Genomic DNA, 121,896 nt, shown 5'->3' with positions numbered 1-121,896 from the left:
TGTGTGTGTGTGTGTGTGTGTGTGTGTGTGTGTGTGTGTGTGTGTGTGTGTGTGTGTGTGTGTGTGTGTGTGTGTGTGTGTGTGTGTGTGTGTGTGTGTGTGTGTGTGTGTGTGTGTGTGTGTGTGTGTGTGTGTGTGTGTGTGTGTGTGTGTGTGTGTGTGTGTGTGTGTGTGTGGGAGAGGGGGAGGGGTAGCCCTTACAGAACAAGAACTTAACATCTGTGGCACAATAAAAATGCAACAGGATAAATATAAATGGACTTTCCCTTCCACAAAACTAATTCCATAAAGATATTATATATACTATTTATATTCCTTACTACAAATTATGTCATTGAGTAGTGGGCACCAGTGCTTTAGTTTAAACCGATGTTCTCCTCACCATTCAAAACAATCCTAATCTTTTTTTTCCTCCTTTTTCTTTTTTTAATGAAATCAAAACATTTCTAGCCCTTGTTGCATGTAAATTATCTTCAGACATTGTCTCAATTGGAAATACCAGTTCTTTAGTACAGTTCTCTAACAGAAAGGGGTGTTGATTCCTGTGCAGTGTATTGTGTTCTGTGTCAAGTCACAGTCAGTTGGAAGGTCATCTTGGCCACTGAAGGATCGCCACCATCGTACATTCCTTTAACATCATCAAAGTGACGACAAGCAGTTCAGAGAGCTGCGTCTAACTGATGCGTTTTTGGTAAAGCTTGGGTCCAGACGTTGTGCATTGAGGTCTATTGTGATTGGCTGGTGAGGATGGGCTTGGGTTAGGCCTCTTCCTTTTGTGCGTTGTCAGTCTCCAGCAGAACGTGACTTCTAAACCGCTGTACTCTGCCTTGACGTTGAATGTCTTATCCTCTTGTTTCTTAGTCCTCTTTGTCCATTTCCGTCACAACAGAGTAGCACACCTTCTGAATTAGCAGGCCGGCTCTGGCTGCGATGGTCAGAGACGAGAAGAGATTATGCATGACATTTCTGTACCCTGGGGCTTCGAGTATTTATCGCTAAGGTCACAATTACATTGCTAGTGAATACAAAGTGTGTCAAGGGGATTGCCCCAGGCCAAATCTTGAGTACATTGGGTATATTTTAACCTGACTTTCGCCAGATGGTGGCAGCATTGCTTATGCATTGCTTTACCATCTGGGCTCGCTCCAGCACAGTTGATAACACTCGTAAAGTCCCGGGCCGGACCAATCAGCGGCAGCTATGGGCGGGCTCTGAGCGGCTCTGAGCCAATAGAGTCTGATTGCAGACCACGTGGAAACCCAGGAGGCGGATTCTGGGTGCAACGTCATGCAGACAGGCCAATATGAGTGGTTGGAGTTGGCACGGCCATATCCAATCACCTGCTTTAGAATTTGAAAAAATGGCCCGCCCCTTACATCGGTTGTGCTGGACCGAGCCCAGATGGTAAAGCAGAGCGTTATGCAGGCATACGCAATGCTGCAAACCATCTGGCGAAAGTCAGGTTAGGTATATTTAGAAACATAAAATATGAAGCTTTGTAAAAAAACACAGTTGTCCTTTAAGCGACAACACTCAATATCAACTAGCCTATATCAGTAGCATTTGCTATTATATCATGTCCAAGTGTATTGTGTACTTTCTTACCGATGTACTGTCGGACCCACATAGGCCTCTTTGTGGCTGGAGTGTAGATGCAGAGGAAGTAGACGGGCACACCTGACAGAGCGATGCCAATGCCAATCAGGGAGTTGATGGTGTCGCTGTACAGCGGCACCACCACCAGGAAGACAGTGAGGAAACAGAAGACGATGGGGAAGAACAGACTCAGCTGTGGGAGAAGAGGGACAGAGAAACTGAGCAAAGTAGGGATGGGACGGTAATCGCTATTAATGTTTATTGTCACAAAAAACACGATAATCGTATCGTGGAGATTTAAATTTATCGTGAAATTGTCCTCCGTCATGCACTGGGATCAAAAAACCTTTTATTTGCCGAGTTGCATGTTTGGTACCACTTAAAAACCCTCTGTAATTGGAAAAACTGACCTGTAAATAACGTACTTGATACAGTCTTTCACTCGACCAAATCTCTTTGCCAAAAAATAGCAGATCTACAAGCTCACAACGCTTCGCAACGTGGCACGTTGTGAGCTAGATCTGCAATTTTTGGCAAATGTTCCACCCCAGGATTATGGATGTTGGGGATGTTGGGGATATTTTGATTATTGCGATAATATCGTAAATTGCAATTTCTTTCAGTCACAATAATCGTGACATGAAATGCTTATATCGTCCCATCCCTAGAGCGAAGCTGGTCTAGCACTCCTCTGTAGGCATGCCACGATTCATGAAAAAATCGATTGGGCGGAGGAAGGTTAAGAGAAATAATAATTTTAAAGAAATGATTTTTCTGTAATTTCTGTAAAAAAATATTTTGTGTTAAAAAACCGTATCGTGAGTTGAGTGAATCGTGGCCTGCCTACTCCTCTGTTCTGAAAGCCCTATTTTATACTTCTGTCGCGCAGCAAAGATAGCCTGTCTACAAGCTCACTGACATATCTCCGATGCTATGAACTAACAACCTTCTAGGGTGATATTTCTCCCCTGGCCTAGTGGGACTTGGTGCAATGTTCCACAGCAATCGGACGCTATGTTTATGATTTGTGGCATTTTGTTCAAAAAGGGCCACTCCTGCAAACTTTGGAAGCCAGTCTTAGCAAATCAGGATGGAATATGAAAAATATGACTTATGAAGAAAAAAAACGTATACACATGACCATAGATATAATGTGTACCGATTTTGTGAGGTTTGTACAAAATCCATAGACTTAACCCATTTAGAACGGGTACACATTTTGTGTATCATTATTTTATGCTTTAACTATTGAAAAATAGCAGATATACAAGCTCACAGTGCGGCACCGAGTGCCGCGCTGCGAGCTCGTAGATCTGCTATTTTTGAAAAGTCGTGAACATTAGAATTTTGACCCGATTCTATAAGTGTCTTTTGAATCCTTCTAATTCTAGGCCTAAATGGGTTTACATAAAGAAATGTGTTTTGCAAAACCTTTGCTATTACAGGCTAATGTGAAAGACACAAAAAAAAGGACAAAAAGGGTTGGTTAAAAAGGGGCAGAGAAAGGCAGTGCCAGTCTGCCAGAGCATGTGGTTACGTCAGCCTATAGATTATGGTGCCAGAGAAATATGATCATAATATTTACAGGGTTCCCACGGTCATGAAATTCCTGGAAATATTTTGAAATTAGAAAAATATTTTTCCACTGGAAAAGTTTGGGAATTTATCAAGGGTCATGGAAGGTCCTGGAAAAAATTGTCTTTGGTTATTGATTTTGTTAATACCTCTGAAATGACAAATTAAACATGGGCCAAATTGTGAAAATAGCTGCTATTTTCACAATAGAACCGTGTTATACAAAATTCCTCTACTCTTAGTGCTCGTCAGGGTGCCGGGTCCCCAGTTAAAACATGATTATTTCGGGGGTCACGGCCTGAAAAGGTTGAGAACCACTGGCATACACTTCCTGTCTTTGGGCATTGCGGATAGGAGTAAGCGACCTGTTATTGAGCTGAATTATTGTTATATAGTCTTGGAAATCGTGTTAAATATTCTGGGAAAGTTTTGGAAATTAATTGGTACAAATGTGTGGGAACCCTGTATTCATATGTTTAAAGGGAAGTGGAACCTTTATAATCAAACAATTGGATTGAAATGTGTGTGAGCTACATTGCTTTGGATGCTTTGTGGCTATGATTGGTGTACCTTTAGTGGTCGCGCTCTGTCAGGCTGCTTCCAGCGTAGATAGAGCTGTCCTAGGATGGACAAGCCCACAAAGAACCAGTAGCTGAAGCTGTAGTAGTTGATCAGTCTGAAGATGTCTTCTACACACAGGTAGACCAGCGCCATGGCACCCTGCAGAGATATTCAGTAGGTAGGTAGACAAGTGTCATTGTGAACTGTGAAGAGGAAGATTTCATAAAACGTTACATATTTCTATCATATAATGGAATATCTAAAGGACACAGTACAAGGGGTTTAAGGAATTATACAATAAAGAGATTCATAGACAAAAGCTATAAAGATTGCAGTCAGTAGTGCATAGACTGCACTGCACACCATCACCAACAATATGCAAAAGTCCTTGTAATTTCCATCTTAAATGAGTGATTTCGAGGCAGCCAGTATGATCATTCCTACCACATTTCATGAAGATCTTCCCTTCTGCTCTTGATTCTAATCTCGACCTTGAGTTTGACCTTGACTTTTGTGACCCAAAACGTATTAATCTCTTCGGACATTTTTTTAGTTGTTGTTTTTTTTTTACCTTTGGCCTTTTCGCCCCAAAAGGTTGGGACAGCCTACTTATAATTTCCACCAAGTGTCATGAATATTACTAACATACAGAAAGACAGACAGGCTGACAGACAAACGGAATTAGGGCGAAAAACCTGACCCCCATCCAACTCCATAGCCGAAGGTAATAAATTCATAATTTTACAAAGACAAGACAACATATACTAGGAAAAATATTCACACATCTTATATGTGTGATATGATGTATGATGAAATCAACATACAGGTTTAACTACTTATAAAACCCTACTATAAATACTTTGATACTATCTATTTCCGAATAAGTGCATAGTGTTCACCTATTTTCCCAGATGGTTGCCAAATGTTGGCTTTGTGAAGCATTGTGAGTTTCTACTTTCTAGAGATTTGGTGGCGAGGGAAACAAGGATGGGACCTTGTATAGAGCCCTGGGAGACTGGTCAACAAAGTAAATAGAGTTTAAAGGGGAAGACCACCCATTTTCAATATTGAACCTTGTCATTAATATACCTTAGAGGAGTTATGTGGAAATAGAAAAAAGTTCCCCCTCTTCTGTGTTGCCTAGAACTGGAGGATTGATTTTGGTGTTTGTATTGTAAAGTACAACTTGATGACATCACACATTGTACTTTACAATACAAACCCCAAAATCAATCCTCCAGTTCTAGGCAACACAGAAGAGGGGGAACTTTTTTTCTATTTCCACACAACTCCTCTAAGGTATATTAATGACATATTTCAATATTGAAAATGGGTGGTCTTCCCCTTTAAGTGATAAACGAACAGCTGAAAAAATGAGTATGGTGAAAGTGAAAGGGCTGACTGACGTTGAAGAGCAGAGCGGGAATGGGAGTGTAGCGTGTCACATGGATCATGCACAGGAAGTCTGGTAGATGACCCTCTCTGGAGCCCACGAAGAAAAGCCTTTTGAGACATAAAGAACATGGCATGCTATAATGACCAGTGATGGATGTAACAAGGGAAATGTATCAACATGGATTAAACAAAATAAAATCTGAAAATGTCTGTATGACTATGTGCGATTTGAGCCCCCGTTTTGGTAATATTGTTCTGCTGTTCTACATAATGCCAACCATGTGAAGAAGTCACAGACTACACGCTCTCGATGCAGACACATTGAGGGCTTGTAGATCGGCTGTTTTTGCTGCGCATCATGCTTCCACAGAAGACATGCTGGCTTCCATGGAATGCAAATGACAGAAATCAGTCGTGGTGATTAGATGTGACTAGATATCATCTGGGATAATATCGTGATATGGCATAACTGTTTTTATTTTCTAGTTTTAATTACTTGTGCCTTATTTTATACATGAAAGAATCAAAAAATAGCTATATTAGCCTATCCACATCTCACAATGCTTTTTTCTATTTTTACATTTTCTTCCAAGTGGTCGTATACCACTCACCTAGAAGCAGCCAGGATGGAGGCATTCAGTCCTCCGAAGCAGGACAGAGCCACAGCTAGAGGAATGGTCCAGTTCATCACACCAAACACCTGGTCTGCAAAGGTCTGACAGGTAAAAAGACAGAAGATTCAGTTACAACTAGGGATGGGACCATATGAAAATTACATATCAATTTACAATATTATCCCGATAATCAAAATATCCCCAACATCCATTATCCTGGGGCGGAACATTTGCAAAAAAAAGAAAAAAAAGCTAATCTACAAGCTCACAACGTGTCGCGTTTTTGACAAAGAGATTTGATTGATAGTGAAAAAAAGTACATTATTTACAGGTCTGGTTTAACAATTATAGAGGGTTCAAGTGGTGCAGCTTGGCAAATAAAAGGTGAATTGATCCCAGTGCATGACGGAGGACAATTTCATGATAACTCAAATCTCCACAATACGATTAGTGTTTATCACAATAAACGATAATAGCGATTATCGTCCCATCCCTAATTACAACCATTCTGAGGCCACAGAGCAGGTGATAACATCTTATCCTAACATGATCTGCTAATCTAAAGAGCCTTCCCAAACAGCTTTCTACATTGCATGTGACCCAAGATTTGGGTGCATAATGACACGGCTCAACCTTGTTTTGGAAAGTGCTATTCAAATCATCAAGTTTATTATTTCAATATTTGCACTCATTTTCAGCCTGTGCTTGCAAACCAAATTGCCCCTCAGGTACATTAAAGCTTTACCTTACCTTACCGTACCTCATTGACAGCCTGGGGCCGCATTCATGATAAACATAAGGTTACTGAAAATGTGCATGACTCAAATGTGCTTCTACGATAAACCTGACACAGTCAGAATTTGAGTGCATATTGACATGGCTTAACCTTTTTTTGGAAAGTGCTATACAAATAAAGTTTATTATTATTACATTCGCACTCATTGTCAGCCTGTGCTGCCTGCAAACCAATTTCCCTTCAAGGACTTTAAAACGTTACCTTACTTCAGCTTACTTTATCTTACCTCAGTCATTTTCTCAATAAAAAAATGAGCCTACCTGAAATGTCACTTTTCAAATTGCATTTAAAATCAGAGAAGGACAAGGAGGCTCTTACCACAGCCACAGCATCGCTGTCCAGGATTGCAGGTATGGGGAGCACGGTGTAGTATGCCACATTGGTCAAGATGTAAATCACAGTCACTATGGGCATGGAAATGGCAATGGCCAATGGCAGGTTTCTGTAGTTCACATGAACGAACAGCAGAGGGAGATAGAGGAGTCAATTCACTGGAGGAATGCATTGAATTGTGTCTTGGATTCAGGGTTCATCAGCAGTTACTGGGTCAAGAGAATAAAGAGATGACCCCTTGGTTAGGGGCAGGGAAGAGGCAGAGTGAGAGATTTGGTGGAGGTGGGGGTGTTTGTCACCTAATCTGCGAACTCAGACATGTGATCACATGTTATTTGGACAGCTTCTTGGCAGTGTGAATTGAAGCAAAGGGATAAAATACATGCATGCACGCATATACACGCGCGCGCACACGCGCACACACACGCGCACACACACACACACACACACACACACACACACACACACACACACACACACACACACACACACACACACACACTTGCTTGGTTTTCTATTTAATTGATCTGTCCAGAGTCAATTCTGTTGATCATTGTTGTGAGAGTGTGTGATAAGCACTGGTTAAATCATGGCATTGTGGCAACCTGCAGGTATCTTCAACCTTTTTTCACCCTCTGTTAACCCATTTAGGCCTAACCTATAGAATAGGGCTAAATCAGAAATTAGCCTACAAAACAAATATGTTGCTACATACTGTACATGTACTGTAAGCCCCTTCCAAACAGCAAAATGTGTTCCCGGCCTGAATGGGTTAAAATGTCTGGTTGTTTACTAGCTGATCTACAAGCTCATAATGCATCGCAGTATGGCGCGTTATAAGCATGTAGACTAGAGGTTCTATTTTTGCTGAACGTTTGTCCTAGAATAGGGGCATTAGGATTACATGTTACAGAACAGTTAAAGGTGGTGATCCCTGAGCACTACAGTGAATAGGTTAGTTTCTGCATTTAAAATTCAAACATTTTCACTGGAACTCTGTATAAGGTACTCTTATATATACTGTCCGTACCTCTCTGGGTTCTTGATCTCCTCTGTGACAAAGTTGAGGGTGTCCCATCCAGAGTAAGAGAACAGAGCCGAGTACAGGGCCAGAGCGATGTTCCCCGGGTCCCTGGATGAGCCTTCAAACAAGTCATCAAAGTTCTGAGTGTGACCTAGGAGGAAATAGGATGGCAATACATGCATGCACGTTAGGGACATTTTTATTGCAGTGCTGTTTCAATAGCCATTTTCAAACAGTGGAAGGCGTGAGAGATGAAATGTCGAACTTTGGTGTAACCTTGGGTTGTACAACTACCTGGCCATGATATAAGTCCAAAAATGATCAATAATCTTGTTAAACAACAAGAACAAGGAGGCCGATGTAACAATTCTATTCACTCTCATTGTGTGGGGTGAAACAGCTCTCACATAAACAAATGCAAACAAAGCTGTTTCTCCCAATACATAAAACATCTAGTCCTGCTAAACAGTTTGTGCAAAGTGAAATGGCTGTATACCCTGTACATGTTATATTACCCATGACAGAAGTTCTGTGGTGCAACGTAAACAGGTAGGTCACCGATATCAGTGAAACACTGTTGCCACAAGTGATGCCACAGCCGTCAAGGCGAAACTTGCCAATTACGCACAACGTGGGCAACAGATAAATATGATGAGCAATATAAGGATTTCTATCAGGCCCAGGTAGCTACCAAAGTATTCAAGGAAAGAAAGATAGTTCCCGTACCTTTTCCAATCAACACCAGACCAGTGATGATGACAGCGATTAGAGCAATGACCTTGGCGTAGGTAAAGAAGTCCTGGACTCTGGTGCCCCATTTCACATAGGCACAATTGACCCAGGTCAGCAAACCTACAAGAGGAACCCAAGTCATTGGATAGATTACACTCTTCTGTAAAGAGGTAGAGTACCTACATTAATAGGCACATGCAGAGATATACTCACACACACATGGACATGCTCGCTCACTCACTCACTCAGCTCACTCAGTCACTCAGCCACTCTCTGAATTCACTAACACACACACACGCACACGCGCGCGCGCACGCACGCACGCACGCACGCACGCACGCACGCACGCACGCACGCACGCACGCACGCACACACACACACACACACACACACACACACACACACTCACTCACTCACTCACTCACTCACTCACTCACTCACTCTCATTCACAAGTAAAGTATACATAAGTAAAGTATACATAAGTAAGTATACTTAACTGCATACATATTACTTTATGAATAAGTTAATTGTCTTAACAGTGTCAGTCATGCATGTGCGTTTCCGTATGCAAGTCTGCCTGGTTTAAGGAAATGGTGCTGCTGACTCAAGCAGACTGCCCTGTTGTTTCAGACTGGGGAACAGCTGAGTGCAGCACATACAAGCTGACATGCACACACGCACAAGACAAGGACACAAAGAGAGACTAAATGCAGAGGCGCAGAACAGTTAAATGTAAAGGAAAGTGTGTCAGGAATGGCGTGGACTATAACACTGATTCCACAACTGCTTGCATGTACAGTATGTACATACTCTCTCTCTCTCTCTCACACACACGCACACACACACACACACACACACACACACACACACACACACACACACACACACACACACACAGAATGACACACGACAGGACAGCATTGCTAGGAATGGGGGAAGGATTCTGGCTATGAATCTGGACGCATACCTGCAATATCCAAACTGACACCTAAATCTAAGTGATATTACTGCTACTATAACTGCTCAGAAACTGGTCATTCAGGTCACCTTCCGTCCAATTATACGGTCCTTACCCCAAAATGAGTTTGACACCCCTGGTCTAAACCCCCCCTTACAGGCCTGTAACTCTCTGAGAGTCTACAAATGTACACGTGTACACTCTCTGAGGCATGAGGGACTGTGGCCTATTATAACAACAAATTAAAAAGTTTGAAACTCATTGACACACTGACTGATTAAACAACCGACAAGCTGACAAAGTCAGGCTGAACTACATACTTGGTTCCATTCAGTCCTTCACAGTGCAAGCTGCTTTAACGGCCTTAAGAAAACATGTTTTCACGCTTCTTCTCCTTGTGACTTATTTTGCTGTGGCCTCTTATCAATGTTTGTTCTCTCCCAAGTTCTAGACAGTACCACTCGCTGTGTTTTCAATCTGAGTCATCCAGAAATCTTTTACTGTTTATAAGAAGCAAGATTGGATTAGACTTATTAAGTTTTACGGTATTCTACAAAATCTTTATCTTGGTTAGCTAGTGGAGAGAAAAGCACTGCTACTACATATTATATTCTTTTATCTTTATCATGACTTTTGTTAAGATTACAATTCCCTTTCAAACAAGCTGAGTGGACAAATGTTATCTAGAGTAGTATTAGTCTTCTAATCATCACTCAAGTTCATATCACCGCAGGTATGTGCTCTTGCTCAAAGACTAAACTCATGGTGCAACATCGAGCCCCGCCAACTGACACATCACCCAAACCTTGAGATGAATCAGGATTACATCACTCTGCTTTTCATGCACACGTTGACCACCACAAAGTTACCTCCCGGATTGGATTCCCACCCAGTTAGGAATCACAACATATTGTCCTGTTCCGTGCCGTGGGGGACAGGATGATAACAAGTATGCACTCCACAGGAAGTCGACTCAAACACAACATATCACACTGGCCCAGACGGTGCTGAGTGGCAGGGATTCACCTCTCACCACACAGAGGCAGAGGTGTGGCGTGTTGACAGTGAAAGTGTAGAAGGGTGGGAGGTTCGAGATCAAGTGCAGGGGATGCTGACTCGTCCCCCAGCGGATTTCAACAACAGACCAGATGTGACAGCTCAAACAGTGGTGGACTGTTGGGTAAGATTTGATCCCAGTTAGAGGTGTTGGGGGACAAAGCCCGAGGCACGTGAGAACGACCAATTTCTTAGAATTTAGTGGATAAGCTGTGCGGCATGAAGTTTTTCTTATAGAACCCTGCTGGTAGCAGCCATGTTTACTTTGGATCCACTCTTTGTAGTCCTGAATGCTTTACTATCATGCTGAGCTGTCAGGAGCACTCCTTAGGTCAGAGTCTTACTACAGCGAGGACTTTACCACACCGCTATCAGCACAGCGAGGCCTCCTTCAAGCACAGCTTATCTGTGTGTGTGTGTGTGTGTGTGTGTGTGTGTGTGTGTGTGTGTGTGTGTGTGTGTGTGTGTGTGTGTGTGTGTGTGTGAGTGTGTATTGTGGAGTGGGGGTGGGTAGGTCAATTAATGACACATTTATTGCCACTAGTAGCAAGGTTCTTTGACATATTGGACGGGCCTCTTAATAATCCATTTTCCCACTGCTCTTGTCTGGTTGCCTAAGTTGCCAGAATTCCATTGCTCTGTTCCGGTGCTCTGTGTGGTTGCCTCAGTGTTCCACTTTATGGACTCGCTAAAGTGTCCCTGTCACTTAGATTGATTCTGCGTTACTCCTTTGTAATGCCATTTGGAGTTATCTCAGCAATCTGTCATCCATCCCTGTATATGTTTTTAGCTTTACATAGCGATGAACGATGTGTGACTATGTTTGCTTTTTTCAAAGTGGCCCTGAAGACTCGTGACACATGATGACACAGCACTGAGAGTTTCCTTCGGTTTTCTTAGACTGAGTAAGGTGACATTTTCCTTAACTCTCTCTCTCTCTCTCTCTCCTAAGTGCAGGAAACATAAGCTGAAATCTGTCTCTTCTGTTCCTCTTTAACATAGTCAGTGTGTGCCTCCGCTGCTGACACACTGACTTAGGCCCTGTGCCACTACGTTTCAGTTCTCCCTTTTTCAAAGAGTCAGACACTTAAAGCCCCCCTCCAGCATTTTTTTGCGTTTCTCAATTACTTAATGTTTTCCACTGTGCCTGCAGTACTATATATTGATTCAAACATAGACCCCTTTTGGTGAACAAGTTCTCCTTTTGAGTACGTAGTAGTTCCTCTTGAAAGAAAATTTGACTAAATGTAATGTAAAGTATGAATATACTGAACATTCCGTCCGGAGGGACAGTCGCTCTGTGACTGTCTAGCCTGTTGTCAGATCTAGTCTCTACTTTTGTGGCTTTTATTTCATTGTACTGTATATGTGAAGGTGTAGGACAGACAGTACTCTTTCACCTCGAAGCTAAGCTCTGAGACGTCACTGTGCTCTCTCTTTAGTGTTCACATTCACTCTACAGTCAGCCACCTTAGTCCTCCATTTGCCCTAGTGTCGTACAATTTCAAATCACATCCTGTACGCTTTTTATTTTATTTTTTATACTTGTTAACACCCCCTCCTTTTCCTCCCAAATTGATCGTTCTGTCAAATTCTGTTGTACTCTAGTCCCTTGACTCCCACGGCTTGGTTCATTATGGAAGGTGTAGACGAGCAGCACATGTCCCCTCCAATGCACATGAGATCGCCGGCCTCTTCGTTTCACCTGATAGTGAGGCGTTTCGGACGTAACGCGCGTGGGTGAGGAACACGCTGATCTTCTCAGCTCAGCCCCCCACTGAACACGTGCCCTGAAAAACCTGAATGAGTCACTATTGCAGCGAGGGAGATTGCCATCCACCCGGCTTCCCTCCCTCGAACAACCCAGACAATTGTGTTTGTTGAAATGCCTAGTCAAGTAAGACTCAAGACACTTGTATACATTTTTGTGTGAATATTACGGAACACACACACACACACACAGACACACACACACACACACACACACACACACACACACACACACACACACACACACACACACACACACATTGCGTCAACTTACATATGCAGGCAGCAGCCAGGAACCTGTTGGCCACGTAGGGAGCTATGCAGGTGGGGAAGACGGGCTGGACCATGTAGTTGGAGAAGGTGATGGCAATGATGGCCTGGCTGGTGGGCTCGATGATCAGCAGCGACGTCCACAGGCGGATGAACGCCAGGAAGCCCCCGAAGGCCTCCAGGATGTACGCGTACGAGGCACCCGACTTGGTGATGGTGGTCCCCAGCTCGGCGTAGCACAGGGCCCCGAACACCGAGAAGATGCCCCCGATGGTCCACACGACCAGCGACAGGCCGTACGAGGAGCTGTGGATCAGCACGCCTTTGGGCGACACGAAGATGCCCGAGCCGATCATGTTGCCCACGATCAGACACACCCCGTTCAGCAGGGAAATCTCCTTCTTCAGCTTCATCGACTCGCCCACTTCGGCGGACTTCACCGGCGGGGCGCTGCCGTCGGCCGCCTCTTGCGTGGGAGCGGGGCTGTAGGACGCCATTGGTGCGGGACGAGGGGACGGGTGAGCAAGATGAGGATGGGAGCAGCCTCTGTGCTGGATGAGTTTTCAGTTGGTGAAGGGAACTGTTTCGGTCGGATATCAGAGAGAAGAATCACCTTTTCTATTCCCGGTTATGGACTTTCTAGTAACATCTGTGGAGGAGGCGGCATAAGAAGCTCTTATCAGTCAAGAATGACACCATGGTGACTGATCTGTCATAGCACACACATGTAGCAACAAGGACATTTAATGGCTCATTACACAGTGCTGTAAACGCGTTCCCTGGTTTATGTTAATGAGAGACACAAATGGAGAAAAGGCTAAATGTATCTTCATGTCACAGATGCTATGCAGTACACACACACACACACACACACACGGTGAGTATTGGATTTTACAGATGGCAATTTGGGAGCCATTAGGCTGCACAGCAACTGGCTTTTAAGGTTGAGTGTATTGACAGAGAGAGGAAGGGAAGCAAACATGACAAAATAAAAGCCACTGTGATGATCTGTTAGCAAAGTCTGGGGTATTCTGACTGTTATACCCTCAAACACACACGTGCGCACACACACACACGCACACGCAGGCATGTGCGTGTGCACACATTTTCTGAGTCACACACACATTTTATTAGGAGTCAGCTGTCACGTGTTCTCTTAAGTTCATTGCCCTCTGCATACATGTATTAACTTTAATGAAGAGAATGAAGACATGCTGGGCAGCTTTCCGCATGACATCGTTAACACACACCACTGACTGCGTATAAACAGGCAGAAATGCGCCGTGCAGCACTTACAGGGTCAACTACAACTGCAACAGAATAGCTGATTTGGGGCTCTTGAAGCAAAGTTGACATTTTATCAAAGCCTAATTTGATTCATGTTAAAGTTCAACTCAGTTGTTCAACCCTGCAATTTCCCCTCATCAACAATCCTTACACAGCAGTCCCTGTTAAATGAAGCCAGGCAAGCATGCGGAAGACATGCGGTAATTACAAATGAAAATTTAGCCTAGTGAGATTGACTTCAGGAAGCTTGACAACGGTACAAAGTACAGTTAGGTGGTGAGATATAAGAATTGATCCAAAGATAGAGAACAGACAGAGATGAATGGTCGATACAGTGGTAGACAGACGGAGGGAGAGAGAGGAAATCATGAAGTAAATAAACTAACAGTGCATTGTGTAACGTAGATTAAACCAGGATGTGTGAATGAGACAAACAGACAGACAGAGCCACATGTCAGGTGTGAGGTGTGGATGGGGAAGGGACAGAGGGGTCGGTACAGTTCATAAAGGGGTAATTACACAGGGAGATGACAGTACTGTAGATCGACATCTCTGCACGTGATCGGAAACAGTGCCAGATGCAGGTGAGCTGTCTGAAGGAGAGAGCAAGGTCCAGAACAAGCTGATAAGAATTCATTCTGATTTACTCAAGGTTACATTAGGCCTACTGTATATCCTGCACAGAAAAGGAGAGTGACAGACACAAAAGTCATTGTGTCTTGTTGGAGGTGCATGAGTGTCATATAAATGTGACATACGCAAAATTGCAGGTAAAAGGTCTGATTTAGATATCAGACAGTTATGAATCAAAAGTCTCTAACTCTGGTATACGGATTCATAAATGTGACTTTAGCCTTCTTTCAGACCTTCATTTTTCATAATAGAACAATATAATTCTACTGATTGTAGTCGAGGTACACAGGTAGGAGGATTGGCCTATAGATAATAGGCTAATACAGTAACTTGTAGCCAACAGTTGGCTATATTGGCACATTAGGCAGTGGCACAAGTAACACTTTGCTATAGCTTATCATAAGATAACATAGCATAGGCCTACCATACGAAAAGAGTGAACATATAGGCCTAAGCTGTTTAATATTGTTTTCTCTTACATGACATCCGTTCAGTTTGACACCTGAAAATAGGGTTACTTGAACTTCTACCAGTCAGACTCAACGAACTGTCACATGGATCATTGGATGTCATGTGTAAAGTGAGGGTCCAGCCAGGACAGGTAGCCGGTAGGGCTACTTCCATATGGATCAACAGAATGAATGAATGAAATCCCGTATAGTCTACAATCTAAAAAGCGTCAAATAAGATACTTTGTCTCACCTTCTCCAGGTGTGCTTTAAAACTGAAACGGTTCCACTTCGGGGGTCTTCACTTGAGTGTCCAGATCGCACAGCGACTGATGATGATGATGACCTCGACGCTGACATGAAGCTTTTTTATTTTCTATACTTATTTACATCTCCTCTACAACAACTTCTTGCCGCACATGTTTTTTATTTATCCCAATCTCTCCCTCTCTCTCTCCCCCTGTCTGTCTGTCTTCTTTACGCATACACGCCACTGGAGTGCAGAGCGGAGACTAAACCACTGGAGCAAGCCTTGTGTGAATGATCCCTCCTATGTTGTCACAGATCCCCTTTCTGCTCACTGTGCTCAGTCTGCTCTACACTGTTTACCGCCGCTCACACTGAGCGGAGTGAAGGTGCTCACGTCTGATCAGCTGATGAACTTCTGCTTTCATGATCCTATATAGCCTCACTAGTCACTACACACCACTGTTTCCCAAACAGTGGGTCGGGACCCATTTGTGGGTCACAGACTTTTTTTTTTTCTTCTTTTTTTTCTTGTTTTAGTAATTTTCCTACATTTTGTTTTTAATTATTATTATATCAAAACGTAAAAAAATAATTAAAAACACATTCCCCAAAAAGCTAAGATTTTCACGAATAAAAAAAAGAAAACGTTTTCCTATTAAAGTAATTTCATTAATAAATAATGAAAGATAAATTCCATAAATTATAAAACAAATGTTGAAGAAACAGTGAAGATCTTGAGATTGTCGATCTGCTGTAGTTTACGTTTATCCTGCTTATAATTAGGCCTATCCCGGGCAAATGTCTAATTTCTTTTTTGGGTCATGACATGAGCTGAAAGGTTTGGGAACCAGAACCACTGGCACTGCACTACCAAGGAAACGGGGGGAGTGGTGAATGTTTTAATTGCTTTATTTTTCTCTTCCCTGACAGTCTTTCGCTGTAAATTGCTGCGTTTCTGTAAATCACAGCGAGTATATTAATCACCTTTTATAAGGAACAACTTGTCACGTCGACATGAATCAAGGGGACAGTAGAGTTCTCATTTGGTGCTAAACCAACTGAGTTTTTATCTAGCTACAAGTAGCCTAGCGATCGTGGTAAGTTATAGCCTGCCCCAGTGACCTTGATCACTGACCTCTACTAATCTGCTTTTGATGCGGCGTGGGAAAACTATAGACCTACCCTGCTTTTATTAATCATTCTACAAAACTAATGTTAAGGGGTCAGGCTACTGGTAACTTAATATACTTACATAACATGAAACTTTAAGAAAAATTGTCACATCCCCTGAAAGGGTCTGTGTGTGATGTTGTAGCCTAGCCTATAGAGATACATTAAGTTAACTATAGTTCATCCAGCAACTAGCAACTTTGCTTGCTTGCTTGATGACCAAAATATTGACCATGGCGCCCTCTTGTGGATGCCGACTAGAGAGCAATACTTGATAGTTTTTGTTTTGTTATTAGCCTACTCTCAACTTAATACAAATTTATTAACTTAATCATCGATTATTTTCAGGATATTATCATTAATAGTAGTAGTAATAATAATGAGTTAGTTGTAGTAGTATTGTTATTATATTGCTATTGTTAATAATAACAGCAACAATAAATAGTCTACATATTTAACAATATTTTTCTGAAAATAAATAATTGAAATTAGGCAAATCCTGGAGAAATATCCACTTTGGAACCCATTTTGAGGACCTGTTCTGGATTCATGCTTGTTGATGATGTCTTTCTCTTACTATTGTTTTGGAAAATGTCCATTTTAATCAAATGACATAGATTACACCATTAGGCGTGCATTACTCATTTGATTGATGTCCATTCATAGACAATGACATGCCATTATGTGTTTTATCTGATCAAATCCATCCACAATCATCATCATCATCATCACACCTGTGGCCTCTCTCTCCTTCCTCTCAAAGGTAGAGCTCTGATCATCATCATCAGCAGCAGCAGATGCAGCACACTGACTCATCACGTCACAAATCATCCCTCTCCTTTGATTGAGACACGTCTGTTGTCGCTCATGAACGCATGTGGACAAACTTCTCACACATGGCTCCTTTCAGGCCCTTTGTCCACTAGCCACTCTCTACCCTGGGCATTCTTCTCCGTGGATACCAGTTGTCATGGTTTCCGGAGCACCCCAGTAGGCTACAGGCAGGGATTAGAGGCGGCCATTTTGGGGACAGCTGGGCCAGGTTGGTCCCTATTGCCCTCCGTGCTGCTCCCAGTCACTCTGGGGGGAAGAGGGGTGGCATTGTGTGAGGATTAGAGCTTCCTGTGTGTCGGCCCATTACACAAGGAGGGGGCGGGGGGCAGAAAGAGAGGGGTAGAGAGAGAGAAATGAAAGAGAAAATGAAAGAGGGGGGGTATGAAAGCGAGTATGACAGAGAGAGGAGGGTGGGGGGAGGAGGGAGGTGGCGCCCTTTACAGCTGCACCCTCAATCACACTCATACAGGCTCTGATTATCCCTTTCACACACAACACACGCACACACTCACAAAACGGAGGAACTGAGACATATGAAAAGAAATTGAAGGCAAAAAAGGGCAGAATTAGCAGACAGCTAGACCAGACAAAAGAGCCCACATCCAGACACACTGAGCATTACGAACAGAAAACTGACCAACAGTGTAGTCACAGACCAACAGAGACAAAGAATCATGCAAACTGCATATCATCGGGCATCTCCGTTTTTAAACTTTTTTGTTTTTTTGTAAACTAATGCCCGGTGATGGGCAGTATCTACTAGCTACTGTACAAGTACTTCATCTCACAAGAGTGTCAAACAAAGTTGTGCAAATAGCAGCTCTACAAGCTTGTAGATCAGCTATTCTATTATAAAGAGCTTTCCCACCGTACAACGATACGTAACACAAGACAACTGAGGTGAAACTACAGTATAAGTGCATTCAGACAATGATGCTGACCCCCATACACCCACATAGACAACACAAAGGTGGTCATACTCACATCAACATGGCATTTTATTTTATCTTTTAGGAATCACACAGTAACCACATGTCATATCACGACTACGAAGAAGCAACTTTAAAGGATACAAGTGTATGAAAACAATAGTCGAGCTACAGTAAGTGGGAATGTAGTGAGTGCAGACAGTTCCTGCAGGGGCAGAAAATGTAACTCTCAAGTGCTTTGAGAGAGAGAGGGAGAGAGAGAGACAGACAGAGAGAGAGACAGAGATGGGGGGGATACACAGCAAAGTCCAGTGTTATTTTTAAACCCTGAACTTAACCACAACACTATATACAGTACTTAGTTGATTGGAGGCCCCAAAGGGTCTATACTAGGTCCCTTCCATTTTGCCCCTAAACCAAATCTATAGCTGATCACCAATCTCACAATGCAACGCTTTGTGAGCTTGTAAATCAGCTGTTTTTGCCAAATGTTTCGCCCCATATTAGGGACACTAGCGTTCATGTGGTTAAATTGACACTCCAGATTGTACTGTGTAGGAGCACTTAACACTAGTGGGTATTCTAATGGCTGAGGCTGAACCATGTTTTTTTTCCTTCTTTCTTTCTTTTCTCAAAGTTCCACAACAGTTCAATAAGACACTGTGCCGATAATTAGCAAACTAATAGAAAACTGGTTACAATCATCATTTGCTGCTCCTAACACTGACGGCTTAATGTACCGCAATTGTTCACCAATTTCACTCCGTTAATCTAAAACAATCGTCGCCCTCATCGTCATTTTTATGTCCATTAAACATCAACAATAACGTAATTATCACCATCGTTGTCTGTTTCCATAGGCAGCCAAGCAGCAGAGGACACAGCGCACCTCAATACACCAGACAGATGAATTCAGCAGCATCACATTGAGAACGTAAGAATAAAAGAATATAATAAGAATTATAAAAAAGAGTAAAGGATGTAATTGCAGTTTATATATACAAAGAATGGCCACCACTAAGTAGGCCTGTTTTGGTATGTAACTTATTTTGTAAAAATCTAGTAATCTCATCATTCTTGAATCGAATAATCTCAGTTTACAGCTCAAACTGTTTGTCATTATCTGTGCTTGGAAATGTCTGTCAGTAGACATGCACACTGCATTGTGTAACATAACATTTTAATCTCATCTCATCTTGACAGTTCTGTGACATGCATAACATAAGGCCTCACCGTGTTCTTTGAAGTACAAAAATAGCTAAACTGACTCAAGCAGTACTTTCACAGTCATTTACATGTTACGCTAACACGCAATGCACGCACGTAACACATGCAACGCACACATGCATACACGCGCACACACAGTCACACACAGTCACACGCACGCACGCACGCATGCGCGCGCGCACACACACACACACACACACACACACACACACACACACACATTTTGACTAATACTAGAAATAGAGACATGAATTAGAATCAATGCTAAAAAAAAAGAATCTCATCCTAGTTAAAAAATAATAATACATTCCCTTGTCAGGACTTCAGCCAGTCATCAATTGTAGACTGTAGTGTCCATTGGTTTCTCCTCATCCACACTGGTTCCTACACTGATTGGTAGAGGCTCAGGCTTATTGCCTTTCTCAGGAGATTTCGCCAATCCTTGTTTTTTATCCAGCTGTCCGTTGTTCTTATTGGGTGATTTTGTACTGGAGTCATCCACGTTATCATTGTCACTGGACTGGACCTTGGGAGCAGTGTTGGTTGTAATCCCCGGGTGCGTTTTCATGTGGCCCTGTTGATGGTAGTCACAAAAATCTTTGGTTTATGATCAAGATATTTACTAATTGTGTCCATAATGAAATAATCCTTTCTATGCATATACATTACTGTTATTGTAGATTTTCTGTACATACTATATAATACCCTTTTAAATACTACTGTTGATATTTATATTTATCCATATACATACCTACATGTATATACATACCTACAGTATATGCATAGTTGATCCATTTTACTGTTCATACTTACTGTTACATACATCTTACGGTGATAGATAGCACATTAAATTCATTCATGTCTAGTTAAGGTGGTTGCACACTGCTGCGTTTTTCGTTGCGAAATGCGTTTTTCAGGACAAGGAGAGAGAGGGAGATAGAGAGAGCAAGGGACTGTGTGGTGCGCGAAACGGGCGGCAGTGTGCAAACGTGACTGACACAACGTGAGGTTGATTTTTTTATTTGCGTGCTCCGAAATTCACTCCGATATTCGGCCCGAAAAACGCAGCAGTGTGCAACCAGCTTTAGTCTATTTTTATTGTTGTCACTTTTATTGTTGTTGATAGAATGCACATGATACATACCTACTCCTCTATTTCCACCTACTGGTGGCCTATGTACACCTGACCAGCCCAGGCGCATATGGCACGGTCAGATGTTAAGTAATCTTTTATACTATATATTTGTTATCCTATTTAGTGTTAATACTTATTCTATACTTGTTTTCTACCCTTACCTGTATCTTTGTTTCATCCTTATTTGCTATGACAACTGAATTTGCCTCAGGATCAATAAAAGTCTGTCTGTCTGTCTGTCTGTCTGTCTGTCTGTCTGTCTGTCTGTCTGTCTGTCTGCCTGCCTGCCTGCCTGCCTGCCTGCCTGCCTGTCTGCCGCACATGATATCTTTTTTATTTCATCATAAATATTCCTACTTGATTATTGACTATATTCTCAGTCAAGAAAAACACTGTACCCACTGTAATAGTGCTTGCTTACCTTAAGACCACTGCGGCTTGCGTAGGCCTTCCCACATTGGGAACAGCTGTAAGGTTTGTCAGGGCGAGGAGGCTGGGCAGGTGGTGTTGGGGTCGGTGGAGGAGGCTCAGCATCCTCTACAGGTTTTTCCAGGGGGGGCTCCTCAACAGGGACTTCCTTCACCTGCTCTGAATCAGGGACTAGTAAAGTCTTTCTGGGTGAGGTGATCCCGTTGTCTCTCTCAGGTTCTTTTGGAATATCAGTAGAGGGTTCTTCCACTTCTGGAAGTGCTTTAGGACTGGCAGGAGGTGTGAGTTCAGGTAAGGGGTTATCAGTGGGAGACTTTGGAGAACATTCAGGGTCAGGCGTGAGGCATGAGGTAGGGCTAGCTTGACTTTCTGTAGACAAGGAGGGAACATTGCTAACTTCACTCTGCACCACGTTGCTCTCCACCACTTCACTCTGTACCATGTTGCTCTCCACCTTGGGCTTTGAAACGCAGAGGGAAAGAGGACCGTCTTCTTCCTCTGGTTCACCACTAACTACTGATGTGTGAGAACTGGCTGAGGGTGCTTTGAATGAGATGGCACTACCCGGGTCAGCCTGGGTCTCCTCCTTCGGGTATGCAGAGCCATTCACAGGGCCGTCCTGAAATGAGGGGTTGTCGCCAAGACGCAGGGGGTCCTCCACTCCCGCTGAGGAGGGATTATGGGTCAGGGGTGGGCTAAGGCTGGGCATGGAAGCCTCCGATTCCTCCATCTTCACAGAGATCAGATCGGCAGCTGTTGATTGCTTAGAAATTAACCCTGAGTCGAGGACACTGATCTGAGGTTTAGAGCTGCTGCCCATTGTTAAGGCCAGGGGGAGGATTTGTTGGGAATTGGATGCAGAGCCCAGCGAGTCAATATCTCCATCGGTGATGCTTGTGTGTTCCTGTTCTTCAGAAGGCACTTCATCCTCCGGCGGTATCTGCCCTCCGAGGTGCAGGCGGATATGGTGCTGGAGCACAAGAGCGTTGGTAAACTTGCGTGGACACAGTGGGCAAGAGTTCTGGGTACGGGCATTGGCTGGACGAGCACGGTGGGTAGCCAGGTGGGCTCTCAGGCTACCTTTGGTGGAGAAAGAACGGCCACACAGCTTACAGGGGAAAGGGCGCTCTCCCAGATGTGTGGCCTGGTGCAAGCGCAGCGCCCTGGGGCAGCTGAGGACACGCAGGCACACCCCACACTGGTTGGGCAGTGTGTTGGGCAGCGTAGAGGTACCAGCAATGGTGGTTGTGGTGGTGGAACTGAGGATTCCCTGGCTGCTCACCAGTGCCCCATTAGTGGCACTGGGGCTGAGGCCGAGAGCAGCCAACATTTCCCTGCGGTAAGCAGTGGTGGTGGTGAGATCCTGGCCATGGGTGTTCTCAGCCGAGCTCTGGAATGAGGTGGACGGGCAAAAGGAAGAGGAGGCCACTCCATGGGGCTGCTTCTCAAGCTTCTGTACCAACCGCTGCAACTTGGACGTGTCCGAGGTCTGAGTGGAGGGGGCTGGGGCGGGGGAGGAAGAGGAAGAGGAGGCAGAGGAGGTTGGCAGTTTATGGAATTGGGGAAAGGGGAAGGGTAGCTGATGAGAGGCGAGGTGGGAGGCGGACGGGTGGGCCGAGGGCCGGAGAAGGGCAAATTGATGGGGAGAGGCACCTCCGGGAAAGAGGATCTTGGGGAGGTGGGCCAGCTGGGCGTACTGAGAGCTTGGGTGAAGGGCAGAGTGAGGAGGTGTGTTCTCATCAAAGCGCTGCTGCTTCGCTCCTTTGAACTGGCTGTTGATGGATGAGGAAGATGAGGCGGAGGTGGAGGAAGAGGGCAGCACACCACCAGATGTGCCCGCAGCGGCTGCAGCGGAAGCTCGGTTAAGCTGCAGCAATGAATGTGCAGTGGACAACAGTGCCATGTCCACAGAAGGAGGCAGAGGTAGAGAGGACGGGGAGGGGCGGCCGGAGCCACCAGACAGGAACCCTAACCCCATGCTCTCTACCATCCCTGGAACGCTGCCTTTCACCCCGTTGAATGACTCCTCATCCTCGGCCCGCCGCTTCCTCCGTCTCTGGCCGGAACTGGGGGCGGGGCTTGCCTGGATCGGCTCACATAGTGCTGGGGGCAGCAGGGAGAGGGAAAGCTCTGGGTTCTGTTCCCTGTGTCGTAAGAAGTGGGCTTTGAGGTTGCCCCTGGTGGTGAAACGGCTGAGGCAAACTGGACACTGATAGGGCCTCTCACCTGTGTGCGACCTCAGGTGGATCTGAAGGGACGAGTCGCTACTCAAGACCTTGCCGCAAAACCTGCAGGCATGCTGAGGACGCCCCAATGAAGAGCCAAGGGAGGAGCTGGGCTGCAGGTGGTCCAGTGAGTGGCTGGAGACGGGGAGGGGAGGCGTGGAAAAACTGATGCCATTGCCGTGGCCAAACGAGGAGGAGGTGTTAGAGGATTTCTCATGGAGGTAACGAGGCGACAGGCCCAGCGACAGGGAGAGAGGGTGCAGGGAGGCAACAGAGGAGCTGATAGAGGACGATATAGAGGAGGATGGCAATGATGAGGAGACAGACGTTAACGTTGCTCTGATTCCATTTACGTGTGAAACACTGGACTTAGATCCAGAGGACTGAGGGAACAGGGAGGACGGGAGGCTGGTAAGGAGTGCCGTTGAGGTTGCTGGAGGAGCAGGAGAGGGGTGTGTTGGCGAGGGAGACCCGGCTTCATTCAATTTCTGGCGGCTCTCCACTCTGCTGGCTTGTGAGGAATTATCCGGGGCGAAGACGGCCCCTCCGAGACGCAGCACATGCCTGCAGATCTCCTCTGTCATTTGCATCTGGTGGATCTGCCTCTGCTGTAATACCCTCAGCTCCTCCAAGAGCACGGCCAGGGTTGGAGGAACCTGGATTTGTCCCCGCTGACCTGTAGGGCTAGGGACCTGCCGCTGACCCAGGCTGGGGCTGGAGCTGTCGCGGTGGGGCGGTGCACACTGGGAAGAGGAGGAAGATGAGGACGAAGAGGTGGAGGCAGTGGTGGTGGCAGAGCAACCCATCTGCGGGGAGCTCATGGTGGAGTGAGAGAGGCCTTGATGGGACAGGGTGTGGGAGCCTGATGTCTGACCCAATGGAGGGGGCGAGTGGGTCTGGGATGAGAGAGAAGGGTGAGGGAAGTCTGGGGAGAGGGACGAGTGGGTGTTGGGGAGCGAGGTGGTGTAAGGGACAATGTGGTTTGGCCAGTGGGGAGGAGGCGAACTTTCACTGGGCAAAGAGGGCGCGTGGAGCCCACCGGGGGATGGGCGAGGGGCCAGTGGCGGCTGGCAGTCCTGGAGAGAGGTGGGGGATGAGGAGGAGGAACCTGATGAGGTCAGCTCTGAGCCAAGCGATGTGGAGGGTGACTTCACGGCCAGGTGGTCATCTATGTATAGAAAGAAAAGAGACCAAGATCTTTTTAACACTTCATTCATTTAAAATAAATTATGTATTTCTCCATCAGATCAGCAATACACCACCCTGCAATAACCGTCTGCATATACAGTATCTTGGATGCAGGAATACAATAAAATAAATGTAATTTTTATAAAGTGTAATTAACATAAGTGTAATTAACATAAGTGAATGTTTTACCTAATTAAAACATGTTTAAAGAGCACATTGTTCAATGATAAAATGTTTATTTATCTTTACAAATTTGAGTGCATGCCAAAAGAGTCTACTTCAAACTTCAAAAAGAAGTCCTAACAGGAAATTGCCTCGAATATACGCAAACAAACAACACAGCGAAACTCCTTTATGTCTTTGTAATGTCTTGTCTCAATCTGTGCGCACCACAGCAAAACTCCTCAAACGTCTTGCACACACAAAAAAAGCTTACAGACCACCTTGCTGCTATGACAACACATTTTAGGGGACAATAGACATCACCAAGACAACCCATAACCCCTCTTAACCCACCCCCTCCCTGCAGCAGTTACGTCTTTCATCTCCCTATTCACCCTTCCCCCCTTACGTCACAGTGGAGGTCATGGGTCAGGCCATGCTAAGGGTTCTGGGCACTGTCCGGGCACTCTGATTGGTCAACTGATCTGACCTTTGCAGCTAAGGGGTCAAATTCTTTCAGAATCTTGAGCACAGAGTGAGAAAGACTAAAAAAGAAAAACGAAGGGGGGAGGGTAGCAACAATAGGGAGACAAACTAACTATTCCCTCCCGGAGAGATATAGTGATGGAATGAATGACTGTACCTCACAGAAATTCCTTCTGTGGTCCTCTTCAATAGACCCAGCCCCACAGGGCATACAAAAATAGTTTCCCAGGCAAACTTCCACTTTCCTTTGTGGAAGTCTACCTGCCGAGATTGTTAGGTGCCAAGTGCCTAAAGTTTAAAGCGGCGCAGCGTTAAGCTGCAGCCTACTGCCACACAGTTGAAGAGCGTGTGCATTCTCTCTCCCCTCCTGAATCTTTTTTTCCCCCTTGTTCATCTAAACCCCCAACCGTGTAGGAGTATACAGTCAATAGGACTAGGGTGAGAAAGGGGGAGAGGGGACAGAACTATTGAGAGGGTAGAAAATGGGGGAAGGAGGAAAACACAAGGAAGAAAAGCATGGAGAGAGAGAGAGAGAGAGAGAGAGAGAGAGAGAGAGAGAGGAGAATAGAGGGGTAGAATATTAATCTTTACCAAAAACACTCCCTTCCCCCCGCCCATGCACCTTATTGTTAACAAATAGGAGAGTGTCCTACACACTAATGAAAGACCTCCAGCAGCAAACAGCAATGGGTAGCCTGTTGGTTTCCTAGACTAGGGGTCTAACAGCACAGGAAAATGGCCACAGTTGTTCCCACTCTATTCAAATCAGAGGAGACAAGTTTACTTGAAACAATCTGCTGGATATGTCTCCCACCTGCACAAGAAGCATTCCTGCCTTCCATATTGCCATCCAATCATTGCTATTATTAAACATGCACCTTATGTACAGGTATATGGGACATTTCATGTGTCACTGTTTTGACTTTTCTTTGTTCCTTTCTTATTTCTGTCTCTATCCTAATTCTTCCTTGTAACTGAACTAATGTTGAGAGCTTGCACAAAAACTCATTTCACCCACTGTTTTATACACCTGTAATTGTGTTATGTAACAATGAAGTTTTCGGATTGTGGTTCTGACAATTTACCTGAATCATATAGCCTATGAGCACAATGAGTTTCTTGAGTTGACAAACTTTTTCAAACTTAAACTATACAAACTTTAACTTGTGTAGACTAATATATAGTCTATAAGTATAAATTAAAATACAGTTTTATGTTTTACTTGTTTTATAAATCAACGCCTGGTGGCAATACACATTAAGCCAATGCACAACATTAATTTGGGTTTTTGGTGATGATGACTTCACTTTTTTTCCTTCTTTTTTTAGACGACCTTGTGCTGCAGAACTGTTGCATCCTCATCACAGTGGTCACACAATATTCAGGAATGTATTTAAAGTAAATAGGCCTAAAGCAGTGGTTCTCAAAGTGGATTTCAGGGACTTTGAGGGTTCCTTTGTGGGGGTCTAAATTGACCCATACAAGTCTGTAACTCTTAACAGTATACACATGGTCATGCTGGACCCTAACGGGTCAATTTGGTTCCATTTGTATACTGTCAGGGTTAAGGGGAGACCTTGAAATGTTAAAAGTTTGAGAAACACTGGCCTTAAAAGAAACAAATGAATGAACAGATAACTTTTCTCACCGTTCGATAGAAGCCGTGTGCCCCCCGGGTCCGCATTAACGAGTTGCTGGGGTCGTTTCTGCTTCCGGCGTGACATGATTCACGACTAGGACACACAGAGAGAGGGGGGCATCAGTAGATTCAATGGCACTCACTGCAGGCAGGGTCGTTGTCTGTACTTGCACGGGCTACTACCATCCACAAGTCAAAGGCCAACACAAACTCGCACCTATTTAGGCTAGGTGGGGGGGAAAGCTTTGAAAAATTAAATTCTTCAAAGTGATTTCTGTGTTAGAAACGGAAGGGCTAGATAGGTATGGTAATCCGTATCAAGGTCTGCACCGTGTCATATGAAGCCGCCGTCAGGACGTGTGTGTGTGTGTGGCTGTTTTCCTAAAGTCTCTTCTCCCCCAAAACTTGTCCTGTTTGCGCCCCTCCTCTCAGACTGCTTACACACACACACACACACACACACACACACACACACACACACACACACAACCACTCCTTGTTCTTCAATGATATTTGCATTTCAATGGCGTGTAACACACTAAGCTCTCGGGTTCTCTCTCTCTCTCCTCCGCTCATTTCTTTAGATTCACACCAACACTCTGGAACCATAAACTTGGTGTGACAGTATCATCATGTCAAACCCTTTGGTCAGCTACATAAAACTAATTTATATAGCCTATAGTTTAAATAGGCTACTTGCTCATGATCCAAAACCCTTGGCTTTTAATATCATATCAGTGTCACACAGTTTGTTTCTGTTTATCATGCCGTAGGCAACAAGAGTAATTTTAGGTTCCACTGCCCATAAAACAATTTCAGGTTAGCCATCACAGGTAGCCTAACCTAACCCTGGTAAAAAAAAATTATCATAATAATGCACAAAAATAGTCCACAACTCCTGAAATGGCCTAATTGAGGTAAAGTCATGTCAAATGTGACTTTTTTTTCCCGAAAAATAGCCTACATGAAGTAAAAAAATATATATATACAAAAGTAGGTCTATATACATAAAAGTATGTAGGCCTAATGCCTACATTTTTTCCCTACACAAAATCAAAAATAAATGTCATACATATGAAGGGGAAAAAACAACACAATAAAAGTTAAAGTCCATCGGTTTATTAGGCTAGGTAGCCTAACCTGATCACATGTCATATCATATGGCCTAACTACTTTGCCATGGCCAGTGAACATTAGCCAACAGTGGCCTTCACAGCTTCACTGAGAGATTATTTTAACGCTTTGATTTAAATAGTGCTAATTATCCAGAGAGACTCTGCATGGTGAGTGAGTGAGGCACACACACAGTCATTCCACATGCATGCATGTATTTCATGTATTCTACTCCCCCCCGGCCCAACCTTCCACTGCACGGAGCTCTATTTAAAAGGCAGAGAATAGATGGGAATCTGCGACAATGGCGTGCAGGACACAGTTGAGTGAGCATCTCCCCTCTCTCAATATGAACCCCCGGGTCCACTGCTGCACAGCACAATGCCCCTCTTTCACCCCCAGCCTTTACTCCTGTACCACGTGGAGAAATGGATAAAAGAGAGAGAGAGGGAGGGAGGCAGAGGGGAGGGAAAGACCATATTTAAGTAGGTGTCTCACATTATATGTCCACTCAAAGCCCCGTATGAGAAAACAGGAGCCCTTATTTGATTTGAAGGGAATAATTGGCCATTCCCCGAGGGCGAAATCTCTATAACTCCGATTCAAGCTTATTAGCGAATTAACGACACCTGGACACATTATGCTAGGTGTTGATATAAAGTAGAGTCGAGTTCCAGGAAGATTTAGGACACTGGTTCTCAAACAGTGGGCCGGGACCCATTTGTGGGTCGCGGACACATTTTTATGGGTCCCTTAATTTGTTTCCTACATTTTGTTTTTAACTATTAAACCTATTATTTTTTTCATGAGTTAAACACAAATACAATTATTTCTTTCCCCCCAGTAATTTCATGATGAAATCAGAGACATTCCATAAATTGGAAAACAATTAAATGTTTGAAGTAGGCTAGGCTAGGCTAGTAAAAAAGGTTGAGAACCATGATTGGTTGATTGAAGAATGTATTGTTGGTAATTACAATACTAAATGAATCAAGTCAAAAACTGGTTGCTCCCAAAAGTCTGATTAGACATTTTTTTCCCCCCAAGTGAAATATCCCTTTAAAAGGGGATTTCAGGTTCACATAGGCCTAATTATAAAATATTACAAGTAGGCAGTGGTGTGTTCTAGACTTCTTTTTTTTTTTACTTTCTTTTTTTTTTTTTTAAGATATCAGTCTTCCAAGTAAAGAATTGAGTGAGGTTTGAAATCATCACCCTGAACCTCCAAACTTAGTGACCTAACTCAGTGAGCTACCTACACCTGCATAAAGCAGACTTCATTCCCATTAGAGGAACAACAAATAATGATAGGGGGGAAAAAATAAAATAATAAGACTTTTAACAGGAAATTTTAATGTCGTTTGTTGTGCTGTTGCTTGAAGTTGTTCTTTTGTAAATCAGTCTTCAAAGTAAAGCATAGAGTGGGGTTTGAACTTCCAGATTCTATAACATTTCAATTTTCAAAGACAAGAGTGCATTAAGTGGAAATATGTTAAATAGCCTATAATAATGGTTTAATAATACAGGCTCCAGTTATTAATGAACGATGCTGACCTACACAGCGCGAGCTACAAAAGACTTGTCTTAGTTTAGGGCCTATCTGTCCACGCAGCAGCCTAGCCTAGTAGGCTACATTGAGATAAAGAACGTGCTAGCAGCAGCAACTGCTAATAAGTAGTGTGTAAGTATTTTTGCAAACATTTATAATTATGTCTGATAACTTTTTATTATCCACACAATGCTTTGTGGCGCAGACGTTAGAGTTAGCTGCAGTGCTAACGCGAGCCAAATGAGGGCAGCAAAACGTAGCCTAAAACGTTTGAATAGTTGGATTTCTCACAGTAATATTTATAGGGTAAACATTAATTGAACGCTTGGTGTTTGAAACAAGGAAGTAATTCGCTGTTTTTGAGTTAATGCATGAGTTATAAGCACATTATGATTGTTTCCCCCCTGCAAAATAGGACAAAACAAAAGTCACAAAGCGTCTGTTTCAGGCCAAGCTAAAGCACTTTAAACCAATTGTAAATTTACAATGAAATTACACTTATCTAGGTACATAATGGAAAAGGTGCACTGCAATTTGGCAATGTTTGCATCTACTCAATCTGCATCATTTGGCAATATGTTCAGTTCAGTTCAGTTCAGAAACCTGCCTACCAATGTTATCGATGGGATTCCAAGATATTAAGAAAGTTTAAGAAACTATTTTCTTCCTGGAAAGTTAGCATGCAAAAATAGATTGTTCTTGCATTAATAATTCATTTAAAAAAAAAAGTTTGAAATCTTGTCTGAAATGACCAAACCTATCACTGATAGGCAGGTTTCTGAACTGTCCACAACCCTCCTCTGAGACACAGAGTGAGTATGGTGGAGATGGATGGCCATCTATAATGAGCAAATTGAGGACCCATAATAATTATGTGTTATAACAACTACAATAAGTATTTTTTTCGGCTTGACATTTTTTCAAGGCAGTTATTTACTCAGTGATGTCATTACGTGCGCATCCCGCATCAAAAACTCATTCAAGTCGCCCAGGGACTCATTCATGTCATGGTCCTGGGGTCCCGGGGATGCGCCTCCATTGGAGTCTGTGTTAAAATAATTTACCGGGTCGCGGTAAAAGAAAAACATTTTTAAATTCCACAGACACCACCATTGTTCATGGGTGAAAGCATCCTACTTTACCCTACGTTAACACAAATAAAATCCACGTAGAAAGTCTTAAACAGGCGATAGAAACGTCAATGTTTTGATTCCACTGACGTCCGACGCCATTTTGCACGCCCGAATTCATTAGGGGCACATGTTTTAGTAGTTTTAGTAGTTCTAAGTTCAAACATTAGCCAAATTATAAAATAAATATAAGAAATAGGCAAACATTTTGAAAATAGCCGATCTACAAGCTCACAGCGCTCAAAAACATTGTATTGAGGACTCATAAAACTTTTCTGGGACCCATTTGAATGACCACCTGTGGGTCCCGGGACCTATTACATTGAAAACCTAGTAACATCACTGTTTACTGAAATGTTTCTTTGTGCAGATATTGCCATGTCTCTCTGCGATGACACACTACTCTGCAACTTCCCTAAGTGCCGGGCCAAGTTGTATGGCTTTGCCTGGGTGACAGCGTGCTCCCACGTCTTCTGTGACCAGCATGGATCCGGCGAGCTCAGCCGGTCCCCTGCCATCTGCCCAGCATGTTCCTCCGCACTCTCTGGGAAATTTGACATTGTTAGGACAGAGTTGTCACCTTCTGAAGAGTACAAGGCAATGGTGCTGGCAGGTCTGCGTCCAGAAATAGTTCTGGATATAAGTACCCGGGCTCTGACTTTCTGGAGCTATCAGGTCCAATTTGTATTTCCCTGTCTGTTTTGTAATTTTCTGTACATGTAATTCTGCAAGCATAATGTTTTCAATTTGAAAATTATTATTATTATTATTAACAGAATAAGAAAGAATCCATGTCCTGTACACTGTGTACAGGACATGGACATTTGGTAGCTCTGGTGTAACGTTATGCTGTTCTTTCAGTGAGGTGTTCACTCCCTCAATGTCACCACCTTGTTCCTTCCATGTGTATACAGGTCCACCAGGAGCGTATGTATCAAGAGTACAGTCTGTCACGGGCCGAAACTCAGGTGAAGCAAATGGAGAAGGTCTTGACCCAGCAAAACCAGACCAGAGAACTGGAGCTCAATGCCATTAGGGGGGAAGTCGCTTCATTGAAGAAGGTAGACAAATCGTTCTCAGGATCTGTACATCCCAAAGGAGTTTATTTTAAACATTTTAAGTGATTAACACAATTCCTTTATCACACAGTCTTGCAGAGATCCTATTGTAAAGAAATTTGACAAGTTGTAATCAAAATCCACTTTTATAAAAAGATCCCACAATGGTGCCATAACGAAAATCTGGCATTATGGCAGCTTGGCTTTTTACACAGAATCAAACAAACCCATCCCTTGTGTGCTTTTAAAAGGCATTCTAGCATTCTTAAATCAGAGACTTGCACAACAGCACCTAGAGGCCTTTTCCACCAAAAGAACCTTTCAACCGTGCCGTTCAACTTTCTTGGAACCTTGGTTGGTTCTTGCGAACCGGCTTGCGTTTCCACCAGATTAAACCAGATTGAACCAGAGGAACCAAGGATTTTGTGGTTCCCGTTTTACGGTTCGGAAACCAACTCGGTTTTCAGTGGAAAAGCTCACCTCTAGTTCATCCCATAGGCGGGAGAAAGAACCCTAACCGGTTCTTTGCCGGACGAAAAGCACCCCTAGTGTTACACTCTGCTGTTTGACAGCTGTTGATAGATTCTAGACATTTACAACTATATCCTACACACAAAACTTTACAACATAAGTTAACTCTTTACCTTTCTCTTGCTTGCTCGATCTCTCAATCTCTCTCCCTCTCTCACACATGCAGCGCAAACAAAAATTGAGATGACAGCTGTCGGTATAATTTATACATTTACTACAATAGCCTACAGGTATATTTCACAAAAACTACTGTCTTTGTATTTATTTAGACATGGCTTAAATATTTCTGGGTCCCCAGAAATATTAGTTAATAGCATTTAGGGCAGTGGTTCTCAAACGTTATTTTGTGCCATGGATTCCATACAAGATTTAAAGTGTTAAAACAGATTTTGATGCTATTAACTAATATTTCTGGGGACCCCCTTGAACCCCCTCAAGGAGATTTGGAGGTATGCATCATAACCACTGATTTAGGGTAACTGATTCTGTTGCTTCTGTTACATAACAATGCCCCTCCATTCTGTGTGTTTATACCGAACAGCAAGGTGGCATCTGGGGCAACATTCTCACATTGAACAGGCTGTGTAAAGGGGCATAATAGAGAATACAAATAATTGCCATCACAATCTAACATAACAGAGATTGCAGCTATATAATGTACCATCTGTGAAAGATCAGATAAATTAAACAAGTTAAATAAGTATGTAATTAGTATAGGGTAGTTGATAGACAAGGTTGGCATAAGCCGGTCAATTATAGTACTTGGCTTGATTATTGCGACCGAAGGTCGCATATACTCTGAAGAATCGTGTCGCTTGAGTGTCCGAAGCCTCGTGACCGTCCTTCCGAAGCCTCTGTGATGTCAGTGTGATGTCAGCGAGTTGTGACATCACTTCCTGTACAGGGCAGCTACACGAAATGTGGATAACACTATATATGGAGATAGTCCAGTCCATCATGTCATATGGGACTACCGTCATAGAAAGTAGCCATTGTTAGGCCGGAGTCAATGGCTGTCTGTCTGACTGCCAAGTCTGCCATTGACTTGCAGCGCATGAACGCCGCACTGGAGCGTGAAAACCAACAGGCCTGATGGAAAATGATACATGGCCGCAGGCTTTGTGACGTCCCACATCTTATGTGCTGGGCATACTACTAACCGACGCCAAGGACCTCCAGAGGCCATACAAAGAGTATCTAACCCGAGGCCCCTTACTAAGTAGCATACATTTACAACATACCTTCTCCAAAAACATCAATATTGAACTCCATATGTATATGGATACATACATGTATTTTTATTAATAAAGGATAAAATAAAATAAAAATGCCATAGATGGGCATTCCCAAAAGCAAAATCCCTTTATGCCCATATATGGGGATTTCTGATGTCATCAATCTCTGACCCTAACTAGCTCAAAAGCCTGCTTTACTCTGATTTACACCCTACCTTTCCAGATGATGACCTATTGGGTACACACTTATGTCCAAATATAGAAATCCCAAGGCATCAAACCTAAGCTTGGCTTTACTAATTAACATATGTTTCATGCCCATATATGGAGATCCCTGTCCCAATGTTATCAATATTAAGGACATATCTGGAAATGCCCATATTTGGTAATGTCCACATATGGGCATGTTTTGACATAACATAGTCAGGGAACTCCATGTATGGGCATAACATTGATTCTGTGAGTGTGCCATGATTCTGTGAGTGTGCTGAGCTCCTAGGGTTGATACCCTCACAAAAACATGAACAAACTCCCCCCAGAATGACAACAACTAGAATCGTCAGAGAAACGCTGTGGTTGGCCAGATTGTCAAGAATTGGCGCGACCTCGCCCTTTAGGGCGAGGTTGCATGTCACCCTGAGGTCGCATTCCACCCTTGGGTGTCTTACTAGTGTATTCTATGCTATGAAGTTCTTTGCTTTTTAAGAATTGGGTAGTGTTGGGGCCAGTTTCGACGGGGACTGCACATAAGTCCGACATCTCATTACCCCGACGGTGGTTAGGTTTAGGGTTCAGTTTAGGGTTAGGATGAGGGCACCGTTCCTACTTCATGGCACAATTGGGTTGCTCAGAGGAATCCTGGTATTTTTGTTGAACGACAATTGTGCAACAACGTAAAAGTTAAGCCATTCTCACATGTTAGACAAGTGTGACGTGTTACACCATTCTCCTCTGTTTCCTTTTGACAAATGCATTTATTTACCTACTGCTTTGCTCTACCTACTTGTGTCTCACCATAACCACTTAGATGACGGAGGAGTACAAGAGGAAGTACAGCGAGGTGTCAGAGAGACTGATGGAGAGAAACCGACAGTATCAGAAACTCCAGGGGCTCTATGACTCTCTGAGACTTCGCAGCATGGTTGGGGTGGGGGAAAGAGAGCCATCACCACCACCTCCAAAAGAGCAGTTCAACACTGGTGAGCAAGCAGGGTGCTTTCAAGGTTTAACGTTAAGTCTCATACTGGTGTATAGTATGAGACTACATAGAGTTATCTTTCTGTTGACAGAACAGACTAGTTATCATTTCACAGAAAAAGATTAATCAAAGGAACAGTATATATATTTTTTTGGGATCTATCTACTAACCGAGATAAACATAAAAACTGGCAACGACGCATGAATTGTGTAAAGAATAACGTTAAATAGCACAAAGATTCCCAAACAGAAGGAATCCTCTTTAGTAGTGCCGTCACCAGGACAAAGAAAATTAGGACTTAAGAGTAAAGAGCTGACTGGCAACGTACTGTACAGTGAATTCCTCTTGTTGACTGACATCTCTCTAATTCCCATGTCTCTCCCAGGGTTTGTCCAACAGGCGTCTCCCCGGGCAAGCCCCCAGTTCCTGTCCATAGGCCCTCAAGGTGAGAGCAGACTATTCTCTTGCCTGGACCCAGATGCAAACCAGACCTTCTTCCAGTTTAGTTCCCCTCCCAGACACAGAGGACGTCTCTTCCTGAAGAAGCACTGAGTGAGGCCGAGATGTCATTGGCTACTAGGCTTTGATAGTGAATATCACACAATATTACAAGTTCACTATATGCAACAGGTGTTTTTGTTTGTAGTGTTGAAACTGTCTAAATTGGGCATGCATTTCATGTAAGAAATGAATAAAACATATTTTGCAATTAATCATGAATATTCTCATTCCATAAAGGAGAGCTGAGACTTTTTGTATTTAAGTATGTTTAAAAAAGTCTCTCAGTCTTACTCAAAAACATTTCAAGCAAATACGGTACTACATTTTACTACACTATATATAACACCAACAAACCAAACACTTAATCAAAGTTTAAATGCTGGAAATTCAAATAATGTGAAAACACTGTACTCATGTTTTAATTTGGCGTTCTCATAAACAATAAATACAATATATTAATGATGGAAATCTGTGTTTGAACAGACCAGTTAAATCCACCCCGAACCCAACATTCAGTAATCATGCAGTTTTGTTTTGTGATGTCAGGACTCAGGAGTGTAATAATTCCACCTTGATAAACTCATCCAAACACATATACATTTAATTTAATATTTAACTGAAGAAATGCCATAGCACTGCAAATACAACTGGTTTTGAATGCTACACATTTACAAAGTACATTTATAGACCAATATTACACATATTACTTATTATTACGTACAGTCAATACAGTATGTAGAACTAGAAACTTCCTCCACTTGTGATTTTCAGAACTTCTCATCAATCTATAAATTACAGAAAAATGGGTGTTTGTCCCGGTTTTAACTTGGGCACCCTCTGATCGACTTGCGTGTGTGCCACCAATGACCCGGGGATGGCGATTGTCCAGACCCAAAAAAAAAACACAAATGTCTGTGTATATGTCTGTCTCTGAGTTTAAGTGTTATTGACGCTCAGCGTGCGCCTGTAGCTGTGGGGTTATTGTTGTGTTGTTGTAGTTGTGTTATCTGTCAGCGTCTGGCTATAGTTGTAGAGTTGATGTAGGACTCCAGTAGGAAAATGGTTTCATCTACCTGGTTTTCTGTTGAATCCAACTTGTTAATGTGATGTCTCAGAGCTTCCAGCTGTTGTTCCTCTGGTGCTGTGATCATTTCCTTCACCTGCTGCAGCTGTTCGTCGTCCGCCCCCCTGGCCTGCAGAGACACCAGGATGACCTCGATTCGCTGAGACTTCTCCAGCAGACGCTCGTTCACTTTGGTTTCAAACAGGCGTCGATCTATGAGGTTGGCCACCGTCTTGTAACAGTGTTGCAGCAGCATCCTGGCAGTAGACAGCTGGTTGACAGTGTACAGGTAGAAGGTTCGAGAGGGGGCGTGGTCTGGAGTCTTGGGAATCTCCTGCAGTTGGACCAGGTTTTCAGACAGCAGCGTGTACAACATGTCTTTGGCCTCCTTCGCCGGAATCATCGCAATGTCTTCCACCTGCTTCTGCTCCAGGTGACGTTTCTGTAGTAAAAGACGGAAGATTCGCGCAGATCTTGAACCAAACCTCTCCTGTACAACTGACTGCAGTGTTGCTCTGGCCAAGTTGACCAGTGCTCTGTGAAGGTTGACGACATACATTCCTCCCCCACAGTCACCTGACTTCCCCACAAACTCCATTGGGTCATCCACCAGCAGCGTGAGGTACTGGTCCAGGATGGGTCTGCTAATGCTGCAGTTTGACGGCAGGGAACGGAAGATCTCATTTGCTGAGAGAGCCTGTGTATAGACGGCGGTGGGTGGGGTGGTGACCTCGCTCATTCTCAACATGGTTCTGACGATCTCACTGCTGGTCTGGTCCAACTTGCTGGCCACAGTGCTGATGATAGCCTGATCTCTGAAGTGAAGATGGAAGCGCTCAATGTTCAACTGCCAGTAGATTCCTTCATCTCTGTCTCCACCCTGGCCTTCACCCTCCACCCTGGCCTTCTTCCCGTTCCTCTGCTCATCTCCGTCATCGCCGGACCGCCGCCGTTTACCCCGACCGATCAGCCTGACAGTGGGCACCTTGTAGCAGTCGGGGAAGCTCTCTGGGGCGGCTGGAGCAGTGCTGGCTGGAGCAGCAGGAGCACCACGAGTGGCCGGGATGCTGAAGGAGTCACTGGAGGCCGCAGGTTCCTTCTCTGACACTGGAGGGCAGCGCTGCAGGAAATGTGTGTCCACCAGTTTGGAGAAGGCCATGGTCACCTCGCTGTACTCCATACTCTTCCCCTCCTCCATGGTGAGCGTGAGGCGGTCGGCCACCGTCTTCACAGTGCTGCTCATGGTCATGTGGCCTCTCTGCAGCAGCTCCTCTACGATCAGCTCCCCTGTGTTGCCATACAGGGTCTTGGCCATGTGGATGTAGCGGGGGTAGCGCAGTATTCGGAGGATGCGCTCGCCAATGGCCTGGTACTCCACCGGACCCCCGGGACCCTTGTGGCCTGTGCTGAACATGCACATACCGTGCTGCATCAGCATGCACAGAGACTTCTTCACCAGGTCGAGAGGGGTTCCGGTCATCTCATGAACGATGTTCCTCAGGCTCTGGGCTCCATTCCTCAGCAGGTGAGTGCCCACTTGTTCTACAACCTCCCCAAAGTTCTCCCGGAGGAGCAGGCCACACAGCCGCACCTCCTGGGCTGTCATCTTTACATAATGTTTAACAGCGTGTCTTATGCACAAATAAAAAACCTTTTAAGGGTATTTAATTGCTGTTTGCAAACCTTATACCCACCTGATATGGTCAAAAACATCCACAATAACATAAACCAAACTGCTTCGTAACTATGACTCAGCCATATAAGGAGTTCCCAATGCAGCTATGCCCAAATACGGAGTGTGTCATCATGGCATCAGACAAATCAGTCAGCTTCATATACGTATATGGGCATATACTAATGACATCAGCTATCTCCATATATAGGCATAAAAGGGAAAAGGACTGACAGATACAGAGATCCGGTTGTCCAGAGCCACATACGTATAAAGGTCATGTGTATATGACCGACCTGGGTCAAAAGAAGAGTATCAGTTATTTCATATATTATATATTTATGATACATATGTATGTTTTTTGATGGCCTCCGAACAACAAATTTGCACATCACGTCTTTGACATAGCAGATCGGTTAACATGGTAGTGTGTACCGCACTGGGTACTTGAAAGGGTACAGTGAGTAGGCCTACTCTGACTACAGGTACAACTTTTATTGCACTCAGTGATTTATTCCCAACTTGTGTGGTCCCCGAGTCTGACAGTTCCCACCAGTGTAATTTCCATATAATTGAGCAACTATAGTTTAGATATGGACTGTGTAAATATCATATGTTGTTAATTAATTGCAGATTTTGGTAAATGGAATGTGTCCTAATAGAAGTTTAATTGAGTAGTATTTATCAGGGTGCATGTACAACACTGAATGAATGTTTTTCTTTTCTTTTTTGGACTGACAAACCAGACTGGTCATTCAATTATGAAAAGAAATCTCCATCTCCCTAGTGCCACAACAGAATAAAAAAGGGACACCATTTAACGCCACAGGGAACTTCTATTTACAAAACTCAACACAAAAAAAGAGGTACACTCAGTGCTAACCAAAAACCGGTTGGTTTCTTCATGCTTCTCACTTGGCTTTCATACCGTCCACTCGTATACGAAAATCAAGACGCACAGCCTGACAGACTGTTTCTTGAACTATTTATTATTCATGTCATAAGTCGTAGTACATAGTCTTTCTTGGAACGGCAGCTTGGCTTTTTAGAGTGGCCGTGTAGAGGTGGGATATGTATCTCTCAGTGATGAATTTGTTCAGCAAGGCAGTCAGCAACTAAATGTTTAAGAAGCGGATAATCAAGATGCAAAACAAACAGGTTTTAGTGCCACAAAGCTCAAATAAAACAGGATATATGTTGGTGTGTGAAACAAGGAAATATTCTTAAAATGTGTTGTTTTCACATCAAAATAGTTAGTTTCAGACACATTTTGATTTTAATATTTTTGCCCTGCAAAATAGGACATAGTTCCAATGGAATCCGGTGTTTTGAGCTGTGCTTTCTTCGTTTACATCAAATGTTCATCAAATAAATCTTCAATAAATACAACCCAAATCTGTGTGGTCTTAAGTGAAATGTTCTATATATACATTATATTTTAATATACAGTATGTAACAGCTGTTTTTGTTCGTTTTGAAGCTGTATGAATTGGGAATAATTTCTATAAAATAAGATCTTCCTCTATTATATTATACTGTATTATAATTTAATTTAAATGTAAATTTTCATTAATTTAAGGATTGATAAAGGACGGTTGGGCTTTGTATTGAAGTATTTCTTTGAAAAAAAGTCATGGAATTACTCAAAAACATCTCAAGAAATACATTCTAAATTTTTGCTGTGCTATATTTAAACAAACCAAACACTAAATTAAATTCATTGCAGATGTTGGAATGATGGAAGATGGAATGTGTTCTAATAGAAGTTTGGCCAGATAGTATCAGGGTACTGTAACTTGTCCTGTAAAATGTACAGTATACTTGTCTAAGCATGTCTATACTGTGAATACAAATCAGTTTTTGTTTTTTCACAACATTGGTCTGACAAACCAGACAGGTTGTTTATAAAAAAAGAAATCTCCCTCACACGACAACAGAATACAAAAAGGGAAAAGTATTTAAATATATACAGTTTTCTAAACAATGTAACTCAACAGCTAATGTCTATTTACAAAATCAAAAAAAGAAAAAAAAAAGAAAACACAGGCACAAACAGTGCTAACCAACAAACAATTTGGTTTCTTCATGCTTCTCAATTTCATACACCTCTATTCCCTTGTTCTTCACTCCACTTATTATTCTCTGTGGGGTTTATAGCTGACTGAAACTGCAATCTGGCTCTCGACGTTCTGTCTCTTTCCATTGACTATGAGGAGCAGAGGAGAATCCACTCGTATACTCCTAAAATCAAAAGACTGAGGAGAAAAGAGAAAGAAATGTCAGACATCCAGACAAAAGACTGAGGAGAAAAGAGAAAGAAGTGTCAGACATCCAGACAACATTGTTTTTCTTTGAAGATTGTATTATATTAGGGGAAACAAATGTTCTGACACCCAAACTAAATAACATTTAGAATGCACTGCACCGCCTCAGACTGCACTGCACTTACTCAGACTGCAGTGTGCTTGAAACGTTACCTTTCTTTTAGTATCTTAACCACTTAAGCTTACATTTACTTGACTGTATAACAAAAATTATCTATGTACAAGTGCCATTTATCAGCTACTTTTGCTAAGAAAAAGACTTGGGTTAATAAATGCACCAATTGGGAGCTGATCTGCAGTGCAGTCGGCAGTCAGTTTCACACACAGTTTCAAGATTCTGTTATACGCTGCTTCCTTTTCACATATAAGTATGTATGTAATGTACATATATAGCGAATAAGAGGTATTTTAAAGCCACTGACCTTATCATTATGTGTTACGCTGTGTCGTTTGACCTGGGGTTCAGGAATGACTACCGTGTCTCCTATTACTACACCCCAGCTGTCAGCCGTGTTGTATACCATCACCACTATGTACTTCTCCTCACTGTCCACCATGCCAAATGTGCTGGAATTAAGAAGAGATTTTTATTTGCACACAATTAGTTGATAGATATGCCCAAGATAAGTTTACAACAGTGCCTTTGCTAGAAAAAAAAAGATTTTCTCAACTATCCTTTAAAATGATTTCTAGCAATAATGAAAATCTCACTAAGAACTAGAAAAATATTGTTCCTTCGAAACAATTGTGGGCTCGCTTCAAGCCAGAAAACAATGGCTATAAAAGTACAAAATGTCAAGATCGCAGGCAGTGCTCTCTTTGACGTTACTGACGTCAAAGATTGGTCCATTTTGTTCCAAAAATGTGTTGTGCAAAAGTTGACCCGCTGGTGGCGCTATAACAGGCCAATGTAAGAAGGGTGGTATCTGTTCCTTGACCTATTGGGAATGTGCTTGCAAGATTTCACGCACATTGCAGGCTGTGTTCATGATTTGAGGTGTTTTTGGCTTTGGCCACTTTATCGCTGCTTGCAGCTATATTCATTATTATTATTTTTTTGTGTGTGTGCACTTCATAGGCATATTAGATAAAGGTCCTTAGATTGTGTGTAGAATGTTTCATGCAAATTGCAAAAAAAAATCCTAACGGGTTTAAGTGTTTCACAAACTGCTCAAAATGATATAGCGCCCCCCTTTGGCCAATTGGGGTAAGATTGGTTTTAGTGATATTTGGACTAACACTCTTTGCCAAATGCCATGAACATGTTACTTTGCATGTATGATTTAGAGGCAGAAGAATAATTTGCATAAAACTGCAATATTCATTGAATTTATTTTAAAAAGCATGTTTCAATTTTAAAGAAATCCGATCTGACAGATCTTTAGATATCGGTCCAAAGTTCACGTAAAAAAAGTTTTGTGCACGTGGAGCGAAAATTCCAGAATAAAAGCGGGTTTACGCGTTTTACAAACTGCTCAAAATGGAACAAAATCGAAGGGCGGTGCTTACTTAACGACACAGATGTCTTCCGCTTGAGTCAAAGCACGCGTGTAACAAGTTGCATGTCTTCAAACGAAACGAGTCATGACTTATGCCCGTTTGAAGTTTGAATTTTCAAACGCTTCGTATAGCGCCCCCCTTTGGCCGATTGGAATAAAATTGGTTTCAGTGATACTTTGACTAACCCTCCACATCTTTGCCAAATGCCATGAACGTGTAACTTTGCATGTATGATTTAGAGGCAGAAGAATAATTTGCATAAAACCGCAATATTGATAGAATTATTAAAAAATTATATTTCACTTTAAAAGAAATCCGCCGAGATTAGTTTGACCGTATTGGTCCAAAGTTCATGTGAAAAAGGTTTTGTGCGCGTATCGAAAAAAACCCAGGAGGAGATAGATTTTTACTGTTTTTCATATAATTCCGAATTGTGGGAGACCTAAAGGTCAGAGGTCAAAAGTTAGAGGGTAAAAGTTGTTCGGCATGAGGAGACGCATAAGTGTATACAGGTTTCATGGCTTTCGAAGGCTTCCTACAGCGCCACCATTTGGCCGATTGCTATAAAAAATAATAGCACACTTCGCCACTGTAAACTGAACACATTGATGTTTTTATTTTCATTTTCTCACTAAGTATGTAGGAGTAGAAAGGAACCGAAGATCCCGTCTACTGATTGCCTGCCTGATAGATAAATAATGACAATATCTAAAGTGTGCTCGCCTTATAGGCGAGCCCACAATTAATCCCCCCAATATGTTAGTCGTTTTCCTCACCCAATTGTATACAATACTCTTCCACATACGCACGCGCGTTTATAATGAAAATTATAATTTAACTTTTAAATTAGTTTAACTCACAAGGCCATGCGTCCCTCAGGGACCAGACTGAACACCACCTTGCCTAGGGTGGCTACTCCGGCGTTGTGGCCCTGTGCAAGAGAGGACAGCGTCTGTGGCTCCAGGCTCCCCACGCGACCTGTAGGGGAGCGGAACTGAGGAGAGGAGCAGGGCCCCAGGGCCGACGTGTTGAGGTTTGCAAGCATCGTTCGTAACCGGCGTGCCTTCACCTTCCCCTGGAGAAACAGACGGATGAAAACATTAAATCGATGTTGAACTTTGGCAGAGCCTTTGGTTGTACAGCTACCTGAGCATGATAGAAGTCTGAATATGGACACTTATTCTTTAGCTGTTGCTTGTTTGCTCTATGAGTGAAAACGTGAGGTACTCACTTTAAGAGTTTTACCCGCGCTTGATTGAATTTCTTCACTTTGACATTCAGAGCACTGGGCAGAAATCACATTGCGTCAACACCCGTAGAGGGCCATCGCGATGCTCTGTTTTAATTAAATAACGGCAGAGATTCTGCCATTTAAGTTATCCAACTTCATTTATGTACAAAAAGTATGATTTTGATCAATTATTGTCCGTATCAGCCCAAAAAGGGTGTCTCTCTCGTTTTCAATGCGCTAGATCAGGGGTCTTCAACGCTTTCAGGCCAGGGACCCCCAAACTGATGGGGATATGGAGCAGCTCCCCCCCGTACGTACCTCGTACGTACGGGGGGAGCGGACCACTGCCATTTATGAACATACCTAATTGAGAACCAATGTAAATCAATCTATCACTCACAATCTGTCAATTGCACAATAACCATGTATACAAGCTATGCGAAATAGACAGAATCATTATTTTGAACATGGGGAAAGGTTTACAAATATATATATATATACATACATACATACATACATATATATACATACATTACACACACACACACACACACACACACACACACACACACACACACACACACACACACACACACACACACACACACACACACACACACACACACACACACACACACACACACACACACACACACACACACACACATATATGAAAACCTTTTTTTGCAGTACCTCTGCTGACTGCCTAGGGGTCACGGACCCCCTGTTTAAGACCTCTGCGCTAGATACCTAGGAGAAGGTGTCTGTCTGTCACACAAAATGTGTTCCACTTGGAGACTCAAACTTGCTCATACTGTGTGTTTCATACGACTCATATGAGGAGATGTGCAGAGCCGATTCAGACGGACCAACGGTTTCCAAGAACTGAGAAATCAGGAATATCTGTTTTCCCTTGGAAATTCTTGTGTGTTCGGGAGAGTGTATGCATTAGCGTCACCCTGATTGGTCAACCCAAACCGTCTGCTTCACGGACAGCAGGAGCGTGAGGTCACGTTTGTGTCGCTATTAGGCCAGTAAATGTCCCTGATTGATTGGGTATCCTGACCCGTCTGCAGAGCTTCGCATAATATTGGTGCCGCATTATAGCAGTATAAATGGAACAATATGCATCTTTCTCAATATGCATGGACAAAAATAGGCCGGTGACATCCTAGTATTTATGAATATCTTTTTCAGTTTTACTGTGGCTGTCTTTAGATGGATGGCTTTTGCTCAAATTAACAATTTTGCTGCCATTTTTAAACATAGCTGTAGTAAGCAGCTGCAAAATTGTCCTTACCTTTTAACGTGGGCACACGCACGCATCGTGCACAATCTGTGCGCGACTCATCTAGTAGACGTGTAGACTCGGTGACAGCTTTCGAATAAAAAAACCCCCATTGAAATAGTCATATCCGTTGCCACGCTGTATCCCTGCTTATCCGCCAGTGTTTACATGAAAAAACATTGAAAAAAGCCAGCTGTGCGCTATGGTAACACGTGGACACGTTCGCGCACAAAACGCACGATATGTGCGGGGATCATTATCCAGGCGTGTAGAGACTGGATCAAAGTTTCCAAACGCAAAAATCGGATTGAAAAACGAGCTTTCCATCGCCGAGTAGCTTCCTCTTCTGTTACAACGTAAACCAACGGAGGCGGGACTATGGCCCAGGCTCAGACCGGATACGGAAAGCTAGATCCGGTCCAGACCGGAAATACGACCGGATACAGTTAGGGGGTGGGCCTAAAGAGCCAGAATCAGCGAAAATCAGTGATAATACTTTTAATCCTTTCATAATGATTAAAGCTAATTAAACTTCCGGGATCGACGGGCATGGCACCGCGGTACAGCGGGAAATCTCCGGTTTCGGCGGGGATCGCAGAGTATGAGTGAAAAGCACCATTATCTGAGATGGAGCAGTACTCCATTAACATTGTTAATACCTTGTTCTCTATGAGTTCTGTGACCTTCACCAGATACTCCAGCAGTTGCTTTTCTCTCTCTGGAGGCTCGTCCCAGCCAGGGTCCAGGGCGGCAGCCCGGCTGTACCCACCCAGCGCCGACCCAAACATCTCTTCATATTGGAACAGATTGGCTCGGTTGAAATGTAGGTCTGAGAAGAACTTGGCGGTCTTGTCCACTTTCTCCTAAGAAGGCAAAGTGTAAATAAACGCATATTTTTCTTTTAATGCATTCTTTATATACCATATATGCATAGATATTATTACATTCTAAAGTGAAAATATAGCTTCAAATGTCTTTGATGGTGTGTAAATGAGTACAGTATGTGTACTCACAGACTGTGCATAGGCGTTTAGGGCTTGCTGGGACATCTGTGAATTCTGTCCACTGGAAAAGAATAGTGACAAGTAGGCGTTCCCCAGGATGTCTGTAGGAAAAAGACAAAACAGCTTATCATCAAACAACATCATCTTATACAAATGTCTGAATTCCACATTGACACCCTCTTCTCCTCCTACTCACACCAGGAGTTCCCATCCATAACATCTAGCTGAACGGCCTGCCGGGCCATGTCCACGCTCTCCATCACACGCTTTCCCTGTTCATCACTGTCCCCTGCTGGCAGCTGCCTCAGCAACATGGAGAGGCTGCGCAGGGACACCTTGTTCTTACCCTGCAGAACAGGGAGACAGAGCGAATGACAAAGACCAGGAGAAAGATTAGTTTACTCAAATGAAAGTTAAAAATACTCCATGGCATTTATTGCAATGATCCTTTTTAATTCAAGGACCCCCAGTTTGAAATGTATTAGGCCACAGGCCCCCCATGTCATACATGATGTATGATTGTTATTTCTGGGGCTAAGAATAACTAAGAATAGATCCGACTTTTTCTTACCTTTTGCAGGGCTCCTGTAAAGCAGTTTTTGGCAGCGATCAGGTCTCCTCTTTTCCAGTACTGTTCTCCCAGGGTGTTCCAGCCTTCCACCAGGCCGGGCTCCAGTTTCACCGCCTTGGAAAGGCACTCCTCTGCGGTGGCACTATAGTCTGGAGATACGTTTAAACACCTCCCCTTTTGGAGCAGAAACTCTGCTTTGTTTTTAAAGGACTCTGGAGGAAAGGGGACAAACCACATAGGAGGAAATGGATCTAATCAGAAAAATGCATAAGGTGTGTTTGGCAATATTCAGAATCCATAATGGCATGATCAGTTCTGAAAACACTAAAATTAAAAATATGCAAGGCTATATTTGTAAACATTTTTCTCATTGCCCACCTTCGCCCTCCTCTAGCTTCTTTAGCGTCCTCTCCATCTCCTCTGCAACATCAGTCTTTTTCTTCCCAGCATCCTCAACACTGTGAGTCTCAAAATAATTATCTCTAAAATTATAGAGCTCATCCACAAGCTCCTAAAACAGGAGGAATGAGAAGGGTAGATGAAAAAAGAAGGGTAGATAAAGGTATATTGTTAGGAACAAGAGATTTATAAGCAGGTCTAGGCTTAATTAAATGCATTTATTGTCACAAGGGTAAAAAAGAAGTTGGTATCGGGGAGTATCACCAGGGAGCAGTACTGTACAACACTGAGACAAATAGAGATTAACCAGGCTATCTTAACCTCTGCTGTGCAGCATGTTCATAAAAATAGTTTCTTGGCTGAACTGAGGTGGATCTTCACACGAATGATGCATTAAGGCAAACCGACGTTGAGAATGAGATGGCTCAGCATAGCATATCAAAAAGCTAACTGGAATTCGTAAAGCAAAGCAAATCATGTGTTCCAAAAGCCTCCCATACAGTTAAACTGCGGCTCGGAATGTAGACACGATGGTAGAAAGTTAGAAACAGAAAACTATGCTGAACCAGATCCAAAACAGCAAAAGCATGGTCGATTAATTAATATGACAGCCAGGTATTGCATTGCTGTTGTTATAGCAACCATCACTTCACTCTGGACATGACTAGCAAGCCATCCAAGTGGCTATGCTTCAGAGGGAACCCAGTCATATTTATAAGTTCACTGCTTGTGGAATTAATGTTACCTTCAGAATTTGTAGTTCATCTTTGTCTTTTTCGGGCTCCTCTGTCTTTTCCACCTCCGCCATCTTTCGAGTGTTCAGCGTTGAAAAAGAGCAACACAACACCTGCTGGAATGAACAAAACAAAATTAACTTGGCCACGAGAGGAGGTCCGCTAAACCCAGTATGTTTCCTGACTATATTCGGACAACCATTTCTTGCAAACTAAAATAAAAATATCAACACAGCTGTTCTGAAATGATTACCTACAGTAACGTTCGCACAAATGTGTATTGTCAGTGGTGATGATGGATGGCTTGGAAACGGAAGCTGGAAGGAGTCCTTCTCTATAACACCTCCCCGTCTTGACGAATGGTTCCTCTTCATGATTATTTCCCGAGAGATGCTTTTCTTTTTTTGAATAATCTGTGTGTATTTGGGCATGGCTTTGATCCCCATAACATTGCGATAACATTGTGATCGCCGTGTGCTGATATTCGTGGTTTGTGAACTCTCAGGGCGAAGAACTAACTCAGTTTATCCCGGAACTCTTTTTTACAGTGATAATGCTGGCCGGACAGTTTATGTGGGAGGGTCGTATCTTTATTGTTCGCAGGGCGGGTTTGTTGTTGCTGTTGGGATCAACTTATATCTGTTTAAGTCCATCGTACTGTACTGTAGGTGTTTACATTTGATGTTAATGCGTGCACTGCTACCTCGACATGTCGGACACATGGAGCAGCATCCAGAAACACAAAAAGCAGCTGGATTCTCTGCGAGAGAGACTGCAGCGGCGACGGAAAGACCCCGCGCAAGGTAGAATGGAATGAAACCGCAATGATTCAGGATGAACGATATATATATATATATATATATATATATATATATATATATATATATATATATATATATATATATATATAACTTATATATACTTATTAACTATAAAGCATACCTGTTACTTTACCTTTTAATTTATTTGTGTTCAATCGTGTGATTTCATTGTATTACATTGAGATATTAACGCATGGAGGAGAATTGTTTAATTGTGTAAGTGAGGAAGTTAAGGGGAAAACAAGTCGGTAAGAGTCAAGTTGATTTTTGATTCATTCATTGAATATTTTATTAGCCGTTCACAAGACAGTACAGTTCAGATACAAGATCTACTGATTGATTGATTGATTGATTGAAGAATTTATTAGAAGGTTGCATAGGAAAAAGTAGAGTTTCATGATAGTAGAAAACACTGGTACAAGGAGATCCTGGTAAAAGAGATCCTAGTAAGCTTTTCGGCTTATTTACACAGGAACCACTTTATGTATCTCATATAACATTGAAAGACAGATGGATAGAACACAGTACTTTGCATAGGATAACATCAATTACAAATGCAGAAAAAAGTGAGAAGAAAAAGAAGAAGAAGAAGCAGATATTTACAGTGGAAAAGAGGAGGTAAGTATGGGCTTAGTCTATTTACAAGTTTTGAGTAGCAGCCGCCTGTAGGTACTAATACGATTTAAACCCAAAAAGCACTATGGCTTGTCCTTTTGTACTCAATTCTTAGAGAATTGACGATGAATGTTGATCGGTCCATAAATACCCAGAATAGTGCTTTCAAGATGGTCTGTCTCTCTCTCTCTCTCTCTCTTTCAGAAGTGGGAAGCAGCAGTGAGGGTGCTGCTCCTGTAAGTGACAGTCCAGCACCAGCTATCCAGAGCACCTCAAAGGAGGAGACCGAACGCCCGCCAGATCCTGAGCTGGAGAAGAGGCTGCTGGGATATCTGTCAGACCTCAGTCTCTCACTGCCAACCGACTCTCTCGCCATTACAGACGATCTTAATATTGTGAGTCCATTCGTTTCTATCCAGGCACAGATCTCACATAGATTATGTTGTTAGGCCTGTCACAATTATTACATATCGTTATCGTCTAATCGCAATTATTTTTGTCATAATCGTTTCCATGTTGAAAAATGTTTGTACATTTTCAATATACGCGATGCGACGCGTTGTGAGCTTGTAGATCGGCTATTTCCACTATCAACATTCTTTTTTAAGTATAAAGTTGTCAAATATTATATGTTTGTAATTTCTTTGTATACATAGGTTATGTGCCATATCTGCCATGTGCAACTTCAAAGCCTAAAAGCCAAACAGAAATGTAATTGTCAACAACAAAAACACAATTAAATGGTTAATCACAATTATTTGAGTGACAATTAATCGTCATGTAAAATGTCATAATCGTGACAGCCCTAGATTCAGTATTAGTAGTAACTTTTTTCTGGTTATCTGTAATTCTTTGCCACATTATTTGCTTGTTGCTTACAGTCTGAATCGGCCGTGAGCCACGACTGCATACAGAGTCTGCTGCTCAAGTTTTCTGCTCAGGAATTGATCGAGGTGAGGCAGCCCATACTGGCCTCCTCCACATCTTCTCCACCTCCCTCATCCACCCTTGTCATATCGGTGGACCACACCAAACTATGGGCCATATTCGGGACAGGAGCTGGAGCCCAAAGGACCGGGGTAAAGAGGAAAGCAGAGGACCAAACCCACAAAAGAGTCCCAGGCTCCTCCCCGACTCTCCAGAGCTCTTCCTCCCCTCCACACGTTTCCTCCATTTCTCTGGCACCAGCGACTTCCTCACAGCTGTCTGGGTCTTCCGATTGGAAGACAGGGGGGTCAGCGGGTGGGGCCGATAAAAAAGGAAGGACCAGTAAAAGTCAGTCGTCTCACCTGGACATGGAGATTGAAAGTCTGCTGAACCAACAGTCCACCAAGGAGCAGATGAGCAAGAAGGTAGGACAGAGACGCAGCGAATGAGGAATTAGAGGAACTAAACAGCATGGTTTTATGTTTTTTTCCCCCCAGATTGTTGTTACCAACTCAAATGTCAGATACTTAAATAGAAGCAGAACAGTTACAGTAAAGGATATCATAATAATTGATGTTTGTGTGCAGATGAGTAGAGAGATCTTGGAGCTACTCAACACCAGCACAGCAAAGGAACAATCCATCGTGGAAAAGTTCCGCTCTCGAGGCCGGGCTCAGGTCCAAGAATTCTGCGATCACGGAACCAAAGAGGAATGTCTACGTTCTGGGGACACACCTCAGCCGTGCACCAAGTTACATTTCCGGTCAGTGTGTGACTCCCACTGTCATTATCCGTTGATTTTATTTACTTCGTCCCACATCTGGACGCATATATCTCAAGGAGCTCAGGGTTGCTCTTAATCGTGGGAATGTGCTAAATTGAATACAATGTCTTGAGCATAAAAATGATCCACATTTCACATATATTTCAGGTCTCATGTTGTCAATAGTAGTTTAATTACAGTTTTATTACTATTTTGAAATGCTTTTTTTCTTTCCTTGCTCAGGCGAATCATCAATAAGCACACAGATGAGAGCCTCGGTGACTGCTCTTTCCTCAACACTTGCTTCCACATGGACACCTGTAAGTACGTCCACTATGAGATTGACAGCATGCCAGAGACAGACGTAGGCCTTCTGGGACCTCAGGCCGGGGGCACAGAGCTCGGCCTGCATCAAGGAGATGCTGACAGCAACGTGGGAAAGCTGTTTCCCTCACAGGTCAGCCTATGAAAGTCGGATAGAGAGAGTTGTAAAAAGTTCCCTGCTCTTGCACCAGCAGGTGCATTAACCTTACACCAAATGTCTCTTCAATGGATCACAATTGATTCTTGAGTCTAATTCTATTCCTTCTGAGAGATCGCAATGGGTAAGCTGGTTATTTTACCCAAAGTGTTTTACCTGAGTTTGACAAAGTTGAGAGTTCTGAAAACCAGAACAAATTACTTCATAGCGTTGATACTTCTTGAGCCTCTATTATTGGTAAAAGTTTAGATCCCATTTTTTCAGTGCGGGTCTCTCTAAATCACCATGGCCTGTGTGTTTTTGTGTCCAGTGGATCTGCTGTGACATCCGCTTCCTGGACGTGTCCATCCTGGGGAAGTTTGCCGTGGTGATGGCAGACCCTCCCTGGGACATCCACATGGAGCTGCCCTATGGCACGCTGACCGACGATGAGATGAGGAAGCTCACCATTCCCATCCTCCAGGATGATGGATTCCTTTTTCTCTGGGTCACCGGAAGGTAGCTTTCAGGAAACCTAGCCAACAGTGTGGCATCTGGGTGTGGCATTATAATGCGTTTTTACGGGGTGCCAGTTGGTTCTGTCAGTTAGTGCAGTGGTTCTCAACCTGTGGGTCGGGAACCCCCGGGGGGTCGCCAAATTATTTTGGGGGGTCCCCAGATGATTAACTTAATGTGCAAGATTGTTTTCTCACTCAACAGTAAACAAACCAGCACAAGGTTTAAGTGTATAGATGGTATCTGCACATTTCTAAAGTGACAATTTGAGGACTTTTAATACCTAAAATGACAAATTAAACATTGGTCAAATTGTCAAATATTAGAGGCAGAAATTGTGAAACGCGAGGCGTTGTGAGCATGTAGATATGCTATTTTCACAATAGAACCATGTTATACAAAATCTAACGCCTCAACTCTTAGTGCTCGTCAGGGTGGGGGGTCCCCAGTTAAAATATGATTATTTTGGGGGTCGCGGTCTGAAAAGGTTGAGAACCACTGAGTTAGTGCACGGACCAGTGAGCGTGAGCATCTGGGTTTGAATCCGACCCACATCTTGTGTTTTAGAATCTGACTCCCATCTTGCCTCACAAGTCTCTCTCTCCATTTGGGTTTCTGTCTCTCTACACAAACTGAAACTCCTGAAATAAAACCTAAAACGCTAAAAATGTAGCAAGCAGTGTTGTGAATACCTATTCCAATCTCAAGAATAAGTCCCAACGTTTTTTTACAGGGCTATGGAGCTGGGTAGAGAATGTCTCAGTCTATGGGGGTGAGTTTATTTAATTTTCTGTTACCCTTCTGTAATCATAGATCAAACACATTTGATTAAGATAAAAATGATTGATTCATTGATTGATTGATTGATTTATTGATTGCACTGCTTTCTCATGTCTCATGTGTGGTCTATCAGCTATGATCGTGTGGATGAGATAATTTGGGTGAAGACCAACCAGCTCCAGAGGATCATCCGCACTGGAAGAACAGGACACTGGCTCAATCATGGGAAGGAGCACTGCTTGGTATGTCTGTCTGCATTTTGGGTGTCAGCTGAGACTGCTTAGATGACTTCGATGATTGTCTAATGGTGCATCTTTATTTTTCTTTACATCAGTATACGTACAGTATGGATGTCTGGCACAGTTTTCAGAGTAACTCAAATACAAAACAGCCTTTATTAGCAGTACCTCTCTAAGCTTCTATTTTTACGACGTATCTCTGCAAGAGCCACAGAAGTAAAATGAATTGTATTTCCCATGTTTTATACTTATAAACAACATATATTTAACTTAAATTGTATAATGGATGGTGATCACGCTGAAAGCCTGAAACCTTGCGCAAATGTTGAGTCATACATCATAGATGACTGATGTCATAGGTGACTAATAACATGCTGATCACATGAAGTCCTAGATCCACATTGGAACCACATCATGCCTATGTGGATCCCGAGATGAAAATAATTTCTTAGTTTATTTTCTTTCTGTCCGCTCTTGGTCCCAAGAAAAGAAAAGCTAGAAAAGGACTTGGAGAATGTCAAGCTTGTGTGTGCGTGTGCGGAGAATGTCAAGTGCGTGTGCTTGCGCGTGCGTCATGTCTGTGCTGTACAGACAATCTTAAGTGGTTTGGGAAGACTGCAACTGCAGAGCAGCAGCCTCCCAGCAACAAACTGTGTGTGTATTCTTTCAGGTGGGCGTGAAAGGTTCCCCTCAGGGATTCAACAGGGGATTGGACTGTGATGTCATTGTAGCTGAGGTAAGGACTTTAGCCATATCATGCTCGTTGGCCCCGTACTGTTTACGTTTCTAGTTTCTGTCACAACAATGTCATTTTCTGTACACTCCCCCAGGTGCGCTCCACCAGCCACAAGCCAGATGAGATCTATGGGATGATAGAGAGACTCTCACCTGGCACCAGGAAGATTGAGCTGTTTGGTAGACCACACAATGTCCAGCCCAACTGGTATGAGTCCCTGTGTGTTTCTGTTTTTGTATATTTTGAGATATTGATTCAGTTCCTGCCCGTTATGTCTGCTTGGTATGTTGTATTTAAACCACATAAGCCATTTACTTTAGCAATTCGAAAATGTCCTGCAAGCTCATAACGAGTTGCACAGTGACACCTTGTGAGCTTGTATATCTGCAATCTTTTTGAAGAATCTAACATTTTCACCTATAATGAATCTGGGCCTCTCTCCACATACACACCCATTGTAACTCCAAACTTCATTTTAACCATGATAGATTCATTAAAAACACCCATTATGTTTTCTGGTGACTCATACTACTCTCCTAATACGTGAAATACAAAAAGAGAATTATTAAAAATAAATTAAAAAAGTTATCGAAAAAACACGGCCTGCTGACGTATTAGGAGGGTAGTATGAGTCACCAGAACAAATAATGGATGTTTTTAATGAATCTATCATGGTTAAAATGAAGTTTGAAGTTACAATGGGTGTGTGGAGAGAGGGCCTGGTAACATTTACATCAAATATCTAAATATTCAATCAAGCTAATTAAAAACTGTCCAGGGTATTCATAAAAGCCTGATTAGACGATAAAATTGCCAAAAGTTTTTTTGAAAGTGAAATATCCCTTTAATAATGTATTCGTTCATCGATTGATTATTCATTAATTTATCCCTCCCACTGTGTTTTCTAGGGTTACCCTTGGTAACCAGCTGGATGGCATTCACCTGTTGGATCCTGATGTTGTGGCGCGCTTCAAGAAGAGCTACCCAGACGGCGTCATCTCCAAACCCAAGAGCATGTAGTGATGTCATCACCAACTGCCCCCATTTTGGGAACTCTGTTGCCCATAGAGACACACGGGCGCCTACAAATTCACGCCCACAATTGAAACAGCGGCCCCGCTTCGGGTAAGGGAGAACGGTGCACTGCAAGCCAGCCCATAGAAAGTCATTGCAATTCAATTGTGGTTAGCCTAATATTAAAATATTCCTACACGAACTGAATACTATATTGATTTAAATAAAAATATGTTTTCAAATATATGGCATGACCCTGCCAACATATCTTCTTGTTTTCTAAATACATGATGTGTGTCACGTTTAATTTGCCACTTGAATGGATTACCCATAATGTTAAGTTGTTAACAGAGAAGAGGGGAAACGGCAGACAGAAAACCTGTCGATTTTCAGTGACATCACTCTCTTTACTGCTGTGCGTTTATGAGCGCCGACTTCTATGATTCCGACCTTTTCAACTACAGAGTGAATTCTCCAGGTTAGAATTAACCAAAAATAACCTGCAATACTCCGTTTGGAAGAAGCAATATACCACAATGTCCCAAAAATAAACAGCCTAATTATACATGAGAGACAAGCGTATCTGGGTATTGAAAACCTCAAGGGATGCGTCCATGACGTGTGTACCATGCGACCACTTAAACTTAAGATTTCCAATGCTAGCACTTTTGACTCACTGATGAAGTATATTAAAGTATATTGTAGGTAGTGTATCAAGATGACAGATATGCCACTTTAAAAAGGCTAAATTAAACTCATGGGATTAGAACACAATAAAAATCACTACGGCCTCAGTAGTCAACCACTGAAATTATGATATTTCACGATGCCTCTCATTGGGATTACATTGGCAGCTGCAGTGCACCGTTCTTCCTTACCCGAAGTGGGGTCGCTATCACAATAATTGTAGGTGCCCGTGTGTCTCTATGGCAACCAAGGAGACCGGTGTTCAAACTTTGGGCCGGCCTACTGTTTGGGTTCATTTCCGTAGTAATGACGATCAAAGAGGTTTTGTTTTAATAAACATACTTGATAGGATTCATTGTGTCACAATTGTTAGATTGAGTGATTTAAAATCATTTGAATAAAGGACTGAACTGCTAATGCTCTTCTCAGCTGTGTTTTACAGTTGAAAACAAAGGAAACATTTTAGCACATACCCTTCATTTTGTCTTGAAGAAACCTCAGCTCAGATCTGTAAACAATAAAACCAAGGAGCCATTCTTTTGCCAACTTTTGTGTTATTTTGTTGTTAGTATAGACAAAGTTCTTAACATACAAACAGATTAGAGTAGTTTAACTGGGTTTGTATACAAAGATTTAAGTTTCTAATTCCATCTGCTCCTTTTCACAGTTGTGTAATCTCTTCTTACATTCATATGGTTCACCATACTCCTCAAAATCCAGACTTGCTGCCATATGATCCTATGTTATTGAAATCTACTGTAATGATTTGTATACAAAAGTAAAAACATTTTTTATATATCAAATGTATTTGGAAGAAATGCTGAATCAGAAAATTGAAATAAAAATGTGAGGTGAAGGTAAAAAGAGAAATGGCCAATGTAACTATTTCAGCTGTGCTGTTAATATCTCTAATATGCCTCCACTGATGGCTAAGTAATGAAAGGCAAAAGCGGTAGCTTCACATTCATATACGTGACCTGCAAATGTAGCCTATGTGCTCACACAAGCCTCCTGTTTGTAACTGACTTATTTATGAATGGCTTTTATTGAAATGTCAAATTTATGCTTGTAAGAGATTTTCTCGAAGGAAAATGAAAATATTTTTATCAAGCTTTTTATCTTTGTCCATTTGGTAACAACTGTATGTAAGATCATAGTGTTTAATTACATGGGCAATAATCAAATTATTTGCAGCAACTTAAGTGCTTACACATAAATTCAAACAAGTAGAAAAAAAGGAAATGTCCAAAAGGAAAAGAACGCACCAAAAATAATGCACTTGTTGGTAATGACGTGGTAAACAAGATTCCATTTGAACATCATTTACCTCCAGTGAAAGCCACATTTACACCAGAGCAATGAGAACGGTCTGTTCTGTTCTCAGTCTCTTCAGGGGTTGAACACCACAGCAGGGGAGCTTTTTTTCCTTTGATACACTGAGATTTAACCATCTCAAAAGTCTCAGTCTTTCCCCTGCCAGTTCTGTTTGAGGGTGACCAATGAAATGATAATGAGCAACAGTTTCCTCCGGCGCAGCATCAACATTTTGCGAGTTAGTAGAGGAGTGGCGATTGCGCTTCGATGCATTAGTAGTAGGCTACCGCACTGCCAAATCCTTGTCCCTCCAGTCTGGAGCCTGCGTTCACGGGGTGTCCCTCCTCAGTAGGTGGCGTCCACTGCATTGATGTTGCTGTCCAGCTGGTGTCTGAAGGACAGCCTGGCCTTGGTGGAGAAATAGATCTGGGAACCCCGGCTCAGGCTCCCTGGTCCCTCGCTGTCACTGGACCAGGAGGTCGTGGACGATAGACGGGGCTTCATCTCCTCTATGGGCACTGCAGGATGGGAGAGAGAGTGGAGGGTGAGAAGGAATGTAGAGTATGCTGATTGACCATAATGACATGTTGATTACATAAATGTAATGTTCAAATGATGAGTTTTGAAATTAAATCAAAACACAATGAAAATGTATTAAAATAATAACCTCCCAATGTTAATTAAGAGAGGAAAAAACGGATGCCGGATGCGGCTAAGATGTACATTTTAGTTTAGTAGTTGTGTTTGTCTCTTAGGTGATCACTGCCAAATAATTTATATTCCCCACACATCTGGTTCTTCGATCTTTCTCCATCATGTAATGGTTCTTTTTAAAACCCGTAGTTTCCCTCACCTGCCGCTGGGGGGCACTGTCTGGCCTTGCACCGCTCTTTACAACGCCTGTAGAATGGGAAGCACTGGAGCACCTTCACACCCATGACAGCGGAGTTTCTGGAAGAAGAACATGGGATTGGATTGGATTCTTTTAGATGACACTGAACAAAAATAAATATGTGATATTTATCTATCATGGGGCTTGGGGCATGGTTTGTTAAAAGCAGTGGTGTAATACTTTTACTTCTACTGCACTACATCTCGGATCCAAATATTGTACTTTTACTCCTCTACATTTATTTGAAAACTTGAGTTACTAGTTACTTTACAGATATCAATTATATTATTATAAAACCTACATCAACCACTTTATCCCTATTTTATACATAGGCTATTTGAAAATAGCCTGTCTACATCTGCTATTTTCAAACATTTTGTACTTTTACTTTTAGTACTTTGAGTAGGCCTACATTTTGATGCCAATACACTTTTGTACTTTTACTCAAGTAAATTTTGAATTCTGGACTGAATTCTGGTAACAGAGTACTTCTACAATGCAGTATTGATACTTTTCTTTTTTTCTTTTTTTTTTTTGGCTTTTATGCCTTTATTTGACAGGATAGTAGACTGACAGGAAATGGGGAGAGAGATGGGGAATGACATGTGGCAAAGGTCGTCCGGATCGGGAATCGAACCGGCGACGCCAGCAGGCATCATAGCCTAGTATATGGTATGCGCCTTGACCACCAGGCCAGCGGGCGCCCCCAGTATTGATACTTTTACGTAGAAAATGAGTACTTTTTCCACCACTGGTTTAAAGGGCACACGGCGTGAATGTCAATTCATTGCAAGAAGGGGTCATGTTCCAGCAAAGTCAAACTCCAATGATAACAACTTATTCTTAAGCTCTCAGAACTAATGATACAGAATTATAATCGTAAACGTGTCATTTGTCTGCATGTGTGCCTGTGCTGCGCGCCAGTCTGCCTGTGTGTGGTCACTCTTCCGACAGCTCCCGCCTGGCCTGCCTTATCAAAGCGACTGGGTGTCTATGCCCACTGCCAGCTTCTTATCTTGACACAGCATAATGGAATTACGCACTCAGTTCATCACTCAGTGACAAGGGACAACTCACTTCAATGACACTACAGGGCTAATCAGGCCTGACAACATCAACATGGCTCTGCAGCCATTCAGGCCCAGTCAGTAAAGCCTCATTTATACCTCACCGTACGGCTTTACGGCTTTAAAGGATCTTACCATCAAAGCACTGTTCATTAATTGAGTCTGGCGTATGATTACCTACGACCAACTTGTTGCCATTTCAAGAACTTGCTTGATCCCAGTAAGATCTTGTCCGTCTTTGAACTTAAAGGTTTAACACGCACAGCCATGCAATCTGCGGTTGGTATTCTGGCTTAAGGGCATATTATGCAGTACCTGTTCCCATTTTTATGAATCTGTGTATCAATCTGACAGATCAGATCCAGGCACACGCCCATGTCTTTTATGTAGGTTAACACCTGTTTATTCTCCTGTGGAACCAGTTCATTTGCCAACCCGTCACACAAACTTGTGGGTTTGCAAAGATTATCCCTCTCTACCTGTGCCCCTCTGCATGATAAGATAAGGTCACTGCAGGTTAACGCTGTGTTTGCTTAGAGCAAAAAGTGTGTATTCGGTCATGTTAGGAAATGGGTCAACTGAAATAGAGTAGAATGGGTTAATGTATGTATCTTGACAGTTTTTGTGGCATTTGGACTGAGAGACAAAAGTTAAATCAGTGGGATTTTTTACTTCCCTTCTGCAAATTAGCGGTACATTAAACTATAAGCCCAACACAAACTGGCTAAGAACAACTGCTCTCACACACCAGTCCACTATATATTCCACTGACCCAATGTCAGCAGTCACAGAAATAGCCTCCTGAAACATGCAGCCCTGCTAACCCCAATAATGCAACACGTGATATGAAACCCCAGTCTCACACGTGCTTCCCTCATGAAAAGCCTAAATTAGCTCTTGGGTTGTTTTAAGAATGGAGCGATGACACATATGAATAGCAGGACAGCAGGAGCAGGGTTCCAATTCCAGTGTCATGCACGATTTTCCACGGCACATTAACCAAATTCTTATCATCGTTTGAAAAACTATTACAGATGCCAATCCAAAATGTCATTATTATCAAGGCCCAATCTGGTATTGTTTTGAACATTTCAGGTTCAAAGTATGCCAAAGTATGCCCACTCCACCTGTAAGTCTGTGATGTGACAACAAAGTTGAGTTGATATAAATCAATTATATACATTCTGGGGCAACCCATTTGTATCCCCATTTAGTAACCTATATATGCACTAGGTTAGGGGGATATATCCATGAGCTCAGAGTATCTTATGTCAAGTAGGATTGTGATTGCGACACGCAGGCCTGCAGTCAGGAGCTAACATGCTCTGACCGAGTTCTCAGTCACTGTTTGTTACTGGGAGGCCTCTGCTCTGCGGTTGCAGTCTCCCCAACTCACTTAAGATTGCAGCTTTGCCGCACAGACATGACAGGTTACACAAACACACACGCATAAGTACACACACACACACACACGCACACACACACACACACACACACACACACACACACACACACACACACACACACTGTTTTACCATACTGAGGTCAAGCCAATATCTAAACTTGCAACGAGTATCTCTATCAATCTCTTGATCATTCTCTCTCTGTCTCATCTGTCTCTCGTTCTACCTACTACGGCCATTCCCTCCTTCACTCGAATCTCAGGTGTGGCTGTGAAACTCTATCCCATGTACAGACACAGTGAGTCCATTATGCTGAGGGCGCCGTAAAAGTTCAAACAATCCACTGCAGATAAAAGCCCACAGTAGCTTACTGTACACACACACACGCACGCACGCACGCACGCACGCGCACACACACACACACACACACACACACACACACACACACACACACACACACACACACACACACACACAAAACACACACCAACCTTAACCGCATGAAGCCTAGCATCCCTATACTGGGACAAACATACTGCAGCTGACCTACAAGCTCGTCGCTATGTGACACATTATGAGCTTGTAGATGATCTGTTATTTCTGATAGATTTGGTGCGTAGAGGGAAAAAGGTGTGTGCCAAGTACAGAACCCTGGCGTACTCTTGTCAACTCGGTATAGGGTTTAAACAAAGCAAGTGACAAGGGCAGAGAAAGACTAGACGAAGAGACATAAGGAGATCAAAAGTAGGCCTTATTCCATGGTTGATGATGGAATAGATGTTTAGTGCACGCAAGGTAAAAGTTATTTTATTTCATGTATTGTTAAATGCTCTGCCCCCTTTACAATTCCCACTCCTGGAGCCCCCTGAAGGCCACAACCCTGACCAGTGGGATAACAAACTTGTAGTTTGTGAGTGCCCATAGTTTTTGTAAAGTACTTTCCATTTCCACGGCGATTAGTAGTCCTTTGTGTATTAATAGCTATGAAACACAGACTCACATTTATGCCCTGACTCACAAAAACCCAATACTGCCAAGCACTAATGGAAGTGCCAGTGCACGTCGTACAGGGTATGTGTGTTCATGCTCACACAAGCACGATTGCATGTGCACGAGCGCACTCACAAGCGCACGCGCACGCACGCACGCACGCACGCACGCACGCACGCACACACACACACACACACACACACACACACACACACACACACACACACACACACACACACACACACACACACACACACACACACACACACACACAGTATGAAAGCCCTGGTCAGTGGTGTGGAATTTTGGGCCCAGGTCATTATTAGCTGTGGGGGTCTGGCAGCACATGGCATTCTGGGAGCCCAGAGAGAAAAACAACTCAGCACACACGCACACAAACGAGCACACACGCACTTATGTACACATGCGTGCGTGCGTGCACACACAGACACATACACAGGCTGTAGGACACTCAGTTCCCACATTTACCAGTTACCACATTAAGGAGGATATAGAAAAGAGACAGTGGTAATGGTGTGTGTGTGTGTGTGTGTGTGTGTGTGTGTGCGTGCGTGCGTGCGTGCGTGCGTGCGTGCGTGCGTGCGTGCGTGCGTGCGTGCGTGCGTGCGTGCGTGCGTGTGTGTGTGTGTGATTCAGTGGTTGGGCGTTTGGGCTCACTTGGCAGAGTTTGGGTCATGACCTTTCATAAGTGCAGGCCCCTTCCCGGTAGCAAACGCTAGAGAGAGCTTATACGTGTGGAGCGTGCTGCCTGCATGCAGCCCTGAACAATAATGAGGTTTTACTCATTCTCTGTTCACAGTCTAACGGGAACTAGGGATTGTGCAATGCTCAAAGCTAACTTCTGTCAAAGCGCTTTTTGTGCTCAAAAAACACATCTGTTTGTGCATGTGTGTGATGCCTAATTTATTTACACTTAGACTTGCTGCCTGAAAATAGCAGACAAATGCAACGCAGTATGAATTAAGATTTAGTGTGTGCGACTGTGCGTGCATGCAGAGTCACACGTTTGTTTGTTTGTTTAGAGGATTGGTTCAATTTAATAGAGATCTGCACTACTTGATGTGAGGTGAAGTTGTGCAACACTTTCTATATCTCATCATTTTGCACTCCTAAGTTTGCTCTCTCGACAACCAAATCTATGCTGCACCCGTTCATGTGCTTATCTTCCTATACAATAGCTGCTGGTCTCAGTTGTTTTACTGTGTATACAATATCACGTCAGGCAGTATTATAGGAACCTGAATCTGGAATCTGATAAGAACCTTCCAACACCCTCTTTAGATTGTTTCCACTGAAATAAACCATTCCAGGTCCCCGGGGCACTATGAATGGTCTTGGGTTCGGTGCGTATACTATGAAACCTATTGTGCCAAAGTCAATCAGTACAAGGCCCTGTACAGTTCTGATACGATCTATGACGCACACAGTGTGTCTGTGTGTGTGTGCGTGCGTGCGTGCGCGCGCGCGCGTGTGTGTGTGTCTGCGTGTGTGTGCAACCGTGTGTCCAACATTTTTCTTTCTTTTACTCATATCAATGCATTTACATCAAGAATTTGAAGGATCAGACTTAATATGTTACAATAGACATGTCTTGCATTATGTAATCTCAATGCCATCATTTCACATGTACAGAATACAGACCCTAAAGCCTTTATTGATCCCACGAGGGAAATTAAATTGCTAAAGTACAGCAGTTAAAAAGAAGAAAAAAAAGTTAAAAGTTAAAAAAGTACTGTAGACATAGCATGATGGAAAGACACCGCAGTCAATACTTTCGATACGTTGGCAAAAAATAAAAAATACACTATACAATATACACCCTCAGCAGTACTAGCAAGTAAGGGGGAAAAAGATAAGCATACTAAAGAGTGTCCTGCTTGTTTCCGAGAAATTTGTCTGCTACTAAGGAAATCTATACCTTAATTTGTGACAACATGATGCTTTAGGTTTGCATATAATATGTTTACTATATGCTTTTAGAGACTAATAGTGCACCTGCAAATGGGGAAGGATGAATGAAAAGCAGGCTAATCTGTGCTATAGTTATAGCCTACTACACTACACATCAACATATGCTATCTCTCTCTCTCATCCCTTCTCTCACATGATGCAAGCAGCACTGTAAATAATAAAGGTTTGCTTACAGCTTATTTACACCACAGTAAAGATACTGTGCTGAGAGGTGTAACACTAGCCTACTATTCAAATTGAAAGTTGATAATAGGCTGCCTACTTTAGGAGTTTAACGGCCATGCATGCACTTATTGCACTGTGATAGAAAAGATTAGATCAATAGTAGCCTATAGGTTACTCTAGAAGGTTGTTGGTGGTATCTGCAGTCTGCAGGGTTCGATCAACAAACATGTATCACCTGTTGATAGCGTAGACCTATATACAGAAACACAGAACAATATAATACGGATTAGGTGTGTTGACTAAATTTGACAAACAGCCAAAAACGAATCTACACTGCACCTCAGCACCCTACCCCTCCCGAGTCCCACCGCTTGGCTTGACACACCCCTCTACACCAAATAAACAACCAGGCTACACACCAGTTATGATTGAAGTTGTTTAGTTTAGAATTAATTGACATACTTTTATATGTATTTATTTATTTTCAAAAAAGTATTAAGAGGCACTTTGGCTTTCACTAGCTGCAGTTAATTTGCATGTTGTTCTAAGCAGATCATGGTCAGCACTATAATGAAGAAATAAGCCTACTCTGTTACAAGTTACAATTCAAAATATAAAAGTACAAAAGTATTGGCATCAAAATGTACTTAAAGTAGGCTACTAAAAGTAAAAATACTCATTGCATAATTTCCCATTTCAAGTTTTCAAATGTAGGCTATAGGCTACACATCTTTTGAAAATAGCAGATCTACAAGCTGACATTGCATTGAGTGGTAATGCATGTTTTGTAATAATAATCAAAACCTACAAAGTAACTAGTAGGAAGTGGAGTATGAAGTAAAAGTATTGGAAATTGAAAATACTCAAGTAAATTACAAATCTCAAACTTGTAAGTAAAACAGTAGACTACTTGAGTAGGCTAAATGTAGCCTACTTGGTTACTTTACACCACTTTCAGCACTAGGCTTGCGCTTCTTCTCATAATCTACTACAGTAGTTTTGTTAATTAAGAGGAATTACATACCTGGGTCGGTGATGGGTAATTTGGGACAATGAGAGTCAGATAATAACAGCAGCTATAGTAGGCTATATAGTAGGCAGTGCCAGCGTCTTGATGGTCTGCAGCAGCGCTATTAAAGACAGCTCAGACTGACCAAATTCTAATTTAGATAGCCGTCGCCTGGCTCACAATCTATCGCTGGTTCAAAATGTTGCTTTTTGACCGAAGTTCAATGTTTGACTAATCCGTCAGTCCTGGTGCGCCTGGAGTGAGTCCTGGATGCATGCATGCACGCATGGAAAGGTTTCTGTGTGGCGCGCAGAGCGAGTGAACTTTAAATAGCTAATCCCCCTACGTGGTCTACTTGTGACACGCTTGCACTTTCTCCCTCCCACTTCTCCCTCCACTAGACGTCGTTCATTCTCTTCCTCCCCCTATCCGATTCTCTCCCTCCAGTCCTCCTCCTCCTCCTCCCATAATGATTCCACACGTGGATGGATGGATGGATGGATGGATGGATGGATGGGCATGGATGGATGGATTTGGAATGATGCATGGAATTGGATGGATGGATGGATGGATGGATGGATGGATGGATGGATGGATGAAAGTGAAAAGGGATTACGTGCAATACGTGGTCACCATGACACCTGCACTTTCTCCCTCTCTCCTCTCCTCCTCGATCCTTCAACCCATGGATGGATGGACGATGAATGAAGTCCTGGTTCTAATTTAGTGGTGGTGAAGGTAAGCTGCTCTGCCTGCTCACATACTGGGAAGAATTAACAGGCAGTAACAGACATGATATAGGTTTAAAACTAAAGGTGATAAAGTCAGTCTGCTCTGCACCAGAACTATAACCAGAAATTTCCAGAACCAAGAACTTTTAAGAACCTGTGAAGTTCCGGGACCAAGTTCTGCTTACATTTCCATATAACCAATCCTAAGTAACCGGGAAGGTCCCGCCATACTGTAGGTTCCCAGAACTCAAGTTTAGTGCTACATCAAGAGCAGGACCTAACCTTGTCTGAAACCTTGTCTGAAACCAGGCTGTGCGCTATGGAAACAAAACCAGAACCAAAAGAATAGGTTCAGGTTCTGGTTCCACCTCGTAGTGGAAAAGGGGCAATGGTCTTATGATCTTCAGGTAAGGCTACTTTTCAACCAGTTGGTGTCATAGCCGACACCAGGGTCTACATATGTGTAGCAAAACTAGCACATCTATATATTTTTATATTGCAAAAGTTTGTTTTGATCATTGCACAATCCCTAGTTCCTGTCAGACTGTGAACAGAGAATGAGTAAAACCTCATTATGTTATTGTTCAGGGCTGCAGAAGGCAGCACGTTCCTCACGTATAAGCTCTCTCTCTCGCCTGCATGACCTTTATTAAAGGTCATGACACAAACTAAATGTGGGCACTGAGTTTGCTGCAGCCTGTGTGTATGTCTGTGTGTGTTATTTCGCATTAACATACTCTACCATAAAGATTGTTTTATTCATTAAAATAAGTTCTGGATTGAAGCTTAAATCCATTGGCCAATTCGGCCTCCCATGTGATGTCAGTACACCAGGAACCCCGGGATTTGTCTCATGAGGAGATGGAATATTCTAGAGATGTCCAATATCAGTGCAGTCCTATAGAAATTATACATGCTTTCTGTTCAGGTGGATTCTTTCACAGTCCTAGATCAACATGCATTCTGTTTTAAGGTGGATGCCCCCTTTCACTGGTGGAGTTGTATAAACATGTCTTCTGCCAGAGCGAGTGAAGGAATGACTCATTGACTGTTTTCAGGCGTATAGTGGAAACTGGATCTTGTCTTTGTCACCGGCTTTGTCTAAACAGTAGCAGTAATATCTGCTAACATTTTATAAACAGATGTCAGCCTAATCTTTTAAATGCTAGACTAAAGACTGATTACCTCTAATGATGTAACATACTAGAGATGTGACATGGCAGTATAGTGCACACTGCACACATACTGTACTGTACAGTGTGTGTGTGTGTGTGTGCGTGCGTGCGTGCGTGCGTGCGTGTGTGCGTGCGCGTGCGTGCGTGTTTGTGCGTGCGTGCGCGCGAGTGCACACGTGCGTGTGTGAGTGCACGTGTGCATGCGATGTGTGCATGCATGTCCCATTAGATGGTTTATTGGTGTTTTTTGCCCATGTTCTTGTTGCCCAGGCTTAAGGCTTATTCAGGGCGTCACTACTTGGCATTGCCATGAGGGATTTGGCCTGGTGGAAATATACCCAGTTCTGGGAGAGAGATCGACTAGAATGCTGGACAGCAGTAGCCCAGGCAACAGTCTGGCTAACAGCAGGCCCACTTCTAAAGCCGCTCCCACACTGAATAACAGCAAAAGAGGTCTTTGCTTTAGGCCAGTGATTTTCCACATTAGATACCGATATCCAGTAAGACTTGCATGTTCAAGAATCAATATAGGTTTTCACTCACTCATGTACAAGCACCAAGATGTTGTTGTGGCATTTTCCACAAGACTGTGCTAACAACAGCAATACATTATACACAGATAATAATAGAGATAATACTGGATTGTAAAGCAATAAAAATAACAAGAAAAATAAGATAAGATAAAATAAAATAAGATAACAAAACAAAAGAATATTATGTACAGGCAAGACACACACTTTAACACCCGTTTAATTTTTTTTAGCAGCAATGGGAATCATTTAGAATCAGATTTATAGAAAGTATACATCAGTACCTCTGTTTTTATATCAACTGTGGTTAGTCATGCAGGTTCTAATTCATGTGGACAGCTTACACACACCTCGCCACATTACACTTTATGAGATAAGCTCTCCATTTTATACAGTGGTGTGATATGGATTTTAGAAGTGGTGCCCCTCTAAATTTGTGACGTGATGATTCATGTGCGTGCATGTGAGGCGCGCGTGCGTGCAGCTAAATAAGTCTGGGCTCGCCGAGCCCAAACGAGCCCACGGCATCTCACCCCTGATTTTATATAGGACTAATGGACTATATATTACTGGAAACAAACTTTATCATTATATTTGTGGCTTGTTGATATCTTGACAATAATACACAGATGTATCCAACCATATCTTAAGCAGGCCAATTTGTAGCATGTTACATGTTACAAATGTGTTTTGGAAAAGTTGAAAACCTCCACCTTTTACACATTTTACAACACATTGAAATGTGAAGTGTTCTTACATTGGCCAAAAAATTGTCTCTCACATCCATTCACTGTCACACTTTCACATAAGCATGCGAACGCACGCACGCACGCACGCACGCACGCACGCACGCACGCACACACACACACACACACACACACACACACACACACACACACACATACCGTAGTTGTAGATGTGGGTGAAGGTCTTGTGCTGGTTAAGTGGGACACTGTCTGAGATTAAATAAACTCTGTGTGGATCATTAACAGAACAGTGTCAGTCTTTAGTTACCTGGTCTATAAATAGACAGTTTAATATGCAAACATTTGATTCTGTCAAACTGGAAGTAACAACGAAATCAACCATGATCCAGTTTTTATGTTAATGAAATAGATTGTCATTTACTTTTTTACCAGGCAAAAGTATGTAGTATGTACATCTTTTCTTAACTTGGTCCAGATACTTGCACAGAAGCTCATTGTTAAATAGCATATCGGAGCTTTGTCCCCTCTGTGTCCTCAGACACTCTTGTTCCTGTCCTTGTAAGGTGAAGAGTGTCCCAGCCGGTCTGCTGGTGGCCATAACATGATCAGGAGGCGACCCAGTAGCCGCCTAGCCGGCTGAGAGTTTATGACGTGAGTCAGATATCAATAACTGAGCCACTCCCTCGCTTCATACCTGAAGAAGAGGGTTTCCTCGTTCTGCATGTCCATTGGCTCAGGGTGCCCAATATGACACCCAACATCCTTTCAGGGGAGCCAATTGCGTGGCTTGCAGAACAGAAAGCTGGCATTAGTACGGACTTCATCCCATTCCAATCTTTGCCCCTCTGATTATTTGGTGCCTCAGTGCTACTGCCACCAGCCAAGAGACGAGAATAGCAACATTATAAATGTGTGGCATGGAGCATAAGGGGGAGAGAACGATGGCCGGGGGAGGGGGGTAGTTATGGCATCACCTCTTATTACACAGGCTCATTATATAACAACACTTTAAAGCCGCAACAAGGACCCCTAAAGGGGCCGTTGTTTTACTCTCAGTCAAATCAGCACTTTCGATTTTACTGTGTACTCCAACTAATATGGAAAGTCTTGATCACATGTTGCCTCACCAAATGGCAGTTTTATAATCAAAAACCATCACACCACTATAAAAGTTCTAAGAAACAGAAACAAAATATTACATACACAAGGGCATAAAGCCTAGCCCTAGAGGTAAAACCAGTGTAGCAAAAAAAATAATGCTTTAAAGAGGTAGGTCTTTAAAATAATCTACCGACTGTGGTGCTTTCAGGTGGGCAGGGAGGGCATTCCACAGTCGCCCATGGTACGTAGGTTGGTCATGGGCGTTATGAGGAGGTTAGTGTTTGAAGAGTGGACGTTGCGAGCCGAGGGTTGTGGGGAGACTAATTCCTTGAGGTAGGAAGGAGCGTTGCCGTGGATGCACTGATGAGTTTGCAGGGATATCTTGTATTCGGTCTGGGAAGAGACAGGAAGCCAGTGGAGTGAATGTAATATGTTAGTGTTTACTCACTCTCATCAGAATCTTAGGCCTGATTTACACAGGCAGCCAAATCCAGCCTGATGTGGCTGCCAGTGTAAATCAGGCCTTAGAGGTGCTGTTCTGGATATACTGGAGCTTTTGAAGGCTCTTGCTAGGGATCCTGACGAGAAGTGCATTACAGTAGTCCAACCTGGAGGAGACGAAGACAAGGACATGTTTTTCAGAATCTGCCAGAGTGAGTGTGCATGGGTTGGAGTTTTGTAATATTTCTGAGGTAGAAGAAGTAGATTTTGCACAGATGTCTGATGTGGTCATCAAAGCAGCCAAAGGTATGGCTCCTCCATACCTCCAAAACCTGATCAACCCCTACACCCCCACCCGTGCACTTAGATCAGGCAACACAGGGATGCTGACAGAACCCTCGCTAAAAACCCCAGGGCAAAAATCCACTCGTCCGAGACAGTTTGCCCTCCAGGCCCCCAAGCTGTGAATAAACTTTTTTCTTTACGGATTATATTGTTTTTCTAGATAGATATTCATTTGCATTTATTATATTGCTGTTGATGTACTGACATTTAACCTTGTTTATTATTGTGATATTTTATCTGCTTATTGTAAGTCGCTTTGGATTAAAAGCGTCTGCTACATGCCCAAACTGTAAACTGTCATCAAGTTCAGGTGAGCGTAAAGTTTTACCATAGCCGGTGAGAGGGATAGGTCCTATCCAGAGATGGTGATGCTGGTTATGGGGAATGATTTTATCTGGTGTGGGGTGCCTACTAGAAGCACTTCAGTTTTGGAACTGTTAAGCTGTAAGAAGTTGTCTTCTGTAAGAAGGGAGGGATGGTGGAGTGGGCTGCCACACAGAGGTGCCCAGAGAACATACTGTAGGAGTGTAGGTGTTCTGTGCGGTGCTCAAGCACACCCTTGCAGTACCCAAGTTTAGCTCCTAGAGGCAGCGGTCTTCACCCACCAGCTTGTCCAGGCCGTCCCTTGTTTCCTGTCCTTATGCTGCTGTGACCCCGCCAGCGTGCAAGCGTGCAATTGCAACGAAGATAGCACTTGGCTGGCACTATATGGACTGGACTGGTAGGTAGAACCTCTGCAGCATCCTGTTGCACACAATTAAAACAGCTTGCTCCGTCCATCACTGTAGAGTGGGTCTGTGTCAGCTCAAGTGTACGCCCAGGTCAGGTCCAAGAACCCAGATCCATCATGATCACATGACAGAGATAATGTGTACTGATTTGCGTGACGTTTGGGCAAAATCTGTAGGAGTAATATAAAAAGTGAAGTGAGCGGCGCAATTTATGAGTTAATTTCATTAAGCATCCCGCGAAGCTTGGCCAATGTGACCCTGGGTGTACATACAGACAGACAAAGCCAGACCGCTCAAAAGAAAATATGTTTTACAAAAATCTGGTGGCACATTTCTTCCTCTGCCTAGAGGTTTGAGTCATTTCTGTTCAAAACACAATTTTACCTATATAACTGGACCGACTGAACTTTGCATGCACGACTTTGGCATGGCGGAGTCAATCAGCAATACAGTGGTCACTTCTTCTTCTTTTGTCACTCTCCATTGAGTGACACATTCACCCTCTTTTCCTCTCTTTCATGCGTTCCCTCTGTTTCCCTCCCCCTCCTAGCTTTCTATCCTTGCGCGGCCAGACTATATCACTGCGAGGGCAATTTATTTTTGCACTGGCAGACTCTTCTGGTTCCAGGCTATAATAGCTGTTCCCACACCCAGGCCACCGTCTTGTTGATGCTGGCATGTATCCGATTATGTGATGATATGGGTCAGACTGGGACTGAGTGCCTCAGTTCACCCCTGGCCTGTTCCACTGACATCCTAGTCTGATGTCATGCCTCTCTTCTCTCTTCCCCTTCTCTCTCTCTCTCTCTCTCTCTCTCTCTCTGTTCCACTAACATCCTAGTCTAAGGACATGCCACTCCTCTCTCTTCCCCCCTTCTCTCTCTCTCACACACACACACACACACACACACACACACACACACACACACACACACACACACACACACACACACACACACACACACACACACACACACTACAGTGTCTCTCTCTCTCTCTCTACAGTGTCTCTGACTCTCTCTCTCTCTCTCTCTCTCTCTCTCTCTCTCTCTCTCTCTCTCTCTCTCTCTCTCTCTCTCTCCCTCCTGGGCCTGACTGCCTCAAGTCACCCCTGGCTTGTTCCACTGACATCCTAGTGTAAGGACATGCCACTCTTCTCCATTCCCCCTTCTGTCTGTCTCTCTCTCTCTCTCTCTCTCTCTCTCTCTCTCTCTCTCTCTCTCTCTCTCATCTCTCTCTCTCTCTCTCTCTCTCTCTCTCTCTCTCCACCATTCCTTCACCTCTGTCTCTTGAAATGTATATGGAGAATATGATCAGCTTCAGAAATGCTAGGACTTGGTGCGACCGTGCGACCTCACCTGATGGCTCAATATTTAGGGACCAAATTAGGGTGCATACCACCACACAATACCCTCATTAACTTGTCCCTGCTTCGACTCCAGGCTGGCTGGACTGTTTGCTGTGTGTCTTTCCCCTGTTATCTGTCCGCATTTATTTCCTGTCTCTCTCGTCACTGTATCTTTTGCGGACATGCCACACCAACATTTCACTACTTGTACCTGTATGTGGCAATGGCCATTTGGATCTGGGTTCTCATACCAATCAGCAGATGATTCTAGACGCAGTAAAAGGACACACTCTACACCGTAACCAGAGGATAAAGATTACCATTACACACAATGTTATTGTGTATTGGCTTTTTGGTGTTATCCTTTTAGTATGTCTAATAAAGTATTACATCAATGAATCTGACTGTTATGATTTGGCTCTGTGGGGGCTAAACCAGCATTCTCTCGAGACAGAGTCTGATATTACTTTATATATCGTTGATATATCGTTCTTGTATTGTTTTATTACTTGTTCTTGTATTGTTTTATTTTATTGTAACTGATATGGATCTTCCTCGGTCTGAAATGAAGATTGAACTGAATTAGAATTTTGAATGATAGCTTACGCTTCTGAGCAAAGGAAGAGGGACAACCCGAGTGGTCGTTCCCTTTTCTTTGACGATGGCTAGCCAGATTTCTAAACCAGAGGTTCACCACTGTGAGTGTCTCTGGGTCAGTCTGTGACAGTGCGTGTTACCACTGGGTAGCGGTGTGAAGAAAGATGACTCGATGGCCACTTGTCATGCTCGGTCAGAGTGAAGCTTTGGCACAATTGTGGGTCTTGAGGTTCTAATGCATCTCTGGTGCCAGTTAATACTGGGCCAGGTACCACAGGCGCAGGTCAGCTTTGAGATTGTTGCCTTGCCAGACGCGGCTCGTTTCAGTTGCTCAGTGTGACTCGCACTGAGGAGGATATTGCTGTGATAGAGCAGTGGTTCCCAAATGGTGTGCCGAGGAACACTGGTGTTCCGTGAGAACAGATGTGCCTTGGTGTTTTGTGGCAAGCACACATTAGTTTAGTTTGGTTTCGTATCATTTCACAAAACCATGGTAAAAGGAAGAGAAGATAGAACAGTAATTTGAATGATAAAAACAACAAAATCAAAACATGATGTGCCGGCGAGGCAAAAAAGGCCTACACACATCAAATACAAAGATACCAAAAGTTATATAATTTTCCAATATATTTTAACCACTTTCTTCCTGGATACCTATTTTGTTCATCATATGTGAAAATGTTAAATTAATAAATGTATTCATTATTTCTCACATTTTCATGTCACATTATGATGCGTTGTGAGCTAGTAGATCCTCTATATTGGCTTTGAATACAAGACAAGTGTGCTTTGAGATTTTGACTGGCACAAAATGTTTGAAAACCCCTGTGATAGAGGGTTACACCCCGCCACTCCGACATGTCTCCTTTCCGACATGTCTCCATTTACGACACTAACCCTATCTCTAACCCTTACCCTAAACTTAACCCCTATGGAAGTGTCGCCACTCCGACAATAAGAAGTCAATTTCAGAGTGGCGGCATGTCGGAATGGAGAGCGACACCCGTAATGGTGTAATAGTAAAAGATCTCCCACCAGTTACAATGCAACATGAATCATGATGCATGCATCTGCATGATGATGCATGATGCAGACATGTTGACACTGTGCTTTCGACTATGTCAGTTTGTTATTCTCTGCCCACCCTGTGGCTTGGCATGGGTCATGCGTCGTTGCGGTTGGCATAATTATTGGGTGGTGAACTCCGTCAGGATTCGCCTGAGTTCAACATTTGTTTTTTGGCTATGCAAGTCACAGTGTGATTGGTGTTTTTTAAATGCCGCTGTGGTTGTTGATGCACTGAATGCAGAGTCTTCCCAATTCCCGAGAGGGAAAGAGAGACGTGAAAGAAGAGCAAAGTAAACCATTTAGAGGGTGCCAACTGCTTAATTGGTTGAAGACCTTTTTTCCCCACATTTCTGAGTCATCCCCATCTGGGACACCATTGTGAGAACAGTTGCTCACAATGCTCAGTCAGTACTCTTTTTTTTGTCCACTGTCATTTGTCACCATTATAAAAGATCAGAACTGTCTTAATTATACCCATTATACTTCATTGGTACCCCAGTGATCCGTACCTGGTCCCCTCACTTTTTTCCCTCTACACCAAATGCTTTCACAGCATTGTGACTGTTTGGGAATGTTTGGGATGCTACTAGGGTTCATGTGGTTAATACAGTATATCCAATACCAGCCTGAAGCAGTTCTGTTCTATGGCCTGTGTTCCGGCCGTTCTGTCTTCTCTCCGCTCTGTTGTTGCCATCTGGGGCGGGACGCAGCGAGGGGTTCATTTCTGAATAATGGCCTAACCACAGGGTCTAAATGAGTGCACCAGGCGGATAAAACAGAAGTTTTGGCTTCACACTCCAACGGCTATTGCCCTCTATTTGTCTGTTCTCTACCCCCCTCTCCTCCCCACACCACCAACACCCACCCACCCACCCACCCATTTTCCTCTCAATGTTTATTTTCTCTTTCCCACCACCCCTTGTTTTTCAATGCCTGCCTCTTCTGGCTTGCTTTCCTTTCTATCACATTCTCCTCCTCTTCTCCATTCTGGCTCTGTTTGTCTGTAACACTTTATTGACCTGTTATTTCAGCCTATATGTGACTTGCATGAAAACCAGATGAGTGCATGGGCCCCTTTCCGTTTGGCTCGCTTTGTTCCACTGGACTCTCAGTCAACTCTCCTCAATCAGTCTCCAGCTCCTTCCTTCCTTGCTTTCTTCCCTATCTTATGTAAGAGGGTTACTCGTGAACAGATCAACAATCTATTCGCTAAAGCCTCATTTAATGCTCTGTTGTGTGTGTATAAATAGAAATTAGGCTTTAATCAGAATAATCACATTAATGCTGCCGTTCTTATTCTGGACATTAACGTTAACGATTGCTGAAGATTTTCAAAATAATCGTCATCCTTAATCGTCAATAAATAAAAATAATCGTCATCCATTTTTATCCTGCGACACCGTCGTATGATGTCACAACAATGGTCACAGCCACGCCTCTCCACAGCTAACTTCTTTCTAAAGCAACTGCTCCAGTGACTTAAATCAAATAATCAGTTATTGCTTCTTGCCAAATGAAACCAACCACTGTAAAAACTGCATCCTGCTCTTTGGGAAGGGTCTGACACCTGCCACACACCTGTAAGTTTAATTTATTTAATTTACTGGAACTTGAAGGACCATTGCTTTGAAATACAGATATTGGGGATCAATTTGACCAATGAGCCCTGTTAGATACTTAAAATAATGGTTAGGCACACATTGTACAATGAGTGTAATAATTTCTATGGGATTTATTTGATATTGTGTAGCATGAGCGAAGTAAAGGCCATAGGGTGGACGCTTGAGCAAGACACTTAACCCGAAATGGTGCCGTGTGTGTGTGTGTGTGTGTGTGTGATGAATTTGTTTAAAAAGTTGCTAAGACATAACCAGGCCATCCTTATATATAAATAATAATGTGTTCTGTAAGTGACCAAAACAAAGGAGAGAGAGTCAGAGAGACCATCCATTCTCACACATAGGGTGGTTGTGAAGAGATAAGAGCTCCACAGTCAGCTGTTTCAACTGTGGTCACTCACACTGGCTAATATATTAAGTTTAGAATTCACAGTAGGGTGGTATGGGCACTGAGAGACGAGACATGATGGCTTTGTATATTGGTGCACTATTCTCTTGTGACTTTCTCTCAGAGGCACATTGGTAGCCGGCCTCTCAAGTCAAGACACAGACAGCGTCTATATTTACCTGGCTGAAGCTCTGTGAAGTGTATTTATCTTAGAAGTTAGGTAACAATTACGACGAAGCGGCTCCATAGCAACAAAAGATTATGGGCTTAACCTGGCCCTTTTCTAATAGGCGCCCATACAGAGACCACGCCGCTAGTGCAGCTGCAGTCCTTACAGGATCCACAGGGGGCTCTGACCTCTGATCTTGTCCTCGACGCACAACAATCCTGTTAGATCTGGCTGTCTGTGTCTGAACTGCTGAGAGCTTCAAACGCAATGTGAGATCAGTAATTGACAGAGAACTGTGGAGAGATTCTGCTTAGCTTCACTCATAGTCATTCAAGTGGATAATTGGAGTTACTGAGTGAATTATATGGTTAGGACACAGTAATGGGTTTTCCACGTTGTTTTGCAAGTTGTATATTACTATGAGTCATTATAGCTTTATTTTTTATTACATCATAAATAGGATAACTATGAGTTTATTTTACACTTTGTTTGGGACCATCGATCAATAATGACACATTTCGTTTGTAATGGTTTTATTTGTCAGGGGCCCACAACTATTAAAGCAACAAACGTACACACTGGTCAAATAAGTTATTGATAATAGTCACACAAAAGTAAAATAATCTGAATACCTAAAAAAAAAACATGAATACCCCCTTCCTAGCAAAGCCACATGAGGACAATTCAGATATATTCAGTCAGATATATTGATTGATTTTTCCTGCGCACAATTTTCCAAATGTTCCATCACTCAATTAAAATGCCATACTGTATGTGTGTGTGTGTGTGTGTGTGTGTGTGTGTGTGTGTGTGTGTGTGTGTGTGTGTGTGTGTGTGTGTGTGTGTGTGTGTGTGTCTAGCTCAATCCGATATTCAGGCTACCCATTTGGTACTAAAGCTATAAGGATATTATTTCATAAAAAAATAAGAATCAGATTTAGTAATTCAACAAAACACTTTTGTTGATACAAAACATTACCAGTGCCCAGACTACAGTAGGATGAATATTTCAACAAAACTCCAAGAGTCCAGATTATGGCACATACATGACACACCTGATTTGATGTTAAAGAGTATCAAAGGAAAAAACAACAACAAACTGCATAGAAATCTCTGGAGGAAAAAAAAAATGCCGCAAACCAATTAAGTACTGTTGCCGTGGCCTTTCTGAGGAAAGGTCCCAGCCTGCCGATCAGATCAGGATGTTCTCTCCGCGCCTTTCACAGGCCTCCCTCATCCTGCAAAAAAAGACGTCATGTTTTCATTACCTGCTTCTGACAGGAAGAGACCTAGCTGTCCATCAGGAGGACTACCTCATCGTTAGTCTCTCAAGACAGACAGCTTTTCCACAATCCTCAAATACTACTGAGAGTTTGTAATTATGCCCCCTTAGTGTTCAGCACAGGAAGCTATCATTTGTTCGTCATTTCCATTCACGAAAACATACCTTTAATTTTGGGAATTTCCATTTCTGTTAAGCAGCAATTGACTATTTGATTTAAGGAATTATTTACGCGAAACGGATGCATAGACTGTTAGGCAGAAGCATTTGAATATTGTGTGAGACCAACAGTATGTCTTGAGAGACTTGCCCATTGTTAACAGGGGCTGTGTTACATCAGGGAGGTGCTTTGATGTGCATTATTATTTCCCGTGGGTTTTGTGGGGTGTGTACAAATGTGCACTTTGTGATGTAACTCTAAACTAGTAATTTTCAAACTTTGTGTCCCCGTGTTTATAATAGATTGTGCGTGTGTATACCTATGTACACAAAGGCGCACGTGTACATTAGGGTGGATCTTAAATGACCTTTTTTAGATTTTCTTGAGTCTCACCCCCCAATTATGTTCCAATGTACACAAAACTGCTTTGGTTCAAATTTGGTTGAATTTGAAGCATATTTAGAGGTAGCTCAATCAAGTCAAAGATTGTACATTTTATTGGTCAAAATCGAATTGCACTGCAGGCACATTTAAGTTATACATTACACATTATTATTATACTAATCACAGAAATTATATTTTTTTAAGCTTACAAATCTAAACACAAATCTGATTACAGGTTTGTCATATGTCGAACCAGAATTAATGTATTGTAGGAAATAGCAAAGCAAAGAATGACAAATTGCTATTTTTCATTTAACGTGCACAATGACATGTCTTTATTGCTTCAATCATACTCACAACACACAACAAGCACACAGCCTCACTTCCTTGTTTACCCCCAAAACCCCTGAAAGTCACTGCAGTATTTAATAGTAATTCAGTAGTTACTGATCAATTAAAGTTTGTTTATGGCTATCGGGATACTTGTGCCGATGGTTCTGCACAATTTGCAGCAAGTATTGGAGTTGGGACTCATCTTTAGTAATGAGACCACAATATTCTTGTATTAGGGCAACCCCACGCTCTGCATGATCATTGACAACATTCATCGCCTTCACTACAGCCAGAGCTTCTTGGTAGTCCACCCTGGGCTCCCACTCATCGGGATCAACATCAAGGAAGTCATCTGGGAGAATCATCATTTTGAAAAGCACTTTGGATTTGGGAGACACAAAATCTTCAATGTTCTTCCTTGCAATTCACCCTTTGTTAGCCTCCTGGTTGGTCCCTGACTGACCAACCAGCAGGCTCTATCTGCCTTGTCCCGCCCTGGTTCCGCCTTTTTTATGTTGAATTAGCTAAAACATAATTTTTGGAGAAATAAAAACATTTAAAAACATGCTGATTCACTATGCTGCCACTGAGCAGCTCCAATTGACTGAAACAAAGTTTGAAATTAGAATTGAGCACACAGAATAACAATATGAAGCAACTGAATTAACATGGCAGTGGATGGAATGTCCCACTGAATGTCCCTCCAAGTCAAAGCAACCAATGGGTGTGGAGAGGGGCAGGACAATGGGCGGGACTTGACAAAGGGTGAATTGTTCCAAGGTCAACAGTAATTCTCTTCATATGCCCCTGTTCACCATAAGTGATTGGAAAACCTTTGAGAAGCAGCTTTAGACACCTCAGCATTTATTGATGAACCGGATACCTCGAGCAGCGATGTATCTGGTTCAGAGCTCCAGTAGCTACTACCCATCATGCCCGTTGGATGGCAAAGGTTATTTATTGTTTGAAGATCTGGATGTTTCATGGCCAATTCAAACTGACCCTCAGGGAAGAAAAAGCATGCATGGATTTGTGCATGTTTACAGTTTGCATTTATGTGAAGGCATGGATGATGGCACCTGTTGCTGTCAGCGCTCCACTAAATGACTTGGCAGCTGTTAAAATCGTTGCTGGAATATTCATCAATAAATGCTGAGGTGTCTAAAGCTGCTTCTCAAAAGTTTTCCAATCACTTATGGTATTTGGCTCCAGAGATCGTCAGACTTGCAATGTTTGACAGTCAATTGAGCGTGCAAACGAAGAGGCTGATGGTGAGAGCCATGAAAGATGGAAATGAAGATGATGAACAGGGGCATATGAAGAGAATTACTGTTGACCTTGGAACAATTGCAAGGAAGAACATTGAAGATTTTGTGTTTCCCAAATCCAAGGTGCTTTTCAAAATGATGATTCTCCCAGATGACTTCCTTGACGTTGATCCCGATGAGTGGGAGCCCAGGGTGGACTACCAAGAAGCTCTGGCTGTAGTGAAGGCGATGAATGTTGTCAATGATCATGCAGAGCGTGGGGTTGCCCTAATACAAGAATATTGTGGTCTCATTACTAAAGATGAGTCCCAACTCCAATACTTGCTGCAAATTGTGCAGAACCATCGGCACAAGTATCCCGATAGCCATAAACAAACTTTAATTGATCAGTAACTACTGAATTACTATTAAATACTGCAGTGACTTTCAGGGGTTTTGGGGGTAAACAAGGAAGTGGGACTGTGTGCTTGTTGTGTGTTGTGAGTGTGATTGAAGAGTGTGCAATAAAGACATGTCATTGTGCACGTTAAATGAAAAATAGCAAATTGTCATTCTTTGCTTTGCTATTTCCTACAATACATTAATTCTGGATTGACATATGACAAACATGTAATCAGATTTGTGTTTAGATTTGTAAGCTTAAAAAAATATAATTTCTGTGCTTAGTATAAGAATAATGTGTAATGTATAACTTATATGTGCCTGCAGTGCAATTCGATTTTGACCAATAAAATGTACAATCTTTGACTTGATTGAGCTACCTCTAAATATGCTTCAAATTCAACCAAATTTGAACCAAAGCAGTTTTTTGTACATTGGAACATAATTGGGGGGTGAGACTCAAGAAAATCTAAAAAAGGTAATTTAAGATCCACCCTAGTGTACATTCACGTGTTGGATTTTACATTGTATGGGAGTGTACAAACAGAATGTGTCCCAGACAGGGGTGCTTTGTCCATGTATACGGACATAATGATGACCCCTGGTTCCAGACCTATGTTCAACCATGGGCTAAATCTAAGCTTAAACTTCAACCATCACATTGATTTCTCCTACTTATTTACCCTGTGCAACATTCTGCTGAGTTAGACCTTAAGTCAGCCTTTTCTGCTACGTTACCCACCTAGTATTTACTGTCCCTGTAATGAGTAATGTCTCCATTTTGTATAACAGTAGGCTACATGTTAGAGTTACAGTATGTATTACCTTACTGTCTACCGAAAGAAAGAGACATTATTTTTCATTTCCATTTATGTTATTTCTAGTCTGGGCAGTCCTACTGTATATATGGAATCACTGAGAAACGTTGTACAAATGAAATTCCTTTGTCTCCTATTGATTTTCTGTGGACAAGTTCCATATTACAACTTGTTAAAGTCACAGTCTAGAATTACGATGGAACTACAGGACAGCACACTTTAAGTTTGGGATGGAGTTCCTTGCTTTTTCCCGTGTTGCATATTTTGCTTTAACCAATACATTTAGATTGCCTAGTTCAAGCCACACGCACGCACGCACGCACGCACGCACGCACGCAGCTTTGAAAATTCTACATGATATTGAGATAAGTAGACTTCAATTCAGGGACCAACCAGATCTTCAGATCTCTGGGACAGGGACTACGCTGCTCTCACCCCTCAATGGCCCCCTGGACCATGCAACATAAATATACAGTATGTGGGAATGTAAATACTATGTGGAATGCACAGATATAGGAACAGGAACACCACAAGTGGTGTAAGAAAGTGTGAGGAACAGTTACCTGCCAATACAATTAATTCTGATATGAACATGATATGGCGTGTGCGACTGTGCGTGTGTGTGTGCGTGTGTGTGTGTGTGTGTGTGTGTGAGTGAGAGAGAGAGAGAGAGAGAGAGAGAGAGAGAGAGAGAGAGAGAGAGAGAGAGAGAGAGAGAGAGAGAGAGAGAGAGAGAGAGAGAGAGAGAGAGAGAGAGAGAGAGAGAGTTCTTCTGCTTACCTCCTTGCTGTCGCGGCAGTCCCCACAGATACAGCCCAGGCAGCCGTTAACCACCTGGATGCCACACAGAACCGTCTGTAGCACGCCCATGCACAGCAGGATGGCAAATAGAACGATGTGCCACAGCACTATGTTCTCAGGGAATTTGCAGTCTGTCCATATGGACTTGTCAGCCAGGTAGCTGCTGTTTCTGCAGGGATCATACATGAACACACGTACTGTAGTCAGAAAGTTAACGATAAACCAAAATATGTATGGTTGAAACCTCTCAGCACCCCACCCACTCTGTAAAATACATTATTTTTGTCATGTAATAAAACGCATCCAACTCGGGTTGTGTCTGCGGTGGCTCGCTCCCGGCTCGAGGTGGGTGCATTTTATTTTATGACAAAAATAGTGTATTTTACAGAGTGGGTGGGGTGCTGAGAGGTTTCCCACCGCGGAGAATAGACTTTCAACAGCGCAAAACTACCTTTGGTTAGGTGAGTAGCGAAGTATTTATTTTGACTGAAGTTGAGCCCTCGTAGGGGTAGAGAAATCCTGGTCTAGTCTTTTAGCAAGCCGCCTGTCAGAGTGTCAGGGCAGCTGACGCTCTGGACCAGAGCTAGTGGTCAGGGAGTTGAAATGAGCTCAAATGGAACATAATGTGCATTATTTAAACCTTGAGGAAAATATTATAATAATAACAGAAAAATAAGCCTTTTATGAGTTCATTTCATTAAGCGTCCCACGAAGCTTGGCCAATGCCAAGCTCTGCGGGCCGGACATACGGATGGACGGACGGACTGACATACACACAAAGCCAGATGTAAGAGCGGTTAGCACCGGCTCAATCAGAATATTGTTTGTTGGGTAAACTGTCAGCCCCCTGTATGCTGTGGTTTCTCTATGCAGAACATGCTTTGCCCAAGCATGTAAAATACCTTGAAGATGCCAACAGCTCATACTGAATCAACGCCATTAGTCAACACCAGCTCTCAGAAACGGCATGGACTTTTCAGTTTCAATAAAATGGATAAACGATAGCATTTTTGTGGGTGTGTGTGGGTGGGTATGTGGGGGGAACTTACTGCTGTCATGCTGGGGTATAGATGCCTGTTTCTTATGCCTAAGTATATAGTAACAAATAGTTGTTGCTGTAAACAGTGAACTACACTAAACAGTCCCTGTCACTGCCATGGGCATGTTACACACAGAGTCACCAGCAGCAGCTTTTCACCTGACAGTGTGAGCAGTTACATCAGAAGGTAAAGAAAAGAAAACTTGATCACAAAAAGAGGAATTACATCAGAAGGGCACGTAATGCATGCAGATGAACTCCCACACAACCCCCCCCCCCCCCCAGAAACTCTCTCAGCATATAGCTGCTGGCAGGTACACGCACCCCGAACCAACCAGTAGAGGCAAAGAACACAATCTCCTGCCAAGTTCAACAGTGAAAACTGCCAGTTGTGTTCACTGAAACACATTCCTCCACAGAGGAATCGAACCCTAGTCTCCACACAGTGTTGAGCAATTGCTTTAGCCCGTGTGCCACCCAGACACCCAAAATGCATGATCTTTAATGCTCAAAATGTCATGCTTCAGAACATAATCCTTAAAGTCCCTTTTCTGAAGAAATGCATTGTTAAAGCTTCCATTTATTTGTGTAAAATATGACTAAATACCGCCTTTTCAGAAGTTTAAAAGGTTGATGCTGCTGCTTTGAGGCCCAATCATTGCATGAATCTATATTGAGGTTGAGGCAATCAGAAGAAACATTATTTTATGATATAATATATCAGTCATTAATTATGTAAATAATAATGATAATAATTTGATATATCATCAGTGTAACAAGAGAGCTCTGTGTGTACTGTGTACTGTGTACTGCTTGTAAGTGTTCTTACACTAAAACCACAAAATAACAAAGCACTGGCCTTGTCTGCCCCCTGCTGGATGGTGTTTGTGTTACTTCTGCGTTACTTCTGCTCCTCAATATTAATATTTTACTGTCATTCCCTTAAAGCAAAGCAGCTTACACATATGTACCTTGTGTGTAAAAACAAATCCAGCAATCCGGTAAATACCAATGAACACATGCATCTGTGTGTATGGATCTGTGTGTGAGGCAGTGAGCACATATTTATCTGATTGAGTGTGCTTGTCTGATTTCAGCCTGATTTCAGACCAAGCTTCCTGAAGCTATAGTCCGCACTGGGGGTCTATGGGCTGGAGCCAGGCAATGCTTGTCATGCAGTGGTTTTTGAACATTTCCTTGTCAAGGATCCCCAAATTAGTGTAAAACGTTTCTCATTCATTTTAAGATTTCAAGATTAAAAACGTGCATTGCGACGCATTGTGAGCTTGCAGAGTATGAATTAGGGTTAAAGTGGTTAAACAAATGTTTAACAAATGTTGCTGCAGTGCCGTATTTTGATAACCACAGCTGTAATGTACTATGGGATGTGTAGTTTGTGTACTGTATGTTAAGTGGCTAATTAAATGAGTAATAACACTCACAGGGGAAGGCCTTCGAAGGGGTATTCCCATTTGTCTTCAGGGGAGTCACTGGTCAGACATTTGGGCCCTTTAGCCAGAGCTGCTGAAGACACACTGGTGCAATAGATGGCTCCAATCAGACCAAAGCCAGACGAAAAGACTGAGTTCAGCATCTGTTAGTGTAGTGGACAGAAAGAGGCAGCAGCACACACACACACACACACACACACACACACACACACACACACACACACACACACACACACACACACACACACACACACACACACACACACACACACACACACACACACACACACACACACACACACACACACACACACACACACACACACACACACACACACCCACACACACACACACACACACACACAGACAGACAGACAGACAGACAGACAGACACACACAAACTTTTTGTGAAACTCTTACGTTGCACCAGTGTTGTTCTTTTGGAGCACTTTTGATACTTGTATTGATAAAGATTCCCATCTCCATTTGGCCTACGGTAATTACGGTAAATAGACCATCGGTACACAAGTCACCATGCCCACAAGTTGTCAAATGCGGGGGCAATAACATCCCGATTTGGCAATTTGTTTCCAATTGTACACTTTCGAAGTTACAGACCTGTAAAGGTCCGTTTGTTTTACAAGTTTCATAACTATAAATCATTTAGCAGGGATCCCTGGAAACCCCCCAAGGACCTCTAGGGGGTCCCTGGACCACACTTTGAGAACCATTGTTTCATATGACAAGGAAATGTAAATCTTTCGCATGGATTTACTTACCCGACAGCGGTTTCCACAGCAACCTGCTCCACAGCAACCTTTACCCCCTGCCCTGATAGCTGAACAGCTGGGACACAGCATCTGTCAATTCAAACAGCAGGTGTCATTTATTAAGCAAGCCACGTAAAACAACTTTATGGAACACATCGCAAACACACTGCGGCTCATATAGGCCAGATAGAACTCCTCAATAAAAGGGAGGCCCACTGATCATGACTTAACTTGACCACTTACTGTAGTTGACTGGAGAGTAGTCTCCCAGGGGTCGATACTGGGCCCTGCATGTCCTTTTCCCACTAAGTCTAAACCAAATCTCTTCGCGAGAAAATAAATCTACAATCCTCAAGCTCACAAGTCAATGTGTCATAATGCGTTGTAAGCTTATACTTTTTTGATTGAATGTTCACCTTAGAATAATTAATATGCAAGGGTTTATGTGATTAAGAACCTTGAACTATTTGTTGGAATCTATTGGTCCTAACATACAGTAAAGGTAAGCGGTGCATTCATATCGCGCCTTTCTTTACAATGACTGTGCATTACATTCACCCATTCACATACAGACACCGATGGCGGAGGAAACCATGCAAGGCATCAACCTGCTCACCCGGAGCAATTAGGGGTTCAGTGTCTTGCTCAAGGACACTTGGACACTAACTCTGGGTGAGCCCGGGATCAAACTGGGAACTTTCCAGTTCCCAAGCGGCCGCTCTACCTCCTGAGCCACATAACCACCTTTTCCCACCAACCTTGGGGGGGGGGGGGGGGGGGGGGGGGGGACGACGACACACACCAAATCTCAGGGCATTAAGTGAAAGAAGATTCTACTATCGTAGAAAGAAGATAGTAGAGAAGTAAAACGGTGAGATTTGTCACCAGTACCCGCTGGTGAAGTGTAACCTCCCCACTGGCTGTAATACCACTGGGCTCTGCTTGATAATTCCAGTGGAGGGGACTGAAAGAGGTGGACTGTTTCTGTAGTTGGGTGGGTCACAGAAATTTGAGTGTGTAAGTCTATTCTTAAATATGCCTAATGCCAAGAAATAACTGCTGTCTGATAACGTACTCTAGCTGCCCCAAAGGAGGAAGTGCAAAGGTCACTGCTATGTTTGTGTGTGTGCGTGCGTGCGTGCGTGCATGTGTGTGTGTGTGTGTGTGTGTGTGTGTGTGTGTGTGTGTGTGTGTGTGTGCCAGCGCCTGCGCGCGCGTGTGTAAGGTGTACTGTATTTTGGTGCCGTCTTTCTTTGCCATTTGTAACAATTGTATTTTTGTGTGAATGTCATCTCTTATCTCCTGTACCAATATTTGTGAATCCTGAATCAATTTTTCGTTTTTTGTTCCAAAGGGTAATGACACCTAAATTAGTGTGCCTGCCGAGTCATGAGTTACTCAGTATACAGGCCTCTCTGGTCACTATCACAGTCTCGATTATGATGCACTAGCGATAAAAGACACACCCTTATAGGCATCAAAGGTCTCCATTTACAACACACATCTTTATGATTATGCATCAACTTGGTTCCTGCTATCAAACTTGTTTCTATCAGAATACAAAATTCGCAAACCGGTTGGTGGCGAATGGAAGATCACCTTAATAGTACGTATGAGACGTTTCAAGAGGTCACATAGTGGATGCTCTTGATCAGTGGTTCTCAGGCTATGGGTCTGGACCCACAGGGGGGTCCCCAAATGACGTTTAATGTGAAACATTGTTTTCTCACTCAAGAGTAAACAAACCTACTGCACATTTCTAAAGTGACAATTTTAGGGATTTTAAAACGTTTTATTTTTAAATACCTCTAAAATAAAAAATATCTAAATATAATAAGACCATTACTGCATCAAAAGTAATCAACAAACTATAATATAAAAAGAATAGTCAAACAAAAAAGTCTAGGCAATCGGCTATTTTCATAATATTTATCCATAGAACTGAGTCAAACAATTTGACAACTCAGGTTACTTTGATTATTTTGGGGGGTCGTAGCCTGAAAAGTTTGAGAACCACTGTGACCGAGTCAGAGACACCATTACTGAGAAATTAGCAGAAAGAAAGGGAAGTGTGTGTTCATAAAGGCCTGTGTGTATGTGTGTACTGTGTTGTCAAAATAAAGGCCATACTGTATGTGTCAAATCATTGATTGATTTAATTGTGATTTTTTTGATGATTATTTATATACAGTATATAATATGACATAATTCAGTACTCACAAAGAGTCCTCCTCCAATGAGTCCCCCCATAAGCCAGACCTCCAAGGAGATCTGATCGTTGTCCAGGCTTTTCGCATCGGGGAAGAACAGGAGCAGGTTGGAGATCATACAGATGAACGCTGTAGGCAGCAAGATCAGACCCACCAAGCGGGCACACTTTCCTGTACAGCACATCCTTCTGTCTGTCTCACTTCGTTGCTATCTTCTTCTGTCTCTCTATGCTTTCTCCTTTGATTTCAAGCAGTCAAAAGAGACCACAACAAGTCCCCTGGAAAAAAAGGAGAAAAAAATAGCCAAAAAACCACAGCCACAAAAAAAGAAAAGAAAAAGTAAAGTAACTCAAGACTGGCTCGGGAAGTGAGTGGTGCCTCACCAGGGACAGCTCACACACTCGTCAGGGTCACAGGGTGGAAGGCAAACACTACACACGCAACAGGATTGAGAACAAAGGCCAAGTGATGGTTTGGCTGCCTGCGAGATCACGTGTGACCATCTACTTGAACTAAACCACAGAAACTGTTCGTGTGACATATAGAGAATATTCTTTATTTTATTTTATTCAAAACATTTTTTTTTCTCTGCAAATGTTGTAAGGTGTACTGTATACAGTAGCTCTAAACAAAAAATGCCGAGCAATTAGAGCAGTGCAGAAGGGATGGGGGGATGGGAGAGTAGGAGCTATATTTTCATCCGTGCATTACCCCTAAACTTCTTTGCCCTTTTTTTACCAATCTTTTCTTGTAGATCAGCTATTTGAACTATTTAAAATTGTTTTTCAAAATAGTAAAAACAGCAAAGAAGTTTAGGGATAAGAGTTAAGGCATGGACGAAAATAGGGCCCTAGGTCAGACTGCCCTTTGATACCTGCCCATGATGATATCATACTCATACACATTAGTTCCATTTATGGTCTTTCGCTCGAACATAGGTGGGGGCTTGGCGTCTGGGGTGGACTTCAAATAAACACCTGTGTTTGTCAACCGAAATAGATAGACAGACTGGGGTAGAATCCAAATGACAGAGCATTTACAGAGTGGGTCCAAAAACAAAGAATGTTCTAGAAATGCAGTGAGCTGAGAGTGAGAGTCTATTTGATAGGAAATTGGATAATATAGTATTCTACCTTTTTATGGCCGTTCAGTGTTCCTGATGGTGGTGGGTTAATGAGTATCAAACTACTGATATTGACAGGCCTGCTGAATGTTATCAGTATTCTTTGTTGCTGTGCAATTAGAAATTCCAATTGCAATACGTTTTCTGTGTTCTGTTAAGGGTACAGTATATACTGTATACTTCATCTTTGATGAAATGTTACTAGATGTTAGCAGAACAATGCGTCTCCCAATAATGTTCAAGTTTTAGTTTTGCTATGTTTTGACCAAATGAATAAATAAATAGGATTGATTCAAATCAAAGGTTAAGGAAGTACCCCAAACAACTGTTTAGTCCCTACCAACAGGCCAGGAATTTTTTTCTTGTTTCCACACAACAACTCCAAGGTAGGACATAGTTCAATGTTGAAGCTTCCTTTAAGCTGCATTTGTTTTAAATCCTGCCATGTCCTTCAATATCGACTCAATCATCAATGTGTTTCTTTTTTTAATTGTTTATTTGGCAAACCTTAAAGCACACCTAAGCATTAAATCACAGAAATGTGTTCCAAGACTTTCTCATCAACACAGAACTAGTGACCTAGTTTAGATGGTACACAGACAAATAAACATGCCAACTGGAACCCAAACAGGTTCTTCCAAGTGATGTCACATAGAACAACCATTTTTGGTTCCATAATAAACCTTACAGACCAAGGTTAATTTTGTGGGTATACAGCAGGGGTCTTCAACGTTTTCAGGCCAAGGACCCCTTAGCTGAGAGAGAGATGAAGCAGGGACCCCCCCACAACCTGTTCATAGATTCCATATAGTTTCATTGTTTGACAGCGCGATCGATCATCAGTGTATTTTGGATTCATGTCAATTTGTGTTTTCAGAATTAACCACTTGAAAGTTGAAACGTCAATACTTAATAAACTTGACCTTTCACTCTGTACTTAGTCTGCTCTTTTTCCCCTCTATTAATATATACTTCAATATGGAAACCTTTTGAAATATGTCATTTTATTTTTTGAAATAAAAATAAAATGTTATACATTTTTAAACAAACAAGCAAACACATCTAAGAAATTCCATAAATAAAATAGAATAATTAAAAAGTAGTGACAATAGCCATAGATCTGCTATTTTCACTAGTTTGGGTCCTGGGTGAATCCCTAATAATTAGTCATTCACCCGGAACCCAAACTAATTTCTCTTTTGGGTCACAGGCTAAAAGGTTTGGGAACCATTGATGTAAACTACTTCAAGTTCAAGAATGTTCGAGGTTTTTATCATTATCATATTATGTACAGGTACATAAGAGTAACATTTATTTTTGCTTGGCTCATCAGACATTGTAGTGAGTGATTTTAAAATATACTGTGAATTTAAAATATACTGTAATATAATAAGAATAATCCACATATACAGTATACCATGGCATGTACAGTACAGTATATACACCACATATAGTATACTGTATCCTAACAACAAGAGAAGACAGTTCTCCCAATTGTCCTAACACTTAAGGTGTGCTGTGCGCTAGGTTCTTACTCCTAGTTCATCAACATCTAATATAAACATATGAGCATGCAGGAGCATGCAGAAGATGAAAGTGAATCTTTCACACTTCCTTTAAGCAGCATAGATCCTGCCATGCCCTCCAACATCAAATCAATCATTGTTAATCTGTTTTGACTACAAAGTTTATCTTGCCATCGTTCCATTGGCAAACCTTAACACACCTACGCATTGAATCACAGTAATGTTCCAAGACTTTCTCATGAACACAGACCTAGTGAACTAGTTTAGTTTGTAGAACTTGATCTCCTCTGTCCTCAAGTAACACTCTCCTCTGCAAAGTCAACCATCCTAAATGTGTTAAATCTGTCTGTCTATAGCTCATATATCTTGAGTAACAGTCCGACTGCATGCATTTCCAACTTAAGCAGCTCCTTGCCTTATTTTTTTAATAGTTTTCCTTAAGCCATTTTTGTATTTTGGAAACATAAATGTCAAATATTTGTCTAACCAGCTCAGTGGCTTTGTGGTTATAGTGCCCGCCATGTGATTGGGAGGTCTGGTTCAATCCCCCGACGGGGTCATACCAGACTGTTAAAATGGGACCCAATGCATTTGTGCATCAAGCCACCTCGCACTACAGAAACAGGAGAAGCTCCTGCCCCATGGGCCACATGGCTCGGGAGCCACAGGTTCCCAAGTCTACTTAATGGGACAACTGAATAGCGTGCATGTGTTAAGTGAGTGGGGTAGTGATAGTGTGTCCAAGCTAAGGACACCAACATCTTCAGCACAGCAGCTGTAACTGTCTGCCGAGGAGGAGAAGGCAAGGAGCACCATATTACCCACTACCAGCAGGTCTGCCTGAGGTGCCGGCTACATGAAGCTGGATATTTCTGAATCTAGACATTTTTTGGTGCTGTTGGGGCTTAAAGCCACACGAAGCTGGATATTTCGGCCACGAAGCTGGATGTTTTTGAAACCGGATGAATAAGTGGAGATTGAAAAATATACGATTCACTGGATCCGTGTAGACAGGGAACCCGGATATCTCTGAAGACTTTACTGTGTGTGTGCTTGTTAGACCTAGATATCTTTGTCGTGTGGACCTAGATATTTTTCTATGTGGATATCTGAAAAACCGGGATATATGAAATATCCAGCTCCGTGTGGACCTAGATATTTTTCTATGTGGATATCTGAAAAAGCAGGATATATGAAAAATCCAGCTCCGTGTAGCCATGGCCTTAATCAGCAGCTTACTGGAAACCTTCTGGAAGCCATAGGAAGAGTGGATGAGATTAGTTGTTGATTAGTTGATGTAGAAAATAATGGGGTTTGGGTTGTTATATTTTCCAATTCAAACTTACTTATATGAATAATTATTCAAGTTGTCTGCAATTCAAAGATAGAATTCTCAGTGGTGCAAAGTCACTAATCGCAAGTACAGGTATGCTTTAGTTCTTGTAATTGAGTGGCTTGCAAATGCACTTTTTTCAGGTTGTACTTGCTTTGTTAGGAGAGTGTAGTGAGCGTAGAGGGGGGGGACACATGCAACAACATGGCTGCGAAAACTGTCTAGCAAATTAGATCTTTATTTTCTAGAATAAACAATGAATGATATAACTTCAAGTATAGTGGATAAACGTTACTTGTATCTGACTTGGCTATTGATCATTGTATCCATTGAACGATTATGCAATTTGGCTTAAACTAACAAATTACGCTTTGTTTAAACAGCCAATGGCATGCATGTCAACAGACAGCTCTGATGACCCCGCAGTCACAGGCCACTTTGCATTCAGCTAGACATTAACCTGAATCCTATGCAACTACTGCTTACCACCAATGCTAGGACTGTCCTATATTCAAAATATATGAAAACTACAGCAGTCTGTCATTCATTTATGTTCACACCGTAGACACGAGGAGTTAAAGGAAACGGGAAGAGAAGAATACCAGTTACCACATTACCAGTCAACCAACACAGCGGAGTAGCTCTTCATTTGACATGGCAGGCAAGTATGGTTCCCTGTAAAATATTAAATGACTTCTTATGAGGTCATGTTTTGAAATAACGAAACTTCTATTTTTAAACATATTCAGAATGAAGACAGCAGACAATGATGTGTAGACTATAATACAATTTCCGAAATGGATCAAATGTTTTCAAAATCTTTTTTGTTTTATTCTATGTTTCTTTACTTTATTCCCTTTGTCCTCTGTTTCCAACCAGACCAAGCAACAATTAAAGAGCTGATTTCGGGGTGCTTGCAAGCGAGAAACATGGCATATTGCCCATACAGCCAGTTCCCAGTGGGAGCGGCAATATTGACAGCAGATGGTGCTATAATCACAGGTAACATCATACATGACTAACCTAACATATTATAGGTACTGTAATTCAATAAATAAACTAAGTTAAGTGCTTGCTGTGTGTTCCAGGTTGTAATGTTGAGAACGCCTCCTACGGCTTGACAGTGTGTGCTGAGAGAACAGCCATACAGAGAGCAGTGGTGGAGGGCCACACAAAGTTCTCTGCCATTGCTGTGACATGGTAAGACATATTACATTACACACATTACCTTACATTTCTATATACACTGCTCAAAGAAAATTCATTCTTTGAGCAGTACTACAGTATAATATACTAAAATAAATTCAAATAAATTAAGGGAACATTTTGTGCCCTTCATTTCTTTGAGCAGTATACATTAGGCTACATGTTAACCCCCTCTCTCCCCACTAGTGACATCAAAGACCGTTTTGTGGGGCCATGTGGAGCTTGCAGACAGGTTCTTATGGAGGTGAGACACACTTGAGATATTATGGACAAAATAAGTTCCTATACACTGATTCTCTCCAAAGCTGAAGTTTTATGTCACACAATCTTTGAGTACCTTCACCACTAGATCCTATTTAAACCAACATTTACAAATCCAACATTAACACCTCAAGTCCATAAGGAATTCTGCCCTATAAGCATAATTCCCCATTAAACACTGATTTGGGATATCAGTTCAGTTATGAACTGATAACATTATGTTTTCCAGTCAGTGTGTTATGTCAAGCTGTGCACAGCTAGACATAACTCACCGATTAGAAAACATAATGACTACATAATAACGAAGTAATATATTATCTCTCCATTATCAATTTCTCATGACAGTTTGGACCAGATTGGATCATCTACTTGACAAAGCCGGATGGATCGTACAAAGAAACCAGCCTCAAAGAATTGTTGCCTATGGGCTTTTCTCCGGCCCACCTTGCAAAGTAATGACAATGTTAAACAATATTCATTTTGTTGCATCTCAGAATCTTGATGACAATACTGTATTGACAACTGTTTCAATGTAATCTGTGCGTTATAGTTGTTGGTAAATATTAGTAGCCAGACTTATCTTATTGCTTAGCTTCAACTGAAAACATAGCAATAATGCCCATTATTTCTGACATTGGTATTCTTAAACAGAAAACGCAATGCTCCATCACAGATACAGTATACTATAGTAACAAAGAATCCATGTACTGCATGTTTTAATAATTTCTTCCATTAAATACATCTGGGGTTGTTCATTAACGCATAATGCAATCAACTTCTGGTTCAGATCTCCTACAGACGGTGGTGAACAGGCAACAACATGTCATAGCTCCATGTATAAATATTAGGGTTTCCTGCAGCACTTTACAGGCCAGGCGCCCCGCCCGGCCTGAAAACCCCCCCGCCCCCCCAAGGGTCTAAAAAAAAAAAAAAAAAAAAAATTTTTTTTTTTTTTTTTTTTTTCAAAAAAACTTTTTGGACCTCCAACAATGTACTAGGCATGATCGCGATTGCGAAATTGCATGTTTAACCCCCATACCAACCCTATCTTTCAAACATGGCAGCCATGTGAAGTTACTTGTGCCTCACTGGCAGAGCAGCGCATGCAGCTGCTTAATTGACGGTCGTTAACTTCTTTTGAAGTTCTCTGAGAGCCGAGCCTAGGTCAACTTGACAGTGACACAGCTGCACAGCGAGTCGTAGATTGCGTAGAGAGAGAGAGAGAGAGAGAGAGAGAGAGAGAGAGAGAGAGACCTCTTCTCATTTACTCACAACGAAGTAAAGTACAAATACCTGAAAATCTCCTTTGTACAGTATAAGTACAGTAGGCTACTTAAGTAAATCTACTTAGTTACTTTACACCAATGTTGTTTTTTTACTGTGCTGTAGACTTCTATTTATATGGCACGAGTGCTGGTTGATTAACCTGGGGGGAAAAAAAACAAGTTACACTGTCCTGTGAAAAACGTAGTTATTCAATGTTGAATAAATGTGGATGATAGCATGTAGTTGTGTTTTCCGTCATCATGGGCACATTCATGTGTTTTTATAGGGCAAAAATAAGAATTAATATTAAAAATTAAATGAATTAATTACTCGAATTCATTAATTAATTATCAAAAAAATTCGGCGCACGCACGATCCCCCCCTGGTCAAGACTTTTTCCTGCAGGAAACCCTGAATATTAGATAAAAATGAGAAACGTATTGTTGTGCAACATACTTCAGATTTTTGCCTTCGTGGCCTTTGTATTTTAATATCATTAGACCACTGGTTAATTCAAATAAAATTCCTTTTCCAGAGATTTTCTGTCTGAAATGATTAGCATCGGTGTATAGGGTTTTCATGGGCAGGCACTCTTTAGAGATTCTAGATCTAAAAATCCTATTTGCAGTAATATGGGCAAAGTGATGTATACTGACCATGATCAAATTGACAACCAATCTCACCTATATTAGCTTCACTTCAGAGTACTGACGTTAACCACTAGGCCTAGTAGGTAGACTTAGCATTAAGCACTTTAGCACACAAGTCAAGCAATGATCTGGCCTATATGCTTACTCGTGTAATATTCAAAGTTCAACTCATAACGCATTATTGTCTTTGAGGCAGGAGAAGAAGTGGTGTCAGGGGTTATTATGGTTTCAGGACCCTGGTCAGCTCCCCAGCCACAAGCAAGGGTGGTTTACTGAGACCACTCAGACAATACTCAATAATATAAGATGAATGCAAGGGAGACAGACCATGCTGGCATATTGAAGCAATAACCTTGAAGCAAATACCTAGTATTTTATGACAGCTTAGAGGCGTGGTGAGACACGAGGCGAAGGAGTGTGCATAGGTTGCATGTGGTACTGTATCTTTCCAATTATTAAAACAACCATTGGGTTTCTCCATGATATAACAGCTACATTTTAATGAGGGGTGATAAAAATAAAGTATTTTCTATAGTTTCCTACAGACCTCACACACAAATATAAGGATTTTCCAAACCCGTGAAGATGGAATTATTTTCGAGAAAATGCACAGGGTGCTGCCTTGTGGACAGAGAGGGAACTGGGTTTTGCTGTGTACATTGCTCCAGCAGGATTATGTGGCCCCACCACATCTCAGACATTTCCAAACTCACATCAAATCTCAACCAAAAAAAGGTTATGAAGGAAATTAAGCACAAATTCAATTAAAAGGGAGAACAACAACATTATCTGGAGCAGACCATTTTAGTTCTATGGATTTTATGCTTTATTCATAGGATAAAGTTAACATCTAACAAACAAAACCACACACTCACTCACTCACTCACTCACTCACTCATGCCCACATCAAGCACTCGTCACACAGGGGCTCTCTTCTGATAATCTCCATCTGCTTCAGTCATCCAGGGTCATCACTTGTCTACAGGTTTGTAGGGATCAGACCATATCTTCACCCCTAGATATAAATAGAAATATAGACTAATTAGAAATAGCAAGGTTGTAAGCATGTATAAAAAAAAATACATCCTTTACTACTTTAGTTCTTGTACTGACGTATCTGTTTGTTTTTAACTTGGAGAATTAATGATGGCAAAACATGCCAGAAGGTTTAATGGCTGAAAGTTGAAAATTAGAAGCCTTATCCTTTTCAGAAACAGCTTCCACTTGAAAACTACTGATCCATTTACTGTAATAACATGAATGAGAGAGGGTAGCAGTGTCTTACCCACTGGCTGTATATCTGCTTGGTTGATTCCTGCCCTGTTCAATTTTTGGACTTTTCCTATGGGAGAAAAGAGAGAGAAATAAAAAATCAATTGGTGACTAGTTTTCTAGAAATGTTATTACAGATTATGGTTTATTGAAGTGGTGGAGAGGAGACACATGAACTCATGTCAATCCATCAGATTTAGAGTGAACACTAAAACATGACGTTTGATGTCATGTCAAGCAGACAAGAAAAGCAAGTCAGCAGTGCTTATACGGTAAATGGTAAATGGTAACTGGTGCATTTATATAGCGCTTTTATCCAAAGCGCTTTACAGAGATTGTGCATTACATTCACCCATTCACGCACACATTCATACACCGGTGGCGGAGGAAACCATGCAAGGCACCAACCTGCTCACCGGGAGCAATGTGGGGTTCAGAGTCTTGCCCAAGGACCCTTCGACATTAACTCAGGGGGAGCCCGGATTCGAACTGGGAACCCTTCGTGCTCTAATAACAGTTTCTCTACCCCTGAGCTATGCCGCCCTACGGTACTTGTTTAGAGAAGCTGCATGTTGAATCTTGATGCAGAGGCCCCAAGCCACGCATACAGGACAGACAGCAACAGAACAGCTTTAATCACACTCTTTATTGAGTGACTCATGAGGAATGTTTTTTTCATTTCTTTAGTTGTTTTCATTTGCCATCAATTGTTTCACCATCATATTTCTTACGGCGCTGTGGGCTAGACAGCATGCATAAATGTTTGCTGCTGCCACTACTTCATGCCAGTGACTGCCTGTAGGGATTCACACAATATTGTTACTGCTCGTGCTCTGACACAACACTGTTGACAAACTAGCCAGTCGCCACATGAATTTAACATCAAAGTAGGGCTGCAGGATTATGACTAAAATGACAACCAGATTAGCTGGCTGTGTATTGTTATTACAAATATTGAACACCATTGATGATAATAATAATGATTTTTGGTGGAAAAAGATGATTTTATAAAATGCAGTTTAACCAAATAGTATGTAACGGCCTCTGGGTGGAGAGTTGTACAATGTCCTGGTTATTATTAACCATTTCATAATGGTGAGGAGATGAGTTGCAACAGGTGACAAAATATGAATCAATCAATCACCACGTTTCACGATTAGCCTACATAACGGTGAAAACTAAAGATATAATATTTGATTACTTTTGATTAACTGATCAGCCTTTTGTCATTGGCCCACTGTATGGCAAAGATCAAACGTCATCATAGGAGTGCTCAGCAGGAAACATGTTATAATTCTACATTTTATAGTTAACACTTTGGAAGCCCAATGAGCTAAAAAACAATAGCCTAATGTTGTGGGTCATGTAATTAAAATGAACCAATACACCAACATGATAAAATAGATGAACAATAACACACAAACCCCAGCACACAGTGTGTGAGTATAACCAATTTGAGTTTTGACCCAGTGCCCATATCTTCCCATTTCCATGGGCAGTTTATAGTTTTTTTTAGCAGTGGAAAGTGAGGGAACACACAAAAACTTGACATAACTTTATACACCTTATTTGATTCATGCAAGTTTTCACAAGTCATTAGATCACTGACACAGCTCTGATTCACTTGTGACATGAGTGTGTGTAGTTACTAGTTAGAGAAAATCTGTTCTCTTTTCCACTGTTTGTTTGTGTGTGTGTGTGTGTGTGTGTGTGTGTGTGTGTGTGTACGAACGTGGGTAGAGAATAATAAGAGAAACTGAATGAGCGAAAGATGAGTACAGGGACGTTATCCTACTGCAGGACTATACATTATCCCAGTCATGTGGCACGACTAGTAAGATGACTCCCTTTAAAATTACATAAAATAATCACCAAGGTGATGGTGATTGCCGTTTGCGCCAGGTATGTGACGATAATGAACGTGTGCGACTTACTGTATTCGTCTGGGTGAACAAGTGGATAGAAGAATATGGGGTAAAATGCAGCGGCAATTGCCGTGACAAAGCCTCCAAATATCAACGCTATTCTGGTGTTTCTCGACATTTTAAATGTGACTTTTTCTCGCTTCTTCTCCTCCAGCTGTGTGTATGTATGTTTCTGAATGATGTTCCGGGGTAGAGGTCAGTGACGACATGAGCTGCGTTCAAGGACAGCATGCAGGGTTCGCAGAGAACTAAATAAACACATTTAGATAAATATTTTCCCATAAATGTGCTAATTAAGGCCATTCTATTGCTGTATTTGCAGAACATAAAAACATTTTATGAATCCTAAAGACATAATAGACATTATAAGACCAATAATGCCTAATGCCTAATCTAATGCCTAACTTATACATCGAGTTACGAATATCCTTGTGATATGCTTATGATCTGTTGTTGTAATGTTTGTATAAATTGTATTTAAAATGTGTTAATGTATCAGCGTATCATTATTTTTAAAAAGATGTTCAAATCATTCAGAAAGGTTCATAAAAGTGTTTTTCAAGGCTTCTAATGCCGCAGCGCTAAAAGCCCCTTTGACCCCTTTCGCCATCCGTACTGCAGGGGGCGTGTCTCGTGACAGTCACATGTTGCTGCAGCACAACAATAATAAGGAAGCTCTCCATACAGTTCTTCTTATAACAAACTCAGCCAAGCACTTACTTTTCCTCCACAGGACAGAACATGAGGGCTTTGGTCGTTTTAATGTGTTTTCTTTATTGCCACCATCCGTGTGCAATGGGAAGAGAACAGAAACCCATCCAAACGTTTGTTATTCCTCACAGTCACATGGATGTTGGCTGGGTTTACACTGTGCAGGTACAATACCTTTGATTCCTTTTTTCGTTCTTTCTGAGGGATTACTTATTACTTGCCTTTAGTAGCCTTGGATCAGGAGGGTCACAATGATATGACAGTCTTGTATCATGGCAAAGGGATTACTATTTTAATATAGTGGGTCAGCTGGCAACATAGGGTGTTATGTTACTTGCTTTACCAACTTATTAAAATTGAAACTTTACCATTTTATATCAATGGTATTAAACCCCAGATTGACGGACTGTTGACCCGGTCATGCACTTGTTTTTTTTTAGCTTGCAGCGCACTGTGCTCAAAGTCCACATAATGTATGAGGAATGGTCTTTTATAAACCTTTTAGGAACCATTAGTAAGCCTGTGGTTTTACTATGTTATGCATAGAGACATTTGTTGTTTGTAATTTTATGCCATAGTTTGTGATTGGCTCTTTGGTGCCTTTTTGGCCAGGGATCACTTGCAAATGAGTAGAAAATATTATTTCTCTGATTAAATAAAAGATAAATACAATTATGTTTTTTTCTTCTCTTTTTCCATAGGAGAGTATGCATGCCTACGCAGCCAACGTGTACACCAGTATGACAGAGGAGCTGGCAAAAGCCAAACACCGGAAGTTCATTGCTGTGGAACAGGAATTCTTTAGACTGTGGTGGGATTCTGTGGCCACTGGCACTCATAAGAAACAAGTAAGGAGAGAGTAGTCTTACATTTTTGTTTTAATCTCTACTCTTACATCTATAAATGCATAAAATGTCACCTTCCTTTATGCTTGTCTTGGGTGATCAAGTGTTGTGCCTGCTGTCGTTTTCTCTTTTCATCTTCTAGGTCCGACAGCTCATAAAAGAGGGTCGGCTTGAGTTCATAATCGGGGGCCAAGTGATGCACGATGAGGCAGTGACCGATTTAGATGATGAGATATTACAACTAACGGGTAGGGAAGAAATGATGTGGTCCTGGTTCATAAAACATCTCTTTGAGATCCAAGAACTGTGTAAAACTTAAACCACACGTTCACATTAAACCACACGTTCACATTAACACTTGCTTGCCTTCTCTTTGTGCCATGTCAGAGGGCCACGGTTTCCTCTATGAAACGTTTGGCGTGCGTCCTCGGTTTTCTTGGCACGTGGACCCGTTTGGAGCGTCTGCCACGACACCTGTCCTCTTTGCCCTGGCTGGGTTTGATGGTCATCTCATATCCCGCATTGACTATGACCTCAAAGATGCAATGCAGAAAAACAAGGTCATGTACTACTCAATTCGTCTGTCTTGTTTACACCCCACCACAGCTATCTGATGCTCATTCAATTAATTCCTTTGTCTTTACACCCCTATTATGGGTATCTGATATTCATTCAATTCCAAGTCATTCCAAGTTAGAGAATCGTTAAATTCATTCTAGTGAACATTTCAAGAATTTTAAGGCCACCGTTTAAGTTGACTCCTTATACATCTACCTGCCCAATCTATTCTTCATGAAATGTGTGCTTCACTCAGAGAATTGTTAAGGCATTAAGCCAAATGTATACTTTGTTTTGAAAATATATGAATATGGCATATTGCCTCACCAAACAACAATGTCTCTCTCTGAAGTATAAATTAAGTTTGCTGGGGCAATTTCTGTGATTGGAACAGAAATTACAGTTTGTTTGGCGAGGTTCTCCGTCCCTGTTGAACGAGCAGCAAGAGATCTTCACTCACACCATGGACCAGTTTAGCTACTGCACCCCATCCCACCTGTCCTTCTCTAACAGGTAAGCTGTTCTCCCTAATGAGATGTTGCTTTTGGCTCGCCTTTGTGTTCCCTCTGTGGTTATAGTGAATCATTATACTGTATACCGCTACTTCTACTACCGGTATAAGCTACAGGCCAGGGTATTTTGGGGTATTTTGTTATATTATTAAGGTTGTCTATGCTGGATAGTTAACCAGAACCACTTAAACCCTATATACTTAGTTGACAGGCGTATTGCCGAATGATTGCCTCAGAATAGGGACACTATAGGGAGGCTTCCTGTGGTTAATATTGTTTTTTTACTTGAACTGTGGGTGGTCTGAGAAGATAAAAATGTGTTGTTTTGCCACCTCAGTTCTGGTTTCTATTGGAATGGAGTTGTGTTGTTCCCTGATCCCCCAAAAGATGGCATCTACCCCAATATGAGCCTGCCTGTCACCAAGGAGACAATACAGTCCTATGCCCAGGACATGGTGGAGAACATCAAGCAGAGGGCTGCCTGGTTCAGGACTGAACATGTGCTCTGGCCATGGGTGAGTCTAAAGAAACCTCTATTATCTACGATATATTGAATCCTGGTTCCTTCCATTTGAACTCCTAAACAAAGGCTCTCAAATCATCTACCAAGGTTTCTGAGATTAATTGACCATATGAATCCTATTTTCCCTATAGACTAGCTGCAATCCTAACTGCGTTGTCAAGCGGCTCCACTTTGCACCGCAACACTGCAACTACACGACAGTGCTCTATGGATTTGTCTATTCTGGGCATGTCATTATGGGCGAACATGCAGCAAAATAACAGATCTGCAAGCTCACAACGTGTCGCAATGTGACACGACACGTTGTGAGCTTGTAAATAGCTGTTTGCGGCAAAGAGATTTGGTGTTGAGGGGAAAAAAGGAGGAAGGAAGTACAGGCCCATGGGGGAACCCCAGTCAATGAAGTACAAAGCTTTTAATCATGTAATCTTGTGGTTCTGTCCAGGGCTGTGACAAGCAGTTCTACAACTCATCAGTGCAGTTCAAGAACATGGATCCTTTGATGGATTACATCAATGAGAACAGCAAGGAGCTTGGAGTGACAGTCCAGTATGCCACTCTCAGTGAATACTTCCAAGCCATCCATCAATCAGATCTGGCCTGGGATGTTAGAGGGAGTAAAGATTTCCTGCCTTATTCCACTGGTTAGTGTTTATGTATAATATTAATAATATTTTATGTCATGTTGTCCCTGATGCCTAGGAATCTAGTTTGAGAAACCGGCATCAATATATTTAAAGCTACAATCTGGGACTTATCTGAATGAATACAATTATATATTGTATGTTAATATAATAAAACTAGCACATCTGAAGTGGTTGGAGGTAGTCTCCCTACTCTTCCATAGAGACATTTAGACCCTGTTTTTTGTCGGCAAGGAAACTGACTGTTTGACAATGTCAATAAAGGTATTTGAAGCAGACAGCACATTGGATTATACACCATCTGCTTTTCTAGTTTGGACATAGTTGTAATTACCCCTCTCCATTGGGAGATAGACAAATATAGTGGTACAACATACTGTACAGATTGTAGCTTTAACACATCAGTAACATTTATGTATTTATTTATTGTTATTTATTCAGGACATTTTCAAAGTAACTGTTACTGTTGAAATGTACTGTTACAGTGTTTTCAGCATTAACAATACAGATTTTCAATATACAGATTATCAATTTACTAGTTTGAATAATTCAAATAAGCTATTTACAGTTATGTGTGCTCTAACCCTTCTGATTATATTTCGTATAATTATAGTAACTGTCTACTATGGTACTAGAATAATAGTACATATCTGACCAACTGGCTTTACATTGTTCCCTTTTGTGATTTCTTTTTTTTTTTTACTTCTTTTCTTTCTTCCAGAATCTTACCAGGCATGGACTGGGTTCTATGCCTCCCGGAATGTTCTGAAAGGAGTGGCTCGCAGAGCCAGTTCCCGGCTCAATGCGGTCGAGACACTTTTTGCCCGGTACCGAGTCCGCTTCCCTGATGGACCCGTGGCTAAAGATTGGGCCCTGGATAAACTCCAGGCCCTCCGTTGGGCGGTCTCTGAGGTAGCCGTGATTCAAATAATTCTGCAGATTTTGGAGATTCAAATTCACTTAGCAACTTGAACCCTAGCATCCCTATGATGTAAACAGGAAAAAGGAAAACCGATGTTGAATACGCTATTGAAATAACAATATTTGTTATATATTATTGGATATTTCTACATGACATAATTGAGATTATAGTAGTTGATACTTGTTTTCATGTCCATAGGTTCAGCACCATGATGGCATCACAGGCACAGAGTCTCCCAAGGTGGCAGACATGTACATGCAACACCTCAGCCAGGCCATGATGGGTGTGGAGGAGGTCCTGGCTGCACTCTTCCTGCTCCCACATCACCTTGGCATGTCAGGCACCCTTGGCACCCACTATCACAGAAAAGGTATCGGCAGCATGATGGCATTGTATCCTAGGGAGTGCAGTTTAACTAGATGGCAATGTTGTTGCATATATACATGAATGTTGATCAATGCATAGTTGCATACTGTGCCTGATGTAGCCATATACTGTATTTTCAATTCTCTATCTATGGTTTATCATGGTATTGTGGTTAGTTTGCTTAACTTCACTGGCTTCCGGTTGCTGCCTGCACCCAGTACAAAAAAGTAGCCTACAAAGCAATCAAGGGCATGGCACCCCGTTCCTTCAGGAAATCGAAGCAATGAGGAGTGCTAGGGGGTGAGCTGGTATCTGAAGAGGTGAGTTTTCAGACTGCAGTGGAAGATGAGTTAGTCTGCAGTTCTGACTGCAAGTGGGAGTTTAATCTACAGCTTCGGAGCCAGGAGGGAGAAGAGTATATATGGATTGATGGCCATGCTAGTTATAAAATGCAGATCTTTGGTTACTTTTTTTTGCAATTATATTTCGTTTTCTTGATCTTTCTTTGATCTTCGGTTACTTATTAACATTTTATGTTTATTAGATTTGTTTTGCTTGACCACAAATGTTATTTAGATAGCAGTTTAAACTGTTTTCTTTGCACTCTACTTATGTGACTATTTACCCGGTTGACTAGGGTTCATGGCATTTACTCTGATTTCCCACTGGATGAAAGCTTTAGCATCTGCTAAATGCCTAAATTATACATTGTAGGAATTTGTTTATGAACCTCTAGGCCAGCACAAGTTAAGTCAGATGAATGGTTTTGTAATTACTGGAAGTGATTCTTCTCTTGTCAGGCTCACCACAGAATTTGGAGCAACACATCATCGTCTTCAACCCCCTAGCATGGAACATCACCACTTTAATCAACATGACAGTAACCTTCCCTATGGCAACCGTCTTTGATGAGGATCAACAGGCTGTGCCTGCACAGGTGGTGCTTTTATTATTTTTTTTGTTTGATTGTATCATCCTTTTTGTTAAAAAGAGTTTATGACCTTTAATAACCGTAATGTATTTTCTCAAAGATATTAACTTCCTCTTATATTACTGGCATCAACCTTTTTTTAATATGGAAATCCTTATTACCATGTTTATTTTGTACACATTTTCCATAATTATGTATTTACTGTTTATTTATTCAGTTCCACTCATTGAAAAAGGCACAGACTTTCCGATGTTAAAACCTGTCTCTTTCTCACACAAAAGATCCAGAGGTCGGCACAGACCAATGAGACCTATGACCTCTTCATCGTAGTGAACCTCGGCGGTCTTGAACACAGGAAGTACCTAATTAAGTTCTCTGAGAAGCCGTGTTCTGTGGGACCCAAGTGCAGCTTCACCTATGTGGCCAAAGTGGTGCCGTTCGAAAGACGCATCCTTCCAAATGGGGCAAGAACGGGAAGGAGGCTCCTGCCTGTCCTGAGTGAATGTTACAAACTCATGTATGACCAGGATACCAATCTGCTGCACAGCATCACCCACAAGTAAGGTTTGAAACACTTGAACCCTATACCGAGTTGACTGGGGTCCCCCAGAGCTCTATACTAGGCCCACCCCTTTTTCCTCTACACCAAATCTCTTTGCCTCAAATAACCGATCTACAGTTCTACACACTAAGAAATGAATTGTATATATACAGTATATATATGTGTGTGTGTGTGTGTGTGTGTGTGTGTTTTCGAATGTTTACGTTTTTTTCCAAAATAGATGTACAAGCTAATAGTGCGGCACAAAGTGACGTGCTATTATGACCTTGTATATCTGCTATTTTTTTTATATATCTGCTACTCAAATCTTTGCTTCTTTTTTTGCAGGGTCCTTGACATGAAAATGTTTGAGAAAGCAACTTGTTTGACTTTTAACTTTTCTCTGACTTGTGACAGGTTAGAAAAGAGGAGAGTGAGGATGACTCAAGATTTCTGGGAGTACCGAGCCAATGGAAATATAAAAGCGGGCCCCATCTCTGATAATTACATCTTTACTGCCAATGGGACAGCGGTGAGGGCCTACAAGGCTGTGAAAATGGAAATAATCCCTGGCAAGATCGTGTCTGAGATCCGACAATACTTCTACAGGTGTGTTCCCCTAGCTCTTTTTAAAAACTGAGCCTCTCCACTCTCAGTCTTAACGGCTTAAACCCTAAATACGTCATTGAGTCCCCCAGGGGTCTATTCTAAGCCCTCTCCATTTTTCCCTCTATCAATATATCTTTGCAGAAAATAGCTGATCTACAAGCCTATAATGCATCACGTTGGATCGCATTGTGGGCTTGTAGATCACCTATTTTCTGCAAATGTTTGCCTATTTTCGCTGAACGCCAGAATAGCTAGAGATCACGTAGCTATCATATCATCGACTGGCACAAATTACATATTTTCAATTTAGATTCCCCCCATTCCTTAAGAAAGACTACACCCAGTCCCTACTGCCTAGAGTGGAATTTCCCAATGTGTGAACACATGCGTTCCCTCTGTAGGGAGGCAGACGATAAGGACCACGTCTACTCCATCACCACCCGCGTCCCAGAGGGCTTCGGTGGCAGGCTGCTGTGTCACAGGCTGGAGCAGAGCTACTCCATAGGCCCCTTGGCCCTCAACACCGAGGTCATCCTCAGGACCAGCACCACGCTGAAGAACAACAGGACACTGTACACGGACGACAACGGCTACCAGATGATGAGGAGGACCTACAAGGAGTTCACTAATAACACCCTGGCCAGGGTAAAACACTTTGGATTCTTTACATCCTAGACCAGGGATTCCCACAAATGACAAAAGCCAACCAAACTAGCAAACAAAAATTGTACATCTCATTTGACAAACGTGAAAACATGCTAGCATTTCTGTTTCACACATACGTATGACCTTTTCAGAACTACTATCCCATGGTTCGGGCTGCGTACATTGAAGATGACATCAGCCGCCTGGTGCTTCTCAGTGACAGGGCCCATGGGGTGTCCAGTCAGGCCCATGGACAACTGGAGGTAGAATAGACACACACACACATACACAAACACAGTGTGCGGATGGACGCGCTCACTCACTCACTCACTCGGTTCGCAACTGTCCTGTCCCCCCTCCAGGTGATGCTTCACAGGCGCTTGTGGAACAACCAGCCATGGAACCTCGGCTACAACCTGACCCTGAACGACAGCTCGGTGGTACAGCCCAACCTATGGATGATGCTGGGCTCTATCAATGCCACTACCCGGCTCTACCACAGGGGGGCAATAGAGCTGCAGCACAGACCTCTTGTTATGCCCATAGACCAGCCTCGTAAGTAGTCACTTACCAGACAATGGGTTTGTAAACCCTAACGCATGTTTGTTTTACTGCAACCCAGGATTGAGATAGTTTAGATTTATATATCTCTGCTGTCTGGCCAAAACCAGCTAACTCCAAAATGTACATTTTTCAGAAAATGGAAGAACATCCAGCTCAAGACGTAAAGGGTGTTTAATAGCACTGATTTATTATTACATTACAATTTTAATTTAAAAAAAGGATTTAGACGGTTTTAGCCGGACAGCGACGACATAGTACATTTTACTTTGGCCCTTTATACATAATAATGTCTTCAATCAAAAGAGAGTCATTAGAACTGTAGAAGAATATGGGAGTCTGAATTCACCGTTTGTCAGCCTTCTGACTGAGACTCCCTGACTGGCCAACCAGAAAAAACCATTCACTTTTTGCTATCGGGGGTGGAGTTTGTGCAGTGGAGAATGTTGCTTCAGGCTTTCAACAACTGTCCGCTCTGCGTGACACGGCGTTCGTCCAGTACGGCCGCGGGCGGTGATAGCGATCTCGCTCATCATAATGAATAAGCTTCAACAAACTAGTTCACATGGACCTTATCAATGGTCTAAGAGTTACGATTGGGTACATATATTTTAAATGGGCAGAATTACGAAAAGCCAGCCTATTATGTGAGGAGAACTATAATCTGGCTCTCCTCTTCCTACCCAAGATGCAATGCGCTTTCTCTTTCTATTTCTATTCTCTCTCTGATCCAGAGGATTAAACTAATTAAAACATATATTTTCGGGGGAAAACTACTGTTTTGCTATGTAATTACTGTACCTTTTTCTTCCCTTTTAATTAATATCACGTAGATGTGTTTTTTTTTGGTACTTTATATAGCTGTAATGAGGCTATGAAAAAAAAAAAAAAATCCCATCCACTTCCACTATAAAAGAATCTGCAATGGATGATTCTGTCCCACTGGGATTAAACAAATTAAAACATGTATTTTCGGGGAAACCCCCTGTTTTGCAATGTAACTACTGTACCTTTGTCTTCCCTTTTTATTAATATCACCTAGATGTTTTTCCTTTGGTACTTTATATAGCTGTAATGAGGCTATGAAAAAAATAAAAAAATCCCATTCACTGCCACTATAAAAACAATCTGCCCAGGGTCAAATGTCCCACCATAGTAACAGGGCAGAATGGGGCAGGATTTGCAAAAGCCTGAATTAGACTTGAGTCTGCTCTATTTCATACCGATAATATTCTACTGTGTAGAGAGAAGTTGGCTGAAGGAGCCCAGAGGAGGCGTTCCAGTCCAGCCGGTGGTGCTTCCGCCAAACCTCCACCTGCTGAGCCTCAGCATCCCTGGGTGGAACTACAGCTCTAAACACAGCCTGCACCTCAGCCACATTGACTCAGGTCAGCTGACACTTAGGGCTGTCACAATTATTACATAATCGTCTAATCGTGATTATTTGACATTATCGCAATTATTTTGTCATAATCGTGAATGTTGAAAAATGTCCAAAATAGTGGAAATAGCAGATCTACAACTATGCGACGCGTTGTGAGCTTGTAGATCGGCTATTTCCAGTATCAAAGTTATTTTTTAAGTAGTAAGTTGTCAAATATGTCAGTAATTTCTTTGTATATTTAGGTTATGTGTCATATCTACCATGTACAACTTCAAAGCCTAAAAGCCAAACAGAAATGTAATTATCAACGACAAAAACACAATTAAATCGTTAATCGCCAATTATTTGAGTGACAATTAATCGTCATGTAAAATGTCATATCGTGACAGCCCTACTGACACTGACACGCCATCCTTCCATTTACTGGCCATGTCATTTGAAACAACAGGCCCTTATTGTCTCAGAAGGAGAGTACGAGTATTGATGTTGCTCTATCATCTGTGAAATTCGAATTATGGAAAGGTGAAAATTGCTTGGGTGAGATATAGGCCAGGCTACGCCGCAACATTGACTTGGTAAATGGTGCATTTATATAGCGCTTTTATCCAAGGCGCTTTACATAGATTGTGTATTACATTCACCCATTCACGCACACATTCATACACCGGTGGCGGAGGAAACCATGCAAGGCACCAACCTACTCACCAGGAGCAACTAGGGGTTCAGAGTCTTTCTCAAGGACTCTTCGACATTAACCCAGGGGGAGCCCGGATTCGAACTGGGAACCCTTCGGGAACCCTTTGTGCTCTAATAACGCCCCTGAGCTATGCCGCCCCTTGATTGATCTGAGTGTCTTCTCCATGTCTAGATAAAGATCTACCGTCAGAGCCGGACTATGATCGGGTGTTACTGAGAATCATGCATCTTTATGAGGAAGGAGAAGACCCAGTGCTCGCTAAGCCGGTGTCCATAAATATAAAGGTAATGCGCACGCCGCACACATTTTACCATTTGAGCATCGGCAAGTGCCACAGATGCAGAAATAACATTTAAACCACTTAAACCCTATATATGTATTTGACTGGAGTCCCCAGGGCTCTATACCTGGTTTGCTCCTTTGTTCCGCTCTTCACAAAATCTCTTTGGTGAAAATAGTCAATCTACAAGCTCACAACACATTGTGACTTGTTGTGAGCTTGTAGATCACTTATTTTTGCCTAATTTTAGCACTCAGAATAGAGACGCTATGGTTCATGTGGTTCATTCTATCACAGACATCCTGTTTTTTTTCCCTTTTTTTTTAATTACTATTTCCTGTGCAAACAGGAAGTTCTGAAAGGCATGGGGGAAGTTAGGTCGCTGGAGGAACGTTCTCTGACAGGGACGTGGGACATCGCTGATCTCCAAAGATGGAAGTGGAAGACGAAGGATAACTTAGAACCTGGTGAGAGAGATGTTTGGATGCATTTGTACACTCTCAGTTAGGGTAAGGTGTGCAGAATGAGACGTGAAGGTGGGTAAAGCAATAACCAATTTTACCCTGATTTGATATAATTATTTTTCATTTTAACTGGCGTTTCTCCAGGTCTGTTCCTGAACAGCCTGTAAATGCACATACCCCAGCATTCAAGCTTTTATTTATCATTATCAATTAAATATCAATTAACTAAATTATGAATTATAATATTTGCAAGACTTTTGTCTTACAAATATTTTAATAAAGGTGATGAGCATGTGACTCTACCATCTACATGCAATGCCTGGGTGCAGCTTCAAGAATGTAATTTGGGGGAATGTATGCTAAGGAGTGATGAAATGAGAGCTTTCTTATACTGTATAAAGTGGTTGAAAAAGTACTAAAAAAATATCAATTCCATAATTGAAATACTCCATTACAATTAAGTCTTCATTCATAATTTAGTTGAGGAAAAGTACAAAAGTATTGGCATCAAAATATACTTTAAGTACCAAAAGTAGAAGTACTCATCACACAGTATGTGCCGTTTCACAAGTTTTCAAAATGTATAAAAAAAAACATCTACAAGTTCATGTGTCGCAAGCGACATGTTGTGAGCTTGTAGATCGTCTATTTTCAAATAGCCAAAATGTAGTGGTTAATGCATGTTTTATAATAATCAAAATATACAGTTACTTTACACCACTGTAGCCTATACTCTATAACAGGGGTGGGCAACTTTGATGATGGTGAGGGCCACTATATTTCCACCTTCACTCCTAAGGGCCACAATGCATATTGCTACGTCCTACTTTGTCACTTTCTAGTATCTCAAACGAAAGAAATAAAATAGCAGATCTACAAGCTCACCCGATACCGATCAATCACCGATCCGATCAAGTTATTATTTATATATTATTTATATTTTCTAAATGTTAATGTTTTAACTTTAATTAATTAATTCACTCATGAATTCATTTATATATTTGCCTTATAGTTATTTACCAGCATTACTATGTATTTATTATCATAGCAGTAACTAATTATTCCTTCAGCACTGTGGAAATCAATACCCCAAAATGGCCTCAAGTGGGCATACTGAACGGCCGGTTGATCGGATGCACCGATCGGATCGGATCGGTGAATTTACCTTTTGATCTAAACCACCGATTATCGCCGATCACGCTTTGATCGGCCCGATCCGATCCATTGCCGATTGATCGGTAACATCTCTAGCTATTTTTGCTTCTTTTGAATTGGAATCCTGAATTATTATTTGTTCTTTTTTAATTGGAATCCTGAAATGTAACATTTTGATTAAATTTCAAACGCATTTAGTTGTATACTCATGGTAACTTTATGAACCTAAATACAAATACCTACATTGGACGTAAAAGAAATACATTTTAATACACTAGTCATTAAGCTACGAATATAGACAGAATTAAAGCAGGTCATGTTTGGAATTGTAACAGCTGAATTAAGTGAAGGTGGGGGCCGCATGTGGCCCCCGGGCCACCAGTTGCCCATGTATGCTCTATAATATATGAATGTGTGTTTTTTGTATTGCAGACAACAAACGAGGGTGTGGCTGTCAAACAACTGAAGATTTCAATGTGATCATCTCACCCAAAGAGATCAGGACCTTCTTTGTTCACTTCAGCTCTAACATCTGACTGTCCCCTCTCAGGGGATTCCAGACGGTATGCGGTCACCGCCTGCTAGTAATTCATTTTCAATGGGAGGCGGGCGGCTTTTTCAGCCGCGCAGCGAAGTTTTGGGGCGGCGAGGAGAGCGGGCGCAGTCCCGTGAAAATCCCCGCGAGCGTGCTCGTTTGTGCATGCGTACGCGGGCGGCGAGAGATGGATTGTGTTCATCTTTGTGAAATACCGCGCAGCGTTTACTGGCAGAGTGAGTGTGTTTGTGTATCACCGCGGTGCGGTCCCCGCAGATCCAAGCGGGAGCCCCGGCGGCAACCGCTGTCCGTCTGTAGAGCGCCCTCTGCCTTCTGTGAAGACAGCCAGACTTAAGACCAGGGGCGTCACACCAAATTCTGGGCCCCGGGTACAAGGATTCACTGCGGGGCCCCTGTGTTTTAACTATTGAAAAATAGCAGATATACAAGCTCACAGCGCGGCACCGAGTGCCGCGCTGCGAGCTTGTAGATCTGCTATTTTTGAAAAATCATGAAAACCTTTGAATATTTCAAATCCTTCTGAGGTTTTTTTGAAAAACCTATGTTTCTATGTCAGTGGAGCTCAAACCTTTTCATGTGAAGGACCCCCAAAATGGTATGTATTTGGCCACGGAACCCCATCTCAAAATATTGAGTTCCAGGGACCCCCCAGAAGCAAAATTTGAGTTACAAATGTTCGCTTAACAAATACATTTAAAGATTTGCACACATTTTCACGACTTTTCAAAAATAGCAGATCTACAAGCTCGCAGCGCGGCACGCGGTGCCGCGCTGTGAGCTTGTATATCTGCTATTTTTCAATAGCTAAAGTATAAAATAATTAAGGCCCCTCCACCACCTTGGGCCCTAGTAACTCAGTCCCACTTTCCTACCCCTTGTGACGCCCCTGCTTAAGACATCAAATTGATAGATCCTTCTTTGCTGCACTTTTAAACAAAATGTATTTTTGCACACTTGTTGATTTATTATGAGCACTGTCATCATGGAATTTCTGCTTTAATGTGCTCAATTTGAATTATAAGGTTATTATATTATGTTGACTGTTGCTGAATAAAATTATTTTTAAACTTTGGTTATAATGTGTTGGTCTCAAAACCACCTTATAGGGCAGGCTATTCAAATGTATGCCCCAAAGTGTTAACCTGACTACGCCAGATGGTGACTCAATGCCGCCACCATCTGGCGGAGTCTGTCAGTTTACCCAAGTGTTGCTTTTACAGATGATTTACAGACTAATTTTCGTCAAGTGAGCACATCAGGTGGTGCCAACTGCCAAGACAACAAACTGACCAAATAAGAAATCACTCAGCTCCATATATGGGCACAAAAGGGGGCATGCCCATTATATGGGCATACTGATGACTTCAGGGATCTCCAGTCCATATGGGCATAAAAGGGCAAGGACTGATAGATACAGAGATCTCCATATATATATAGGTATCAGCATGCCCATATATGGGCATATACTGATTAGGGATCTCCATATATGGACATAAAAGAGAAAAGGAATGACAGATAAAGAGATGCCTCTCCTTAACCGACAGTCTACAAATGGGACCAAATGAACCCTAACCCTAATAATTTGGTTCCATTTACACACTGTCAGAGTTACAGACTAAAGGAACCCACATAGCCCTGGAATCCACTTTGAGAACCACTGGTCTAGAGATGTATTTTTCTGTGTCTCTCTTCTCTTAGGCTATATGTGGTTTATACATTTGTAATTTATTGTTAAATTGTGATAGTATCAAACATAGTATGATAAACATATCACAGACAGGTGTTTAATTTAGTGCAACCAGGAGCAGGGATAAAACAACAAACAACAAAAATGAATGACCAGAGGGAGAGATATCAAAAGCAGAGGCATGCAGAGGCGAGGCTAGGCCAGTGTAGTCTACAGGTTGGATCTGCGTTTCAGGGATAAATGGACTAAATAGGGACGATCCCTTGCTTGCCGGGATAGGATAGGACCAGACAACCGTGTGAACCAAATGCACTGTCAATGGGAAGATCGATTTGGAGATATAGATCAACCCTATTCCTAGGAAAGTCATATCTGAGATAAGATTTGAAGAAACAAAATAATAGCATTAGCAGCAGTAGCTACAGCGAGTCGCTATTCGCTTAATCGTGATTTTATTGGATTATTAGCCCACACGTGTGCCGCACATGAACGCGTTATTATGCCAGCCGTTCAAGCATACGACGTTGATCTGCTGTTTTCTACATGATGAGCAGTGGTAGTGTAAGTAGCCTACAGAACAACCGCACAGAATATTGTATTTGTGCAAATCCATCCATAACATAAGAGATAAAAGAATAAATTCCACTCGTTTGAGGAAAATAGCCTAATCCACAGCCTATTTCAACGTTAGGTTGTAGCCTTTGATTAAATGATTATTAAATAAGCTGCAGAGTGTTACAAATCAATGAATTGCAATGCTTTTTTTAATATGCATTCCATTGTGTTGTGGGCGTAAGCTATGAGGGCATTTGAGATTCACCGTTTCAAGCCGGGAGGATGCTGAAAAAAAGGCGTTGCGTGTGTTGCTAGGATACTGGACTGGCCACTGTGGAGTGGGAGGATGCTAATGAACACTGGGAGTTGTTAGGATGCTAGGTCAAGCTGTCTGTAATGATGACTGCAGGATTTACAATCAAGTGCTGCTGTTGCCTGCTGGGCTTTTAAATGAGAAAGGCAGTTCAAGCAATTGTTTATCTACCACCCACTTTCTGTGTGTGTGTGTGTGTGTGTGTGTGTGTGTGTGTGTGTGTGTGTGTGTGTGTGTGTGTGTGTGTGCGTGCGTGCGTGCGTGCGTGCGTGTGCCGTGTGTGTCCGTCTGTGTCTATGTGTGTGTGCGTGTCAACAGAAGAGAGAGAGAGAGCAAAGGAGGAGACTGCAGCACTTCCTGACAGACTTGGCATTGCTGGGATCACTGCAGGTTGTTCCTTTTAGATTGACCATGAAAGACAATGTATTTCATGTATTTCCATCTGTACTGGCCTGGGTTCTGAGACTGGACAGGGAAAACGTAACATGCAGTCAGATGGTTATAACGTAACGTGGCGCTGCCTTCTTCCTGTGCTCAGGGTTTCAGGTACTTCCAACCCTGGCTTCGAGGGAGAGAAGAGCTGCTGCTAACAATTGTTAATGAGGATCTGGTTAGTATTGAAAATAAGAAAAGAATGCTGTGCTGTACCACAAATCCAAGTCTGCACTCTGCATATATGAGCCCAAATGGCAATGCTTTACTTTTATTCATTTGATGCACACAATTCCATTCAAATGAGTGTTAATAGCACAAGAAAACATAAGTTTACATTGCCAAAGCAAGTGTCAAAACAAACAGTTGAAAATGGGGAACATATACAGTTGGAGGGGGTACAGCATTGTGTAAACAGAGCTATGTCACATGCATACACTACTAGTACTGTCACATATACACAGACACAATTTACATTTACTTTTTTTCTGTTTGTAGTTTGTACGTATTGCCATTGGCCAAGCTTCGTGGGAATGAAATGAACTCATAAATAGCACAGCTCACTTCACACTGGGTGTGATTTATTTATTTATTTATGTATGTATGGCTGTTCACCTATAGACTGTCTGTTAGATGTACACACACCTGTACACTTGCTACACTTCTACATACAACCAGGGCCACCCCACGCCCCAAGCAAGCATGAAATGAAACATTTTAATAGTCTGACCCTGGCCTGGGCACACATCCCCCAACCTCTCATCTACTGCCGCTACAGGGCTGGCAGTCACCGGGCTTCGCGGTGTCCAGGGCCACCTCCTGTTCCTCCGGCAGCAGCTGCAACAGCAGCGAGGTCTCTCAGAGTAGCAGCCCCGTCAGCCTGGCCAGCCACACCAGCTCGCCCCTACCTGGAGAAACACCAGTCCCACAGCGGGACTCCCAGCCGCAGACACACACCAAGCCCCAGCCGCAGGCGAGCAGGTGAGTTCTCATGTGCAATATTGGTGTATTTGTCAGGGATTTCAAAAGTCAGAGAAGGTATTGTGTTTTTAAAAAAAACATGACATTTTAAATGCCAGTTAAATCTGGCACAGTAGAGCAGGGGTTCCCAAACTTTTTGTCTCAGGGCACCCCATAAATATTGTTTTAATCCGAGGCACACCTACATTATAATTTTCACTCCCAGCACCTTATATTTATAGCATATCGTCGTTGTCAGGTGGAAACCTTGTATGTCCAAAACCGTTCGTTTTGTATTTATCATCTATAAAATGTACTAGTGAACTAGTGAAAACAGCTGATCTACAAGCACAGAGGCCTTGTGTGCTTGTAGATTGTCTGTTTTCAGTAGTTTTGTGCAACAGTCTTGTATGATGAAGCAGGGCTTTGCTTTACCAAAAGACGTACACATTTAAAACTTGGAGATACAAGGTTTCTACCCGACAGTGATGATATTTTAGTGATTATATTGCGAGGTGTTTAGATCATAGCTATTTTGGTTAGAACTGACAGAAAATAACTTTGTACTTCAAGTTTAAAATAATACTAAATATTATTTCAAGTGTCCAAATAAATTATCTCGCGGCACCCCTGGACTGCTGTCGCGGCACCCCATGGTGCCCCGTCACCCACTTTGAAAACCCCTGCAGTAGAGTATAGGGTTAGAAGTTCAGTCACCCGAGAGAGAGTATAACTGCTTCTCCGTCACATGGAAAGGAGCCAGTTGGTTCAGACATCCAGTATGGATGCTCCCTGCACGTCTCCCTAGGGAGGTCCTCTGGGCACATCCCACTGGGAGGAGGCCCCCGGGGCCGACCAAGGACCACAGGAAGGGATCACATCTCAACCATGGCTTTCGAACGCCTCGGAATCCGCCAGCCTGAAGTGGATAATGTTCCCCGGTTTCCTGGTTCTGGATAAGCGTTGGAAGATGGATGGATGAACAGTTTTAGTTAGTTGAGAAGTTGGCCACCATCTCCACCCTAAGAGTTAGAGACGACTGTGATGGTGAAAACCATACCTTTTTGAGCGGTGGTCACACCGTCTCCTATACGTGGCCGTGTGTGTGGGTATGTATGCGTCCGTCCGTCCGTCCGTGTCTGTATGTAGCCTGCAGTACCTTTTCTGACCACACATGTTAAGGGAGGGCGCCGTTGTTCAGACTCACATTCACACACACACACACACACACATACACACACACACACACGCACACACCCACGCACACACACACACGCAGCCTCCACCGCTCAGTTCACATGAGTGTGATTTTTATTTATTCATTAATATTTTCCAGACAAGTAGTGAAAATAGCAGATCTACAAGCTCACAACCTGTCGGATTGCGACGGGTCCCGAGCTTAAAAGGTTTGGGGAACCCTGCAGTATAGGAGGACGGTGACGGACATGTGAATGAGACATGCTCAACAAACTCTGCTCAAGATGGCCTTGAGCAGTAGTAACACTGTGTGTGTGTGTGTGTGTGTGTGTGTGTGTGTGTGTGTGTGTGTGTGTGTGTGTGTGTGTGTGTGTGTGTGTGTGCGTGCGTGCGTGCGTGCGTGCGTGCGTGTGTGCGTGCGTGTGTTCAACATTTTCCCTGCAACTACACCTCCCCAGGTCATTTATATAAATATGGGTGAGTGTGTTCTTAGTCAAGGTGCTTGCCTAAATAAGTTTGACTTTTAAGACATGTAAAGGTGGAGCTCAAAGTAATGAATTATATGTTCACACGCCAGAAAGGTAAACATACTGTGCAGAGAGACATGCAGGCGGTAGGTAAAACAGGCACAGGCAAAACACGCATGCATGCACCCGCGCGCACGCACACACACACACACACACACACACACACACACACACACACACACACACACACACACACACACACACACACACACACACACACACACACACACACACACACACACACACACACACTTGTTGACCTCTTTCCAGTGGTGGAAAGTATACTAAGTATGTTTACTTAAGTACCATGTTGAGGTAGTTTTACTTTACTTGAGTATATGTGTTCAATACTTTATACTACTACTAGCTACTACTACTACCACATAAGCCCTATTTCATCCTTTGGATATTCAAAATCTACAAAACCCACAACGCGTTGCGATGGGACACGTTGTGAGCTTGTAGATCTGCTATTTCCGAAGGATTTTTAGCATATTTTGAAAATAATTTGTACTTTTGTTACTTTAACTATATTTGATGCCAATACCTTTGTACTTTTACTCAAGTAAAACATCAAGTAAAGGACTTTCTACGTTGTGGGAATGCTGCTTTTACTGAAATAAAGAATATGAGTACTTCTTTATGCCTCTTTCTCTTTCTTCCCAGGGCTCCTGGCAGTGATGGCCATCTCCTCCCAGCCTCCCCCAGTGAAAAAGAGATGGCAGTGCCCGTAAGCTGCTCACCCTCCAACTCATTTTGGTTTCCAATAGGCAGAACCCTTTTCCAAAAAAACAGTTAATCAATGCCATTTGGTGGACACGTACATCTCACGTGTCCAGACCATTTTCAGCATGGGTGGCCCCAGTGAGAATCAAATACCTAACCTTGACCTTGTTTTTTAGATAAGTCATGTTGGACAATGTATTGTAGTTGGGTAAATATGGATAGAAATGTGTGTGTGTGTGTGTGTGTGTGTGTGTGTGTGTGTGTGTGTGTGTGTGTGTGTGTGCGTGCGTGCGTGCGTGCATGCGCTTGTGTGTGCGTGCGACACAGCAGACCATGGAAAGATTAAGTGTACATATACAGTATGTCTACTGTAATAATATTCCATATGGTATATGCATTGATTTGCCTTTGCTTTCTCCCTCACCAGGAAGTGAACTGTACTCTATTCCTATTGGCCGGTTACGCCAAATATGGACGGCCCTATGCCTGGATACGATCCAATCACGAGCGCCTGGTCAATATCGGAGGCACCGATTCAATGGTGAAAGACACGCCCATGAAACTCAAGTCCATCACAGACTGGCAAACACAAGGTATGGAAAAAATGTATGGAATCCTAAAAAGTAGACAGTTATTGTTTCAACGAGACCATGTTGACAGATTCAATAATTGGTCTATTTTTCCACGAGCTGAATTCGTTACAGATGTGTGCCCGAGTTCACCCGTTGTGAGATACAATTTCCTGTAGGGGCACGAAAAGATGAAAGTTAGATTGCATGTGGTGAGGGTTTAGTCTTATTCATCAACAAAGTATACAAGCTGTATTTACTTTTGGCATATAAGCTCCTGTATAAACTATTGTTTTACTTCATCTTTGGGTCTGTAAATAATTTACCTTGTTTAGTAAACATGCATACTCTTCTATTTTGTTTCCCCTCAATTTTTTCCATCTAGGAATACGTGTGTGGGACATTGTCAGTGAGCTGGTGTGCCTGTGCACCATTCCTTCTCCTTCTAACCCCTTTGCCCTGGATATGAGCTACATTAAAAGCCTTCCCGTCCCAGAGAGGTTCTTAGTCACAGGGGCCCTCCTCAACTTCCTGGAGATGTATGTGGTTTACGGAAACAGCGACGAGTTGCACTATGACAAAGGTACGACTGGCATCATTTGTAATATTGTTATGAATGATAAGCAATTTGACATGTAGGTGAAATTGTAAGATACAGACAGCAGATGGTGCTCTAGAGCTGTTGGGGAGGTACTTTTTTCAGTCACTCAATTCTCTCTTTCCTTAATACCTCCCTCTCTTCACTTTCATTCCATCCCCTTTGCTCTCTATCTATCTCACTGTCCATTAATCTATCTATTTCTGTCTGTTTTTCTTTCTCTTTAGCCGCTCAAGACCACCAGCATTCTTACTGGCTTGTCCATTTTGTCTCATTTCAGTGGTGGAGGAAGTCAAGCCTCTGAGGCGTCTTCATGTCCAGTCACTGTTGGAGGTCCAGAGACTGCATCGGAGCACCAGGACCAATAACACTCCCGAAACAGAGCATGCCTCTGGACAACAGTGACCACGGATCTCCTTTATATCCTCTGCATATAGAGATGACTAATGCCTAATCTCTACTCCTTGATCTGTTCTTGCTGGCAAGCGATGTCGTTGTGTGACAGAGCATAAATTGAGGTTTAAGGGGTTTAGTGCTAGTCTTTATGGAAAACTGCACTGAGACACAAATTTGGTCACATTCCATGCAATCTGGGAATCTATCCTTTCTGTTAAAAGAAAATATATTTTTCCCCCCAATGCAATGAAGATCTTTCTTGAGAGATTACATTCCATGTAGATTCAGATCAATACCTACGTGGAAGTCAGAAGCCTTTCACTTAAATTGCTGTCGAATGCCATCGTTTTGTGGTGTGATTTAGTTTTGTAGAAGTCCTGTTCTACTGTAGCTCCATTTGTTTACCCAATGTGTTTTAATACTATGTCCAGATTTGACATGTTCTGATATACAGGGCATCTTTTCAATACAATATCTGAAGATCTGTAGTCTCACACTGGTCTGTATTCTGCAGCAGTGGTTCGCACTGGGGTGCCATGGAGACCCTAGTTAAATGACCAAATAAGACCTCAGGTCTTAAAAAAAGTGTGCAAATGGAACCGACCCTTACTATTTGCTTCCATTAACTGTATATGCTCTCAGTTAATGAATACAGGCTTTTACAGGGTAGATTGGGGTCCCAGAGATTAAAAATGGGGTCAGGGGTTTAGATTAAGCACACATGTATTGTGTACCCATTACCCATAAATGTAAAAAACAACTAAAACATACAGTACCTTGTATCCTGGGAAATTCGTCACGTGACCAATATAAAAAAAGAATCCCAGGACCTCTCTGAAAGTCTTGACCTCCACAACCCCCAAATCACTTACGGTACACGTGCACGATGGAATTCTGTTTTTACCAGGCCAAATATAACTCTAAAAACTGTGCGTGAGTGTTCCGATTTGGAACCGTGACTCGAGTTCCATTCATCAAGCTTCTCATTTATCAAGTAGTGGTACTGCACAAGGGTCAAAGTTCAGTTTGGCCAGATATTTGTGATCAGGACTTGGAACATCATCAGACATTCACGAGACAACACACACAACGTTGCTGTATAAAAGCTTTTACTATTCTAATAGTAATACATATTTAAATATGCAGATAAAGTGTACACAGACAATAAAATAACACTTACAGGCGGGCCCTTGAGCCCGTTAGGGGCGGAGCCATTTGTAGTAAAAAAAAAAAAAAAAATACATTAAAAACATTGACACAGTCAAGAATGAAAAAGTAAAAATAGGCACCTTTGCCGTGGAACTCTAACTTACTGTAGCTTATGCCAGTACTGGTCTCAACTCGAGTGTTCATTTGACAGAGTGTAAAAATTGACCCATAAGGGGCCATTTTTTACACTTCGTTTAACACTCAGGAGTTTACAGGCAGCCTTAGTGTCTACCCACAAGTCTAACATTTGTAAACCTTTAATTGGCCGCTATCATGAGACCATGTTATGCAATCCAGCACACAGCGATGCCTATATCTGTCAGTTAAAATGCAGTCACAAAGAATTGGGGCGCTTTTCACAGCTTCGGTATAGTGACCGGAGTTAATGGTTCTGAACGCAAAGCTGTCGTTACACAGTAGGAATGTACTGACGTGGTATGGGAAAATGTGAGCTCTGTGTGTGTGTGTGTGTGTGTGTGTGTGTGTGTGTGAGAGAGAGAGAGACACAGACAGAACAGGCAGGCATGCGCATACCTAACAATATGCAAAGTCATAAGTCAGTGATGGCTTTTCCATTGAGTCTTTGAGAGGATCCTAGATCTTGAATTTTGGAATGCAGGTGCATGGCTGAACATTCCAAATCCACACACACACACACACACACACACACACACACACACACACACACACACACACACACACACACACACACACACACACACACACACACACACACACACACACACACACACACACACACACACACACACACACACACACACACACACACACACACACACACACACACACACACACACACACACACACACACACACACACGATTTCCACATAAATGCAAATAATTTATCACATTGGCCATCATTCAGAAAACCTGTTTTTGCAGGATGCTCCTACAGTACATAGCTAAAGGGAGGATTTAGTTTGCACTGTGGGTTGTCAGGTTATGTACACAAGTAACTAGGCCATACACACACTTTGCAGCAAACTAATGAACTTTTAAGGACATCGAAATAAACATAGAACTGATTATTTAGGATCCATTTCCAAAACGAGTGTGTTGCATGTGGCAAAATTCATAAAGTGATTCAGCTCAAGGAAAGAAGTCACAAAATTAACAGCATTTTGTGAGCATTAAGCCTGATTTATATTTGATTGTGCATCTTATCTCTTATCTCACTTGTCTCACATCAAAAACAGCTGCTCTACAAGCTCCACTGCCATGTGTTGTGAGCTTGTAACTATTTTCGTCCATTTTCATTTATACAAAGTATAAATCAGGCTTTAGGGCACGGTCACGCCGCACTTCTACCTATGAGGGTGCAGAACCGCTCCATTCCCATTGAAATGCATTGAAGAATCTGCCCTCATAGGTAGAATACAAGTGCGGTGTGACTGGGCCCTTAGAAACAATAACTGGGGCAGTAGCAACCTGTAACTGTGACAAAACCCAATCCTAAAGACCTTTGTTTAAAAAAAAGATTAAAAGAAAGGAGCCCAGACATTTTTCTTCAACTCACACTATACTGTGACTTGGGTCAAGACAAATACATAGTAACATCTGGAGTGTTTTTTTTCTCTCCCCTCTGAAAGTAAGAAAAGGAATCCCTACAGGTCTGGTTGTTTTACTTCAGAGGTAAACTAACACTCCAGATTTTACAGTTGACTGTATCCGCCACATTTAGGGTTAACTCTGAAATGAAAAACATTCAATAGTAAATTTCAAGGAGGAAGGTGCTTGCTAGCGCCACGGTGTGAAAATTAAATAAAGTCAACATGACTTTTCACTAATGTACGTAAAAATAAAAGACAATCTTTTAAAACCAGCACCCAGTTTGTCTGTTTGTATCCAGTTTTGGCCAAGTCCCATATGTCTGTTTGGATCCAGTTTTGGCTGTGTTCTGATCCAGTTTTGTCTGTGTCCTGTGTAATGTTGTTGGTTTTGGTGATATACTCTTTAGCGTCACACCACTTTGTCTCTTTCAACAGACATTTGGTCACCCGGACTCTTCGACCCAATAAGCCATCGTTAGTGGCAGTGGAAATGAAGTGGTCTGGAGTCAGCCACAAGTCTGCTAGTAGCCGTTGACACGTGAATAATGGCAGCTGTCAACAGCCTCTTGTGCCATCAGCCAACCGTATGGTTTGCCAACTCGCAAGCGTCGACAGCTGATGCTGCTACTTCCAAAGCTCTCAAGTCCGTCAAGTCTCTGGCTACAGAAATGTCCCTGCAATCCTCAGATGTGTACGTGTGGACTCATCCCACCCTCATTCCTTCCCTCTTTCTGTTACTCCTTCCCTCCCTCCCTTGCCAGTGTTGTGTGGTGCTTGAGATTTCATCGGGTTAATGTGGCCCCATTGTTTTCGGGACTTTGATTTAATTCCAGCTGTCCGAGGTGGATCCTCTTCTAGTGATGGCCTTGAGGGGGCTGTGAGACACAGAGCCCCTCTTCTTCCAGCGAACTTAAAAACACAAAAAGACACAAAGTCAGTACAGTCAGTTGGTTGAATTTAAAGCATGGCATTCAAATGGTTATGACGGGTATTTGCGTTTCTCTCCGAGGGAACAACCCTTGATCTCATTATACAGCTACACAGTCAAATCCAGACTTAATTTAACTCCCATAAAAAGGTGAATTAGTACACAAGGGGGGTATTTTAGTTGTAAATTACGTTGCAATATTGTTGAAATAGTATCACAGAATGTATTGCAATAATCAATATTAGCATGTGTCGCTCAAAGCAAAAGCTCACCTTTTCCTAGACTTGTGGGGAGTGTGCAGGTCTTGGCCATTGTAGGGGTCTTGGGCAGGTCTTCCATCCCCTTCACCTCTCCCAGGGGGAGAGTAGCTGAGCCGTCCTGCTGCGAGTCTCTCAGCGCCCGCTGGAAGGAATGTGCCAGGCAGGCCGTCATGTCCCTCGCCCGCTCTGCCCGGCTGCACCAGAACACCCGGCACTGGAGCTGCTGCCCTTGCTTCTTACAGATGTACAGGAAGACATTGGGTCTGTTGGAGTCAGCGGCACAGTAGGCAATGTCCTGCAGGTAGGTCTTGGTGAGCTGCCGGCCTGTGCTCAGCTCCTTGACCTCCACGTACCTTGGACGCACCACCAGGGCATGGTCTTTGCCCAGCTTCTTTCCGTTGCCGGTGCCCTCTAGCAAATGGCCTATCGCGTTTTCTGCCTGCTCTCGATCCAGGGAGAAGATTTTCTCTGTGCCCAGGTAGTGGACCTTGAAGAGCGGGTCGCCGTGGGACAGCGACTCTGTGCGGTCTCGGAGGAAGCGGCGGCGGAGGGCCGATGGGGAGTTTTTAAGAGTCTGTATGAGGTGGAGGGTGCTGAGAGCCATGGTGCGTTTCAGGCAGGACTTGGGGGAAGATTCAGAGGCCAGCTCTGGGTCAGCCGAGTTGGATGGATCCTCCTCAGGCTCCGTTCCACTGGTCTGCGTTTCCTCTACAGATGCAGTGTCGTCGCATCCACCGCTCTTATCTGGAAAGAAACCGATGAAACTGAAGTTAGCAGCAGGCCCAATTATGTGCTGAGAATAGCACATAAATATTAGAGGCATTCGTAGTTAGTCTTGAGGTATGAAAATGTTCTCGTTTATTGCATGGTTTGACATTGACCAGCTCTTAAGGAAATGGAGACATATTTCCTCAAGTGGCTGGCACCGTACCAGTCAGTGTACTACAGTGCACAAAAACAAAGCTCAGTTGACAAGAGTGACGCATCCACACATAATATTAATTTACCACAGACACCGGCCGTTAAATATTAACGAGCGTGCCTTGGCCTGGGCTTTTGTTGACGGGAATGAACGCTTGAGACATGCACTTATGCACGGACTTTGGTTGAGATCATTGGCTACCCTAATCTTTTTTATAATGGGGCATCAGTGATAGTATAATATATTTAGGAATACAGTTAAGTATAATATATTTAGGAATACATTTATCAAAACACAATTTCAGTTCCTTAAGAGAAAACCTAAAGTCATGGGACACACGAGAATCTTGAAGACCAGACAGGTCCATGTGAGAGGGGACACAGACAAGTGCATTCCACACATTAGGGCTTATATGTGACCTCGCCAACTAACGTCTTATGTAATACTCACAGCTGCCCCCATTGTCTTTAACCCACCAAAAAACTTCAACGCTCTCCTCTGGTCGCTACAGCCATTGT

General features: G+C 42.5%; 12 protein-coding genes across 15 annotated transcripts in view; 4 read left to right on the top strand and 8 right to left on the bottom strand.

Annotated features, from left to right (window-relative positions):
* Positions 1 to 579: 579 nt before the first annotated feature.
* slc7a7 (solute carrier family 7 member 7) lies at positions 580 to 13,178 on the bottom strand (the record flags this gene model as incomplete). Its single annotated transcript, XM_080742003.1, has 9 exons — positions 580 to 925; positions 1,606 to 1,789; positions 3,742 to 3,891; positions 5,139 to 5,235; positions 5,739 to 5,842; positions 6,856 to 6,979; positions 7,901 to 8,045; positions 8,621 to 8,746; positions 12,686 to 13,178. 9 exons carry the CDS (start codon positions 13,176 to 13,178, stop codon positions 858 to 860), a joined length of 1,491 nt encoding a protein of 496 aa, XP_080598129.1. The 3' UTR covers positions 580 to 857.
* A 6,615-nt stretch (positions 13,179 to 19,793) lies between these two features.
* Positions 19,794 to 26,808, bottom strand: LOC308297982 (uncharacterized protein; the record flags this gene model as incomplete). The annotated part of the gene is made up of 3 exons (XM_080741546.1): positions 19,794 to 20,033; positions 21,016 to 24,416; positions 26,733 to 26,808. 3 exons carry the CDS (start codon positions 26,806 to 26,808, stop codon positions 19,794 to 19,796), a joined length of 3,717 nt encoding a protein of 1,238 aa, XP_080597672.1.
* Positions 26,809 to 30,893: 4,085 nt separating this feature from the next.
* On the top strand, positions 30,894 to 35,089 carry LOC308297981 (E3 ubiquitin-protein ligase CCNB1IP1-like; the record flags this gene model as incomplete). The annotated part of the gene is made up of 4 exons (XM_080741545.1): positions 30,894 to 31,190; positions 31,430 to 31,576; positions 34,367 to 34,538; positions 34,923 to 35,089. The coding sequence occupies 4 exons, from the start codon at positions 30,894 to 30,896 to the stop codon at positions 35,087 to 35,089; spliced, it is 783 nt and encodes a 260-aa protein (XP_080597671.1).
* Positions 35,090 to 36,048: 959 nt separating this feature from the next.
* On the bottom strand, positions 36,049 to 37,707 carry LOC308297980 (DNA-directed RNA polymerase III subunit RPC3-like; the record flags this gene model as incomplete). Its single annotated transcript, XM_080741544.1, has 1 exon — positions 36,049 to 37,707. One exon carries the CDS (start codon positions 37,705 to 37,707, stop codon positions 36,049 to 36,051), a length of 1,659 nt encoding a protein of 552 aa, XP_080597670.1.
* Positions 37,708 to 38,805: 1,098 nt separating this feature from the next.
* On the bottom strand, positions 38,806 to 47,113 carry ttc5 (tetratricopeptide repeat domain 5). The gene is made up of 10 exons (XM_080741807.1): positions 47,082 to 47,113; positions 46,836 to 46,937; positions 46,070 to 46,202; positions 45,692 to 45,903; positions 45,317 to 45,467; positions 45,130 to 45,221; positions 44,776 to 44,979; positions 42,458 to 42,672; positions 40,520 to 40,664; positions 38,806 to 40,028 (listed from the first exon to the last, which is right to left on the bottom strand). Exons 2-10 carry the CDS (start codon positions 46,896 to 46,898, stop codon positions 39,909 to 39,911), a joined length of 1,335 nt encoding a protein of 444 aa, XP_080597933.1. The 5' UTR covers positions 46,899 to 46,937; positions 47,082 to 47,113; the 3' UTR covers positions 38,806 to 39,908.
* A 312-nt stretch (positions 47,114 to 47,425) lies between these two features.
* mettl3 (methyltransferase like 3) lies at positions 47,426 to 54,532 on the top strand. Its single transcript, XM_080741897.1, has 11 exons — positions 47,426 to 47,627; positions 48,465 to 48,655; positions 49,142 to 49,612; positions 49,775 to 49,950; positions 50,194 to 50,407; positions 50,742 to 50,929; positions 51,660 to 51,698; positions 51,840 to 51,948; positions 52,616 to 52,681; positions 52,776 to 52,888; positions 53,590 to 54,532. The coding sequence occupies exons 1-11, from the start codon at positions 47,534 to 47,536 to the stop codon at positions 53,699 to 53,701; spliced, it is 1,773 nt and encodes a 590-aa protein (XP_080598023.1). The 5' UTR covers positions 47,426 to 47,533; the 3' UTR covers positions 53,702 to 54,532.
* A 180-nt stretch (positions 54,533 to 54,712) lies between these two features.
* Positions 54,713 to 63,495, bottom strand: LOC308298324 (uncharacterized protein C17orf114). Of its 3 annotated transcripts, XM_080741900.1 has the most exons (4): positions 63,230 to 63,495; positions 62,441 to 62,457; positions 56,550 to 56,647; positions 54,713 to 56,214 (listed from the first exon to the last, which is right to left on the bottom strand). In XM_080741900.1, exons 3-4 carry the CDS (start codon positions 56,632 to 56,634, stop codon positions 56,042 to 56,044), a joined length of 258 nt encoding a protein of 85 aa, XP_080598026.1. In that variant the 5' UTR covers positions 56,635 to 56,647; positions 62,441 to 62,457; positions 63,230 to 63,495; the 3' UTR covers positions 54,713 to 56,041. The 3 variants fall into 3 exon arrangements, with proteins under 3 accessions (XP_080598026.1, XP_080598025.1, XP_080598024.1); XM_080741899.1 differs by lacking the exon at positions 62,441 to 62,457 and having other exon boundaries at positions 54,751 to 56,214; positions 56,550 to 56,651; positions 63,238 to 63,495; XM_080741898.1 differs by lacking the exon at positions 62,441 to 62,457 and having other exon boundaries at positions 54,756 to 56,214.
* Positions 63,496 to 74,680: 11,185 nt separating this feature from the next.
* Positions 74,681 to 85,474, bottom strand: tm4sf5 (transmembrane 4 L six family member 5). Its single transcript, XM_080741289.1, has 5 exons — positions 85,072 to 85,474; positions 82,861 to 82,941; positions 82,073 to 82,224; positions 79,571 to 79,760; positions 74,681 to 75,402 (listed from the first exon to the last, which is right to left on the bottom strand). Exons 1-5 carry the CDS (start codon positions 85,243 to 85,245, stop codon positions 75,385 to 75,387), a joined length of 615 nt encoding a protein of 204 aa, XP_080597415.1. The 5' UTR covers positions 85,246 to 85,474; the 3' UTR covers positions 74,681 to 75,384.
* Positions 85,475 to 89,469: 3,995 nt separating this feature from the next.
* LOC308298735 (cytidine deaminase) lies at positions 89,470 to 92,315 on the top strand. The gene is made up of 5 exons (XM_080742393.1): positions 89,470 to 89,704; positions 89,923 to 90,045; positions 90,132 to 90,243; positions 90,436 to 90,493; positions 90,856 to 92,315. Exons 1-5 carry the CDS (start codon positions 89,698 to 89,700, stop codon positions 90,964 to 90,966), a joined length of 411 nt encoding a protein of 136 aa, XP_080598519.1. The 5' UTR covers positions 89,470 to 89,697; the 3' UTR covers positions 90,967 to 92,315.
* A 919-nt stretch (positions 92,316 to 93,234) lies between these two features.
* Positions 93,235 to 95,786, bottom strand: LOC308297727 (small integral membrane protein 20-like). Its single transcript, XM_080741282.1, has 3 exons — positions 95,633 to 95,786; positions 93,712 to 93,768; positions 93,235 to 93,441 (listed from the first exon to the last, which is right to left on the bottom strand). The coding sequence occupies exons 1-3, from the start codon at positions 95,739 to 95,741 to the stop codon at positions 93,398 to 93,400; spliced, it is 210 nt and encodes a 69-aa protein (XP_080597408.1). The 5' UTR covers positions 95,742 to 95,786; the 3' UTR covers positions 93,235 to 93,397.
* man2b2 (mannosidase, alpha, class 2B, member 2) lies at positions 95,430 to 108,862 on the top strand. 2 transcript variants are annotated; one of them, XM_080741281.1, is made up of 20 exons: positions 95,430 to 95,532; positions 96,357 to 96,499; positions 97,036 to 97,182; positions 97,322 to 97,427; positions 97,567 to 97,739; positions 98,132 to 98,250; positions 98,587 to 98,764; positions 99,218 to 99,416; positions 100,138 to 100,328; positions 100,537 to 100,708; positions 101,505 to 101,641; positions 101,917 to 102,194; positions 102,594 to 102,785; positions 103,187 to 103,430; positions 103,583 to 103,693; positions 103,793 to 103,985; positions 105,236 to 105,379; positions 106,244 to 106,356; positions 106,702 to 106,819; positions 108,404 to 108,862. In XM_080741281.1, exons 2-20 carry the CDS (start codon positions 96,365 to 96,367, stop codon positions 108,505 to 108,507), a joined length of 3,054 nt encoding a protein of 1,017 aa, XP_080597407.1. In that variant the 5' UTR covers positions 95,430 to 95,532; positions 96,357 to 96,364; the 3' UTR covers positions 108,508 to 108,862. The 2 variants fall into 2 exon arrangements, with proteins under 2 accessions (XP_080597407.1, XP_080597406.1); XM_080741280.1 differs by lacking the exon at positions 95,430 to 95,532 and having other exon boundaries at positions 96,297 to 96,499.
* An 11,229-nt stretch (positions 108,863 to 120,091) lies between these two features.
* The window catches only part of LOC308297979 (uncharacterized protein), a gene marked incomplete at both ends in the record, with an annotated part of 13,404 nt that continues 11,599 nt past the window's right edge, over positions 120,092 to 121,896 (bottom strand). The window contains 2 exons of the mRNA XM_080741543.1: positions 120,092 to 120,177; positions 120,469 to 121,249. Coding sequence (XP_080597669.1) covers positions 120,092 to 120,177; positions 120,469 to 121,249 — 867 coding nt within the window. The remainder of the gene's footprint in view (positions 120,178 to 120,468; positions 121,250 to 121,896) is intronic.

Source organism: Nannobrachium achirus (genome assembly GCF_963921795.1).
Source record: "Nannobrachium achirus genome assembly, chromosome: 14".
NCBI classification, from domain to species: Eukaryota; Metazoa; Chordata; class Actinopteri; order Myctophiformes; family Myctophidae; genus Nannobrachium; species Nannobrachium achirus.
Note: the sequence above shows the minus strand (reverse complement) of the source record. Positions and strands in the feature narration are given on the sequence as shown.

Excerpts from the sequence above, each read along its gene's own strand:
- ttc5 (XM_080741807.1), bottom strand. The coding sequence starts at position 46,898 with ATGGCGGAGGTGGAAAAGACAGAGGAGCCCGAAAAAGACAAAGATGAA. Across the intron at positions 46,203-46,835 it reads ATGAACTACAAATTCTGAAG|GAGCTTGTGGATGAGCTCTA; the intron begins GTAACATTAATT and ends CTCCTGTTTTAG. Across the intron at positions 45,468-45,691 it reads TTACAGGAGCCCTGCAAAAG|GGTAAGAACAAGGTGTCCCT; the intron begins GTAAGAAAAAGT and ends CCTGTTCTGCAG.
- mettl3 (XM_080741897.1), top strand. The coding sequence starts at position 47,534 with ATGTCGGACACATGGAGCAGCATCCAGAAACACAAAAAGCAGCTGGAT. Across the intron at positions 49,613-49,774 it reads AGGAGCAGATGAGCAAGAAG|ATGAGTAGAGAGATCTTGGA; the intron begins GTAGGACAGAGA and ends GTTTGTGTGCAG. Across the intron at positions 50,930-51,659 it reads TTTCTCTGGGTCACCGGAAG|GGCTATGGAGCTGGGTAGAG; the intron begins GTAGCTTTCAGG and ends GTTTTTTTACAG.
- LOC308298324 (XM_080741900.1), bottom strand. The coding sequence starts at position 56,634 with ATGGGTGTGAAGGTGCTCCAGTGCTTCCCATTCTACAGGCGTTGTAAA. Across the intron at positions 56,215-56,549 it reads ACAGTGCCCCCCAGCGGCAG|TGCCCATAGAGGAGATGAAG; the intron begins GTGAGGGAAACT and ends CCCATCCTGCAG.
- tm4sf5 (XM_080741289.1), bottom strand. The coding sequence starts at position 85,245 with ATGTGCTGTACAGGAAAGTGTGCCCGCTTGGTGGGTCTGATCTTGCTG. Across the intron at positions 82,225-82,860 it reads GCTGTGGAAACCGCTGTCGG|ATGCTGAACTCAGTCTTTTC; the intron begins GTAAGTAAATCC and ends CTACACTAACAG. Across the intron at positions 79,761-82,072 it reads CCCTTCGAAGGCCTTCCCCT|AAACAGCAGCTACCTGGCTG; the intron begins GTGAGTGTTATT and ends TGATCCCTGCAG.
- LOC308298735 (XM_080742393.1), top strand. Across the intron at positions 90,046-90,131 it reads AGATGGTGCTATAATCACAG|GTTGTAATGTTGAGAACGCC; the intron begins GTAACATCATAC and ends TGTGTGTTCCAG. Across the intron at positions 90,244-90,435 it reads TCTGCCATTGCTGTGACATG|TGACATCAAAGACCGTTTTG; the intron begins GTAAGACATATT and ends TCTCCCCACTAG.
- LOC308297727 (XM_080741282.1), bottom strand. The coding sequence starts at position 95,741 with ATGTCGAGAAACACCAGAATAGCGTTGATATTTGGAGGCTTTGTCACG. Across the intron at positions 93,769-95,632 it reads TGTTCACCCAGACGAATACA|GAAAAGTCCAAAAATTGAAC; the intron begins GTAAGTCGCACA and ends TTTCTCCCATAG. Across the intron at positions 93,442-93,711 it reads AGCAGATATACAGCCAGTGG|GGGTGAAGATATGGTCTGAT; the intron begins GTAAGACACTGC and ends ATTTATATCTAG.
- man2b2 (XM_080741281.1), top strand. The coding sequence starts at position 96,365 with ATGAGGGCTTTGGTCGTTTTAATGTGTTTTCTTTATTGCCACCATCCG. Across the intron at positions 97,428-97,566 it reads TGAGATATTACAACTAACGG|AGGGCCACGGTTTCCTCTAT; the intron begins GTAGGGAAGAAA and ends GTGCCATGTCAG. Across the intron at positions 105,380-106,243 it reads CCTCAGCCACATTGACTCAG|ATAAAGATCTACCGTCAGAG; the intron begins GTCAGCTGACAC and ends CTCCATGTCTAG.